General features: G+C 38.4%; 1 protein-coding gene across 2 annotated transcripts; it reads right to left on the bottom strand.

The window, feature by feature from the left end:
• Positions 1-32,839: 32,839 nt before the first annotated feature.
• On the bottom strand, positions 32,840-117,392 carry LOC131049085 (uncharacterized). 2 transcript variants are annotated; one of them, XM_057983106.2, is made up of 9 exons: positions 117,081-117,338; positions 108,855-108,972; positions 108,353-108,599; positions 107,973-108,210; positions 107,536-107,726; positions 54,483-54,718; positions 33,795-34,038; positions 33,563-33,670; positions 32,840-33,207 (listed from the first exon to the last, which is right to left on the bottom strand). In XM_057983106.2, the coding sequence occupies exons 3-9, from the start codon at positions 108,569-108,571 to the stop codon at positions 33,088-33,090; spliced, it is 1,356 nt and encodes a 451-aa protein (XP_057839089.2). In that variant the 5' UTR covers positions 108,572-108,599; positions 108,855-108,972; positions 117,081-117,338; the 3' UTR covers positions 32,840-33,087. The 2 variants fall into 2 exon arrangements, with proteins under 2 accessions (XP_057839089.2, XP_057839088.2); XM_057983105.2 differs by lacking the exon at positions 108,855-108,972 and having other exon boundaries at positions 117,081-117,392.
• Positions 117,393-144,179: the final 26,787 nt, after the last annotated feature.

Here is a 144,179-nt window from a genome sequence, read left to right as displayed (position 1 = left end):
AAAGGTATATGCTCCACATCTGTCAAGTATTGCATAGTCAATTTTTTCTTCAGGATTGATGTGTTGAAGGATGCTACTCCTCAGGGGGAGCAACATAATGGAACAGGGAAGCTTGTGCCTCCACTTTGGCATTGTTGTCAAAGGGGGAGAAGAAGAAAAGCGGAGAAGATATCTGCAGAAATTGAGGGAGAAGATGTGAAGTGGAGAGATATCTTTGTATATTGCCATCAATGCCAAAGGGGGAGATTGTTGGCATTATGTGAACTAGTATGAGGACATAATGGCATTGTATGTTGTCATTGATGTCAATATGTTGAAGAGAAGAGAATCGGTATAACACTGTGAACCGGCATGTGTGCCAAAGTGAAGCGATGTGTTTGTTTAAGGTGAACCGACATGTGTTTATGGGAACCGACAAATGGAAGCTTTGTATGACTACTAGTTGGTAGTCTCAACTTCAGGATTTCCGGTTGAAGTGCTTCAAGCCTGTGTGGCTCAACCGGTGACTTTGTGTGATGAGTTAGCATTGTAATGAAGAACAGATCATGTTGCCACATCAACCTTGTGCGCGTGAAGGATCTTGTATGAAGGAGATTATTTCCATCTACCTTGGGAATGTGTGAAGCCTGTAAACGGTGATAACGCATGATGGGTTATCAGCCGCCATGAAATCGGTGGAAAATGAACAATGGAGAATGTCTTGAGATTGGATCAAGACGGTTGCATTTAATGCAATATGCTCAACAGTCAGGATTGAACCATTTGAATTCCTTAACCTAACAGTTTTAGGGTTTAGGGTTTATGCTACCGACCTATCTATTTTCTATAAGGTCGATGTTGTGTTTCTTTCTGAGGTTATTGGCAAAAGTTGTGTGTGTGTATCCAAGAGAAGAGATACGTGATTCTTGCTAGAACAGAGGAGAGAAGTGCTACCTGTAGAGTGTAAGTGCAGAAGGTGAAGAGGAGCTAAAGCGGATCTACATTGGCATTGAGTGTTGTTACCAGATCATTGTAATACCTGTTGATCTCTAACCACCTCAACAGTTGGGAAATCCCTTAACAGGGTAGCTTTAACCGACTTGCTATAAATCCTTTAACAGGGTGACTCAAAACCATTGAGTTTTTGAAATCCTCTAACAAGGTAACCTTTAACAGAGTTTAACCCTTAACCAGGTATTCTAGCCATCCCTTAACTAGGTGATCCCTAACAGGATCAGTTCCTAACAAAACCTATTGTATCAATCTTTAACTGAACAAGGCTCCTAACAGAGCAGACTTCTAAAGAGTTCAAAAACAAGCTTGTGGGTATTCATCCCCACCGTGGTTTTTCTCAGTTGGGTTTCCATGTGAAAAATATGTGTGGCATATGTGATGTCTTTTTCATGTGATGATATGTTGTTTTCTGTCAAGTGGTGAATCATGTTGATCTAGTTGTTTATATATATATATATATATATATATATATATATATATATATCACTAAGGGATGAATCTACACCTGTTAAGCAAACTAGGTACAAATCTATGATAGGAGGTTTACTATATTTGACACAAACCAGACCTGATATCATGAATGTAATATGTATTGTTTCAATATTTCAGAGTAATCCCAGAGAAAATCATGAATCAGTAGTAAAAAGGATTTTTCGGTACTTACAAGGCACTATAAATCTTGGATTATGGTATCCTAGAGATGAAAACTTTGAATTATGTGCATACACAGATGCAAATTGGGCAGGAGATGTGGATGATAGAAAAAGAACCACCGGCGAAGCATTCTTTCTTGGAAGCAGAGTAGTTTCTTGGTTAAGCAAGAAACAAAGTTGTACATCTTTATCAACAGCAGAATCAGAATATGTTGCAGCAGCAACTAACTGTACACAGGTACTATGGCTTAAACAAATGTTGAAAGACATAAAGGTAAAATACAACGAACCTATAACTATCTATTGTGATAACACTGTAGCAATTGATATATCTAAGAATCTGGTACTACATTCTAAAACCAAACATGTTTCAATCAAACTGAATTTTCTAAGGGAAAATGTTGAAGCAAAGGAAATAAAACTAGTTTATGTGAATACTAAAGAGCAGATTGCAGATATCTTCACTAAACCTCTGCCTAAGGAGACTTGAGAATATCTTAGAGACTAGCTTGGAGTCATACCCCCACCAGTAGAGACTTAGGAAGTTGATGTTTGTCATCAACCGACAGAATTAACAGAGAAATCTTTTACTTCGGCTTTGATGAGGAAGCTACTTCTCAAGGGGAGTAGTTGGTATACTAAATTGATTGGTATTTTGTATATGAACTTGGCTTGGTAATAACTTTGGCATTTGATGTCAAAGGGGGAGAGATTGGTATGGAAAAACACAAGGAAACACATGTTACTCTAAGGGTGAGAGATTGATACGTTGGGAGAGATTGTTACTCTCTGTATCTATATTTTGATTTCTAGTTATTGGGAGATTGTTGGCTTTTGGTATTTGGCATTTCTGTTTTGGCACTTTGATGATTTTTCCATCTTGTGTTGCCATCAATGCCAAAGGGGGATATTGTTGGTATTTTGGTATGGTTTTTTCATTGATGTCAACACCTACTAAACACTTATCAACTCTGGCACTTTGGATAATCAGCAACATTCACCAGCAAGCAAGTGACTTATGCATAGTCACCGGTATCTGGTACACCGATAGGATATAATGATCACCGACACTTGGAAGGGCATGGAAAACACTTGGTTATGTCGAAGACGTCATGTGGACACCTTGTCTTCGAGTTTTATTTATTGGTATATTCGTATTTGCCGTTACCGGCAAATAGGTCCAGGTTATGCACCAGCAGATTTATCTTTTCCAGATCAGCATGGCACACTATGGAGATGACTTATTGTTGTTGTAAATGCATTAAGCTGACATGTTGAATCAGTTATTGCATCGGGCATTAATTTATTTGTAAAATTATTTTATTGTAATATCTTATAGAGCCAACCTACTAAAATTGGTCTTAGGTTATAATATAAATATAAGATCTTATTTGTAAGATCGGTAAGGGAATGCAAAGAATATTTGTGTGAAGGTATATGTGAGAATAAGCAGAGCTATACACATAGACATCATTTGAAGGTGAAGTAAGGTTTTGTGAAAGCATATCAGAACTACATCGGTACTGAATCCAGCATATGAAGATGTTATTTTGAGCAGTACATCCTTATTGGATTTAACCATCCAATTGTAGTCAGTGTGCCTCCTATTTTGTGTTTGAGCAGTGAGCTCTAGGCACTTGGCCTTTTTGCATGTGTAGACCCCATTTGTATACACTTACTATCTGCAGTAGTATCATCTAATTGTGGCTAAGGTTTCCCACCGTGGGTTTTCCCCTTACAGGGTTTCCACATACAAATATTGGTGTTATGTGTTGTGGATGACTTTGTCTTTTTGTTTATGTGTTGTGGATGACTTTGTCTTTTTGTCTCATGCATAAATATTTACCGATATTGCAAATTATCTGATAAAATTGTCCACCGGTATAAAAGATTGGTTCATCGGTATTAAGCAGAAAGTTGATTAAGTTGTTTTTGGTTTAAATTTATTTGAAAACTGATTCACCCCCCCTCTCAGTTGTCTCCGGGACCTAACATTTGCATAATAATCTACTTCTCCCTAACTTGTACTTAAAGTGGGTGTTGGTGTGAATAGGATATTCATACCTAACTAGTTCACCTAGTGGGTCATATTCACATGCTTAAGTTAACTTAGGTCCTAAGGAATATTTCTAGAAGGTCTTAGTTGTCTTAAGTTCTTATCTTAATTTATGGCATTTAATATTTGTTTCCTAGGTCATTTAATAAGAGTCAATATAGTTGTCTCATAACATAGGATTGACACATTTCACAATCTTGTCTAATCCTACCCCTCTACCTCACCTTTATAAGCAATGTCTCATACGTACATTTTTATCCATTCAAGCATATATAATCAAGCAAGCTATTCTTGCCATTTTCTCTCTTGTGGAAGGTTAATTTTTTTTTGTACTTGATCCTGGGTGTGGGGAGATCACATTCAACTCCTACAGTCTTCTCTAACCTTTAGATAATGTGTCCCTTTATGATCATGTGGGAGCTTTGGAAAGAAAAAATATAATGATTTTCAAGAGAACTAATTATCACATAATTATTTCCTTTCAAAAGTAGAGAGTTCTATTTGTAAGGAAGATAAGTATTGAAACAACTTCCTACACTAACCTTGAGAGGAGGGTAATGCACAAAATTTATAGATCTTTACAACAATTACAAAAATAAACATGAATAGCATGAATACCACAACACAGTAATTTACATGGAGAAAACCCATTTGGGAGAAAAACCCTACACATCAAAAGTTACCCAATATATTATTTAGAAATTAACAAATTACAATATACTTGCAAAGAAAGATTCTCATAGGAGTATCGTCCACAGAGATCCAGAGGAAACTCCATGGCTATCAAACTCTTACACACAACCTCCATCTCATGCACCTAATATATAGGAGATACAATATATCAAACTATCAAATGATATTACAAAACCATGGGCTAAAACCACTCTAGAGTGGCGACCATCTTATTTCCAATACAAGATTACCTATGATGTGTCAATACACACACCAACATGCATAACTCCCTTTTACATCTCAGTTATGTGTCCAACCTGTTTTAATATTTCCTATTTTAGGAGACCCGACTTTCAAAGGCCATAACTTTTGAACTAGGTGTCTGATTGATAAACCGTTTCAAGAACCAGAAAGCTTGCAATGTGGTCTATCAAGATATAACTTGCTATGCAAATTATAGAAAGTTTCAAGCCATTTTGGGGCCTCTAAGGTCCTCAAAATTGACTCTAAAACTTTCTTTTGCAACTTTAAAAAATGGAAACTTTAATATCTTCAAATCTATACATGATCTCGCAACGAAAATTCACCGACATGCTTATCTAAACAATCGGAAGCTTTGGAGAAATTTTTGGATTAATCCAAGCTCAAATGAAAACTTATTGAAAATAGTAACCTTATGTATATGAAAGGTTGAGACACCATTTTCCGAACACTATTATGGAAACAATTAACAATGCAACAAGAAACTAGAGTTCAAAAGAAATCCTTCACCTTTTTGGACAATGAGATCATAAAGGAATAGAAAGGGATATTAGTTTCCCCAAATTTATAGGGTGTTGACATTAATCCAAAATCAAATCCAAAATAAGGAATCAAAAGTATCCACACCCTAAAGGTTGACACAAGTAACTTTTTGACAAAGCATCCAAAGGCAACCCTAGGTTCTCTAAAGCATGTTGCATTATCAAAAACCATGAAAGAGTGTGTGTTTGTTATGTGGCGAAAAATTAAGATAAGCACAAATAACAAGGCAAAATCCCAAGCCCTTCTTAGTATTCAAACTTATTTAGTATTTATCGAGATCATATTGAGGGAGATTCTTTAATTATTTTTTATTCCAGTTGAAAAAATATTCTTTGAATTGGAAATTAAATAATATTTTTAACCTATCTTGGCCCATCATCAAAGGTTTAACTTACTACATTCTAATCATGCTTTTAGAGGCCAATAGTGATGTGGAAATGCTAGAAAAAATGGCTATAGATTTGGAGTAATATATAAGTACAACTCTCCTGAAAGCATGATGCAGGAGCATCCCTAGTTATTGGCAACCTTGCATCAACCAAAAAACATTTTTGTTTTTGTTCCTATGTTGAAGTTTCAGAATTTCATTCTATGTTCCTTTGCATTTCCTCACCAGATCTTGTAGAGATGGATTTTGATGGTGGACATGTTCATTTGCCTTATCCTAAGTCGGCGGGATGTTTGGATCTTTTCCTGGCAAGTTATCACTTCCGGAATATGAGACAGTTTTCTGGCTAAGAACACTAAAACCGCTTGGACCTATTTTTCTATTGACAAATCTTGCAGATCCTTTCCGTCGCTTGCGGAGCTCTAGTTCATTGTTTCCAACGTTCCTTGGTGTATGGTCAACCTTCCCTTAGGCCTGCACTTCATCCTATGGATTTTCTAGGTGGATCTCTTTGGTGGAGGTCGACCTTGTTGTTTTACACATTTCATCTTGTTCATCGGTGATTGTTCCACCTTGGACCAACGCGGATCACCCTTGATCATATAAATCAATGTAATTAAGCATTTAGAATCAATTTTTTTATAACACAAAAGATAGATTTGAAGTCTAAGAGGTCCATAGTTGCCTCACATTTTGCTTGAACCCGAATGTTGCATAAGACGCATGTATTGTACTCATGCCTATCAACTAAATCTTGTAAACCCACATGTTGTCGGCAATTTGTAACTGATTTTCATGATTTAATATAGTTTGTTTTTGTTGTGTAACACTTGCTGCACGGTCCAGATTGTTCTCTTTGAAGACCCTTCCACCGTGACTACACCAAATGGTATCAGAACAAGTTTTCATTCCGGAGATTGCGACGTCCCTTTCAATTTTGTCGTAGGGTGACAAATTGAGGATCCGGCCTACAGCTGTAGAGGACTGGCGGAAAGATGACCCAGATAAATTCTAGGAATGGTGGAGCGCATGGAAATGCAAACCCTGCTATGTTGTAAATTTTGAGAGGAATTGCAGCCCGATTGGAAGCTGTTGAAACAGCCCAGAGAAGAGGTTGACATGTTGAAGATGTGAGCGAAGATGAAGAAGAAGAAGTGGCAGCTGGAGAACAAGGAGAAAATCCACCAGCAAACAATCCAGATGAAGAAAGGTTTATAAGAGCATTGTCTAGAGAAAATACCAAACCACATTTTACCCCACTGGGTTATGATGGCAAGTTGGATTCAGATGAGTTGCTAGACTGGATCACAAAAATGGAAAAGTATTTTTATTTTGAAGGCATTGCGGAAGATAGAAAGGTGAGATATGGTTGCACTAAGTTGAAAGGACATGCCTCTCTTTGGTGGGAACATTCGTAGGTTGATAGATAGACAAGAGGTAAAGAGAAGATCACATCTTGGGAGAAGATGGTTAGTAAGTTAAAATCAAAGTTTATGCCTGTTGATTATCAAGTGAATCTAATCCGGAAGTTGCAGAACCTAATGTAGAAGGAATCTAGTGTGAAGGATTATACTGAAGCATTTTACAAGTTGAATATCAGATCCGTACATGTTGATGATGAGATTGAACAAGTTGCTAGGTACTTGAATGGGTTGCGGATGTCTATACAAGATAAACTTAGTTTAATCAAGTAGAAAAGTGTTGAGGAAGTCTATCAATATGCCTTGAAGGTTGAAGAAAAGTTGAACAAAAGACATGAGAAAAATCAAAGAGGTAGAGGTGGAAGGTTTTCTAGAGGAAGAAGCTATTCTGGAGGGAGAGGACCTTGTACAGATCAGAACAAAGACAAGGAAGTTAGCATAGATGGTAGTTAAAACTAAAATGATGACATAATTTTTTAGCAGAGAAGAGAACTTGATGGATACCAGAATGAGGGTTATGGCAAAGATGATAGCAGACAAGATAAAAGACTATTTAGAGGAACATGTTTTAAGTGCGGAGGAGAAGGACATCGTAATTTTGAATGTAAGAAGACAAAGAACACTGGAAGAGTAGCATTGGTGGAAGAAGACCATACTGGATCAGCTAATAAACTAGAAGATGGAGAATTGTTGGTGATGAGGAGAGATTTATGTCATATCAGAGATGATGAGGAGCCCTTGCAGAGGAGGAATTTGTTCAAGACTGTATGTAAGGTATCCAGTAAGTGTTGTAAAGTTATAATTGATAGTGGTAGTTCGAATAATCTTGTTTGGAGGATATGGTGAATAAGTTGAATTTGTAAAGGTTGAAGAACTGTAAGCCTTATCAGATAGGATGGATTCAGGATGATCATAAGATACTAGTGAGTGAGCAATGTTTGGTGAAATTAAAGATTGGATATTATTATCATGAATTTTTGTGTGATATTATGCCTATGGATATATGTTATATCTTGTTGGGTAGACCTGGCAGTTTGATAGACAGATAATACATGATGGAAGGAAGAACATATACACTATTGTTGCAAATGGAATGAAGCAGACCTTATTACCCTTGGAGGAACCTTTGAAAATTGAAGTTTGTACCAATGCTATAATTTATTTGGTGGATGGAAGGAAATTCCTGGATGGGATGAGACATGAGAATGTACGTTTTTCTATAGCTCCTAAGAAGACAGAAGATCTGGAGCATGAAGAAGAACAACCAGAGGAGATAAAGGAGTTGCTGAGAGAGTATGCAGACATCATTTCAGATAATGTACCTGATGGATTACCGCCTATAAGGAGTATCAGTCATTGCATGGACTTAATTCCTGGAGCTTGTTTGTCTAATAAAGAAACACATCGGATGGCACCGACAGAGAATGAGGAGCTGAATAGACAAGTGTAGGAGTTGTTGAAGAAAGGTTTGATAAGAGAGAGTTTGGGTCCTTGTGCAGTTCCAACGGTAGTAGAACCTAAAAAGAATGGAGAATGGAGGATGTGTACCAACTCTAGAGCAATAAACAAGATCACAGTGAAGTACAAATTTCCCTTGCCTAGGATGGATGACATAATGATGTTAGCATATGATAAACCGGTATGATGATAATTTATGTTGTCATTGATGTCAATAAGTGCAGGTAAACTAGTATGAAGATTGGAAGAAGTTGTTATTAGTGATAAAGTAGGAGAATTGGTATGAAGGGATGAAGTGGACTGATGTCAGGGTTTCACTAAGTGTGACTACCGGTTGGTAGTCTCAGCTCTAGGGTTTCCAGTTTGGCAATCTAGCTTGTGTGATGCAACCAGTGACATTTTGTGATGAGTTAGCTAAGAGATAGGATGAGATCGAGATTCCACATCAGTTTTGTGTACGTGAAGTATTTCCTTGAGGATCTTGCATGTGAAGATAGATTGCATTAAATGTCTACCCTGGGAATGAACATTCTTCTTAGTGGTATGTGAAGAGAGCGTGATGGGTTACTGATTTCCATATGTGGTGAAGAATGGATGATGCAAAATGACATGTGATCTGTTTGAGATTGTTTTATTCTATGCAAAGTGTTTGAATGGTCAGGATTGGACCGCTTGTAATTGCAAACCTAAAATGTTTAGGGTTTAGGGTTTATGCTACCGACCTAATTATTGTCTATAAGGTTGATGAGTTTTGATATTGTAAGTGTTGGCAAATGTTGTGTTTGTATCTGAGTGATGAGATACTTGCCAGACCAGTGAGTGGAAAACTGCAGAGTGTGATTGCAGAGTAGAAGAGCTAAAAAGGATCTACCTTAGCATGTACTGTTGTTATCAGATCAGAGCTTTAGCTGTTGTCTTCTAACCATTTCAACAGTTGGAAAATCCCTTTACTGGGTAGCTTTAACAGGCTTATTGCAAATCCTCTAACCATGTGACTCAAGATCATTGAGTTCTTCAAATCCTCTTGCGAGGTAACCTTTAATAGGGTTTCAACCTTTAACAGGATATATAGCCATCCCTTAACCGGGTGATCTTTAACAAGATCAGTTCCTAACAAAACCTTATTGTAAAGTCTTTAACCGAACTAGGCTCCTAACAGAGCGAGCTTCAAAAGAGTTCAAAAACAAACTTGTGGGTATTCATCCCCACCGTGGTTTTTCCCATTTGGTTTTCCATGTGAAAAATCTATGTATCATGAGTTATGTATTTTTCATGTGATGATTGAGTAGTCATTGTTTAGGTGAATATGCATGCAAAGTAATGGTTATGGTATTATTGATACAACACATGCATGAGTATATTGTTGAAGAAGTTATCAAGCGTTGAATGTTATTTGAAGTATTTAGTTTTACTGGTTTAGTTGTCTGAAGTCTTACTGTGTTTAACTGGTATTACCATGGTTAAGTTCAGTGATTAAGACAACTGGTTATCATTGTTTTAACGCGATAAGTTGTTGAGAATTTTTTGTATGTACTGATTCACCCCCCCCCTCTCAGTACTGATTAGGGTATTTGTTATTCATCATTATTCATCAATTGGTATCAGAGCAACTCCAGGTCCTCGATGATATAAGCTTAACCGCTTGAGGTAAAAGATCATGCTTTAATGATGAAGAGGGAAGGTCCTAAGTTCAATAGAGATAACTTCAAAATATGGAAGAATAGAATGAAGATTTATATCAAGAGTTTGGGTACTCAACACTGGAGCTATGTTGAGAATGTCTATGTAATCCCCACTGGCACTCTAACTGATGATCAGAAAAGATAGATTCAAGAAAATGGGCAATTCATGGAAGCCCTTATGAGTAGCCTATCGGATATTGAGTTCATTGATGTACAAGATAAGGACACTCCTAAGGATGTATGGGACACACTAGAAACCATTTATGGCAGTGATGAGCATGTCAAGCAAGCTAAGGAAGAGATCCTTAGAGGAAAATTTGAAGACATGAGGATGGTTGAAAGAGAGACCATTCAACAATATGGCATAAGGATCAAGACTATGGTTGGAGATATCAAGAGCACTAGTGGAACAATTGATGATGCCACTGTTGTCAGTAAAGTTTTGAGAGCATTGTTACCGTTCTATGCTATCAGAGTTGCTGCTATTCAGGAGCTAAGGTCTATCAACAAAACCAAGGTATCCTTAGACTCTATCATTGCAAAGTTGTCTGCATATAAGTTGAATAGCTATGATGGCAGTGTTTAGAAGACCGAGTCAACCTTTAGAGCATTTGTTGCACCAACTAGAAAAGGAAAAGAAGTAAGTACCAGTTATGAATCTAGACAATGCAGAGATATGGATGATGAAGAGATTCTGATGGAGTTTGAAGCTCTTCTTGCCAAGAGATTTACAAAAGACACCGGAAAATATAGAGGTAAGCTTCCTTTAAAATCTTTTTCCTGCAATAAGATAGGACATATAGTTGTTAACTGTCCTAACAATGACAATAAGGATAAACCGGAGAGGTTTACAAAATATAAAGGAGGAGGTAGGAGAAATTATCTTGTTGCAGTGGATGAAGGTGTTACTGATGAAGAATCTGAGGATGAAGAGAATGAGGACATAGTGTTTGTAGCTATAAAGGAAGAAGTGTCTAACAAGAAAGCCCTTGTCTCTCGCATTGACAACTCTAATGAGTGGATTATTCATAGTGGGTGTTCTCACCACATGAATGGTGACCGAAGAAAGTTTTTGTCTCTAGAAGAATATGATGGAGGTGTTGTCCGGTTTGGCAACGATGCACCATGCTTGGTGAAACGTAAAGGATCCATCTCACTGAATGGAAATAGTAGTGTGGATGATGTCTATTGGGAGGAAGGTCTTAAGCATAACCTTTTGAGTGTTGCTTAGCTAAATGACAAAGGACTCATTCTGGAGTTCAAAGGTGGAGTCTGTAGTATAATTGGAAAGAGTGGTGAACTTATTGCCACCAGTAAGAAGACCAGAGGTAACTTGTTTCAGTTGAATGCCAAGATTAGTCAGTCTCTGATGGTGAAGTTTGATGATAGTTGGATATGGCATAGGAGACTTTGTCATATAAACTTTGCAAATATTGTAAAAGCCAGTAAGATCAAGACAGTAAGAGGATTGCCTTTGTTGAACAAACCAGAGAATTATTTGTGCAGAGAATGTCAACTTGGGAAGATGTCTTCCTCAACTTTCAAAGGTAAGTATTTTTCAACAGAGAAGTTACTTGATCTTGTGCACACTGATCTATGTGGTCTAATGAAAACTAGAAGTATTCAGGGAGATAGGTATTTCATGATTCTTACTGATGACTGCTCAAGAATGATGTGGGTCACATTCTTGAAAGACAAGTCTGAGGCATTTGGAAAGTTCAAAGCCTTTAGAGCATTGGTAGAGAAGGAAAGTGGTCAAAGGATAAAATGCCTAAGAACTGATCAAGGAGGTGAATTCACTTCTGATGAATTCAACAAGTACTATGAAGAGAACAGTATCAGGAGGTAGTTGTCTGCCCCAAGGACACCACAATAGAATGGCATAGAAGAAAGGAATAACAAGACTATAGTTGAAGCGGCCAAAACAATGTTGATCCAAGGAAAGGTTGCTCACACTTTCTAGAGAGAAGCGGTGAACATTGCAGTCTATACTATGAACCAGGTACTCATCAATAAAGGTAAAGATAAAACCCCTTATGAGTATTGGACTGGGAAGACTCCCATTGTGAGTTATTTTAAAGTATTTGGCAGTAAGTGTCATATCAAGAGAGGTGAGCATCTGAGCAAGTTTGATGCTAAATGTGACGAAGGAATATTTCTGGGATATTCCACTAAGAAAAAAACTCTCAAGTGCTACAACAATAGGACTCAGAAAATTGTTGAGAGCATCAATGTCAAGGTTGATGAATCCCCTGAGAAACCTGAGGAAACCAGCAGCGAGCAAGTGGAAGATGAACTAGGTGTAGCCTTCTGGGAACCGGTTAAGAAAGAAACAAGGAAAAACCTCAATGTTCATGTACTGGTAGAAGTTGCAGTAGGTGAAGAAGAAGATGGAGAAGAAGAAGAAGAGGAAAAGCAAGCAGAACTAGGTAGAGTCATTCCTATATATGTGAAACTACATCATGATCCTAAGCAGATTATAGGAGATAAAGATGTAGGGATACTCACAAGAAGAAAGGTGAAGGAAAACTCTTGCATGATTTCTGAATTTGAGCCTAAGACCACTAGAGAGGCACTTACAGATGAAGACCGGATAATAGGCAATGGAAGAGGAGCTGGACCAGATAGAAAAGAATGCAACATGGTCTTTGGTACCCAGACCAGAACACAAGAATGTCATAGGTACCAAATGGGTCTTCAGGAATAAGTTGAATGAAGAAGGCACAGTTGTAAGGAACAAGGCAATACTTGTATGCAAGGGATATGCTTAGGAAGAGGGAGAATACTATGGAGAAACCTTTGCCCTAGTGGCTAGACTGGAAGGTGTTCGAATGCTACTTGCATTTGCAACATTTAAGGGATTTAAGGTATACCAAATGGATGTGAAGTGTGCATTCTTGAATGGAATCCTAGAAGAGGAAGTGTATATTGAGAAACCAGATAGGTTTGCCTTATCAGAAGATAGTAACATGGTGTGTAGATTACACAAGGCCCTGTATGGATTGAAACAAGCACCAAGAGAATGGTATGAGTGGTTACACTCTCATCTTGTGAAAATAGGATTTCAGAGAACAAGTGAGGACAAAAACATCTACCTGAAATTTGAAGGTGATCAGATTCTGATCTGTGAAGTATTTGTAGATGACATAATCTTTGGAGGAGATGATGAAATGAGCCATGCATTTGTAGATGAAATGAAGAAAGAGTTTGAGATGTCTCTGATTGGAGAGATAAAGTTCTTCATTGATCTACAGATTCAGCAAAGGAAAGAGGGTATCTTTATTACCTAGTCCAAGTATGTCAACGAGGTATTGAAGACCTTTGGCATGGAGGAGAGCAAACCGGTTGGTACACCGATGGTGACCGGCTGTAAATTGACTAAGGAAGATGATTCAGCGTTGGTGAATGAGAAGGAGTACCGGTCAATGATCGATAAGCTACACTATGTGGCACACAATAGACCAGATATTGCTCGTGTAGTGGGCATTGTGGCCCATTTTCAGAAAAGTCCAAGAGAATCCCACTTGGTATCAGTCAAGAGGATTCTTAGATACCTGAAAGGGACAATTGATTATGGATTGTGGTATCCATACAATGGTGATTTTAATCTCAAAGTAATTACCGATGCAGACTGGGCAGGTAATGTGGACGACCAGAAGAGCACAACTAGTGGAGCGTTCTTTCTTGGTGGAAGACTAGTCTCATGGACAAGTAAGAAGCAGAGTTGTATTTCCTAGTCTAAAGTTGAAGAGGAGTATGTGGTAGCATTTATGAACTGCACTCAAGCAATATGGATGAAACATGTATTGGATGGTTTCAAAGTACCTATATCTAAATCGGTGAGTATATTTTGTGACAACACAAGTGCAATAAATATTTCCAAGAATCTGGTATTGCATGCTAGAACTAAGCACATTAAGCTCAAGTATCATTTCTTGAGAGAGAAGGGTCAAAACAAAGAGTTTGTATTAGAACATGTTTCCAATAAGGAGCAACTAGCAGACATATTCACTAAGCCCTTACCAAAAACTACATTTACCTATTTGAGAGGTGAATTAGGGGTTCTGCCCCTTCATGAAGTGAATTAAAAATGTGTGATCCACATCAATCAGGTACTACAGTGTCAAATCTTTCAGTATTGATGTGTTGAAGGATGTTACTCCATAGGGGGCGGCAGTATAGTGGAGTTTGGAAGCTTGTGCCTCCACTTTGGCATTGTTGTCAAAGGAGGAGAAGATATCTAATGATGTATGGTGGAGAAGATATCTGATAATGAAGATATATGTTATAGTTGCACTAGTCTATGTTGTTTATAGTTGCAATGCTACATTGAGTATTACCATCAATGCCAAAGGGGGAGATTGTTGGCATATGATGAACCGGTATGATGATAATGTATGTTGTCATTGATGTCAATAAGTGCAGGTGAACCATTATGAAGATTGGAAGAAGTTTTTATTAATGTTCAAGTAGGAGAACCGGTATGAAGGGATGAAGTGGACCAGTGTCAGGGTTTCACTAAGCGTGACTACCGGTTGGTAGTCTCAACTCTAGGGTTTATGGTTTGGCAATCTAGCTTGTGTGATGCAACCGGTGACATTCTGTGATGAGTTAGTGAAGAGATAGGATGTGATCCAGATGCCAAGTCAATTTTGTGCACGTGAATGATTTCTTTGAGGATCTTGCATGTGAAGATCGATTGCATTAAATGTCTACCTCAGGAATGAACATTCTTCTTAGCAGTATGTGAAGAGAGCGTGATGGGTTATTGATTTCCATATGCTATGAAGAATGGATGATGCAGAATGACATGTGATCTATTTGAGATTGTTTTATTCTATGCAAAGTGTTTGAACAGTCAAGATTGGACAACCTGTAATTGTAAACCTAAAATGTTTAGGGTTTAGGGTTTATGCTACCACCCTAATTGTTGTCTATAAGGTCAATGAGTTTTGATATTGCAAGTGTTGGAAAATGTTGTGTTTGTATCCGAGTGATGAGATACTTGCCAGACCAGTGAGTGGAAAACTGCAGAGTGTGATTGTAGAGTAGAGGAGCTAAAAAGGATCTACCTTAGCATGTAGTGTTGTTATCAAATCAAAGCTTTACCTATTGTCTTCTAACCATTTCAACAGTTGGAAAATCCCTTTACCGGGTAGCTTTAACAAGCTTATTGCAAATCCTCTAACCAGGTGACTCAAGATCATTGAGTTCTTCAAATCCTCTAGCAAGGTAACATTTAACAGGGTTTCAACCTTTAACAGGGTATATAGCCATCCCTTAACCGGGTGATCTTTAACAGGATCGGTTCCTAACAGAACCTTATTGTAAAGTCTTTAACCAGACTAGGCTCCTAATAGAGCGAGCTTCAAAAGAGTTCAAAAACACAAAAGAGTTCAAAAACAAACTTGTGGGTATTCATCCCCACCGTGGTTTTTCCCATTTGGGTTTCCACATGAAAAATTTATGTGTCATGGGTTGTGCATTTTTCATGTGATGATTGAGCAGTCTTTGTTTAGGTGAATATGCATGCAAAGCTAATGGTTATGGTATTACTGATACAACGCATGCATGAGTATATTGGTGAAGTAGTTATCAAGTGTTGAATGTTATTTGAAGTATTCAGTTTTACTGGTTTAGCTGTCTGAAGTCTTATTGTGTTTAACTGGTATTACCATGGTTAAGTTTAGTGATGAAGACAACCGGTTATCATTGTTTTAACTTGATAAGTTGTTGAGAATTTTTTGTATGTACTGATTCACCCCCCCCCCCCCCCTCTCAGTATCGATTAGGGTATTTGTTGTTCATCATTATTCATCAAATGGATTGTTTGAGTGGAGCCAAATACTACACAAAGATAGAATTGAAAAGTGGATACCATCATATCAAAATCAGAGAAGGAGATGAGTGGAAGACAACATTCAAGACAAATGAAGGATTGTATTAATGATCGGTGATGCCTTTTGGATTGACTAATGCATCGAGTACTTTCATGAGGTTGATGAATGAGGTATTAGATAATTTCTTGGGTAAGTTTGTTATTGTGTATTTGGATGACATTTTGTTTTTCAGTAAGACAAAGGAAGAACATATGTTGAATTTGAGGCAAGTTTTGCAGAGATTGTGAGAAGAGAAGTTGTTGATAAACATTAAGAAGTTTAGTTTCATCAAGGAAGAGTTAGTCTATCTGGGATTTGTGATATCTACGAATGGATTGAAGATGGATCCTGAGAAGGTAAGAGAAATTGTTGAATGGCCTACACCGGAAAGCATTGGAGAGGTAAGATTATTTCATGGATTGGCTAGTTTCTACCGGAAGTTTATCAGAAATTTCAGTTCAATTTGTAGCCCTATGACTTAAGCAATAAGAGGAGATGGAAAATATTTCAAGTGGACAACTGGAGCAAATAGGAGCTTTGAATTGTTGAAGTAGAAGGTGACAGAGCAGCCTATGTTAGCTTTATCGGATTTTAGCAAAGTATTTCAAGTGGACTATGATGCAAGTGGTAATGCAATTGGAATAGTGTTGAGTCAGGAAGAAAGACCGGTAGCTTATTTTAGTGAGAAGTTGAATGATGCGAGGAGATATTTTGTGTATGATCAGGAGTTTTATGCCATAATTCAAGGATTGAAGAAGTGAAGACATTATTTGTTGCCTAAGGAGTTTGTGTTGTATACAGATCATCAAGCTTTGCAGTATTTGAATAGTTAGAGTAAATTGAATCAGAGACATATGAGATGGGAAGAGTTCTTGCAAAGTTATACCTTTGTGTTGAAGCATAGAAGCGGAAAGTTAAATAAAGTTGTTGATGCATTGAGAAGAAGGAGGAACTTGTAGGTAGAGATGAGAGTGGGGGTATTAGGTTTTGAGGAATTGAAGAACTTGTATGAGGATAACCCAGATTTTGTAGGACCTTGGATAGCTTGTAAGGAACCGGTTACGGTAGACAAAAATAAGTGGTTGGACTATTTCATTCAAGATGAGATTTTTTTAAGAGGATTTCAATTGTGTATGATGGACTTGAAAAGCACTGAGAGGGGGGGTGAATCAGTGACACCAAATAAAACACTACTTCAAACACTAACTGGTAGATGAACTTAACCAAGCATTTAAACAAAATACATGCTATCCAAAATGATATAACAACATCCACAAAAAGTAAAGCATCCACTATAACACAAGTTTTTATATGTGGAAAACCCAAATAGGTAAAAACCACGATGAGATGGAACCCACAAGTTAACTATCTGCAGTAATAGATAACTGACCGGTTAAGGTCTACAAAGTGCTCTGCTAGGAGGAAATCTTGTTAGAGATCCCAAAGCTTGATTAGAAGCTTATACCCTGTTAAGAGTACTACCCTATTAGGAGTAACCTCGTTGGAGGATTTGAGAATCCAAACTAATGGATCACCTTGTTAGAGGATTTGTACAATGAATCTTGCTAGAGATTACCCGATTAGGGGATTTGATTATGTTGTAATGATTAGAAAACAACAAGAATGGTTTGATCTATTCTGAGTAGCACAATACTTGGTTGATCAGATCCTTCTAAGTACATTCAACACTTCTCTTCATCTTAACACTTATCGCTCTTCAACAAAATCTTTCACTCTTGATGCATATCAGTATTCGCATTACATCATAACCATTCATTCTCTATATATAAACATTCAAATCTTATGTCGGCCTAAGGAAATCAAAACACAATTCCCTAGGTGCGGTGTATCTAGACAAGTGATCAAAACTCATCACAAAAAGTGATCGCCAAGATATTGGTGTTGGTAACTCATCACAAAATCAGATACCGGTTTGAACAGTCAATACCGGTTGGAACAAAACATGTGAACCCTTGTCCTGGAATCTTCTTCTTGATCTCCATATTCATCTTTATCTTCATTTTGATGCCGACTTAGTGTAGCCACAGGATGTCTCTTATGCACATACCGGTTGACACAAAGTACCGGTTACAGATAAACCTTAAACATATCGGTTGATAGTGTAAACCAATTGAAGTTACATTGATATATCAGTTGATAGTGTAAACCAATTGAAGTTACACCAGTATTCAATGTAATCATATGTGTGTGTGAGAGTGTTTCATCAATGACAACAAGTGATGAATACATTACAATGATCATCAAGCCAACAATCTCCCCCTTTGGCATTGATGGCAACACTTAGAAAATTTTAGAGTAATACAATACTGCTAAGTGTGCATACACAACAAATTTACACATATACTCATACTCCCCCTTAATGAAATACTCCCCCTTAATGCATACATAAGTACAAAATTTTCAAAAACACACATACATATTTCTACTCCCCCTTTGACAACAATGCCAAAATGAAAAATTAAAATATATACATATATATAGAAAATTTGTATCAAAGTATTCAGCATATATTAACAACTTAAAAAAGTCAATGCAATGGCTAATCTCATAAAAATATCATTGAAGTTCTGCTTCATCTGTGATAAAGCATTTTCCCATGATTCCAGTATGTTAGCAGTATACTCAAATGTAGACATAGGTTGGGAATGGAATTCTTCCATTGAGTCTAGCATGCAGGTTTCAGGAGTAGCAAGAATAGCTTCTGCATTGGATTAGGCTCTCTGAAGAATGTTGACCTGTGAGGTGAGCAGACTCTTGAGCTCTTTTAGCTATCGGAGTCTCTTGGCCTTCTCATTATCATTCCTATTCAATCTATCATGCAAATCATCTACAGATCAATTAAAGGCATGAATGGAGTCCTGGAGTAGGACATATGCCTTGCATATCCTTTCCATTCTTGCTTGGTTTCAACTTGACCCTTAGAAATGTCAAAATAAAAGAAAGAAACATTGGAGGTAAAAGCAAGATACTTTCCTCCATATTCAATAGCTTTTCTCAACAGACTTCCATTATGAGATAGAGTCATTTTGCCACTTTCAATGTTATTTGTTAGTTTATCTCCATATTTCTTCTTGTGGCTCTTCTCAACAGACATTTGAGCAGCATCTTCAAGTGACTTTATTTGATCAGATGCATCTGCAACTAACTGACCAAGTTTGCTAATGGGTGTAGGAAGATGTGCAACAGTTGTTTCCAGTAATAAACCAGACAAAATTTCTACTGCATTCTGGATTGTCTCTTCTTCAATCCTTTGCTCTTTCAATATCTTCTTATGCGCTCTAGATTGCATAACATTAGCAATCTTCATCATTTCTGACGTGCTCAAAGTGTTCATATCAATGGGTCCTGAAATACTTAAAGAATAATCATCATCATCTTCAAGTAGTTTCTGCTTCACCAGTTCAGGAGGTACACTTTTAATGATAGCTCTATCTGTGGTCTTCTCTATGTTGTCCTCATTTTTGTTTTCAAAAATGAAGGACCATTACTTGAAATTTTTGTGAAAAAATGAAAAAAATTACTCTATGGCACGCTTCTCAAGGTAGAATTTTGACTAATCCTTGGACTGGATTAATCCTCAGTCCATCCTCGAACTATGTTTTGAATTTCATCAAATTCTGGGTTCATTTGCTATGTCTTTCCTTCAGTCGGGTTTTAAAATCCCGACTGCAGGTGGAGAATTTTCTTCAAACTGCAAGTTTTAATTATATTCATTGTTTTGGTCTTTGTAGGGGAATTTTTGACTTATTACATGTGCACTTTTATTTAAAAGATGTTACTTGTAATTTGTTTTAAATTTCCTCTTTGTTGTTTTTATCTTTTTTATTGTTTTTTGGTCTTTTTTAGTTAAAATAGGGATTTTTTGACTCAATTACAAGTAAACTCACAGTTTGGTCAAAAAACCCCTACTTTAATGGTTTTTGCATGTAATAGGGATTTTAAATCCCCATTACATATGTGCAAGCAAGTATAACTTGTTGTAGGGATTTTATTTCCCATTTACAAGTATTTAAAACTTGCACTTTGGTCCAAAAAACCTGATTTTGCCTTGCAAGTGCATTTTTGACAATTTTAAACTTGTCATTTGTCTAAAAAATCCCGATTTTGGGTTGGTAAGTGAAAAAGTGAATTTTAAACTTGCTATTTGTCTTAAAAATCCTGATTTTGCCTTGTAAGTGAAAAAGTGACAATTTAAAACTTGCACTTTGGTCCAAAAAACCCGATTTTGCTCATAAAGTGCATTTTTGACATTTTAAACTTGCTATTTGGCCAAAAAATCCCGATTTTGCCTAACATGTTGAAAAAGTGAAATTTTAAACTTGTCATATCCTCCAAAAAACCTGATTTCATTGTTTCATACATTTTAAACTTGCTATTTGTTCCAAAAAACCCGAATTGCAAGGAAAAACATGTTTTTTGAGGATATTGTCTTTCTTGAAAAAAGAAGAAAGATTGTTGTTCCATCCCATTTTATTTTCCAAGTTGTAGTTAGATAGGGGGAGCCTTCCCTTAATTAGGAGAGTTTTTACTCGTGTACTATGGTTGAAACCACAATTTTGTATATTTCCCCAAGTGTACAAAATTTTCAACCAACACTCTATTGTCTCTTCAGGTAATTGAGTGACAACTTTCTCAGTAGACTCCTTTTAATTATTTTCAATGATCGGTGGAGATTGGGGTTTCTCCGGTCGTTCTGTTGCCGGTTCATTGTCCACTTTTAGTTGAATAGCTGGTTGATCAACTAATGTAACCTATACTTCAGTAATTGTAGGAGGCTCCATATCTAGTGCAGTGTTGTCTCCAGATAGGTCCACTATGTTCTGAACATCTTCATCAACAAGAATAATGGAACCATCCTTCTTCTTGATTGGATAGACTATGTCAGGTTGAACAATCTCCTCTTCATCCATTTCCAGTAGAGGAACATCATCTGTAGTATTATCCTTATTTTTAGAGTGGACAAGTTCTTCCCTCTGTTTGATTACACAGGCTAGCTGATGTGTCTCAGAATCAATAACTGCCCTTTTTGCATTAAGAAGCTTCAATCTTCTCATTTTAAAATCAAAATATAATTTGTATTGCTCAACTAAAGCACTAATTCCATCCGAGGATAAATTGGGAAAATATTGTACAAATATTTCATCAATAATTTTCTTTTCCAATTGAATAGCTTCCTCCCATTTATCTAAAAGAGTATTATACAAAGAGATTGAAATATCCTTTTCCAAGTCATGCAGAAATCTATTGTAATGACCCAAATAAGTGACTACCTGTTGAATGACTTGCTTTTGCTCATCTTCAGTAAAAGAATCAAAATATTCTTTGACATTGTCAAACCTATTCCTTCCTAGTATCTTCATAGTTCTCTCAAAAATTGTGTCAAGTTTGTAGGTAGCAATATCAATAGGTGTAGTTGCCTTCAGCACTACCTTTACCTTCTTGGATGTTCTGTCGGTTGCTTTTTCCTTCTTTGGTTCTTTTTCAGAATATGTTCCCTCAAACTCTGGTTGCAAAATCAATTTTCGATTTCTCTTCTTTGGTGCACTCTCCTTCTTTACATATATTTAGGTGTCGGTTCCTTTTTGGTTAGGACACTCCGAGTCACCCTTCTGATATTTTTCATAGGAGACGTTTCATTAGACTTCTTTTTCTTTCCTTTCACATTAGCTACAGGTACAATACTGGTTTATGTTGGTGCAACTTGGACTACCACAATGTCCAATTTTGCTTGTTGTTTATCTTTAGGCGATGCTAACAGGGTATAAGCATAGCCAACCAGTAATTCATGATTAACCTCATAGCTCATATCTTTCATCTCTTCCTCTCTAGGCTCAATTGCTTGCATCAAGCACAAGTCAGTGTTAATAGTGAAGACTATGCCTTTTACAAAGTGTTTTACCACATCTTCAGGTAATCTCATTCTCATGCTCATCTTTTTCTGAAATTCATTAAAATACATATTCAAGGCAGTTGTAAAGGTATTCTTCACAGCCTTAATGTTGTTCTTGATCTGTGCATTAACCAGTAGGTCTTTTGACCATTCAATGTCTCGAATTCCTGGTAGAAAGTTTTGGAAATAGAAAAATAACCCAGCTAATAGCTTACCATATTTGAACTATTGATTGATGTCCTTCTTAATAGATTGCAAATTTTGAAATAATTGCCCTCTGATGACTTCACAGAGATCATAATCTGCATTATCAACAATCATTCTATGTGTTGTATGAATTGTTGCAGATGGAACACTATTAAGTCTACTGGAGTAAAATACGTAGTAGCCTATCACCATTGTTGCTAGTTTCACTGCAGGGTCTCTAATATTGTTGATAGAAAAAGCACACCTATCAGATGTAGAACCGGTTAATTTGAAGATAGTATCCTTTGAAATTCATCTTAGCACAGGAATTTCACCGGTTGAGAAATAACCAGTTATAGCCTAAATAGCTTCCTTTGTTATTGTGTGAGTCCTTTCTAAATACATGTTCTCTCCATGAACTCGACTCAAAATGATTTTGATGTGTTCTTCCTCAAAATCTTCAAGAAAGTAGGCGGCAGTATGAAAACCTTTTTCAAAAACCCTAGCATATTTTGTTTCAATCTTTCTACTTATCACAAAGTGATTTCAACTGTGTATAAATGTGTAGAGTTCCTAAATCTTCTATCTTGCAGTCTATATAACTGGACAAGTCACCTTTGACCATAACACTACTCAGGACTTGCGACAATGCATTATAAGACATAATTTGATCTGCCTTTAGAGCTTCCTCAGGCTCAGTAGTGATCATCAACCTCTCTATAGACTTAGAAGTAGATGTCATTCTAGATAAGCAAGTTTCGAAGTGGTATACTCAAAGAAATACCTTGTTTCTTGCACGTTACTTCGTTTCTCGATTGAAATGCCCAAATGCACACCAGTTCGCCTCTCTACAACTTTCAATTCAACTTGATTTCTCTAATCACGAAACAATTCGCCAATTGACAACAAGACAATCTTATTCGGCTCTGCAATCACTTCAAATTTCTTTCTTGAAATAGTTAGGGTAAAAATGACATAGTAAAACTTGTTTTTATCCTTTTTACCAACTGTAATAAATGCTCGCACTTTAGGGTTACAAACCCTAATTTCACCGCTCAAGTGAAAAACTGGTTGATAACACATCAACAAAAAGTCACCAAAATTCATGATACAAAAATTCTTTCCCACTCATTTTACAAGGGGTCCGAAGATGTTTTTACCATTAAGCTCCCCTTAGCCATGTTAAAACAGGCTTAAGTCACCGGTGTTGGGTTCTCTTCACTAGGTGAAGGAACCGTTTCTTCTCTAGGCAAGTCATCACTTTTCTCCTTCCAAATCTGATTCATATCCTCTTTGGTTTCCTCAACATCAAGTTTCTGCTTTCTTTTCTGATCCTTGAAAGAGTTGACCGGTTTGCTATTTCTTGATCTACAAAATTTTGCTAAGTGCCCTAGTTTGTTGCAGTGGTAACAGACCATACCAGATGATCTCCAAGGTCCTGCATTTCCTCTTCATGTTCTTCTTTTGCACTTCATACCCACATGACCAAAGTTATTACAAAAGGTGCAAATAACATTTGTTATCTTTTCCATCTTGAATGGACTAAACCGGTTGTCGTAGGATCTTTCCTAGTTCAGGTTTACCTGGTTATCAAAGTTCCTTATCCAGTCACCATTTGGTCTAGGATGCATGTGTGGTATAGGATTGTTTGCTCCATAACTGCACTCAACATGTCTATGCCCATACATTCCACATGTGAAGCAATGACCTCAAACTTTCTTGACACATACCTAGCATTAGTATTGTAATTTGCATTTCTGTCAGGTTTGCCTCTACATACATTTGCAGTATGACCAGGCTTATGGCAAACAAAGCAGACAGGTTTAAAAACCTTCTTACCGGTAGTCTTATTGACTTTAGGAGCAGTTTTGTTCTTTGGATAGTTGCTCTTTGTATCGGAGAATTCACCTTTTTCAGTTGTATGAAAACCAAGTCCAGAGATATCACCCTTCATTCTCTGTGATTGAATTTGTTCTTCCAGCATGGTAGAACTTTTGACGAACTTCTCCAATTTCTCATTGGCTTCAGTAATCTTTTTGACGATATCTTCATTATGCTTAGACAGCTTCTCTTTTAGAGACGATGCCAGCTCAAGATCTAGCTTTAGGTTCTCCTTTTCTTCTGTTTCAGCAATCAAGTTCTCATGCATAGTGTCTTTTTCCCGTTTGATCTTTATAATCTCTTGATCTCTTTCCTTGATAAGATCTTCAGCAGCTCTTCTGACTTCCAGTTCCTAACTCATGCAGATAGTGAGACCTTCTAGCTCTCTCCTTAGATTCAGTTTCTCACCGTTCAACTTTTCAACTTCTCCTGCTAAAGCTTCAATATTGGCTTCATCTGAAGAACTATTATCAGATATTTCTAACAATTTTTCAGATAGCTCTCTCCTTTTGACTTGAGAAGATTTCAGTTTGCCCCTAAGGGTTTCAGCTTCATTTTTGCTAGCTTCTAGCTCTCTAGCCATCTCGAAGTAGCTCCTGTCCCCAATGGTAATTTCAAGACTCCCTTCTAAGAGGTTAGACTTAAAAGAAGTTAGGCTCTAATACCAATTGATGGACTTGAAAAGAACTGAGAGGGGGGTGAATCAGTGACACCAAATAAAACACTACTTCAAACACTAACTGGTAGATGAACTTAACCAAGCATTTAAACAAAATACATGCTATCCAAAATGAGATAACAACATCCACAAAAAGTAAAGCATCCACTATAACACAAGTGTTTATACGTGGAAAACCCAAATAGGTAAAAACCACGGTCAGATGGAACTCACAAGTTAACTATCTGCAGTAATAGATAACTAACCAGTTAAGGTCTACAAAGTGCTCTGCTAGGAGCGAATCTTGTTAGAGATCCCAAAGCTTGATTAGAAGCTTATACCCTGTTAAGAGAACTACCCTATTAGGAGTAACCTCGTTGGAGGATTTGAGAATCCAAACTAATGGATCACCTTGTTAGAGGATTTGTACAATGAATCTTGCTAGAGATTACCCGGTTAGGGGATTTGATTATGTTGTAATGATTAGAAAAAAACAAGAATGGTTTGATCTGTTCTGAGTAGCACAATACTTGGTTGATCAGATCCTTCTAAGTACATTCAACATTGCTCTTCATCTTAACACTTATCGCTCTTCAACAAAAGCTTTCACTCTTGATGCATATCAGTATTCGCATTACATTATAACCATTCATTCTCTATATATAAACATTCAAATCTTATGTCGGCCTAAGGAAATCAAAACACAATTTCCTAGGTGCGGTGTATCTAGACAAGTGATCAAAACTCATCACAAAAAGTGACTGCCAAGATGTCGATGTTGGTAACTCATCACAAAATCAGATACTGGTTAGAACAATCAATACCGGTTGGAACAAAACATGTGAACCATTGTCTTGGAATATTTCCCTTGATCTCTATCTTCACCTTCATCTTCATTTTGATGTCAACTTAGTGTAGCCACAAGATGTCTCTTATGCACATACCGGTTGACACAAAGTATCGGTTAGAGATAAACCTTAAACATACCGATTGACAATGTAAACCAATTGAAGTTACACCGGTAGTCAATGTAATAATATGTGTGTGTGAGAGTGTTTCATCAATGACAACAAGTGATGAATACATTACAATCATCATCAAGCCAACTGTGTATACCTAGAAGTTATATGAGAGAAAGTTTGATAAAGGAGAAGCGTAGCGGAGGATTAGCCAGACACTTTGGAGTTGATAAGACAGTGGCATTAATTAGTGAGAATTACTTTTGGCCTCAAATTCATAAGGATTCCAGGAAATTTGTGCAAAACTTTAGAATTTGTCAACTTGCAAAAGGTAGTAGTCAAAATGTTGGATTATATAAGCGTTTGACAGTTCCGAAGAGATGGGAGGACATAAGCATGGATTTTATAATTGACTTGCCTAGGACACAGAGAGGAAATGATTCTATATTTGTGGTGGTGGATAAATTCTCAAAGATGGCACATTTCATACCTTGTAAGAAGACAACAGATGCAGTACATGTTCCTCACCTATTTTTCAAAGAAGTGGTGAGATTGCACGGATTACCTAAAATCATAGTTTCTGACGGAGATACTAAGTTTGTTGGATATTTTTGGAGAACACTTTGGAAGAAGATGAAGACAAATTTGAAGTTCACTTCTACTTTTCAATGACAGACTGATGGGCAAAATGAGGTAGTAAATAGGAGTTTGGGAAATTTGTTGAGATGCTTAGTGGGAGAGAAAACCACAAATTGGAATTTGATGCAAGCAGAGTTTGCCTTCAATAATTCAGTGAACAGGAGTACTGCAAGAACACCTTTTGAGATTGTTACCGGAGTACACCCTAGAGGCAAATCAAAATTGAGAGACATCAGTAATGAAGATAAAAGGAGTGCAGAAGCAGAAGCATTTGCAGAGTATATGAAGACAGTACATACTTAGGTTAAACAACATTTGGAGGACACAAACAATAAGTATAAGAAAAAAGCAGACGAAAAGAGGAGACACAAGGAATTTGAAGTTGGTGATGAAGTAATGGTGTATCTGAGAAAAGAGAGATTTTCATTTGGAACCTATAATAAGTTGCAAATGAGGAAGTTTGGACCCAGTAAGATCTTGAGGAAATTCAGTTCCAGAAATGCATATGAAGCGGAGTTACCTAATAGTTTGGGTATTTAGCCTATATTCAACATTGTAGATCTACACCAATATCAAGAGACATAATTCAATGAGGACAATGTAGCAGACACCTCAACGGATACCAAACTAGATTGAAGAGATTTTGGATAGTAGAATTGGGCATAGCACCCGGAGCAACTAGTATAGAGAGTATCTTGTAAAGTGGAAAGGCAGACCAGTTGAAGATTCATCATGGATTTCTCAAACAAAGGTAGACTGTCTTGCTTTTCCTCTGACCCCAGCAAAGTGAGGGACTCACTTTTTCAACAACCTCGGATGTCTGATATGGGAGCATCCCTGGTTCTTGGCAATCTTGCATCAACCAAAAACATTTTCTTTTTGTTCTTGTTTCGCAGTTTCAGCATTTCATTTTGTGTTTCTTTGCATTTGCTTGTTGGCATTGTGTTGCCATTGATGTCAATCGATATTGTTGTCATTGATGTCAACCGGTATAGCAGGTCACCAATATAGCTTGTCACTGGTAATAATAGGATGTCAACCGACATTGTGGTCATTGGAGTCACTGGTATACAAGTTAGTGTTGGAGAGAAGAAACTAGTACCCCTTGGAGACAGTTGGCATTATGGTATGTCAACTAGTAAGTAAAGTGTTGGCATTGTGTTGTTGCCAACCGGTAAGCATGTGACCGGTAAGAAAGCAAGGTTGAGCAAATGGAGAAAGTGCAAGAAACCGGTATGCAGTTGGATGTCATACATCGGGACTCCCACCGGATGAAGATGTTGTCACCAAATGAAGAGAAGATTGGAAGATAGTAAGGTAGACAAAAGGGATGTCTACCGGGTTATGAGTTTTGATTGAAGATGTATCTTCTCTAATAGGGAAGTCACATTGGTGCAACACTGGAAGCGGGGTGCACAATGTAATGACAACTGGTTCCCACTAGTTATTTGTCAGCAAGTGACAAGGATCCACTCTCACTGAGTGATTGACAAGTTGAGTGCAACGGTTCATCTACTCCCACTGGTAAGTGATAATGCTCTGGGATAAGACAGAGAATTTAAAGGCAGGTGATTGAAGGCTTATACCGGATGACCATAGTGGAACATGAGGAAGCCTCCAACATGTGAAACCAGAGATGTGCACTGGATCAATAAGAGTAAGCATGATGAGCTACCAGGACAAAAGAGGAAGAGTGAGTTGTGATGTGTTTGTCACTTTGGAAAACCGGTTAAGAGGAGAACCAGTCAAATGAAGATGAAGGTTAGGTTTAGACGTTGTAGACATGGAGTTACTGGAATGTTGATATCAACGGAGATCCCTGTTGATGATTGATGTATGTGTTGTCATGCCACCAGTGTGATAGAATGTGGGCATTGGAGATTGTTGACATGTTAGTGTCAACCAGTAAGCAAGCAAAGAGGCAAAGTGGAAAGCTCTCATCAGATTAAGATATGCATGGTGACCCACTCTGGATACATGCGGTGGATTGGCAAAGTTTGGTGACCGGGCTGATGTGATCCCACTGACAAAACAAGAAACTGTATGGTTCAAAGGTTAATCGGTTAGTGCATCACTGGTAAGGCAAGAAGACTGGTTGTATAAAGTATACATCAGTTGTGTGTTGTGGTCAGTGAATGCGCTTGAACTGACACAGTGAAGTGAGTTGGATGCCGACAAAGATGACATGTGGCTACCAGGTGGCAAGCATGCAGAGGTAGATGAAGAGTGTGTCGACGAGGTAGTTGGTGAGCAGGTCGACATTAATGTTGACTGCAAAAATCACAGGTTAGGTGCAAGAGGATGCGGCTCAAGGCAGACCAAAAGGTGAAGATCTGTGGTGTGATAATCGATGCAGGCTGTGCGGATGCAAATCGGATTTGGTGAAGGAAACCGTGAGATCATTTATGGTGATTGACAAGGTCAAGGCTGACAAACAGGTTGCAGACTGCTAAGTATAGTAAACGTGCACAGGAAGGATCGGAAGATGTCGTGTTATTTGATTTGTTGCAGGTTGTCAATCCCCAAGCAGATCATATATGATTTGATACAATTCACGGTCGGTTAGAGAAAACGCTAGCACGCCAAGTTTGAAATTATGTTTTGGCGGGAAAACACAAGGATAAATGTGCAGATCAAAGATCATAGTTGATTGATGCTGCTAGATGTTGTGGTGTTGGATATTGAAGATCAGAGTGTGAGAGTGCAGCGGAGAGTTAATCAGTCCGAGAATTCATCGAAGAACATTCAAGGGACCGAGTGCTTGAGAGAACTGGAAGAAGGGTTTAACCAGTAAGAGGAGCTTGACCGGTAAGAGACAGAGTCACCATGAGCTATCATAGAGTTATCAAAGAAGTGTACCAGTAGGAGGCAGCAGAGGGTAAAGCAGCTACAGAGCATAACTGTCTGTTATACTGACAGAGACTATACCAGTAAGGGACAGAGTTCAGAGGCAGAGTGAGAGAAAGAGGTTCGCCAGTAAAGTAGAAACAGTGAATCAGACTATGGTGGATCTAACCGGTAAGGTAGAGCAGTGATGAGAAGCAGAGAGATAGAGAAAAGTTGAACCGGAAGGGTGAAGTGTATACAGAGGTTACAGAATTCATTTGTAACCAGGTTATAACTATTGTATTGTTTGTATTCATTGTAATCACTGAGTTGGTGCTCGGTGGAGGGGTTGGTGCTCTAAATGTTGTAATACAGTTGTTTATTGTGAGGCTGGATTGGAGTAGTAGACACCAACATCATTTCTCATCGAGGTTTTTCCCACATTGGTTTTTCCTCGTATATCTGGTGTAATGTGATGTGTATTTGTGTGTGCTTGCATCTTGATCTCTTCCCTTATCTCATCGGTGTATTCACTTTGTGTTAGAACTGCTAACCGATACACTTAGTCAAGATTAAAAGGTTAAAAATATTGATTACCACTGATTCACCCCCCTCTCAGTGGCATCTTGTGTTCTACATTGCTCACCGGATCTTGCGGAGCTGGATTTTGATGGTGGACATGTTCATTTGCCTTATCCTAAGTCCACGGGATGTTTGGATCTTTTCTCAGCAAGTTATCGCTTCTAGAATCTGAGACAATTTTCTGGCTTAGAACATCGGAACCGTTTGGACCTATTTTGCTATTGGCGAATCTTGTGGATCATTTGCGTAGCTTGCGAAGCTCCAGTTCATTGTTTCCAACGTTCCTTGACGTGTGGCCGACCTTCCCTTAGGCTCGTACTTCATTCTATGGATTTTTCGGATGGATCTCTTTGGCGGAGGCCGACCTTGTTGTTTTACACGTTTCATGTTGTTTTATTGGTGATTGTTCCACCTTGTGCTGACGTGGATCACCCTTGATCATATAAATAAATGTAATTAAGCATTTAGAATCAAGTTTTTAGAACACAAAAGATAGATCTGAAGGCTAGGAGGTCCGGAGTTGGCTCACATTTTGCTTGAGCCCAAATGTTGCATAACACACGTATTGTACTCAGGCCTGTGAGCCGAATCTTGTAAGCCTGCATGTTGCCGACAGTTTGTAACTGATTTTCATGATTTAATATAGTTTGTTTCTGCATTGCCTCCATCACTTTGAGTTGTTTCTACTGTGTAACTCTTGTTGCATGGTCTAGACTATTCTCTTTGAGGACCCTCCCACCGTGACTACACCAAATTTGTTATTCTTTCTCCCATGAATTTTCAATGGACTTTTATCATTAGAATAGATTGTGCTTGCATAAGCTAAGTTAGGAAGTACCTTGAGGAGTTGTGGCAAGCTACCATGATATTATGACAAAGTGTGTAAAGCCATCATCCTCCTATCTTTTAAAATCCAAAGTTGGTGTCATTATTCTAGAGAGGTCTAGTTCTATGGATTCCGTAGTGAGACTAATTATAGAAAGGAAAGTTACATTTTTGGGAGAGATTTTTTTTATTATTTGGGATGAAGGTATACTTTCAAAGTTGATGCCATTATCATACTCCGTGTGATCAAAATCATGCTAGGTGAGACTTTCCTCTCTACTTTTTATTGATATAAAGTAAAAACAACTATTTCATGTTCTCCTTGAGGCAAGGGAATCAAAGAAGGTAATTAGGACTATTTCTAAATATTTGATAAATACATGGCAGAGGAGAGGAATTCAATCAATTATAGATGATGTTCTGATTGGGCTTGGATTTCACCTTGGTGTTGGGGTTTATTGGTTTCTCTCCCTTGTCCCTTCTAGTCCTTGATTCTCAAAGGTGGGATAGAATGATATGATAAGGAAATAATAGGAAAATGGGAAATTAAATCCCTCAAATCTTCCACTTAATCTACACTTGCTCAAGGAGTCGACTAGTCCTTCACACTTGAATTGGGGAGTATAAGGGTTACATGACTTACCATTCCTACATCCTAACTCCCTCTAACCCAATGACCACTATATCTTTCCATAATTCTCACCATTTGCCACTCCTTACCAATACCACCATATTTCGCCAATTAAACTATCCCACCATATACCTCATATCATCACATTTTGATATACTCCACTTAACCATTGTCATTTATCCATGATCCTACCATGACTTGTGACTTACACTAATTAAAAGTACAACAAAAACTTGATACTGTGCCAACAAATTTTAGGAAATTAAATTGGACCTCCATCACAATCCCTTATGACATCATATCCCTCTATAGATCCACTCAAACAAAACCTTGAAATTGACACCAACCTATTCCCTCGTCATTTGAATGATATTGAACCCACTAGCCTCCCAAAATCTCCTCACAAGGATCCTAAAATCAACACATTTAAGAACAAGATTGCAACCATAGATACAAATCCTTCCATAGATGATCCCGCCTAAACCAATGATCACATTTACACCACAAGAAATCTTTGACAACAACTAACATGGCCCATTATATATGAATGATCTTGCCAATGGAAATCATTGCAAAGATATTCTCATAAACCCCAACTCACCATTCAACATTGTAACAAAAGAATGCCTTTATGATACAGGAATTCATCATGACACCTATTTCATTCATTGGAATAGCCTTAAAAGATTGTAATGGGATGCTCATAAACACCTTAGGCACCATTGTCCTATCCATTGACATTGACCCTAGACCTACCCAATTCTAGCACATGTGCCAATCTCCACAAGGTTCTATCTCCTGCTAGGACAACCCTTGATAGACAAATTTCAAGCCATACCTTCCATATTACACCAATGTGTTAAATTCAAATATGAGAATTGTATCATAGGTTGGTCGCAATTTGTCCAAGGCACATCACATAGACTCAGAATTTGGTAATGTGGTTCCTCTAATGATCATCTTCTAGTCTCCTTCAACTTTCATTGGTATATTGTACACACATAGATGCTACTTTCACCTTTTACCTATTTTACTTATACATAATCAACTTATTATTAGCTTGTTTATTTTAATAACATAAAGAAAAAAAATTATTGTTTCTGTTATTTATCAGTCATTACCTCAGATTAGATTAAAGCAGACTAATATATTGAAAGAATCAACCCTTGTTTAGGATAAACACGCCATGATCCATACACAATGAATAATGATCTCTTCAACAATAGATGGATTAAGATGCTCAACAGCAGTTTTCTGTATTAGAAGCTACAATTTTAAATGGTTTTTTTTTTAAATTAAAAAGGTATCTTGAAACTCTATGATTCATGGAAGTTTAAGCACACAATATTTTAGTTAAAGCCTATATATCAATTACTTCCTTCTAACATAAAAAGGGAAAATGCTCTTTCGACATTCTTTTAATTTTTTTTGCAAGCCCCCGGGCATCTATGGTGACAGGAGTATTGTTGTTGAGAATGGTAGATCAGAACCATGGATAGCTCTAGCTTGAGACATATGAAATATATACTAGTTTTGTAGGAGAATTGCATGAAAAGGAAGTTTATCCTCTCATTTTGCTTGCTTATATGCCACCTAGAATAGCATTCTCCACTAAACTTTTCTATTTTGTCTACCGATAGATGGTTTCCACAGCCAAACAGTTATACAAGTGCTTCTATGCTGTTTCAAATACTACAATTCAAATAAGCTTAGTTCTGCAGTTAATAGTCGCCAGTTGAGAAATATTATATATCATAATTTATTAAAAAAAGAGTGCACGTTACAGACACGTTTCTAGATAGATCGTCATAGTAATCGCATTTTACAAATGTGGACTACATAATACATTAAAATCCAATGATAGAATCTGCAGTTTTTAGTAAATTCAATGCTTCGTCTACCCAATGAGAAATTGTCAAGATAATTATTCTGACCAATACATTTTTATTTTCCTTGATTTCTTATAAATACATATTTAAGTGCTCAGACAGAAGCCTGAGATTTTGTGACAGGGAGTGTTCCATCATAGGTACATTTCAGGACATCTGGTTTCCTGATTAGCCGTGGCCCTGTTGGCACCTCCTGCTTTCGTGGTCGAATATCCTACACTCAAAACAGTTATAGATCATCATTATCAAGTTTAACATGCGTACAGAAATATTTGTGGAAATGCAAGCCTAAAAAAATTCAATACACAGTTGTATCAAGACATATACTATAATATTCACCTGTGAAAATCTCAAATCTTTAAAGCCTGGAAAATACTAGAAAATTTACTAGCTATAAGAATTTAGAAAACTTGACATTCACAAGTATTCATACATATTACAAAATTGCAAGCTTTAATGCTTATTGTAAATGAACTCCACATTTCATTTTTTTTAATCTCAATTTCTATCCATACATTCGTCAACCTTTCCCCTCTATTTCCAATTTTGAAGGAAGGGATGCAATCAACCTGATCAAAAATAGCAGTTGGGATAGCAATTGTTGCAACAGCATTAGGGGTATCCACAATGCTTGCCAATCTCCCCTCACATGGACAACATGATAAGAGCAAGTAAACCTGTCATTATGTTGTGTGTTATAATTTTGATAACCATCAGCAGATTTACATTCATGGCTATATATGCATGCATCTTAGTAAAAAGGAAGTTACCAACTAACAAAAGTTAATAATGATGCATCACCTGTTCCCTTGAATATCCAAATTTAGAGAGATATTCAATGGCATTTAGGATAGCCCGTTTAAAAGCTACACTTGCATCAAGGAAATGTTGCCGTCCTTTTTCATCCACACTGATACCTTCAAATACCAACCATTCAGAGAATCGAGGTTCGAGAGGACCAATTTCAAAAATAGGATTTACATGCAACTTTGTCGGTCCCATTGGAGTAAGGTATTTATCCATCCCACCTCGTATAATCTCGCATCTACAACAAAAATAATACTCAAGAATGGAAATTATAACAAGAAAATGTAGTCATAATCTATTAAATAAAATCTCATGAGAAATAGTCACAATTGTTTATCAGTGATTAAAATTTGGGAAAATTCTAAGAGATACAAATGAAATGGAAGGCTATTCGAAAATAGCATTGACAAACAAAGTAGGATGATGGAGAGAAATATTTTTCTTCCAAGTTTACGACTGGCATATCTCATCAAGAAATCCAGCATAGTCCAACTTACTAAGCATCTTAAAAAATAACAAACTTAAAAGAACTGATTTTTGACACTTACGGAGAGAATAGAATGCAAGTGGCAATGAATTAGATTCTCGTATCTCACATCAGTCATTTGAATAGCAAGGAGGTCAATTACGAATGTTCTTTGAAATGGTTGGAATCAAGAGTTATTTGGAGAAGACCAAATTTCCATCGGGCTCATTCAAGAGTTCTATTGGAGAAGCAAATAAAGAGTTACTTGAATTTGAGATATGAAAAAAATGTTTTATCTGACTGGATGATTGATGATATAACCAAGTACGTTATTAAATAAACATTCAAATTCTAGCTGAAGGTTAAGCTACTCAGTCGACATAGTCCAGGAGTGAAAAACTAATTTTGTTTATAAACGTCACAGCTGCAACGATATTGTTGCCATTTGCTAGGACAAGGCCAACTTTATGACATGCAAGAGCTAAGCTACGTTTTCTCATAATTTAGCATGTAAGTTGTAATGTCTTCTTTCGCAAGGGGAAGATCATCTATGGATGGATATTACCAATAAGTACACACTGTAAAGCTTATAGCCTAACTTGCCAGTTTGGGTATGGTATTGGGTACAGATTTGGGGTTCAGCTTCTCTGGTACTGAAATTTTTTTCCCTGGGTACAGTGCAGCTATGTATGGCCGTACCATATATATATGTATGGCCCTACCATATATATATATAATTTGTAAAAATAAAGTACAGAATATATAAATGATGGTATTGAAATTTGACAGACAGTTGTGAAGATGATATAAATATAGTAATAATGTTATTTTAAATTAAAGATTATAAAGTCTAGCACTTCATAACAATATAGTTTATGACCATTTATAAGCTCTCCTTCATATTGCAAGGCCAAGCAAGATGGTGAGTGATAAGTAATGTTAAAATGTGATAAACAAAGAAAATGTTTTATCCTCTGCTTGCCATTATGCTCACATATTTGTTACCAAAGTGGCAAGATATGGAACAGTTTCAAAACTGTTATGATCTATCATAATTCATGCAAAGCATTCCTATAGCCATAGTGAGCAAACTCGGCAAGTTGCTGAGTAATCGCAAAACAAATTCTCAGTGAGTTTCTCTAGAGTTAACTTGCAGAATTTTATGGTGAGTTTTTGACGATTTTTGGCAAGTTTTCTAGCAAGTACTGGCTGGGTACTTGGTGAGTATGAGCCTTGACTTGCACCACACACCGAAAATGTAGATTAAACACTTCAAATATGTTGTTTTTTGGCTTTCTAAGCATTGTTTTTCCTTTTAAATTTTATGAAAATGGTGTGCACCATGAAGGTCTGTGATTTTGAAGGTCTTCATTTGGGCTTGGGTCGGGGCCCTGCTTGTCAACCCCTCCCTACATTGCAACAAGGGACGTGCTAGGAGTTCTGTCCCCACCAAACTCATTTGATATATTTTATAGTTGTATTTTGCATAAAATTTATATTTTTTTCCAGAAAGTTAAGTATTTTTTAAATTGTCAAGTTTTCACTGAGCCAAGAATTTTTGGTTTGCCAAGTCTAAGTTTGCAAACTATGCCTATAATTATGTCTTTCTCGTTGATTGTTCTCAAATTCGTATACTTGCAGAGAAAATAAATCAAGATGGACAATTCACACGAAGTCTTTATTCACTTGATCAAGTCATTACAGATATGCATGGGTTGGCCAAAGAATACAAGAGTTGTTGTATGAAAAAAAGGTGTTGATAATTTCTAATTCAACACATTAAAAATTGTTTTGTTAATAGTTTCAGCATTTTTTTTCTATGATGGTTCTATTATCCCAAGTAGCCTATGGATTTGTTTGGGACATACCAGAGAAACGGGAATCGCCCAAAATCGCCAAGTTTGGGCGATTCCTGAGTCGAGTGAGGGTCGCCGAGTTTACTAGACTTAGACTCGGACTCGGACTCGGACTTGAACGAGTTTGGCCCCAAAAATCGCCATCTTCCAAACTCACCTAAAATCGCTGAGTTTGGGAGTCAAGACTCGCCAAACTCAGCCGGCGTAAGGCAACTTAATTGTTTGCAAGTTAAATGTCTTAACTTGTAATTGGGTCTCTAGGACCCGATTACAAGCGAAGTCATTTTTGTTTCTTCTAAGTTTCAAATGCACTTGTATCGGGTCATTTGTAACCTGATTATGAGTGCGTTTTTCAAGGAGAACAAGTAGGGTGCTTTCAAAGAGTCTGACTTGCTTTGCAATTTCTTTGCTTGTGTTAGATCATTTACAATCCGATTTCTTCGCCCTGCTTCTTCTGCATTTTTCTTGGAGTTTGTTTCTAAGGATTTGTGGCTTGTTAGGAGTGTTCTTCTTCCAGATCTTTATAAAGGTTTTCAAAGTTCCATTGATACTTTCAACGTTTCATTGCAAGCTTTGATTGTCTCTTCAAGGATTCTTTTTCTCAGGTATGTCTTTTCGATTTGTTTTTTCTCTAATGCTTGTGTTTAGGTTTTGCTTTCATTGTTGTGTTTGTATCTCCCATTTCTACCTATGCTTCGGTTTTCCCATGCTTCACTTCTTGGCATCTTATTTTACATGTAGTCGGGTTTTGTATACCCGATTGCAAGTTCATTCTTAGGTAAATCTCTTTTATGTCATATAAAATGTTGTTGACATCAAGTGTGGGTTCGATGATATAAGATACAAGTCTTTTTTCTCACGTCTACTTGCAGTTGGGTCTTATAGACCTGACTAGGATTGTGAGCGAGTTTTTCCCATTACACAAATGAAGTTGCATGTTTGTTCTCCACAATTGCAAGTCAATGCACTTGTTTTTCCACACTTGCAATCAGCCTCCCAAACCTGAAATTGAGCTTTGGTCTCATCCATGTCAGCCCTGTTTGCACACACGACCTACCAAACCAACAAATAAAGGCATGGGCCTTATTTTGCAAGCAGATTCCAAGATTGAAAGATGATACAAAGAAAGAACAACATGACAGAGCCATACAAGGAGATGGATAAGTGATATGAATGATTGAGAGCATAGAATGCTTTCAAGACAGATATAGGCTTCTTACCTCAACCTTGCAAAGCACTTCCCTCTTGAAAAGTCAGTATTACGCCAAGCAAGAAGATAAGATTGAAGTTTGTTGGCCAAGGACACAAAGATCATTTAGGATACAAATTTCCGTTCCAGTTCGAGATGTATTCACCAATCCTAAATACTTCAAGTTCTAGTATCCTGAAGCAGCATGAAAAGCATCACAGACAAAGGATGATGTAGTTAGAGTCGTGTCTTCGGACACAAAATAGTTTCAATTATGCATTTGTAATTTTGTTTTGACAAGTTGCATGTAAAAATAAGTTTTGTAATTGCAAGTGTCACTTTTACTTGCATTTTTGTAAAATGTAGTTACATGTAGAGCAACTACAAGTTGAGTTAGATTAGCACTGTAGTTGGAATAAGTCATGGTAGTTGAGACAATTTCTCAAGTTAGTTAAGATCCTCCCATCTTTTTCTCAAACTCCCTCTTCTATATATACTTGAGGGGGTCTATTATATTTCTTATCTTTTGGCAAGCAAGTAAATTCTGTAGAATTTTATACTCATAAAGACTTTGAGCTTTATAGTTGTAAGTTGCCATCTTTTGAGTAATATAAAGAAGTGTGGGATTTCAAACTTTGTATTGAAATCTTGCTTTGTTCTCATTGTGTTCTTATGTCATTTTGGGATATATCTTTGTGCTTACTTGAAATTATGGAAGGCTGTTGAAAAGAGCTTCACTCCAAATAATTGCAGACTTTGTGTTGAAGATTGTTGTCTATATTTTTGTATTCACAAAAATAGACAACCCCTTTAAAAATTTTGTTAAAAAATTAAAAAAAATACTATAAGGCACGCTTCCTGAGGCAAAATTTTGCTTCGCCCTTGGAGTGGATTAATCTTCAATCCATCCTCAACCCACGTTTCAAATTTCATCGCATTCTGAGTTCGTTTGCTATGTTTTTTCTTTGATTTCAGGTTTTTTCTTCCCGACCGCAAGTGGGAAATTTTCCTTGAATTGCAAGTTTCATTTTTCTCTTGTTTTAGTGTTGTAGGGAAATTTTAAAACAATTACAAGTGCACTTTATTTAAAACTTGTCACTTGTAATTTACTTTTTATTTCCCCCTTGCTTTTTATGTCTTTTAAGTCATTGTAGGAACTTTTTGGACAAATTACATGTGTGTAATTTCTTTTAAAAGTTCCTACTTAAGTGATTTTTAGATGTAATAGGGATTTTATTTCCCTATTACATGTTTTATGTCCTTTAAGTTGTTTTATTTCAAACTTGTAAAAGGGATTTTATTTCCCTATTACAAGTCTTTTGTTTTAAGTCATTTAAAACTTGTAAAAGGGATTTTATTTCCCTATTACAAGTTTTTATGACATTTGTTTTTGCTCTTTCCTCTCACAAACCCAAATTTGCCTTAGGAGTTGAAAAAGTGAAACAATTAAAACTTGTAGAGGGGTTTTGAAAACCCAATTGCATCTCTTGGAGGGCATTTTTGACTTGCATTTGCACTTCAAGAACCCGACCTGCATTTTTGTTCCTTTGAATCCAATTTTTATGGAGGAATGCATTGAATAAAGGAGGCGTGAAGTTTCTTATTCCTCTTTTGCTGGTTTATGGGCCACGTTTTTTCCTATTTGGGAGGCGTTTTTACTGTTTTGGAGCCACGTTTTTCCTCTTCATGGCCGTTTTTACAGCATGTGTTGGGGCGATTTGATCTCCATTGCAAGACGTTTTGTCTTCCTCTTTCCAAGCGTGGGTTTGCAAAAATCATTCCAAGGCGTTTTGTTCCTCCTTTCATGCCGTTTTTTGTGCATAAAGTTTCAATCCGAGTTTGCTTGAGACGTGGCAAGGGTTTCAACGTATTGATTTTGTCTTCTGTTTAAGGAGCTGATTGTTCCTTTCAAAGTTAGTTCATCTCTTTGAAGGGCATCTTAATCAAGCAAGATATGTTTTGTTTTCAGTTTTGTCTTTATTTTATTTTTGTTGTTCCTTGATTGATTATGATAGATGTTTGTTCTTTTTTCAATTCGGGTTTGAGAGAGATCTTCCTATTTTTTACCCAAGTCTTGAATGCAATTTGAGAATTGTATTGTCTTTCCCCTCACATTTTTCCCTCTTTACTTGCATTTGGGTTTTTAAAATCCAATTGCAAGTAAGATGGAAATGTTAGTTTTTCCCCTTTAGTTGAAAAGATTTAATTTTCTTTTGTCAAAACTTCAAGTTTCAAAGTTGTCAAAAGCTTGTCTTTCCAATTTCGGGTTTTAAGAACCTGATTACAAGTAAAGGTTTTTCCCATTCCCATGTGGCTAAAATGAAGATGATCTTTCAAAATTCATTTCATATCCATCTGCACTCATTAACCTTGTTCACAAACTTCATTCCCATCATTTTTCTCATGTCAAAATCCCATTTCTCGCACATTCCTTCATTTTTCTTATTACAAGTCTGTTGCAAATATGTTCTACCTCACTTGCATACTTGTTACACATTGCCCAAGATCCGAAATCGGGTAAAAGCCAAGTTTCAAGTGTTCCTATTTATTCATCATTTTCCTCTTCAGAGGGATGGAGTTTTTCCCCATTGAGAAGAAGAACTATGTTTCATTTGGCTAATCTTGATGTTGCTTTGACACTTCTAAATCTTTGTCGCAGCGCGCCAGGCTCTTGTTCAATGACTAATTTACCGTCATCTTCCTCTCAAAAGAAGATGAAATACAACTATGATAAGTATCAAAACAAGATCTCTCCTTCCCAAGTTTCCACTCCCATGGAGCACATCAAAGATACGGAAATAGGGCATGTTGACATGTCAGAGTTCGTTAAACGGGTGGAGGATCCCAAGGATAGCAATATGCAACGCCTGGTGGACAGTCACATTCACCATGCTTCTTCCTTTCCAGTGGCTGCCCTAGAACCTGAGTTCGTTCTTGCTTCTGCTAACCATTTTGACAAAGAGACAAGAACTGTCAGGAATGATGATGGGGAAATGATAATCCGTCTTGATGCGGATACTATTGAGAAGGTTTTCAAAATACCACCAGCACTTGTGTACATAGAAATCTCCAGAGATAGTGCAGCTGAGTATATGTTTCAAGAGAAAAAGATTGCAAACACCATATCAATAGATGGATCAGTGAGCCACGGGTTGCTTTTACACGCTGGACTAAGTTGTACTGATGTGATTTCAAGTGGGAGATCGGAGACACGATCACTCTTCTCAGCAGAATGATGGGTTTGGAACATTCTAATGTTTTTGAACCATCGATGTATAAGTTGATCATTCTCATAAGGCAGTCTCAACACATCTCTTGAGGCGAAATCATCAGTGATACCCTTTGTGAACAACTTGCAACAGTTCCTTCCACTATGACATTCTACATGAACTCATATTTAGTGTATACAGTGTTGTCCTTATTTTTGTTTTCAAAAATGATGGACCATTACATAAAATTTTGTCAAAATATTTTTTAAAAAAATTACTCTATGGCACGCTTCCCGAGGCAAAATTTTGCGATCCTCGGTCCATCCTCGAACCACGTTTCAAATTTCATCGCATTTTAGGTTCGTTTGCTATATTTTTCCTTCAATTTCGGGTTTTTTCTCCCTGACTGCAGGTGGAAAATTTTCCTTAAGTTGCAAGTTTTAATGTTTTCCTTTGTTTTAGTCTTTGTAGGAAAATTTTTAGCTAGTTACAAGTGCACTTTATGAAAAAAAGAACTTGTAACTTACTTTTTATTTCCCCCTTGATGTTTTTTGGCTTTTTAAGTCATAATAGGGATTTTTTGGATAAGTTACAAGTTAATTTTAAATTGCAAATTTAAAAAGTCACTTGTCATTCTTTTATAAAGTTCCTATTTTAGTGTTTTTACTTGCAATGGGGATTTTATTCCCCTATTACATGTGTTAAGTTATTAAAACTTGTGAGGGGATTTTATTTTCCCCTTACAAGTTATTCTCTCTCAAAAACCCGATTTGCCTAGAATGGAGATAAAGTGACATTTTAAACTTGCAATTGAGCTTTAAAAACCCGATTTGCTCCATGAATAAAAATAAAGCCATTTTTGAACTTGCTAAAGGGTTTTTAAAACCCGATTTTGCCTTGTGGAATGAAAAGTGACATTTTAAACATGTAATATGAAGTCAAAAACCCGATTTTCATTGTTGCATGCAAAATTAAAACTTGTTCTTCATTTCCAAGAACCCGACCAGCCAAGAAGGCGGATTTGTTGAAGATTTCAAGCAAATTTTGTGGAGATTTTTTAGGAAGAAGAGGCGTTTTGGATTCTCATACTATTTTCATGCATAGTCAAACTCTTTCCATGCCATTTGGCATATTCATTTGCTGGTTTGAAGGCGAGTTTGCAGCAAACACGTGATTCCTCCAAGCCACGTTTTGGTTGATTCAAGTGCCACGAATCTCTTCTCTCCTAAGTCGTTTTTGCTTCCTTCACCTAGGCATGGGGTTTGGATAGAGATTCGACCTATTTTCTTGCATCTTCAAACACGTTTTTGCTGTTAATCTCCAAATTCGAGTTTGGAAAAATGTGGCAAGGGTTTTGGAATCTTTTTCTATTTAAGGGATTGTCTTCTTCATTTAAAGATTGTTTCATCTTTTGAAGAGGTATTTCGGATTGAAGCAAGGTATGTTTTCTTTCCTTTTTGTTCCATTTTCTTGTCTTTTTGTTTTTCCTTTCTAGTTGTAAATTTGTATATATGTTGGTTTTGCCCTAAAATCGATTTTGTGAGAGAGATTTTCCCCTTTGCAAAGCAATTTGTGAATTGCATTGTTCTTCCCCATTTTCCCTCTTTACTTGTAATCGGGATTTTAAATCCCGATTACAAGTTGGATGAAAATAATTGATCTTCCCTTATGGTTATAAGACTTTAACCATCTTTTGTTGAAATTCCAAGTTGCAAAGATGAAAAACACCCATTCTTCCAAAATCGGGTTTTTAGAACCGGATTGCATGTTGAAAGTTTTTCCCATTTTCTTAAAAATGACATTCCCAAAATCTTCCCATTTTTATCCATACTCATTGCCTATATCCGTACTTTCCATTCACATCATTTCCCTCGTTTCCAAATCTCATTTTTCCTTATTTCTCCATTTTCCGCTTTACAAGTATACTTGCATTTGGGTTTTAAAAATCCGATTGCATGTTCGTTCTTCCCCACTTGTATACTTGTAAAACTTTCCCCAAGATCCGAAATTGGTCAAAGTCAAGTTTCCAGCATTCCCATTTATATCCCATCTTTCTCTCACAAAGTTGTGAAGTGCAAGGGCTAGAGTTCTTCCCATTTGAAGAAGGCAAAATGTTAGTTGCAACTGATTATGATGTTGCCTTACACTTTTAAGTCTTCATCACAGTATACCAAGTTGTCCTTCAATGTCAGATTTACCATCATCTCCCATTCCGAAGAAGATGAAGTATAAATATGACAAGTACCAGAATGAAGTTTCACCTTCACAAGTTTCCTCTCCTTTGGATCACATCAAGGATACGGAGATAGGGCATATGGACATGTCTAAATTCATTAAGAGGGTGGAGGATCCGCAGGATAGTAATATGCAGCTATTGTTGGACAGCCACATTCATCATGCATCTTCTTTTCCAGTGGCTTCCCTGAATTTGTTCTCGCTTGCGCTCACCACTTCGACAAGGAGACGAGAACCATTAGAAATGATGATGGTGAGGAAATAATCCGCCTCGGTGCGGATACTATTGAGAAAGTCTTCAAAATACCACCAGCCCCTGTTTATATGGAAATTTCAAAGGATAGTGCAGCTGAGTACTATGTCAAGAAGGAAAAGGACTGCAAACTCCACATTAACAAGTGGATTCATGAGTCACGAGCCGCCTTCACGAGGTGGGCTAAGTTGTACCGTTGTGACTTTAAGTGGGAAATTGGAGACATCATTACTCTCCTCAGCAGGATGATGGGCCTTGAACACGCTAAAGTCTAATGTTTTTGAACCCTGGATGTATCAGTTTACCATGTTCATAAGGCAATCCCATCATATATCATGGGGAGAGATTATCAGTGATGCTTTGTACGAACAACTTGCAGCAGTCCCTACTAACATGACTTTTTACATGAATTCATACTTAGTGTATTTGACAGCATCACTCAGACATTTCCTTGGTCTTTCTACCAAGGGTATCGCTTGCTTATACCTGTGTGGGAATATTATGATCAACTGCCTTTGAGACCCAGTAGATTACATTTCAGAAGGGTTCAAGATGCATTCTTTGGTTACTTTATGTGTCAGTTTGACAAGACTCTAAAGGACCGAAGGGTGTCAGATGAAGCATGGGAAAAGTGAATGAGTATGGGTGCTTGTTTCTTCAATTCCCGACTTTCACTTATGTAAGAGTCGGATGCTACAGTGGGTAGCCATACATGCTTCCTAGATACCCGACCGATAAGATCATTCTTATGGAGTTGGGAAGACAGATCATGACTGTGCACGTTCATCAATCTGTCAAACATAAGGTTGGAATGAGGATTTCTACAACAAACCCATTAAAGATTGGCCGGTATTCTTGTCACATCCGTCAAAGCCAAAGCTATGGAGACTGAGATGCAGGAGATTAAACTCAAAAGGTTTAAATCAAGGGCAAATTTTGACTACCAGGGTATGAAGGAAAAGATCAAAAAGTCCTTCGTACATGTGCATCGTATTGAGGATATCTGGATAGATCTCCATACACAAATGGAAGTTCTCAAGATGGACTACTACAGGCTTACTGTTGAGCAGGTTATTGATCCGAATCTGGTGGACATTCCGCAAGGAATAATTGATGATGATAATGTGCTTGATCCAGAGTTTGTCTCACGAAGGGTTGAGGAAGCCCCACTTCCTTTAATCCAATGGTCACATAAAGAATGCACTTCCATTCTTGAAATATTTCAGCCTATCTTAGCTAACACCAACACTTGGCTCAAAGGTAATGGTGTTAGACTCATCAAGATCAAGGTTGGAAAAGAAGATGACTCTACAGGGCCTCTTGGACGTAAGTCTGAGATGCAGGTTGACAACAAGAAAGGTGCATCATCTTCAAGCACTAGGATCAAATTGCGGGTTAGTCGAGCAATAGTGTTTCCTCCTAAGGAGGCGACAGTTCGTGGAAAAGAAAAATCCCAGATTCACATTCATGTGATTGATCCTGATAATCCGGAGGAAGGACAACAATCCGACGATGCTCCTAAGTCACTGGCTTCGGAGTCACCTCATGAGATTCCCTCCTCAGTTTCCATGGAGTTGCCTCTATCTCCTCCTGACATAATAGTGGAGGAATCTCCTCAGAATGTCGTTCCTATTTCAGCAGTTGAGCCACCTCTTAATCATCAACAAGAGAGTTTGCTGGAAATCCCCGAGGATACTCCTGCATGTATCCATTTGTCAGAGATTGATACCTCTACTTCTGGCTTTGAAGAATTTATGAGGCAATCTTCATGCCCTTTGGTTACCAAGCAAACCATGGTCGCCATCCAAACAGATACTCCTCCTAGGGTGACCACGGTTGTTCAAACAAAAACTGCTTCTCTTTCGTCTTCGGTAGCTACTAGAGGAGAACTAGTCATTTTACCTCCATGGCTTAGTTCTTTTACCCCAAAGAGGAAGAAACATGAAATCTCTCTTGATGTCTTTGATTATCAGCAACTCAAGCAGTCTAGGCCCAAGGTTGCTAAAAAAGCCAAGACAATCTCAAGAGTAACTGTTGACAGCAACAAGATGAAAGTGGAAGAAATTGTTGAACCCCTTGCGGATAAGCCACGTGAGGAAATGCAAGTTGCTGATTATAGAGTTACAAGGATAGAATTGGGTAAACAAATGCATGAAGTGGTCAAGCATGATGCCCAACAATCCGTAGCTTCACTAGTACATCAATATGATGAACTTCTAGCAAAGAAAGACAAGCTAGAAGAGGAGAATAGGCAACTTGTTGTAGTTGTTCATAAAATTACAAAACCTACCGGTGAAGGGAGTAATCCTACAAGTTCTTCCGGTTCACAAGAATCAATTCGGGGAGTCAAAAGAGCTGCTCAGAAAGTACAAGCGTTGGATTCTTGGGTGGATCAACTTCATGATTTGTGTGCACAAGTGCTGAAAGACATTTTCCAAATGATGTCTAAGTTGGAGACCATTGAAGAAAAATTGAATCATACCTCTGAGACTTTCAAACAGAATTTGGAAAGGGTTGAAAGTAGCTTGACAATTTAGCGCACAATGCCTCGACAACAATTGGGTGTTCTTCAGGAGCATGTCATTATTCCTTCCAGGGTCATGTACTTGGAATTGAAGAACTTCTAGAGAATAAAGCCCTTGTTCTCAAATCCCTCATTGAGAAGATTGATGATGCAAAAAGATTGCGAGTTGAAGTATTCCAAGGTATTGTTTCTCATTGTGAGAAGGCCTCTTGCAATATAATGAGTCAAAATGGAGAGTTGATACCAGAAGAAGAAGTGCTCGCAGATCTACAGATGAGGATTCATAATGAGTGGAGGAGCGAACAATTTTCAGCTGCCTCATTTCAGGTTTTGATGAAACATCAAATCTTTTTGCACGAAATCCAGTCCACTTTGGAGAAGAACGACTCTATGCTTCTTCGATGCTATGACACCATCGTGAAGACCATGGTTGTTGCCAAGAACACCCACGAACCGAATCCTGCTGAGCTACGAATGATCATCCAGAAGTTCGAAGGATTCATGTCTTCACATGCTGTAGCTTAAGTGTTTTTCAACACTTAGTTGCGTTTTTTCCAGAATTGTAATCTCTTAGTTGTAGTTTTTCTTTTGACAAGTTACATGTAAAAACATTTTGTAAATTGCAAGTCAAGTTTTTACTTGCACTTTTGTAATTACATGTAAAGCAACTACAAATTGTGTTCAGTTAGGACTGTAGTTGGAATAAGTCATTGTTAGTTATTGAATAAGTTTTGGTGGTTGAGAGAATCTCTCAAGTTAGTTAGGATCCTTCCACCTTTTTCTCAAGACTCCTCTTCTATAAATACTTCAGGGGTCTATTGTAATCTTTATCTTTTAGAAAAGCAAGCAAAAACTCTGCCAAATTTACAACAAAGAAGTCTTTGAGCTTTCATGTGTGAATTCAAGAATTGAAAGAAATAGAAGAAAATTGCTCAAGCTTTGAGTCTGTGCTACATTCTTCAGTTTGTGTTCTATATTATCTTTCTTGCAAGTGTTTCTTTAAGAACTTAATCGAATTTGATTTGTAGTCTGTGTGCTGCAAGTATTGGAGGTTAATATAAATTAGAGTAAATGTTCTTTTGAGAGGAGTTGTGTGCTTGCACTTATTCTTAAGAGAGTTTAGAAGCAGATTTTATAAGAAATAGTTGTGAGTCTTTGAGTTTGTGCTACTTCTTACTGTTTTACGTAGAAGAGAATAAGGTATTTCAGTCTTTGTGCTGATATAATTTGTTTTGAATATCATTAATATAGAAAAAGGGTAGATAGGACTTCACATAATTAAGACTTTGAGCTTGATATTGTTGTCCCGTCCCAAAGGAAGTGACGGAAGTCTTTGAGCTTTCAAGAAACTTCATTTCCTTTCTCTCATTTCATTTCACAAGTTGTTACTGCTATTTTATGTTAAATTGCTATCACTTTTTTGTAAAGAAAAAAGGATATTGGCTTTCTTCAAAGAAGAAGAAAGACTGTTGTCCCTATTAGGATAACCGGTGAACAACTGAGAGGGGAATGAATTAGTTGTTAACAGATTATATCAATCAAACCACTTTATAACCTTTAATCGGAGCACATAAACATTGAATGCCAAAATAGCAGAAACAGATACCGGTAAGCAATAAAACTAAAGAATGAAACAGAGAATTAACACAATACAACCATACCACATAACACCATGATTTGTATGTGGAAAACCCGGTAAAGGGAAAAACCACGGTGGGAAGCCTACCCACAGTCAGATGATACTTCTACAGAAAGTATATGATACAATAAGGGGCCTACACATGCAAGAAGGCGCACTGCCTAGAGCGTACTGCTCATCACAAAAGAGTCTCACTGACTACAGAGAGGTTATAACCACCTCAAGATAAATGGACAACAATCCAAAATAATGAACTGCCAAAGATAGCATCTACCATGCTTGATTACAGTCCCGGTTAAGCTCAATACCGGAGGCCTTTGACCTCTTCCTTAAACCCAATTCGATCACCTATGATCGACCAAATCTCCTTTGCATATGATATTGCATTCCACAACCACGACACACTTATTTCATTCCCATACCATACCCTGATCTACAATGAGATCTTACATCAATTTATACAAACCCTAAGGCCTAAACCAATTAGGTCAGCCACCTAAAAGATATTACAATAAGATCATTACATACATCCATATTACAATGATATGCCATGTCGGCTTGAGACCAAAACAACAATAACCAATCCATAAATCATCTCAGTAACGTGTAGAGAACACATTAACATGATACTGATCCATAACCTAGATAGGTACTGGACCTAATCTGGGTCCACCACGCCAAAGTGATGTCTTCAATCAGCTGAGGCACGATCAAGGATCACCTTTTGCATCCTGAATTCCATCTAGAAGCCGCACCAATCACCACTTAGCATTCTGTCAAGGTTTCTCAATGAAAGCTCTGCCGGTTAAACCTTAAACCCATACTGGTAACACAAGATCTTCTACCTGTAACCAAAACTTGTCTGTCGGTAACCAATCATAACAGCTAGTGTTGACATCAATGACAAAACATCAATGCAACATATAATCAATTCATCCATATTGCCAACAATCTCCCCCTTTGGCATTGATGGCAACACTAGATGTGAAAAACATCTAAGTACCAAGAAATGTCAAACAAGTCTCCCCCTGTGGAAGACAACCAACAATCTCCTGTATATAGCTCTGAATATCAATAACTCTCCCCCTATGAATAATATCTCTGTAAAAGTTCTGAATTTATTTTTCACATCACTATCTCTCCCCCTTTGACATCAATGCTAGAAATCTGACAAAAATATCAAAGCAAGAGTATAAGCTTCTGAATCTTAAAGCTAACTACTCCCCCTTAGTAGTAGCACCACTCATCAATGTCGGAATGAATAGTATCTTTGATAATGCATGTCAAACTGATGCCAAACCACGTCAATCAAGTCTCTGTCGGAGGGGCAAAAAACCCCTAACCTGTCTCTCAAATACTCAAATGATTCCTTAGATAGCAGTTTAGTGAATATATCTGCAATCTGTTCTTTAGTGTTCACATAAACCAATTTGACTGTCTTTTCTTCCACCTTGTCCTTCAAAAAGTTATATTTTATTGATATGTGCTTAGTCTTAGAGTGAAATACCGAGTTCTTAGACATGTCAATAGCTGCAGAGTTATCACAATAGATAATTACCGGTTCACTACAATTTACTTTGATATCCTTCAACATTTGCTTCATCCACAAGACTTGAGTGCAATTAGTTGTTGTTGCAACATATTCAGTTTCTGCAATAGATAAAGAAATGCATGACTGTTTTTTGTTGATTCATGAAACCAATTTTTTTCCAAGAAAGAAAAATCCACTAGAAGTGCTCTTCCTGTCATCAATATCTCCTACCCAATCTGAATCTGTATATGCACATAAAGTGAAGTTATCATCTCTAGAATACCATAAGCCATATTATGTTGTTCCTTGCAAATACCAGAATATCCTCTTTACAGCACATTCATGATTTTCTTTAGGATTAATTTGATATCTTGAAACAATACTTATTGCATTCATAATATCCGATCTAGTCTGAGTTGGATATAACAGACCACCAATCATAGACTTATACCTTGTTGAATTTACCGGTGCTGATGTATCTTTGATAGATAATTTCTCACTTGTCACCATAGGAGTACTTACCGGTTTGGAATTATCCATACCAAACTTCTTCAACAATTCCCTTAGATATTTAGTTTGACAGATAAAGATGCCTTTGTTAGTTTGAGTAATCTGCAAATCTAAGAAAAATCTCATCTCACCAATCATGGACATTTCAAATTCATTCTTCATATTATTAGAGAATTCTATGCACAATTTATCTTCTCCTCCAAAAATGATATCATCAACAAATACTTCAATAATCAGAATATCATCATCAATGATCTTATAATATAAATTACTATCAGCGCTGCCTTTAGTAAAACCAAGCTTCAAAAGATATTTATCCAATCTTGCATACCAAGCTCTAGGAGCTTGTTTCAAACCATATAAAGCTTTCCTTAATCTGCAAACCATATCTTTATCATCGGTCAGTGAAAATCCATCAGGCTGCTCAATGTATACTTCTTCCTCAAGTTCACTGTTGTCATTTTATGACACCCTTGGTCCATCAGTGAGAACCGATCAAAAATATGTTCCATGGACCAACGATGCCCAGTTGATCAAGGAGAAAAGCAGTGAAATCATGGTTTGAAGTGTTGCCTTGTCAAAAGTTCCTTGGCCCTCTCTTTCTCTTCTCTGGAACTCCGAAACCCCGAGGTTCCAAGTTTTTTTGCCTTAGCCGCTTTCTTTCCTGCTCCAGAACTCCAAGGTTCCGAAGTTCCCTTCCTTCCCTTAACTTTTCTTCTGTTCTCCTCCTCCGGAATTCCGGACCCCGAGGTTCCGAAGTTCCTTCCCTTTGCCGCCTCTTCTTCTACCCCGAAACTCCGAAACCCCCAAGTTCCAAAGTTCCTAGTTCCTCAACCCCGGAACTCCGGAACCCCAAAGTTCCCAAGTTCCTTGTCCCTCTACCCCGGAACTCCGGAACCCCCAGGTTCCGAAGTTCCTAGTTCCTCAACCCCGGAACTCCAAAACCCCCAGGTTCTGGAGTTCCTAGTTCCTCAACCCCGGAACTCCAGAACCCCCAGGTTCCCAAGTTCCTTGTCCTTCTACCCCGGAACTCCGGAACCCCCAGGTTCCGAAGTTCCTAGTTCCTCAACCCCGAAACTGCGGAACCCCCAGGTTCCCAAGTTCCTTGTCCTTCTAGCCCGGAACTTCGGAACCCCCAGGTTCCCAAGTTCCTAGTTCCCCAACTACGGTGACCCCGGTCCCCGAAGTTCCCCAACTACGGTGACTCCGGTCCCCGAAGTCTTCCAATCTTGCTTCTGGCTTGCAACACTTCCCGATGGTGTGATCAACACTCAAGGCTTTAAATGTTTCGATAGTTTTGGTGGCTTATGCACTTTTTTTTGTGGAGCCACAAAGGTGCATTTAATGTTTTTGGCAGGATTCCCATCAAGGGAGGTACGGGGCCATGCTTGGTAACTTATGTCATGCCTGACTTTGGAAGGTTATTCAATCCACCTTCTCAAGATTGCCCTTTGTGGGTATGGCTAGGTTGCTTGCATGTACAAATCAAGTGCATGCACTTCCAGACTGACATGCAGGGGTCATGATCACCCTTGTGACCATTTTCTATATAATGGCTTTTAAGCCTCATTGTAAAGTTCTTTCCCTGCTACCTTGAGCTTTCTTAGGCTTTTCTTTTCTCTTGAAGACTTGTAATCTTTTGCATTTCTACAACTGCAAGATTGGCTTTTGGCCTTATGATTAATTGAAGATCACCATTCTTGCCTTCTTTCAACTTATGTATGTTGTGTATGCTTTCTTATCTTCATCATAGGTGTATGTTGTGACTCTTCTCTCTATATATGTTGTGTTGGCTGGTTTTCTGAGTGTGACTTGTGGGAATCCTGCTCCCCTCTTGACACTTAGCAAAATTCCAACCTCCATACATGCATATGCGTCTAAGCCACTTATGCAACTGAAGTTTGTGCATCTCTTGGGTATTTCAGTTAATTCCTTGTGCCATTTTGAGTGGGGAGAGGAACAATCTCTTATCTTGGTGCATCACCTCATTTTATTTCAAGCATTTTCTCTTCCCTTTACCTCTGCAAAGTTGTTAGGATAAGTCTAGGAGTTAGTTTTGAAGTGTTGAGTTGGTTCAACACCTACACCTGGATTGAGAAGGATGTCGGCCTTCTCCGGAGATTGTTTCCACACTTCGGGGTTGTTTCCATGTTTCACAAGGTTGCTGAGTTGATAGCTCAGCAAGGGTGCAAGCTTTTGTGATAACATTCACCATTCAGAAATGCACATTTAACATCCATTTGATAGACCTTATAGTTCTTATAAGCTGCATAGGCAAGAAATAGTCTAACTGCTTCAATTCTAGCTACAGATGCAAATGTCTCACCATAATCAATTCCTTCCATTTGAGAATATCCTTTACAAACCAGTCTAGCCTTGTTTCTTACAACTTGACCATCCTCATTTAGTTTATTCCTAAAAACCCATTTAGTTCCAATAACATTCTTATTTTTAGGCCGGGGAACTAAAGTCCAAGTCTCATTCTTCTCTATCTGATCTAATTCATCTTCCATAGCCTTTAACCAATGTTTATCTTTACAAGCTTCAATAACAGATGCCGGTTCAATTTGTAAGACATACCTCTTCATTTGTCAGTCTTTTTGTCATAACTCCCTTGTTCCTATCTCCAATGATTTGATCTTCAGAATGATTTAACCTTACATACCTTGGTGTCTTCTGAACTTCGGGTTCACTGTTTTGATCATCAGTCACAGTTGAATTTTCTGATTGTACCGGTGTAACTGTCTCAGTGTCCTGTACCGGTTGAGGCATTGTCGGTTCAGTTATGATCATTTCCATTGCCGGTTCTCTGTCATATGATATAGATTGATTTTTGTGTTGCTCATCCACTTTCACATTTGCGCTCTCCACAATTTTCTGCAATCTTTTGTTATAACATCTATATGCTTTGCTTTGAATTGAATATCCAAGAAATATCCCTTCATCACATCTAGGATCAAACTTTCCAATTGAATCATCCCTTTTGATATAACATTTACTTCCAAAAATTATGAAATATTTAACAATAGGTGTATGTCCAAACCATAATTCATAAGGGGTCTTACCGGTTTCACCTTTGATGTGAACTCTGTTGAATGTGTAGACTGTTGTACTCACTGCTTCTCTCCAGTAGATGTGAGGCAATTTGGCTTCCATCATCATAGTTCTTGTTGCATCCAAAATGGTTATATTCTTTCTTTCCACTACTCCATTCTGTTGAGGAGTCTGGGGTGCAAATAACTGTCTCCTAATTCCATTTGTCTCACAATAACTGTTAAATTCATGAGAAGTGAACTCACTGCCTTGATCTGATCTCAGACATTTGATTTTCAATCCAATTTTTGTTTCTACCTTATTAGCTTTAAAGATCTTGAATTTCTCAAAGGCTTCAGACTTCTCCCTAAGAAAAGTCACCCACATCATTCTAGAATAATCATCAATAATCAGCATGAAATACCTATCACCTTGAAAGCTTCTAATCCTTGTTGGACCACATAAGTCAGTGTGAATCAAATCAAGTACATCATTAGATTTATCATGTATGCTCTTAAAAGAAGTTCTAACTTGCTTTCTCAATTGTCATTCCTTACATATCGGATTATGAGGCTTTATAATCTTAGATATATCTCTAACTGCCTTTGTTGAACTGATCTTGACAATACAATCAAAATTAACATGACACAACCTCTTATGTCATAACCAACTCTCATCAATATGAGCAATCAAACATGTCTTATTACCAGTGTTCAAGTGAAAGATATTACCTCCAGTTTGAGTACCGATTGCAATCTCCAAGCCAGTTTTGTTAATGATTTTGCATTTTCTATCTTTAAACTGAAGTTGGAAACCCTTGTCCACCAATTGACCAACACTTAAAAGATTATGCTTTAAACCTTCTACATAATAGACATTATCAGTATTATGCTTGCCATCCAGAGAAATAATACCTCTACTTTTGATCATACATGCTTTGTCATCTCCAAATCCGACTTGACAGAAATTTTCTTTTATCTCCAGTCATATGATGTGAGCATCCACTATCAATTACCCATTCATCCTTGTCTTCAACTTTTGCTGCCAGGGGCCTTTCTTCATTCTTGATAGCCGGTTTCGGTTCATCTTCTTTTAAAGCATAGAACACCCATTCCTTTCCATTGCCGGATCCACTAGCAGAGTCTGTTGCCGGTTCATCCTCAAAGTCATCACTTACTCCTTCCTCATCCGCTATGTAGCATACGAAATGGAAACCGACAAAAGGAAAAGGTTTATTATCTGCAAAGTGAAAATTATTAAATATGTCTCCTTCGATGGTGGAAAACTCAAAGACTGAGCCCTAGCTTTTAGCTACTCCGATACAGTTTATCGTTTCTGTCAATAAAATAAAGAGGCATGAGATTTTAATGGGTCTCCCGATCAGAGGCCTCTAGAAGCAATATATGTTGTATTTTGTAGTACCATTGATGGAGATGTCAAATGTAGGAGAAGTGATACAGCTTTGTCTTCATTGGATAACTGGTTAGAAGAATCAAAAGGCCTACAAAAGGACACCTAGGCCCCAATTAAACTTATCAAAAGCTTTGGAAATGCTTACTTTTAACATGACATCATGTCAGTGCTGGACATTTATCCTTTAGGGAATGTAGTACTTCTAAGACTACTATAATTCTATCAGTGATCTGAAAGCTGATTGAGTGGCAAAGATTAGCTTTCCCAGCAGGGACTTTATCCTTGAGTCTATCAATTTGGAGACGACCATGCAGACCATTTTGCATAGCTTCAAAGGCCAATAGTGCCTTATTTGTTCATCACAGGCAATCTTGGGGATTGGCTCCAAAGTTATTACAATCAAGTGTTTAGCATTTGTTCATTTTTCCTGGACTCCTCAACTACTACCATCAGTTCTCTTCCCAGTGATCAATGACTTAGAGGACATATACATTTGTAGTAACATGTCCAAAACTGTAATTTCCCCCAAAACCAGTCTAGGCGCAGTTATGTGTGTCACTACCCTCAGCAAAATCGATGTAAAAAAATATCATACCAGTGACATTGAAATCAGCCATCCAGGGATGTCGCATATACTTAACTATTCCTTTTCAGAAGGCTCCAACAAAATTTCATTACAAATTGGCCATATGACTGCAGAGATTGGTTGGCAAATTGAATTAAGAGAGTCCTTTTCACTCAATTCCTTGATTGTCAAAGATAGCTCATAAAAATGTTTTTGATTTAAAAATATAAATTCTAAAAGGAGAGAGAAGATAGAGTACTTAAGCTCAAGAAATCCACTCATCTCAATAGCCCCACAAAAAGAGACTTCGCCATCACCCTGGGAGAAATGCATGTCACCCATACTAAGATTTGCACCATCTACAAATACAGGAAAGTATATCTTTGATCCCCTGCTGAGATTTTTTATGTCACAATTCCCACCATTTTCTCTACCTGGAATAGTTCTTGCAGCCTCAGCTGCAATTCTTTCCCATTCTGATGTGCCTGATTTTACCTGCATAACAAACCTTGTTGCATAAAGATATATTATATACAGAAAGGAAACATTAAGTACTTTGAGTGACTATTTGCAACTGATTCATGCTACAATTGCAGCCAGAAAAGAAGATAATAACCTACATTGCACGCACAAAAACTTATATAATTTCTAAAATATATCAATATGCATAGGATCTATCCACAAGCCTTTGTGATCAATGTGATCAACGTTGACTGAAATATTCTATCGTTTATGTGCATATATTGTGAATCTCTATACAGCACCTTTTTTAATGTGATAAAAATATTATGCAAATAAGAAATTTAAGTTTACCACTTCATAATAAGTTGTTTCTTTTTTCCATCACATGAAATATGGTTCATTGCTAGAAAAGACCATTTATTTCTAAAAAAGCATTGAATAGAGCACTAGTTTAACTGAGCCTTTATTCCCTTTTGTTTCTATTAAAAAGGTTTGCAGTCCTCTTGTTTCCGTGAATCTTACTATCAATCAAGGAATATTGTAACTAGCTTAATACACCTCCATTGGAAATTTCTTCCTCGGTCTCTTGAATTTCTCTGTGCACTCCACTTTATATCAACCAGTACTCCCACTAACTTCAGCTTTTTAAAGTTGTTTTTTTTGCAATTTCTGACAAATTTATATACCACTTTTTTATGTGTCTTTTAACAAAGCAACACGTCCCGAGTGATATTAGAGCATGTTTTTCCATCCCACATTGTTTATCTATTAGCTACCCACATTCTCTGGTTAACCTTGGTTGTGTGATGCGGGAGCATCCCTGGTTCACAGCAATCTTGCATCAACCAAAAACATTTTCTTTTCTGTTTTGTTTTTTGTTTGCAGTTTCAGTTTTCTTTCTGTGTGTCCCGGTTTTGGCTCACCGGATCCTGTGGAGTTGGATTCAACTTGAAGACTTGATCATCTTTCTTGCTTTCAAACCGCATCTCTATTGGATCACTTACCGGCAAGATATCGCCACCGGTTTCCATGATAGTTTCTTATTACCAGTTGTTCCTTTGTTACCGGTTGCCTGAGACCTATTCCGGTGATCTACCAAAACCCATTCCGAAGCTTGCGGAGCCTTGAGCGTTGATTTTGATGTTCCTTGGCATGTGGCCGACCTTTTCCCGCGATCTACGTTTCATCGTTTGGATTTTCCAGAGGAATCTCTTGGCGGAGGCCGACCTTATTCATTTTGCACGTTAGGTCTTGTTCTTCGGGTTTTGATCCTTTTTGGGCCGACTGGATCCTTTGGATCGATATATATATTTGTAATCATGCTTTAGAATGTAATCAAGAAGGATCAATTAGAGTATCAGATAGATAGACTGTGCCTAGAAGATAGATCTTTCGATTCAAGGTCCCGGTTGTGACCTATTCTACCAAACCTGTGTGCCGGTATGTTGTAACCCTGTTGTTACCAGTTGGATGCAATCAAATTTCATGCAATAAAACTATCTGTTTTGCATTGCCTCCATCATATCTGTGTGTTTCCGTTGTGTTTACTCTTGCTGACCGGTCCGGATTGATCTCCTTGAGGTCCCTCCTAACCGGTGACTGCTTCATTGTGTTACCATTACTCTATTTATTCTAATGTCTTTGTCCTTTTTTGTGCCCAAGCTGTAAAGCAAAGAAGCAAAAATAATCTGTTTCAGCATATTATCTATTATCTGTATCTATGTTCCAGAGCAAAAAGTGGAGTTTTGAAATCTTGCTATTTTTTCTGCACTTGTTTTGACCTTCTTTGCTTAGTCAAATATTCAACTGTGGTTTCCTATGTCAAAAACAAGAAGGGAAATAATGTTTGTTGAAGACGACACCAATGAACTAGTCTATATGGGACAACTTGGAGAATTAATTTGCCAAATGTGAATATAAACAACCATCCCAAGAAACACACTAGATTAGACTGTCATGTTCCCATTTTTTACTAAGTCATCATATGAAAACCCAAGAGCTCATTTCCATGAGCAAAAAGCAAGCATGCATGAATTAAAAATGTAATGCATGCATGGATGCAAAAAGCATGCATGCATGAAAAAATTATTCATGTATGAAGAAGCATGCCTAAAGAAAGCATTTTTATTTTCATGCTAGTTCACTCAGCTTTTCCGGGTGTTGGAATTGTTGGTTCCCATATCTGTATCGATTCCTAAAGATTTACCAAGTCTTATGCTTGGAAACAATGAAAGATTTGGCCAACAAAAAAGATATAATATCCCTTGCCCAAACTGATTGATTTTGGCTCAAGGAATATTGTCAAACATTTGGCATACAATGTTTGAAGCTGCTGTAGTGAATTCTTTCTTTGTCTTCTTTGGGTTTGTAGGCTGCAAATGAAGTTATGGAAAGCTTCTATCAATGCAAAGTTGTTATAGAAATGATATACTAGCTGTTTTAGACCTTTCCACACATATGTAATGACTGAAATTAACTAGTACAGCTAGTTGACATTAAGACAAACACTTGTCATGCATCCCAAAGTACACCTACAGCCATTAGGCATTTAAGCAAACAATTGGCATGAAAGCTAAATGGCTGATCAATGTTGAATGTGGAATATGCAAATTATATCTCCATTAAACATATGCAACCTCCAAATATTTCATGATATAATCATAATAGAAAATGATGCAATGAAGTAATGATTTTCTAATACAATGACCATAGATAGAAAACCTGGTATTTCAATGGCTGCCTTGATATATTGGTTTGATTCTCCTCATATGCAAATCCCTTGTCACATATATATAGCTGTTCAACCTCTCTAAATCCCCTTCTATAGAACTCCAACTACTGTAGCGCACTGTTCATGCGCACTGTTCACGGCACTGTAGCGCACTATTCACGGCACTGTTCACGCGCACTATTCACGGCACTGTATCGCACTGTTCACGGCACTGTTCACAGCAATGTTCACGCGCACTGTTCACGCGCACTGTTCATGCGCACTGTAGCAGCAAGAACAAACTTGCAATCTGCTCTTAAAACCTTGAATAATTTGTTGCCAAATAAGGATGATTCACAACCAACTATAAATGTTCTTCAACAATAAACTTCAAACCCTTGTAGAAAACTTCACCAATTTGCACAAATGAAAGAACTGAAGTATTCTTTCCCACAACTGCAATAATTCAGGTGTTATTTCACACCTTCAAAATTGCTATCAATAGGAAGTTTTCGTTTCCTATGATCAAAGAAGAAAATTGCGAAAGCCCTAGGCTCCACAATAAAAATCAATCAAAATACGATTCATCAACTGGATGCCGAGAATGAACTCTTGCCTTTCCTTTTATTCTTTCCTTAAGAGAGCTCAAACACCTTCCTGGCCAATGTGGGATAAAAGATTTATTCCCACATTAAATTATTCACTTAACGCACTTTATTATATTAAAGTGACTTTATTATTATAAAGTTACTTTAGAACTTTATAATAATATTAAAATATTAAATAAATCACTTAAGTCACTTAAACTTTAATATCTCTTGATGTACTTGTCTGATTGCTAAACTGTCTGAGCCAGGAGTCGACTCTCCCTGTTCTCCATGTGATTGGATGCCTGTCTAAAAATAGAAACCCTGAATAGTGACTTACTATAAATAGTAAGTATGTGGAACTGAGTCTAGAAATAGCTGCAAAGGCCCAATCAAGGTCGACACTGCCAATAAGCTCTGCTCAGGTGTCTTTCTATTAATAGGAACCCTGACTCTCCCAAAATAGTAACTTACTATAAATAGTAAGTGTACCAATCTAAATCAAAAAACCTGTGCAAAGGCCAAAACCTGAATCCAACTGAAGAGTAATGTCTTTAATCACCAAGTAACTGCCACACGAGGCCCTCTATCAATAATTATTAGCCTACGAGGGTCAAATGATAGGCTAATTCTTACAAACTCTGATGCTCGCAAAATGGGGACATTACAGTCCGCCCTTCCTGAAATTGCTTGTCCCCAAGCAATCTCCACTGCAAAGAAACTCCAATCCTTGGGAGGCCCAAAAGGAGAATTGTGAAATGTCCCACACATCCTTAACCGACTCCTATAGCACCAACATAAACATAGTTGCGCACAATATCCCTGGATCCCAAACCTGGAATGGAAGTCTGCCAATTCTAATACCCTCTGACTTCCTCTGTGCTACTCTGATCTCAACTTCACCATGCCAGAAGTGGTGAAGCAAACCAATGGGACCCATCCAATACACTGTGCCAAACCTGTCGCCTCCTGGATCCCAAAACAACTGAACCCCACATCCATTCGCCATATAAAGATAAAAATATCTGGAAGCGTCTATAACACAATATCTCTCTACAGCTCTCGGTAAACTCCCATGGATGTGATAACTAACCAAACCATCATGCCCACTGACACCATAGTCATCCTGTAACCATGTACCCATAAGAAAACTTTGTGACATAGAAGTAGCAAACCCTGTTGGATACATATCAGCATGATGTATAACTGACAGCTGTCCCTGCAAGTAATCCCCCATAAACTGCTGAGTTGGGCGCTCGCAACTGCTAATCCCATCTTCTGAAGATGATGAATACCCATCCCACAAAGGATGGCATCTCGGAGCCAATCCACACGGATGCATCATCAAGTCCTCTGTGTGTGGATCAAAAGAAAAATGATGAGCACTCCTCACTGTGTAGTCGCGGTAAAATGCTCCAACCTCTGTCAATGGCTCATCACTAACAACACTTGAATCGAGTAGCTGATCCCTTTGATTTTGAAAAACAACAAGCTGGCATCCAAAATCAGCTGCATGGGATGAAGTGACAGATTTGCTTCCAGGAGATGGAAACAAATCAACATGGGAGCCATACTCCCAACTAGATGACACTCTGCAAATGCCCTGTGAGGACGGAGTAGCGTTGTGTACTACCACACAACTCTCAAGAGAATCCACCATAGTGACACAAGAGCTACCAGTAAACTGTCCTGCATCAACTGTCACAGTACTGACTGACCTCAGGAGAACTTGATGCAACTAGTGGTTCTCTACTGCTCTCAACCAATGTACTCATCCCAGCTGAAACTTTCGTACCTATATCTGTGATAGATGTAACCACATCTTCACTACAACCAGTGGATATAAAATCCTCATCAACTGCCTCTGTATATAACTGTACTATATCTGCAGTTGGTGGAGACTGTGCCAAACTCAACTCCTCAATAAGCTTCTCAATCTGTAACTGTGACTCTTGAAGAGCCAACTCGGCACTCTACCATGAGTCCATAGTCACCTCAAGCTCATGAGTGAGCTCATCTACCTGCTCCTCCTTTCCCTTCAATGCATCATAACAAATGCAATCCCACTCGAGAAGAAAATCCCTATCCGCAAGTAGTTTTAGGTAATTTTGTTTCATCATTCCAATTGCTTCTCGAAGTGCATGTATCTCTGCAAGGGAAAAACCACTATCACCATGCTCATCTGTCAAAGGAGTACTCCAACCATAGGTAGCCAACATCTGACGAGCAACATCAAAATGCTCAATGGTTGTGGCAATCATATTGTCATTCACTTTTAGTTGCCCAACCAAATGATGAGGATTCTGTAGCTTATGACCCCCATACAAGTTTTCCGGTTCACAATATGCACTATGATATGAGGCTGATTCGTCATCACTCACTACATGATAAGCAGCATCATGTGTGCTTTCATCCATGCACACCTCAACATCTAAGGTACTGCTGCTTTGTACCTCAAAGGATGGCTCAACTGATAAGGTAGAAGTTGCTGGTATGACAGTATCTTCACACACCTCCACTCTCAAAGTAACTGCATGCCCATCCCAAGCACGATCTTGGGATTCCGTATCAACATATGAATCTTCTAGCTTGTTTTCAAAGGTCTGATCTGGAAAATCAGACTCACCACGACATGAATTCTCCACATACAATGCATCATTAGTACCCAATTTCTGAGTACTTTCATGTGACAATTCAATAGGATCATTTTGCACATGTGAAAACATTGTTGTCTCATGCTCATGCAAAATTTCATCATCGCTGTCATGAAAATCAGAAGTAGCCTCTATATTAGAAACTTCTTGAGTCACCTCTTGCAAGGATGATGTAGACAAATCATTACCCAAAGCTGTGCTAGTGTCTTCTTGAATCAAATCAGCATGTCTATCAAATTCATCATATAAATTTCTGCATACTTCATAGGAATTTGAAGATACCAAATCATTTTGATGAAGAGTTGTATCATCCTTATGTGTAGATTCTCTATCCATTTCATGTGTAAACAATTCATGAGCTATAGTGTGATGTTTCTTCCTTGCAAACTCTGTCTTATGGCAAGGACTCGGGTGCAAATCCATGTAACTCATGAAAGGAAGTTCCTTCTTAATTTTTTGAGGAAGAGTGCTATACTCCTTAAACATGCTAATCACTTCTTCTTCTTTGTTTTGTGGTGTTCGACCTTTGCTGGTAGGAAGTGAATTGAATCTTTTAGGCAACCCAAACTTTGAAAGCGTTTGCTCTAAACGCAACAACTCTCGGCTGAGCTTGTATTGTGATTGTTCAAGTTCTTTTAGTGCCTGTTTATCGCTGAACAATGTTGTCATGTAGCCCATTTTCACTACCCAACTGAAAACCAAATCAAAAGTGATTTGTACACGGATGATTTTCCCACCAATTGAATGCAACCATCACCCAACAGGTTGGCAGGAAACCACTCTGATACCACTATACTATCCCTTGGCTAATCTGACCCTGTTTTGCTTATATGAACACCAAGGAATATTGTCAAACATTTGGCATACAATGTTTGAAGCCGCTGTAGTGAATTCTTTATTTGTCTTCTTTGGGTTTGTAGGCTGCAAATGAAGTTATGGAAAGCTTCTAACAATGCAAAGTTGTTATAGAAATGATATACTAGCTGTTTTAGACCTTTCCACACATATGTAATGACTGAAATTAACTAGTACAGCTAGTTGACATTAAGACAAACACTTGTCATGCATCCCACAGTACACCTACAGCCATTAGGCATTTAAGCAAACAATTGGCATGAAAGCTAAATGGCTGATCAATGTTGAATGTGGAATATGCAAATTATATCTCCATTAAACATATGCAACCTCCAAATATTTCATGATATAATCATAATAGAAAATGATGCAATGAAGTAATGATTTTCTAATACAATGACCATAGATAGAAAACCTGGTATTTCAATGGCTGCCTTGATATATTGGTTTGATTCTCCTCATATGCAAATCCCTTGTCACATATATATAGCTGTTCAACCTCTCTAAATCCCCTTCTATAGAACTCCAACTACTGTAGCGCACTATTCACGGCACTGTTCACGCGCACTGTTCACGGCACTGTATCGCACTGTTCACGGCACTATTCATGCGCACTGTTCACGCGCACTGTTCATGGCACTGTTCACGCGCACTGTTCATGCGCACTGTAGCAGCAAGAACAAACTTGCAATCTGCTCTTAAAACCTTGAATAATTTGTTGCCAAATAAGGATGATTCACAACCAACTATAAATGTTCTTCAACAATAAACTTCAAACCCTTGTAGAAAGACACCTGAGCAGAGCTTATTGGCAGTGTCAACCTTGATTGGGCCTTTGCAGCTATTTCTAGACTCAGTTCCACATACTTACTATTTATAGTAAGTCACTATTCAGGGTTTCTATTTTTAGACAGACATCCAATCACATGGAGAACAGGGAGAGTCGATTCCTGGCTCAGACGGTTTAGCAATCAGACAAGTACATCAAGAGATATTAAAGTTTAAGTGACTTAAGTGATTTATTTAATATTTTAATATTATTATAAAGTTCTAAAGTAACTTTATAATAATAAAGTCACTTTAATATAATAAAGTGCGTTAAGTGAATAATTTAATGAATAAATCTTTTATCCCACATTGGCCAGGAAGGTGTTTGAGCTCTCTTAAGGAAAGAATAAAAGGAAAGGCAAGAGTTCATTCTCAGCATCCAGTTGATGAATAGTATTTTGATTGATTTTTATTGTGGAGCCTAGGGCTTTCGCAATTTTATCCAACTGAAGAGTAATGTCTCTAATCACCAAGTAACTGCCACACGAGGCCCTCTATCAATAATTATTAGCCTACAAGGGTCAAATGATAGGCTAATTCTTACAAACTCTGATGCTCGCAAAATGGGGACATTACAAAAGAAACACTTTTGACTTATGTTTTCCTCTACACTTCAGGCTCTACAAAACCTAGGTGGGTTTCCCTTTATGACACTAATTATAACTATACAACAAATCTATCACTCAATGCCTAGCAGATTAACTCTCATATACTTATGACAAGGATTTGTGAATTATATGCAAGCATGCAAGCTCCTTGTGATCACTTTGATTCAAATACAGGGATTTTAAACAAATACAAAAAAATAAAAATGGTTGGTTTAAGATTTATCATTTTAAAATCAGTTCTAAAGCTATAGGGAAAACAATTTGATTAGTGCCTAGTCAAGGTTACAAACTCACTACAACATACATATTTATTTCATAACACATCAATCTACTTCAACGTCACTCAAGAATTGTTACCTTGTAGCAATTCAACCTGTGAAAGGCTAACAATGTGATCCTACTTCAAAATCCACTTGTGACAGCAACAATCTTATTATTTTCAATGAAAGAGATTAAATGCTCCTTGAACAAAGACAAACAGTGAAAAAATGTAGATGCAGAAAATGTGCATTCATGAACTTTACAATCCTTGATTATTCAATCCAAAAGAAAATTGTATCCTAAATTGGAGACAACACACACTAAGAGCATCTATTCATATCTGCTTCAAATCAAAATATGTGGTGTTATTACAGAAAATTGCACAATTATGAACTATTGTTATTACCCACAAAATATTTCGCCCGAAAATCTTCTCAAACTCTTGAGAACTTTTTCCATAACCCTTATGAATGAATTAACATCCCCTTTTAAAGGCGAAATGAAAGCCGCATATTGCTCAGAGGAGAATTCACCTTTGGATTTAATGAAGAGTGCTACTCTTCGTGGCAATTGGAAGTCTTTGGCATCAAGAACATGCCACAATTCAAATATGTAGTGAAATTGGAGAAAATCGCGATCAATCTCTTCATGCAACATGCGCCTTAATCATAACTAAAGGTTTCCCTTTAATTGGCACAAAAATGATGCAAAAATCAGGGCACTTTGTTGGGGTTTGTAGTGAACCAAGAACAAAGTCAGGGCTTTGAAGCTCTGTCTAGGACAAATTAGGGATTCCAAAGCGTCCTACAACACCCAAAACCTTCAACTTCTTCTGTTGTTTACTATTACCCTTCTGTGATGTCCCCTTCTAGCTAGAGACATCACTCTAGCTTGTGATTAGCCTATCAAAGACCCTCGTAGGCTAGTAGGATTGGATAGAGGGTCACCTTGGCGTGGAGATCTTCCAGTGACAGAGCAGAGTACACTTCTGGGTTGCCAGAGTTTGTTTATGATGAGTTTTGCTTTGAGTTTGGCTTGGCCAGGCTATTTTTAGCAGTTGGAGATGGACCCCAGCTATTTTTAGCAGACATCATGGTCATATGGGTGGTCAACTAGTGAGCTCCAGTTTCAGACGGCATAGCTAAATTCAAAATATTCGTGGAGTTAGACAAGTTTGAATGACTTAGCATTTATTATTAAGTGATTTAATAATAAAGTTATAAAGTGACTTTATATTATAATCACTTAACTTGAGGGTCAACTCATCATTAGACGGGACCATGTTTTTAATTAAATTATCTGAGCCAGACTATTGAAATATTAGAATTAAATGCCCATTTAATGATTAAAATCGTTTTGACACCCAAAGTGAAATTAAATGAAATTACAAGCAAAATTGTAATTAAGAGGATTAGGGTACGACTTGCAAAAAGGATATATAGCGTTGAGTCTGGAAAGAAGAGCATGGCTATTTTATTTTTGACATTGTGAAATTGAAAGGGTTTTGCTCTGGAGACTAGGGTTTTTAGCCACCATTGGAGGACGTAGTTGCTTCAATGTTCACCATCTGAGCTGATGAAATATTCAATGATATTTGGTTTCAGGAAGACTTCATTCAAAGGTCTTATTTGCATCTAATTGCGCAGAATTGAAGAATAAATTCACGAGAAATTATTGCAAATTTATTGAAAAAAATTTGGTGATTAACAAGTACGGTACGGATTGCTACAGTGCCGCGTGAACAGTACCGCGTGAATAGTGCCACCGTACGGATTGCTCCAGTACCGCGTGAACAGTAATTTTTTTCAAAAAAAATTAAAATTTGCAGTTTGCAAATTTTTCAACTACTGGGACAGCAAAAATCAGGTTTTTTATCTTACATTGTAATGAATTTGTTTTCCAGGTATATTGGCCATAAAACAGAACAACATTCCCTTGATAGTCTCGTAAATTAATTCCAGCAGTAATATTATTGTTTCAGTATTATTTTAAGCATAGGAGTTTATTTCAGTATTGTATCATTGCTCATTATTACCAAAAAAACACAAAAAAATCCATAAACATTCAAAAACCAAAACAAATTCAAATCTACTGCATTCAAAAGAAACAGATAGCAGAGGAGAGCCAAGTTGGGTTCTTACATTGGTATCAGAGCTAAATCCTGCCATCCTGAGGGTTTAGCAATCACATGCAGCCGCCTGAGGTTGGCTCTCACAGATATTACACTCGCAGGCAAGCTTTGTTTGACAGGGAACAAGAATTTGACAGGCAGCCGGGCACCATGGGTGACAGGCAAGGGGGTAGCCCACCCAGAGGCGATAGGAATGAGGAGCAAGAAACAAGGGAATTTTTCAGAGCAATGGCTACAAGACAGCAGCAGATGGCTTAGGCCTTGCAGGCACTCACCACCATGATTGAGCGCATGAACTCTGTAATGTCCCCTTCTCACTGATGTTCTTTCAGAGGTCCATTAGCCTATTCCTAAGACCCGTAGGCTAGGTGGAATGAGTAATCAGGGTCTAGCATCGATGAAACGAGGACTTACTATTTTTAGTAAGTCAGGGGATGACCGTTCTGGTGCCATTGTCCGACCGAGCACTCCTTGCTTTGCCTCTGGACGCGATGATCATATTTTTCTGAGCATTAATTCTTGACTTACTATTTTTAGTAAGTGGCTGGGTGGCACATTTCTATTTTTGGCAGTAGACAGGGATCTGAATTCTGCAGCAGTTTGTGGTCGTCTGAGTTCAGTTTCATCTTGGAGGTGATAATGATCAGTACGGGAGACATTTGCAACATAATTAAATATTATTTCCTTTCCTAAGGTTAATATTTAATTAATCTATTTATTGGCTACTGGTTTATTAAATTTGGGATTAATGCCTGTTTAATCCTAAATTTGAGCGAAATTCAATTGTTTTATGGGATGTGAAATATTTTTAAAAGGGATATTATTTCACTTTACATCGCCATTTTTGTGCCTGAGTGTCCAACGTGGGTCCTCCCCCTTCTTGGGCGTGAGTTTTGACTTAGGAGGATGGGCGCTACACTTGGGTCCACATGTGAGTGGAAATGAAATTCAAATGCAAGCGTGAAATTTGGAGGGATGTCATTTGAGTTTGATGAATGAAGTTATAAATATGAGGCTTGGGTTCCCATTTGCACCATCTTGAAAATCAGTAATGTTATGCTGCCGGATTGGCGACAGAACTTGAGGCTTCGGAGTGCGTCTCCCTAGTGCTACCCGGTTTCGTACTTGAAATACAGTATCTAGCTGTGCCTTTTATTCTTCTATCGTTTTCAGAGCTTTGCCATAGACATCTTGGTGTTGCAACGATTCTGGACTTGCTGGTTTTGCCTGTGGCTGAAACACATTTTTGCTCACATCTCTCTGCTGGAGCGTCTGATAGTTATGGGTATTATTCCTATCTTCCTTCCCAGCACTGGCAAATAAGTTTGTAAGTTTTTAGCACATTTGTTTGAGTATTGATTTAATTATGCAAAATCGAAATTCCTAGTCTAGGCGTGGGTTTTTTGGGTTGCATTGGGATGCGTGCAAAATAAAAAGAGGGTTGTTTGGGGTGTGGCTGTGATTGGTTGTCATTGTATTGGATGTATGGTGGGATTGGGCTTGATTTGAATCAATTCGGGTAAAAATTGAGTGAGTTATGAGTATTTTCATGTTTTCATGGGCTGTTGGAAGTGTACTTTCAGCCTGCAGAGCAGTGTAACAGAAAATTACAGTATTGTGTAGAAATCTGCAGTTAATCTTCTCATCTCAGCTCCATATTGTAAGGATTGTTTCAGTAGTACTGAGCATCCCATTCTATCTGCTTTATTTGTAATTCCCACTGCATAAGTGGAAGAGGCTCGCTTGCCGCCTTCTCAGTTTTGTAATTCAGTTTTCTTTGATAAATAGTCCTCCCGCTGAAATATGCGGTAGAGTGATGTTTTAATGTAATGTCCTCCCGCTGAATAAGTGGTCGAGTGATAAAGTTCAATGTTTTGGTCCTCCCGCTGAAATATGCGGTAGAGTGATTGTTAATGTAATGTCCTCCCGCTGAAATACGCGGTAGAGTGATTGAACTTCTATTTCTTGTAATCTTTCCCTTGGTCGGTTCACCGCCAAGAAGTTTAGTTTCTATCCTGTTGGATAAGCAGAAGGGGATGGCTTGCCGCCCATGCAGTTGTAATGTTCAGTTTGTTTATTGATGCTGACGATCCCCGAAACACCGTATGCTCTCACCCTCCCAGTCTGGGCTCTCGGTGAACAAAAGGTGGAAGGGTTCCCTTTAGTTGTTTTGCTTATTACTCTAACCTTAACGGGTAATTGTTGTGGATGAATTGCTATTGGCCTGAAAACACAAAAAAAAAATTAGTGGGATATTACAGTGGTATCAGAGTTGGTTTTCCTGCCAGCCTGTGAGGGTCAGTGGGTTCAGAAGTCTCCATGAGTGACAGAGACGTCAGACACTACAACAGAGAACAGAAAAGACAGCAGTTTCAGATTCCTATAGTGCCCGAAGAGGACACATTTTCAGAAGTACTGAGAAACAGAGGGAAGAATTTAGATACCTCAAATTCAGTGGATTCAATGGCAGATAAGACTACAGAAACAAATGAGGCACCCGACAAGAAGGCAAAGAGGCAATTCAATGCCATGATGGACATGATGTCTTTACTGCTGTCAAAGCTCAACCAGAACGTTGTTGGGATTCCAAATCAGCCCAACAATGGACCGGAAGCCAGCACTTCTAACATTCCTGTAAGCAATGGAAATGGGAGCAATAACGGGAGTAACAATGGAGGTTCAGCCCCAAGGCCTTTACAACCTGTCTTTTTGCCCAAAGAAGTACAACAAGCTGAAACAGAGATACCCACAGCTGATGAGATAAGAAATAGCTACATGGAGTATGCTTCCCTTCCTGGTGAGATCCAAGATATCCTAACTCTGGATCAATTCATGAATCAGAAAATGAAAAGAGGACGGAGGAATGACTACAAGTCCACTGCCCCAAGAGATTTCCAGCAAGCTCTTGGAAGAGTGACCTTAGCACACTTTGATGGGAGCGCTAAGGGTACTGCTAGAGCATGGGTACAGAAGTTGGACAATTACTTGTCCTTGAGACCGATGCCGGAGGAGGATGCCATCAAGTTTGCTACCTTGCACTTGGATGGAGTGGCCCACGAATGGTGGTACCATGGGTTGGTCACCCTTGGTCACAACTTAGTCACCACCTACGCTGATTTCACCAACAAGCTAATTGAGAGATTTGACACCAGGGATCCAGAGGTGAAGTTTAGAGAACTTGCACAATTGAGGCAGCAAGGTTCCTTGGACACTTAAGTGACTGAATTCCAAAACCTGTCAGTCATGGTGAGTAGCATCTCAGAGAAGCGACTGGTTGTCCTTTTCACTGAAGGACTTGAAGAACCATTGAGAGGATGGGTCAAAGCTTTTGATCCGCCCACACTGGCAGAAGCTATAAAAAAATCCAGAAGTATGGAGTTGGCTGCCCCTAAGAGTAAAATTCAGTCCAAGCTTTCCCCTTCAGAAAGGATAAGAAGAAGTTCACTAATCAGACCAAGTGGTTCCCTCCGCGAATGGATGATGGGCTCCGTCAAGAGCTCCGGAGAAAGAATTTATGCTATTCTTGCAGAGAACCTTGGGTTCCCGGGCATAGGTGCCATGGAAAGGGGAATTTACATCAAATGGAAGGCTATTCTGGAGATGGATCAGATTCTGAAATTTCAGAATAGCAGACTGAAGTTGAGGACAGCGAGTATGAAGAGGCTCCTGAAGGGCCCGAATTTGGGTCAGAAGATAGAGGAGTGGTTGCTCAACTCTCGAGCATTCACAAGAATGAGTCTTTCAGAGTTCGGGGTGTGATTGGAGAGCATCGTGTCATAGCTCTCATTGACACAGGTGCAACACACAACTTCATTGATGAAAGAATTGTTGCAAAAAAGGGACTAGTGGCAGAGGAAGTTGAGGGCTTCAAAGTCATGGTAGCGGATGGCTCCACTATATCCTGTAATAGAATGATTTCCAACATGTCTCTGAAGTTGGGAAATCATGAAATCAAAGATGATTTCTTTGTGGTAAGCATTGGAGGGACTGATGATGCAGTCCTTGGGATTCAATGGCTGAGATCTCTTGGTGAGATCACACTAAACCTACAAACCATGGAGCTGAAATTCATGTCTGAAGGGAAAAAGGTAGTTTTGAGAGGAATGTCGCATGGGGGACTTAAGGTTGTATCCTTGAAAAGAATGGAAAGGCTGATCCGCCATAATCAGGTGGAGTGGGCAGCGGAGTGTTTGATAATGCCTTCCAATCCATTGGTGGATAAGGGCAATTACTCCTCAGACATTTCAGCAATGGTCAAAGATAAGAGCAATATTGTGGTGATACCTTCAGAACCACAACAAGAGCACAGAAAGTACCCTGAAGACATTCAAGCTTTGATAACTAAGAGAAGCAAGGTGTTCGAAAAGCCACCTCCTGGCAGACCTCCTGAAAGAGGTGCTGAACACATTATTGAGCTTGAGGAAGGAGCTAAGCCAGTCATGACTACTCCTTACCAATACCCCAAGAAGCAGAAAGATGAGATCGAGAAAGCAATTCAGAAATTGCTTGACATGGGCTACATCCGGCCTAGCAAAAGTCCCTTTGCTTCAGCCGTTGTTCTGGTGAGAAAGAAGGATGGGACCATGCACATATGTGTGGATTATAGATCGCTGAATCAGAAGACCATCAAGAATCGGTATCCTATTCCGAGGATTGATGAGCTGCATGGGGCCGTGTTCTTTTCCAAAATTGACCTCAGATCGGGGTACCATCAGATTAGAATGAGAGCTTCAGATGTGGAGAAGACTGCTTTCAGGTGCCACTTTGGGCACTTTGAGTTCTTAGTCATGCCCTTTGGTTTGACGAATGCTCCTGCTACATTCCAGTCATGCATGAATAGGATCTTCCACGAACAGTTGAGGAAGTTTGTGTTGATATTTTTTGATGACATCCTGATTTTCAGCAGATCATGGAAAGAGCATCTTCAGCAGTTGGATGAAGTGTTGGGCATACTAGAATCTGAATCCCTATTCGCCAAGGAATCCAAGTGTGAATTTGGGATGGAAGAGTTGCTCTACCTGGATCACATCATCAGTGCAGGTGGTGTGAAGGTAGACCCTGAAAAGATTAGGGCTATCATCGATTGGCCTACTCCAGAAAACATAACACATCTGAGAGGATTTTTGGGATTGTGTGGATTCTATCGGAGATTTGTAAAGGGATACTCTCAGTTGGCTGCCCCCCTTACAGATCTTACCAAGAAAGGGGCCTTTGAGTGGTCCGAGAAGGCACAGACAACATTTGAGCAGTTTAAGAGGATCATGAGCTCCTGCCCAGTTTTAGCATTACCCGATTTTACCAGGCCATTTGAACTACAATGTGATGCGTCTGGAGAAGGTGTTGGTGCGGTCCTCATGCAGGATAAGCACCCTATAGTTTTTGAGAGCAGAAAGTTGAGAGGTCCTGAGAGACTATACTCCATTTATGACAAGGAAATGCTTGCCATAATGCATGCACTTGCAAAATTCAGACAATATTTGGTGGGAAGTAAGTTCATTGTCAAGACTGACCACAACAGTCTTAAGCACTTCATGCACCAGAAGGATCTGAATGAGAGACAGCAGAAATGGGTGAGTAAGCTACAAGCTTACGACTTTGATATTGAGTATGTAAAGGGGAAAAACAATGTGGTAGCAGATGCCTTATCACGGAGGCCCCATTTGAGCTCACTCTGCGAGCTTACTGTTGGTTGGAAAGAGTTATTGCTTGCTGATTATGCCAAAAATCAGTTTGCAATCAGTCTTGTAGAGGGTACTTTTCATGATGAAAGGTACAAATTGGTTGAAGGATTGATACTATACAAGGGAAGAATCTTCATAGTACCTGAATCTAAGTTAAAAGAGAAGATTTTGCAGACCTTCCATGACATTCCCCTTGCTGGTCACCAAGGTTATTTCAAGACATACAGGCAGATCCGGGAGAGATTCTCTTGGAAGGGGCTTAAAAATGATGTTTTGAAGTACATTAAAGAGTGTCATACATGTCAGAAGAACAAGGATGAGCACACTCTACCTGCTGGTTTGTTACAACCCTTGCCTATTCCCGGTCAAAAATGGGAAAGTATTTCCATGGATTTCATCACGGGGTTGCCTCGGGCTCAAGGAAAAGATAGTATTTATGTAGTGGTGGACAGACTTACAAAGTTTGCTCATTTCTTCGCCATTACCAGCTCTTTTACAGCAGCACAAGTTGCTGAAGTGTTCTTTCGAGAGGTATTCAGACTGCATGGTTTACCGAAGAACATTGTGAGTGATAGGGACAGCAAGTTCCTAAGTGCCTTTTGGCAGGAAATTTTCAGATTGTGTGGTACTGTGCTCACTCCAAGCACCAGTTATCACCCCCAAACTGATGGACAGACCGAGATAGTAAATAAGTGGGTGGAAGGTTATCTCAGAAACTATGTCTCGGAACAGCAGAATACTTGGGTGAGGTGGCTTCACCTAGGGGAGTATTGTTACAATTCTTCTTATCACATGTCCATCCAGATGTCACCATTCATGGCACTATATGGTTATGAAGCTCCTAGCTTCGCAGACTTGGTATTTGGTGATAGCAGAACCCCTCAGGCGAAAGATATGATGCAGCAAAGTCAGGATATTCTGAGAATCTTGAGGGACAATCTACAACATGCACAGAATCAGCAGAAGTTGTATGCTGATCAGCAGCGTATTGGGCGCACCTTTGAGGTGGGCGACATGGTTTATTTGAGGCTCCAGCCTTACAGGCAGTCTACTCTCAAGAAGAGTGGGGTTGAGAAATTGAAACCTCGATTCTATGGGCCTTTCAGAGTCAGTAGAAGGGTTGGAGAAGTGGCTTATGAGTTGGAATTACCGGCAAGCAGCAGGATCCATAATGTGTTTCATGTATCTCGCCTTAAGAAGGCTTTGGGACATAATGTAGTTGCTTCAGTTGAGCTACCTCCACTTGACGAGGAGGGAGAGTTGGTTTTGGTTCCAGAAGCTGTCCTTGAATTCAGGGAGCGAAATTTGAGGAGAAGAGTGATCAGGGAATACTTGATCAAATGGAAGAATCTACCAGCAGAGGATGCTACGTGGGAGAATGAGGAGATTCTATTGCATCCAGCCTTACAGTTGCCTGAGGACAAGCAATTTTGGGGAGGGCGGACTGTAATGTCCCCTTCTCACTGATGTTCTTTCAGAGGTCCATTAGCCTATTCCTAAGACCCGTAGGCTAGGTGGAATGAGTAATCGGGGTCTAGCATCGATGAAACGAGGACTTACTATTTTTAGTAAGTCAGGGGATGACCGTTCTGGTGCCATTGTCCGACCGAGCACTCCTTGCTTTGCCTCTGGACGCGATGATCATATTTTTCTGAGCATTAATTCTTGACTTATTATTTTTAGTAAGTGGCTGGGTGGCACATTTCTATTTTTAGCAGTAGACAGGGATCTGAATTCTGCAGCAGTTTGTGGTCGTCTGGGTTCAGTTTCATCTTGGAGGTGATAATGATCAGTACGGGAGACATTTGCAACATAATTAAATATTATTTCCTTTCCTAAGGTTAATATTTAATTAATCTATTTATTGGCTACTGGTTTATTAAATTTGGGATTAATGCCTGTTTAATCCTAAATTTGAGCGAAATTCAATTGTTTTATGGGATGTGAAATATTTTTAAAAGGGATATTATTTCACTTTACATCGCCATTTTTGTGCCTGAGTGTCCAACGTGGGTCCTCCCCCTTCTTGGGCGTGAGTTTTGACTTAGGAGGATGGGCGCTACACTTGGGTCCACATGTGAGTGGAAATGAAATTCAAATGCAAGCGTGAAATTTGGAGGGATGTCATTTGAGTTTGATGAATGAAGTTATAAATATGAGGCTTGGGTTCCCATTTGCACCATCTTGAAAATCAGTAATGTTATGCTGCCGGATTGGCGACAGAACTTGAGGCTTCGGAGTGCGTCTCCCTAGTGCTACCCGGTTTCGTACTTGAAATACAGTACCTAGCTGTGCCTTTTATTCTTCTATCGTTTTCAGAGCTTTGCCATAGACATCTTGGTGTTGCAACGATTCTGGACTTGCTGGTTTTGCCTGTGGCTGAAACACATTTTTGCTCACATCTCTCTGCTGGAGCGTCTGATAGTTATGGGTATTATTCCTATCTTCCTTCCCAGCACTAGCAAATAAGTTTGTAAGTTTTTAGCACATTTGTTTGAGTATTGATTTAATTATGCAAAATCGAAATTCCTAGTCTAGGCATGGGTTTTTTGGGTTGCATTGGGATGCGTGCAAAATAAAAAGAGGGTTGTTTGGGGTGTGGCTGTGATTGGTTGTCATTGTATTGGATGTATGGTGGGATTGGGCTTGATTTGAATCAATTCGGGTAAAAATTGAGTGAGTTATGAGTATTTTCATGTTTTCATGGGCTGTTGGAAGTGTACTTTCAGCCTGCAGAGCAGTGTAACAGAAAATTACAGTATTGTGTAGAAATCTGCAGTTAATCTTCTCATCTCAGCTCCATATTGTAAGGATTGTTTCAGTAGTACTGAGCATCCCATTCTATCTGCTTTATTTGTAATTCCCACTGCATAAGTGGAAGAGGCTCGCTTGCCGCCTTCTCAGTTTTGTAATTCAGTTTTCTTTGATAAATAGTCCTCCCGCTGAAATATGCGGTAGAGTGATGTTTTAATGTAATGTCCTCCCGCTGAATAAGTGGTCGAGTGATAAAGTTCAATGTTTTGGTCCTCCCGCTGAAATATGCGGTAGAGTGATTGTTAATGTAATGTCCTCCCGCTGAAATACGCGGTAGAGTGATTGAACTTCTATTTCTTGTAATCTTTCCCTTGGTCGGTTCACCGCCAAGAAGTTTAGTTTCTATCCTGCTGGATAAGCAGAAGGGGATGGCTTGCCGCCCATGCAGTTGCAATGTTCAGTTTGTTTATTGATGCTGACGATCCCCGGAACACCGTATGCTCTCACCCTCCCAGTCTGGGCTCTCGGTGAACAAAAGGTGGAAGGGTTCCCTTTAGTTGTTTTGCTTATTACTCTAACCTTAATGGGTAATTGTTGTGGATGAATTGCTATTGCCCTGAAAACACAAAAAAAAAATTAGTGGGGTATTACAAACTCACAAGACAGACAGAATCAGGAGTGCAGTGGGGTCACCTAGAGCTCATAAGACTCATTCTAGGACAGCAGACAGGCCTACACGTCCTACCTTCATTAGAGATGAGCCTGAGGTAGCACCTAGAGGAGAACCAGGAGAGGAGATGTTTGCTGATATCCTCATGGCTGCGAATGACGAATGGGATTTATTAACTCCACAGGTGCGAGAGAGGATGACATTCAAGAGGTTTGTTAATCAGAGGAGAGAGCATTACAGGTCACTCAGACAGGATAGGAGGCCTAGAGGTCAAAATAGTGAGCTAAATAGGGTTACAGGCAAACTTACTATGCCTACATTTGATGGGAGTGGTAAGATGACAGCTCAGGCTTGGATTCATAAGCTTGACACATTTTTGGCACTGAGGCCAATGACAGAGATTGAAGCTATCAAATATGCCACTTTGCATTTGGAGGGAGTAGCACATGATTGGTGGTACCATGGTATGGTAACACTTCAACATAATCAGGTGACAGAGTACCAGGACTTCGTGGATAGGTTGGTTGAAAGATTTGACAAGAAAGATCCAGAGGTTTACTTCCGGGACTTAGCACAGCTAAAACAAACAGGCAACCTGGAGTATTTCATTGGTGAATTTCAGCGGTTGGCAGTCATGGTGCCAAACATTTCAGAGCGTAGATTGATAGTTCTTTTCATTGAGGGCCTATCCGAACCACTGAGACGTTGGATAAGGGCATTTGATCCTATTTCTTTACAGGAAGCTATGAAAAAGGCAAGAAGTATGGAACATGCAGTCCCAACAAACAAATTTCAGTCCAAAGGAGCATCTTCTAGTAAGGATAACAAACCATTCTATAAAAAACCAGAGAGGACTGATTTTAAAAATGATTCTAAAGATAAAACTCTAGCGCCTTTTGACAGGGAAACATTAAATGATTTGAGGAAGAAAAAATTATGTTTCTACTGTAAAGGACCCTATGATGCAAACCATGATTGTCCTCTTAGACCAAAGGGCAAAGCTAACAGAGTTATGTGGGCATACTATGAGGAATCAGAATCAGATAATTCAGACCAGTAGTCTGATATAGAGGAGATGGTGAAAAAGAGGAAGACAAGGCTGAAAACTTGTCTAAAATGGAGTCCAAAGATGGGGAAGGAGAAGGACAACTTAGGGAAGCTCGTCTCACAAGTATTAGGCAGGAAGGGTCATTCCGGATGAGAGGAGTGCTTGCTGGACAGCGAGTTATAACTTTGGTTGATACAGGTGCCACTCATAATTTCATTGATGCTAGGATGGTGGAGAAGCGTGGCATACAAACAGAGGAGTTTGGGGGAATTAGAGTGAGGGTAGCTGATGGCTATGTCCTCAAATGTGATCGTAAGATCACTGGACTCCCATTGAAAGTTAATAATTATGACTTTAAGGCAGATTTCTATGTTGTGCCTATGGGAGATACAGATATAGTCCTTGGGATGAGTTGGTTGCATGATATTGGGGAGTTCACTCTAAACCTCAAGGAGATGGAGATGAGGTTTAAAGTGAATGGGAAGACACATATTCTTAAGGCAATCAGGGACAGTGATCTCAGGATGGTTTCTTTCCGGAGGATGGCTAGATTGATTCGACATGATCAGGTAGAGTGGGCAGCAGAGTGCATGTTGATGCCATCACAGGAGGGACAGCAAAAGATTGAATATCCTCCTGATATTCAGGAGCTTAGAGTTAAACACTCTAAGGTGTTCAGTGACATTCCACCAGGTAGACCACCAGACAGGGGTATTGAGCACATCATTGAGTTAGAGGAGGGGGCTAAACCCATCATGATTACACCTTACAGGCATCCGAAGAGGCTGAAGGATGAAATTGAGAAAACCGTAAAGGAGTTACTTGCTATGGGCCACATTAGACCAAATAAGTCTCCTTTCGCTTCTTCGGTGGTCTTAGTGAAGAAGAAGGATGGGACATTGAGGATGTGCATTGATTACAGGGTGCTTAATAGGAAGACAATTAAAAACAAGTACCCCATTCCTAGGATCGATGAGTTGATAGATGAGCTTCATGGAGCTTGCTTCTTCTCAAAGATAGATTTGAGATCAGGCTATCACCAGATCAGAGTTAGAGAGCAGGACATTGAGAAGACAGTCTTTAGATGTCATTGTGGCCATTTTGAGTTTTTAGTTATGCCATTTGGGCTAACTAACGCACCTGCTACTTTTCAGGCAACAATGAATCGGGTTTTCCATCCTCAGTTGAGGAAATTTGTACTTCTCTTCTTCGATGATATCTTGGTGTACAGTAGATCTTGGGAGGAGCACTTGGTTCACCTTGACACATTGTTGGATATATTGGGCAGAGAGTCCTTGTATGCAAAGGAGTCAAAGTGTGATTTGGGCATGACAGAGTTGTTGTACTTGGGTCACATCATCAGTGCAGAGGGCGTACGCATGGATCCTAAAAAGATTCGTGCCATTGTGGAGTGGCCTTCACCGGTGAACCTTACACAGTTGAGGGGTTTTCTGGGATTATGTGGTTTCTACAGGACGTTTGTGGATGGATATTCATGGCATGCAGCACCCTTGATAGATTTGATGAGAAAGGGAGCTTTCTTGTGGACTCCTGAGGCACAGGAGTGTTTTGAGAAATTTAAGGAGTTGATGACTTCTTGTCCAGTGTTAGCATTACCAGATTTCAGCAAACCTTTTGAGCTACACTGTGATGCTTCCGGGGAGGGCATTGGAGCGATGCTTATGCAGGAGAAGAACCCTATTGCTTATGAGAGCAGGAAATTGAGAGGGCCAAAGCGGAGCTTCAGCATTTATGATAAGGAGATGTTAGCTATTATGCATGCTTTGGCTAAATTCAGGCAATATTTGGTAGGTAGCAAATTTTCTATCAAAACCGACCATAATAGCCTAAAATACTTTTTGGGGCAGCGAGATCTCAATGATAGGCAGCAGAAGTGGGTGAGCAAGTTACAGTCCTATGACTTTGACATTACATATTTTAAGGGGACACAGAATGTAGTTGCTGATGCCTTATCACGTCGGCCCCATTTGAGCTTATTGACAGACATATCGGAGGATTGGAGACACTTGATCCTTGCAGAGTATGCAAAGGATACTTGGGCAGCTGGATTCATAGATGGGACTATTCAGGACAGCAGATACACCCTTGTGAATGAGCTCATCATTTACAAAGGGCGAATATTTTTGGTTCCAGGATCAGCAGTGAGGAGGATGGTTCTGAAATCTTTTCATGATTCACCTATGGCAGGACACCCTGGTTTCTACAAGACATACCGGCAGATTAGAGAGCGCTTCACATGGAAAGGGCTCAAAGCAGAGGTACTTCAGTATGTTAGGGAGTGTCCCACCTGCCAACAGAATAAGCAAGAACACTCCTATCCAGCCGGTTTACTTCAGCCACTTCCGATTCCTGATAGGAAGTGGGAGTGTTTGTCTATGGACTTCATCACAGGACTGCCTAGAGCCCAAAGCAGGGACTGCATATATGTGGTTGTGGATCGCCTTACGAAGTTTGCACACTTTTTTCCAATCACTGCTACATACACTGCTACACAGGTGGCAGAGTTGTTCTTCAAGGAGATATTTAGATTACATGGCTTACCTCGGAGCATTGTGAGTGACAAGGACAGCAGGTTTATGAGTCACTTTTGGCAGGAGCTATTCAGGTTGTGTGCGACAGAGCTCACTCCGAGTACTAGCTACCACCCTCAGACAGATGGTCAGACAGAGATAGTGAACAAATGGGTGGAGGGATATCTCAGAAATTATATAGCAGGGCAACAGAAGGCATGGGTAAAGTGGATTTATCTCTGTGAGTATTGCTACAATACCACTTATCACATGTCTATTCAGATGTCACCCTTTATGGCCCTGTATGGGTATGAGGCACCCAATTTTATGGATCTGCTTTTGAGTGACAGTAGAGTGCCCAGTGCAGGTGATTTGTTACAGGAGAGTCAAGACATTGTTAAGACTCTCAAGGATAATATAACTAAGGCACAGAATCAGCAAAAGCAGTATGTAGATCAGAAGAGGACTGAGCGGACTTTTGAGGTTGGAGATATGGTGTATCTTATGCTGTAGCCTTACCGTCAATCCACTCTCAAGAAGAGTGGTGCCGAGAAACTTAAGCCACGATACTATGGTCCATTTAGGATTATCAGGAAAGTGGGAGAGGTGGCTTATGAGTTAGATTTACCAGCAGAGAGCAAGGTGCACAATGTTTTTCATGTGTCACGCCTCAAGAAAGTGCTAGGACATCATATTGTGCCTTCTACAGTACTACCACCCCTGGATGATGAGGGAAAACTTGTTTTGATACCGGAGGCTATCATTGATTTCAGAGAAAGGAACTTGAGGAGACGTACCATCAGGGAATTTTTGGTGAAGTGGAAGGATTTGCCAGTAGAGGATGCTACTTGGGAGAGCGGCGGTACTGTAGCAATCCGTACCGTACTTGTTAATCACCAAAATTTCTTCAATAAATCTGCAATAATTTCTCGTGAATTTATTCTTCAATTTTGCGCAATTTGATGTAAATAAGACCTCTGAATGAAGTCTTCCTAAAACCAAATATCACTGAATATTTCATCAGCTCAGATGGTGAACATTGAAGCAACTACGTCCTCCAATGGTGGCTGAAAACCCTCGTCTCCAAAGCAAAACCCTTTCAATTCCACAATGTCAAAATAAAAATAGCCATCCTCTTCTTTCCAAACTCAACGCTATATATCCTTTTTTGCAAATCGTACCCTAATCCTCTTAATTACAATTTTGCTTGTAGTTTCATTTAATTTCACTTTGGGTGTCAAAACGATTTTAATCATTAAATGGGCATTTAATTTTAATATTTCAATAGTCTGGCTCAGATAATTTAATTAAAAACATGGCCCCGTCGAATGATGAGTTGACCCTCAAGTTAAGTGATTATAATATAAAGTCACTTTATAACTTCATTATTAAATCACTTAATAATAAATGCTAAGTTATTCAAACTTGTCTAACTCCATGAATATTTCGAATTTAGCTATGCCGTCTGAAACTAGAGCTCACCAGTTGACCACCCATCTGACCGTGATGTCTGCTAAAAATAGCAGGGGTCCATCTCCAACTGCTAAAAATAGCCTGGCCAAGCCAAACTCAAAGCAAAACTCATCATAAACAAACTCTGGCAACCCAGAAGTATACTCTGCTCTGTCCTCGGAAGATCTCCACGCCAAGGTGACCCTCTATCCAATCCTACTAGCCTACGAGGGTTTTTGATAGGCTAATCACAAGCTAGAGTGATGTCTCTAGCTAGAAGGGGACATCACAGTCCGCCCTCCCTGAAATTGCTTGTCCTCAAGCAATCTCAACTCTGGATGCTGTAAAATCTCCTCACTCTCCCAAGTAGCATCCTCTACCGGCAAATCCTTCCACTTCACCAAATATTCCCAGATGGTACGTCTCCTCAAGTTCCTTTCTCTGAAATCAATGATAGCCTCCGGTATCAAAACAAGTTTTCCCTCATCATCCAGGAGTGGTAGTACTGTAGGAGGCACAATATGATGTCCTAGCGCCTTCTTGAGGCGTGACACATGAAAAACGTTGTGCACCTTGCTCTCCTCCGCCAAATCTAACTCATAAGCCACCTCCCCAACTTTCCTGATAATCCTAAATGGACCATAGTATCGTGGCTTAAGTTTCTCGGCACCACTCTTCTTGAGAGTGGATTGACGGTAAGGCTGCAACATAAGATACACCATATCTCCAACCTCAAAAGTCCGCTCAGTCCTCTTCTGATCTGCATACTGTTTTTGCTGATTCTGTGCCTTAGTTATATTATCCTTGAGAGTCTTAACAATGTCTTGACTCTCCTGTAACAAATCACCTGCACTGGGCACTCTACTGTCACTCAAAAGCAGATCCATAAAATTGGGTGCCTCATACCCATACAGGGCCATAAAGGGTGACATCTGAATAGACATGTGATAAGTGGTATTGTAGCAATACTCACAGAGATAAATCCACTTTACCCATGCCTTATGTTGCCCTGCTATATAATTTTTGAGATATCCCTCCACCCATTTGTTCACTATCTCCGTCTGACCATCTGTCTGAGGGTGGTAGCTAGTACTCGGAGTGAGATCTGTCGCACACAACCTGAATAGCTCCTGCCAAAAGTGACTCATAAACTTGCTGTCCCTGTCACTCACAATGCTCCGAGGTAAGCCATGTAATCTGAATATCTCCTTGAAGAACAACTCTGCCACCTGTGTAGCAATGTATGTAGCAGTGATTGGAAAGAAGTGTGCAAACTTCGTAAGGCGATCCACAACCACATATATGCAGTCCCTGCCTTGGGCTCTAGGCAGTCCTGTGATGAAGTCCATAGACAAACACTCCCACTTCCTATCAGGAATCGGAAGTGGCTGAAGTAAACCGGCTGGATAGGAGTGTTCTTGCTTATTCTATTGGCAGGTGGGACACTCCCTAACATACTGAAGTACCTCTGCTTTGAGCCCTTTCCATGTGAAGCGCTCTCTAATCTGCCGGAATGTCTTGTAGAAACCAGGATGTCCTGCCATAGGTGAATCATGAAAAGATTTCAGAACCATCCTCCTCACTGCTGATCCTGGAACCAAAAATATTCGCCCTTTGTAAATGATGAGCTCATTCACAAGGGTGTATCTGCTGTCCTGAATAGTCCCATCTATGAATCCAGCTGCCCAAGTATCCTTTGCATACTCTGCAAGGATCAAGTGTCTCCAATCCTCCGATATGTCTGTCAATAAGCTCAAATGGGGCCTACGTGATAAGGCATCAGCAACTACATTTTGTGTCCCCTCAAAATATGTAATGTCAAAGTCATAGGATTGTAACTTGCTCACCCACTTCTGCTGCCTATCATTGAGATCTCGCTGCCCCAAAAAGTATTTTAGGCTATTATGGTCGGTTTTGATACAAAATTTGCTACCTACCAAATATTGCCTGAATTTAGCCAAAGCATGCATAATGGCTAACATCTCCTTATCATATATGCTGAAGCTCCCCTCTGGCCCTCTCAATTTCCTGCTCTCATAAGCAATAGGGTGCTTCTCCTGCATAAGCACCGCTCCAATGCCCTCTCCGGAAGCATCACAGTGTAGCTCAAAAGGTTTGCTGAAATCTGGTAATGCTAACACTGGACAAGAAGTCATCAACTCCTTAAATTTCTCAAAACACTCCTGTGCCTCAGGAGTCCACAAGAAAGCTCCCTTTCTCATCAAATCTGTCAAGGGTGTTGCATGCCTAGAATATCCATCCACAAACCTCCTGTAGAAACCACATAATCCTAGAAAGCCCCTCAACTGTGTAAGGTTCACCGGTGAAGGCCACTCCACAATGGCACGAATCTTTTCAGGATCCATGCGTACGGCCTCTGCACTGATGATGTGACCCAAGTACAACAACTCTATCATGCCCAAATCACACTTCGACTCCTTTGCATACAAGGACTCTCTGCCCAATATATCCAACACCGTGTCAAGGTGAACCAAGTGCTCCTCCCAAGATCTACTGTACACCAAGATATCATCGAAGAAGACAAGTACAAATTTCCTCAACTGAGGATGGAAAACCCGATTCATTGTTGCCTGAAAAGTAGCAGGTGCATTAGTTAGCCCAAATGGCATAACTACAAACTCAAAATGGTCACAATGACATCTAAAGGCTGTCTTCTCAATGTCCTGCTCTCTAACTCTGATCTGGTGATAACCTGATCTCAAATCTATCTTCGAGAAGAAGCAAGCTCCATGAAGCTCATCTATCAACTCATCGATCCTAGGAATGGGGTACCTGTTTTTAATTGTCTTCCTATTAAGCACCCTGTAATCAATGCACATCCTCAATGTCCCATCCTTCTTCTTCACTAAGACCACTTAAGAAGCGAAAGGAGACTTACTTGGTCTAATGTGGCCCATAGCTAGTAACTCCTTTACAGTTTTCTCAATTTCATCCTTCAACCTCTTCAGATGCCTGTAAGGTGTAATCATAATGGGTTTAGCTCCCTCCTCTAACTCAATGATGTGCTCAATACCCCTGTCTGGTGGTCTACCTGGTGGAATATCACTGAACACCTTAGAGTATTTAACTCTAAGATCCTGAATATCAAGAGGATATTCAATCTTCTGCTGTCCCTCCTGTGATGGCATCAACATGCACTCTTCTGCCCACTCTACCTGATCATGTCGAATCAATCTAGCCATCCTCCGGAAAGAAACCATCTTGAGATCACTATCCCTGATTGCCTTAAGAATATGTGTCTTCCCATTCACTTTAAACCTCATCTCCATCTCCTTGAGGTTAAGAGTGAACTCCCCAATATCATGCAACCAACTCATCCCAAGGACTATATCTATATCTCCCATAGGCACAACATAGAAATCTGCCTTAAAGTCATAATTATTAACTTTCAATGGGAGTCCAGTGATCTTACGATCACATTTGAGGACATAGCCATCAGCTACCCTCACTCTAATTCCCCCAAACTCCTCAGTTTGTATGCCACGCTTCTCCACCATCCTAGCATCAATGAAATTATGAGTGGCACTTGTATCAACCAAAGTTATAACTCGCTGTCCAGCAAGCACTCCTCTCATCCGGAATGACCCTTCCTGCCTAATACTTGTGAGACGAGCTTCCCGAAGTTGCCCATCTCCTTCCCCATCCTTGGACTCCATTTTAGACAAGTTTTCAGCCTTGTCTTCGTCTTTTTCACCGTCTATTTCCTCTATATCAGACTGCTGGTCTGAATTATCTGATTCTGATTCCTCATAGTATGCCCACATAACTCTGTTAGCTTTGCCCTTTGGTCTAAGAGGACAATCATGGTTTGCATCATAGAGTCCCTTATAGTAGAAACATAATTTTTTCTTCCTCAAATCATTTAATGTTTCCCTGTCAAAAGGTGTTGGAGTTTTATCTTTAGAATCATTTTTAAAATCAGTCCTCTCTGGTTTTTTATAAAATGGTTTGTTATCCTTACTAGAAGATGCTCCTTTGGACTGAAATTTGTTTGTTGGGACTGCATGTTCCATACTTCTTGCCTTTTTCATAGCTTCCTGTAAAAAAATAGGATCAAATGCCTTTATCCAACCTCTCAGTGGTTCGGATAGGCCCTCAATGAAAAGAACTATCAATCTACGCTCTGAAATGTTTGGTACCATGACTGCCAACCGCTAAAATTCACCAATGAAATACTCTAAGTTGCCTGTTTGTTTTAGCTGTGCTAAGTCCCGGAAGTAAACCTCTGGATCTTTCTTGTCAAATCTTTCAACCAACCTATCCACGAAGTCCTGGTACTCTGTCACCTGATTATGCTGAAGTGTTACCATACCATGGTACCACCAATCATGTGCTACTCCCTCCAAATGCAAAGTGGCGTATTTGATAGCTTCAATCTCTATCATTGGCCTCAGTGCCAAAAATGTTTCAAGCTTATGAATCCAAGCTTGAGCTGTCATCTTACCACTCCCATCAAATGTAGGCATAGTAAGCTTGCCTGTAACCCTATTCAGCTCACTATTTTGACCTCTAGGCCTCCTATCCTGTCTGAGTGACCTGTAATGCTCTCTCCTCTGATTAACAAACCTCTCGAATGTCATCCTCTCTCGCACCTGTGGAGTTAATAAATCCCATTCGTCATTCGCAGCCATGAGGATATCTGCGAACATCTCCTCTCCTGGTTCTCCTGTAGGTGCTACCTCAGGCTCATCTCTAATGAAGGTAGGACATGTAGGCCTGTCTGCTGTCCTGGAATGAGTCCTATGAGCTCTCGGTGACCCCACTGCACTCCTGTTATCCCCTTGCTCCTGATTCTGTCTGTCTTGTGGGTTCATGCGATCAATCATGGTGGTGAGTGCCTACAAGGCCTGAGCCATCTGCTACTGTCCTGTAGCCATTGCTCTGAAAAATTCCCTTGTTTCTTGCTCCTCATTCCTATCGCCTCTGGGTGGGCTACCCCCTTGCCTGTCACCCATGGTGCCCGGCTGCCTGTCAAATTCTTGTTCCCAGTCAAACAAAGCTCGCCTGCGAGTGTAATATCTGTGAGAGCCAACCTCAGGCGGCTGCATGTGATTGCTAAACCCTCAGGATGGCAGGATTTAGCTCTGATACCAATGTAAGAACCCAACTTGGCTCTCCTCTGTTGACTGTTTCTTTTGAATGCAGTAGATTTGAATTTGTTTTGGTTTTTGAATGTTTATGGATTTTTTTGTGTTTTTTTGGTAATAATGAGAAATGATACAATACTGAAATAAACTCCTATGCTTAAAATAATACTGAAACAATAATATTACTGCTGGAAATAATTTATGAAACTATCAAGGAAATGTTTGTTCTGTTCTATGGCCAATATGCCTGAAAAAACAAATTCATTACAATGTAAGATAAAAACCTGATTTTTGCTGTCCCAGTAGATGAAAAATCTGCAAAACTGCAAATTTTAATTTTTAAATTTTTTTACTGTTCACGCGGTACTGTAGCAGTCTGTATGGCGGCACTATTCACCCGGCATTGTTCACGCGGCACTGTAGCAGTCCGTACGGCGGTACTGTAGCAATCCGTACCGTACTTGTTAATCACCAAAATTTCTTCAATAAATCTGCAATAATTTCTTGTGAATTTATTCTTCAATTTTGCGCAATTTGATGTAAATAAGACCTCTGAATGAAGTCTTCCTGAAACCAAATATCACTGAATATTTCATCAGCTCAGATGGTGAACATTGAAGCAACTACGTCCTCCAATGGTGGCTGAAAACCCTAGTCTCCAGGGCAAAACCCTTTCAATTCCACAATGTCAAAATAAAAATAGCCATCCTCTTCTTTCCAAACTCAACGCTATATATCCTTTTTTGCAAATCGTACCCTAATCCTCTTAATTACAATTTTGCTTGTAGTTTCATTTAATTTCACTTTGGGTGTCAAAACGATTTTAATCATTAAATTAAAACAAATGCATAAGCATATGGATTTCAAAGAATTGATGTATTAACAGAATGACCAAGACGCTCATAAATAATGCAAGGATATTTACAAGAATAGCAAGTTTCTAATAAGAAACTGCTAAGAAGATCGAAGACGATCTAACTATAATAGAATATACACTATTGAGCATTAATACTAAAATAACATTATTTTAATATTCTATTACCCTCCCTTAATGCTCAATCTATTAACTACACCTATAGACCCCCTGAATTTTACAAATTTATCAGGACCAAGGGGCTTGGTGAAGATGTCTGTTGGCTGCTCCGAGGTAGTAACATACAGCAACTGGATGGATCCATCTTCAACCAGCTGTTGAATATAGTGACAATGAGTTTCCACATGCTTGGTTCTTTCATGGAAGACTGGATTCTTGGAGAGTTTGAGCACTCCCTGATTATCACAGAATAAGGGAGTAGGACTTGCCTAGGAGACATGCATATCTGCAAGCATTCATCGAAGCCAAACCGCCTCACAAGATGCCTTAACTGCTCCCCGATACTCTGCTTCTGTCGAGGAGAGAGCCACTGCCTGCTACTTCTTACTAGTCCATGTGACAGCACCAGATCCCAAACTAAACACATACCCTGTTGTAGACTTACGGTCATCAACCGAACCTGCCCAGTCAGAATCTGTGTAACCACTAAGTAGAGGATCAGAACTCCGAGTGTACAGAAGTCCATAATCAGGAGTGCCACTCACATAACGCAACATGCGCTTCGCTGCTATCCAATGATCAGCCTTGGGAGCTGTCATGAAGCGTGAAATGTAGCTCACTGCAAAGCTGATGTCAGGTCTAGTGGCAGTAAGATAGATGAGGCTGCCCACTAGTTGCCTGAACAGAGATTCATCCACAACTGGTGAAGATGACTGAGCTGAAAGTTTGAGCCTGGGTTCAATAGGAGTAGAGGCAGGTTGCAATCCTGCATTCTGAACCTGTCCATGAGACTTCTGGCATACTTGGACTGAAAGAGAAAGATACTGTTCTCAGTCTGCCAGACTTCAACTCCTAAGCAGTAATGTAGAAGTCCCAAATCTATCATATCAAAGGTGCAGCACAAATCCTGTTTGATCCCAGTGATCAAATGTGCTGAACTGCCAGTAATGATTAAGTCATCCACATAGACAACCCCAAACAGAATATCATTACTAGTATGCTTGATATACAGGTTTGCATCAGATGGACTCCGCTGAAAATCATGATCTGTCAGGTACTTATCAATTTTCATGTACCAAGCCCGAGGAGCTTGTTTCAGACCATAGAGTGCTTTAACTAGTCTACAGACCTTCTGTTCTTGACCAGCAACCTTGAATCCTGGGGGTTGCGTCATGTAGACTTCTTCCTGTAAGTCACCATTCAAAAAAGCACTCTTGACGTCCATCTGATGGACTTTCCAACTAAACTGGGCTGCCAAGGCAAGGACGAGCTGTATGGTACTCATTTTGGCTGTAGGAGCAAAAGTTTCCTCGTAGTCAATGCCTTCTTTCTATGAGAACCCACGAGCAACAAGACGAGCCTTATACTTGTCTAGGGTTCCATCAGCTTTGTATTTTACTTTGTACACCCATTTGCAGCTAATGGGCTTCTTCCCTGAAGGAAGATCAGAAAGGGCCCAAGTGTGATTCTTTTGAAGACTCTGGAACTCAGCTTCCATAGCCTGTTCCCACTCAGGTATACGTTTAGCCTCTGAGCATGTCTGAGGCTCAAAAACACTATGTATGTTAGCCATGAGAGCAAAATTGACTGTATGTTGTTGTTTGCTCTTATTACGAGAGGTTCTACCCTCAATGAGCTCAGTATACCTGAGATCACCAATGGTCTTGGCCCACCATTTAAGCCGGAGAGTAGAAGTGCGAACATCTGGAGGAGCTGGAAGAGGCTCAGGATCAGGAGCAGGAGGAGGATTGTTCTCCGGAGGGAACTCAGGTAGTGCATCATCGAAAATAGATTCTGCATCATCCCTCCCATCAGGCGAACCTAATGGAATAAGAACACTGTGAGGCTGATCCTCAGAACTCTACTCAGAAGAAGGGGACTGAAAGTATCCTCTGTCTTCATCAAATACAACATCACGACTGAAGATAAGACGTTCAGTGTCTATATCTATCAGTCTGTAGGCCTTATGGTGATCACTGTATCCTGTCATCATGAGTTTCTGACTTTTGGAATCCAACTTGGAGCGCTTAGCATCTGGAATCCAAACATAGGCAACAGAGCCAAAAACCTTCAGGTGGCTGATCTTAGGCTTCCGACCAGACCAAACCTCTTTTGGAGTCTTCCCCTTAACAACCTGAGTAGGAGAACGGTTAAGTAGGTAGACAGCAGTAAACACTACTTCAGCCCAATACTTATTCGGAACACTCCTGTGTTGTAACATAGAGCGAGCCATCTCAACAACCGTACGATTGCGACGCTCGACAACACTATTTTGCTGAGGAGTGTAGGGTGTAGTCAATTGGCGTTTGATGCCATGGGTATCACAGAAGTTGGAGAATGCAGCAGAACAAAATTCCCCCCCGTTATCTGTCCTAAGAGTAATGATACTATGTCCAGACACTTTTTCAACAAAGGACTTAAACTTCTGAAAGATACTAAATACATCTGATTTATGTTTAAGAAAGTAAACCCACATCTTTCTACTAAAATCATCTACAATAAGCAAAAAGTATTTGCAACCAGTAACAGAAGATGTATTCATAGGACCACAAATATCAGCATGAAGTAATTGAAGTACCTTAGATGCGCGCCAAGACTTTCCATGTGTGAATGAAGTCCGATGTTGTTTGCCAGCTTGACAGGCGCCACATACTCCAAGATGCTGAGTCTAAATATCAAGTAACCCTAAAACAAGTCCCTCCCGAGATAGCTGAGAGAGATACTGAATGTTGAGATGTCCATATCTCTGGTGCCACAAAGTGCTGAGAGGAGAAACACGAGCTGCCAGAGCCACTTCAAGAGAATCACCAGTGTCAAGAAGCCTATATAGGCCATGATCCTCTAGACCAACAGCAACAATAAGACGAGTCTCCCGATCAATAATGGAACACTTGTGAGCACTGAACACCACATCTAGCTGAGGAGAATTCCTCATAATCTGGCTGACAGAGAGCAGATTAAGTTCTATTCCAGGAACATAGTACACATTCAGAAAAAGGAGAGTCCTGCCACCAGACTGTATCTGAACAGTGCCTCTGCCAACAACTGTATACTCCTCACCTCCGCCAAATACAACGGAATCACTGAAAGGTGAGAAGTCTGTAAACCAGTCACGCCGATGAGAAAAGTGACGTGATGCACCAGAGTTGATGTACCAAGCAGAAGACCTGGCATGATCTGAAGACCTCTTAGCCATAAAGGCATAAAAGGCAGACTCTTTCTGCTCGGAATGTTCAGCAACATGCGCATTCTGGTGTGACCCTCCCTACTTCTTTTGTTCAGAAGCGAGCCTCTGACGGCAATCTTTCTTCATATGGTCGTACTTGTGACAGTAATTGCACTGCACATTCTTCTTCTTAGCTCCATCCTGTGTCTGAGAAGAGCCTTTCTGCTGAGAAGACAGAGGACTGAAATTTGCCTTTATCCTTGTGAAAGGATTGGGCTGTGAAGGCATTTTCCGAGGAGGCTGATGTAGTACCACTACCAAACTGTTGTTTCCAGCGATCCTGCTGTAGAAGTTTGGTGCACAATTCTGAAAACTTCAGATCAACATTAGTGGAAGTAATATTGAGGGTCTCAATGAAGTGTTCATACGATTTCGGAAGACTTTTCAGAGTGATTACTACCATGTCTTCTTCCTCCATAGTCCGACCAATAGCTTCGAGCTGATCTCGAATGTCCTTAATCCTCGTGAGGTGTTCCTGTAAGGACATACGTTCGTCCATCATAATGGAGAACAGCTGATTCTTTAGAAAGAATGCTCGGCGATGTCTCATGCAATTCCTTCAGATGCTTCCAGATGTCGGAAGCTGTCTTGCCGGAAGGAATCTGCGGTAACTGATCATCAGTCACTGAGAGTTTGAGAAGCATAACTGCCTCCCGATTGCGTTCATCAAATTTATCTTGATCTGCACCAGGTGTACCAGGACTGAGCTCTTTTCCCAAAACAAGCTGGTCAAGACGCCTATATTCAAAAATGGTCAACATACGCTGTTTCCAGATGTTGTAATTGTTGCCATTAAAGCGTTGACTGCCTTCTAACCTCAGGTTGGTTAGAGAAGCCATTTGCACATTTCCCAAAAAAATTCTCGGCTGACCCAGAAAAATCCAAAGACAACCCACAAATTCGTGCGAAAAAACCCAGAAGGAATCTGTTGTCAGAATCTGGATCCGCGGGCACGAAAATCAAGGCACCCAGAAAAAACGGACAACTACCCAGATTGGGGTTCGAAAAACCCACCAAGAATCTGCAAGAATAATTTATTTTCGATGGAAACTGGAAGGTAAACACCTTAATCGAAAATTTTAGAGGGTCGTGGAAGCCATGATTTTCTCAGAAAAAAAATGGCGTCGCCGAAGGTGCAGGTCGCGACGCGTTTGCAGGTCGCGTCGCATCGCCGAAGATGCAGGTTGCGACACCTAGGGTTGCAGGTCGCGACGCCGAAGGTTGCAGACACACGGAGGTCGCGAACAGGCGGAGCACCAATCACGATGACTCCACAGGTTGCACGCCAACACGCACACCGTCGAACACAGGTCGCGACGGCTCTGCAAGTCGCGCACCAACCCGAACACCGCCGAAAACAGGTCGAGAAAAAACAAAACGCAACTGTACAAACCCGAGGTAGTTCACAAGAGCTAGGCAACTGAAAAACCCTAGATGGATTTTTTAATAAACCAGAAATAATTTCGAAAATTTCCACTAATTGGAAATTAGAATTAAAAAAATTTCGAAAAAAATTTCTCCTATAGCTCTGATACCATAAAACAAATGCATAAGCATATGGATTTCAAAGAATTGATGTATTAACAGAATGAGCAAGACGCTCATAAATAATGCAAGGATATTTACAAGAATAGCAAGTTTCTAATAAGAAACTGCTGAGAAGATCGAAGACAATCTAACTATAATAGAATATACACTATTGAGCATTAATACTAAAATAACATTATTTTAATATTCTATTATAAATGGGCATTTAATTTTAATATTTCAATAGTCTGGCTCAGATAATTTAATTAAAAACATGGCCCCGTCTAATGATGAGTTGACCCTCAAGTTAAGTGATTATAATATAAAGTCACTTTATAACTTTATTATTAAATCACTTAATAATAAATGCTAAGTTATTCAAACTTGTCTAACTCCATGAATATTTTGAATTTAGCTATGCCGTCTGAAACTGGAGCTCACCAATTGACCACCCATCTGACCGTGATGTCTGCTAAAAATAGCAGGGGTCCATCTCCAACTGCTAAAAATAGCCTGGCCAAGCCAAACTCAAAGCAAAACTCATCATAAACAAACTCTGGCAACCCACAAGTGTACTCTGCTCTGTCCCCGGAAGATCTCCATGCCAAGGTGACCCTCTATCCAATCCTACTAGCCTACGAGGGTCTTTGATAGGCTAATCACAAGCTAGAGTGATGTCTCTAGCTAGAAGGGGACATCACACATTTTCAGATTCGCCAAGGGTAAATTCGAAAAGAAATCAGATTTTTTAAGCATTAAAGAGTGAATTTGAAGGAAAATATTAAGTTATTGGAGGGAAGAAGAGAAAGCTGGTCGAAATCCTAAATTGTGTGTCAATCAAGAAGAACAATTGAATTCTAAGGCATACATTCAACATTCAGATTTAAAATCAGACCTTGTCAAGTGTTGAAAATCAAGTTTTTTGGCCAGGTTTATGAAGTTTCATGTTCAAATATTGTAAAATTCATGATTCCATTCTTAGAATTAGCATTGAAAGTGTGAAAAAATGATTTAAGGATTTAAATTCAAGATGTGTAAGTAGAAATCAGAACTTATAATTTAGTGCATTTTACAATGTATCAAGGTTCAATGCGTAGGAAATGTCAAAACATTATTTTTTGCAAAAAAATGGTGCTCAATTTCGAGCTACCAATCAAATGTTATTAACGAAACAATTTCCCATAAAACGACCTATTTTTAACACATTTGCACTAAAAATTGAGAAGGATGCCTAAGGTGAGAGCAAACCTATCATTTCAACTACTTGTTGGAGTTGGCACGGAATATGCTTTTCCTTGACTATACATTTGTCAAAATTCACCTCCGTGGGTGAAAATTATGACAAAATGAAAATAAACCTGACTTTACAAGCATTTGACAATTTATTGAAAAACACTAATTTAACTATTTTAACAAATAAAATGGAGTGATCAAGTTCAATAATGCTGAAAAAAAAAGCAATGTGCTAGTTGCCTTGTGTTGGTGTGTTTTTTATGCACCTCAAACATAGAATAAAATGCCAAGGTATCTTATCCTCTCTTGAACAAAGACCTCCTGAATGCTAAGCTATGTGATCATATGAGGTGACTCCAAGGTTTCAAATGTCAGTTCTTGACGTGTGGATAAGCTCAATGGCTTGATGTGATATTACTGGAATCACAAGGGGGACTTACATTTTTACTTGAACTCTTGCTTGAATGCAGCTGGAATGTGGAAATTTACTGACTTGAAAAAAAAGACAAAAGAGATTAAGGGTTTAGAGAAATCTAATCTACTCCTAAGATCAATGATAGCATTGGATCATGCTTAGATGAACACATTCCTTAAACCGAGCTTTGCTTCGCCATGTTGCCAACAACTACACAATACTGATGCAATCTTCTAAGGGAAATGAAAGGTTTTCATATCATGAACGTTCATCCAAATACCCAATACGCTAGCACAACTTGAATAAACATATCCACAATTGAACTTAGCACATCTTGATGTTAAGGCCAACTATGCATTGTAATTGAAAATCATCCAACCACAAATAGTATGAACCAAGGAATTATCAACATCAACACATTACTCCATCACAGTCAATGAACTTCATCTAACATGAGGATCCAACAAGAAACCATACAATATGTAGAAGAAACACCACTATCCATCATGAATTCAATGAAAAGGATGCCTATTGACAAACTTGGCAACAATTTCTGCCCTCTCCTCCTACTCTACTCTACTTCTAATTATCTGGCTGCTAACTGTTATCTATTAACCTTTACAAATGAGGAGAGCAAGCCTTTTATAGACTTAAATCCAAATCAATGGCCAAGATTACAAGATAGAACCCTAATTAGGGTTAGTTACAACTAAGTTTGCATTACATTTAATGCTTGAACAATGATAAAATCATATTTTAAGACACGTCCTTTGAATGTTGACCAATGAGTGATGAGGTTAGGTACATCGAACTTTGTGCCTCCACATGTGGTATTTATCCTCCTTGTTGGATGAGTCAAGTACATTGAATCTGGACGATTTGACTTGGAATGATTTGATTGGGTTAAAGATGACTAGGCGCCACCTCAGATTGCTTATGTTGTAGATCATCGCAAGTGTTTGTGATTGAGAAATATCTCTTGATACTCAACATTATTCAAGCCCATGATGAATGAGATGATGGTGGGAGATATTCTTAAATTGCATCATCTTATCTAACTTGATCAATTTCACCTATCCTTCATCATGATGCGTCTCACCTTTCAATGTTGGAATCCTTCATCATGACTATTCTTGACCTTGATTCTTATATTGATGTAGGGATATCTCCATGGTGAACTAGCCTTGAATCTTGGATTTTTAGAGGAAATTCAAGATAACTGCAAAATTTCCTCTTCTCATTGCTCTATATGGACGTAGTGAGTCTTCCATTGCATCATTGTGAAGTTCTCTACCTAATGTCTGTGAAGGTAGATGATATTTTATCTTGTACATCTCATCATTTATGCTTGTGAATCTTAACCCCTTGCATCTTATCTCACTTGTCTTTGACTTTAACTCCTCCATTTTGTTCGTAGAGCTATCCCCATGTAGTGGCTGAATCCTTGAAGTGATGCCTTGATGTAAAGAAATGTTGCTTCAAGCCTCCCAAGCCTTGACTTGTAAACTTTGCCCCTATTATTGATAAGTTCACCTCCCCACATCATGCATCCACCTGCTGGCCCTTGACCTGAAAAACAAAGGAATTCTTGGATCAAATACATAAGATATATCTTGATTTCAAAAAACATGTTATCTAATATAGACTCTAGATGTTCTGATTTCTGATTTTCAGGTGTGAATTAGGTCTGTTATCTACTTTATAGGTCTGATTTCTCAGTTTTGCAAGTCTGATCTCACTTTGATCTGCTCTTAATCGTGGATTTTGGCAAGTGAGGGAAAAATGTCACCTATGTCGGGGATTTTGGTAGGTGAAGGAAAAATGTCACCTATGTTGGGGATTTTGGCAAGCGAAGGAAAAATGTCACCTATGTTGGGGATTTTGGCAAGTGAAAGAAAAATATCACTTATGATGGAAATTTTGGCAAGTGAAGGAAAAAATGTCACCTATGCCGGGGATTTGAGCAAGTCAAGGAAAAATGTCACCATGGTCATGGATTTGAGCAAGTCAAGGAAAAATGCATCCATGGTCGGGGATTTGAGCAACTCAAGGAAAAAATGCACCCAATGCTAGGGATTTGAGCAAGTCAAGGAAAAATCACTCCTAGGTTAGGGATATAAGCAAGTCAAGGAAAAATCACTCCTAGGTCGGGGATTTGAGCAAGTCAAGGAAAAATACTCCTAGGTAGGGGATTTGAGTAAGTCAAGGAAAAATGTCACCTAGGCCGGGGATTTGAGCAACTCAAGGAAATATGTTGATGATTTGCACTTGAGTTGATCGCTTCATTAGTTGCCAAAGTTGATCATTTCAATGCCTTTGCTTGCAAACTTGGAGGATTCCAAGGAGTAAATTCACTTATTGCTACTTCCATTTGACATCATCATCAAGACCTTCAAGGTCATAGATTTTGGCAACTCATGAATAGTTCACTCCGACCTCATCACTCATTGACTTCAACAAATGTAGAGTGACCTACTCATGCTTGACTTGGCATTTTCTTTCCTTTCATCATTGCTTAGGCTTTGATTGATCCTCATCAAGCACTTCATCCCAATTGATTGATCATCACTTCTTGATTGATCCACCTGTTCGCTTGACTACTCATCACATTTAAAACTCATACCTTGACCTGACCTGAAGGTCGCACTATGAAGCACCACCTAATGAACATCTTGACCTCTATTCATTACTTGAGCACTTAGAGCTGAGAAGACCCCAAAATAGTCTAGAGGAGGACCTAATTGATGCTAGACTGCCCAACTGATAACATCCTGACAACAAGAGCATTGCATCCCTCACAAGAAAGAGGTTAAAGGCTCGAACTATTGCCAAGCCAAACAACTAAGCAAAAGAACTAACCTACAAGAAAAAAAGTGGGGTCCCCATTTGCAACGGGGCGATGTGTAAAAACGTCAAAACACCTTACTTGTTGGAGGAGTCAACGAGGACCCATTCTCTCCTCCTTCCACACCAAGCTTCTTTCACATTGCCTCTTCATTTGCTTGCAACTGCCACAAAGACCACGACATTGGATGCTACAAGTGACGATGAGGAGACAAAATGTGAACACAATTAGAGACCGAGTCTTCAGCCAAGTCATGGGAGTTTGACTTGTTTTGGAGCTATAGTGGAGAGGATATGAAGACCACGATGCAATGTTTGACCAAGATATTGCGCCTTAACGTTAGGTTGGTGCTTATCAACAAAAGGAGTTGCCTCTTTTCCACAAAATTGGACCTTTTGTAACTTGCTTTCCAAACTAGAATGTACAAGCTTGTTGCTTCTAAACAGGATTTGTTTTCCAAAATGCAATGACATTTTGTCTTCTTAGCAAAAATACTATGCTTGTGGACTTTGAAGCAATGTTGACTTCCACATGGAGTTGAAACACACCATTGCATTGGGACAAGCAGTCGCTATTATATGTGGTATCAAAAGCTAACTTCTACTAAGCCTCATGCAACCCCTTTATTCATCATATGTGAATTGATTATATTGAATTGGATTATAAGATGGTGAGACTCAACTTGGAGCTGACAGTTTGAAACACTGGGCACAAACTTACTATGCATATAATAACTAGCAAAACAAAGAGATACACCCTTTTGTGGATGAGGTGTCCAGGGCAGCAACAGATCAATATAATGCAACTCCTTTTAGCATTTCTTGAGATTGATCATGGCATTAAGGTTGTTGGAGGTTATTTGCTTTGGCAATCTTACAAGGAGTGAATATGTTGGTCAAAGAGGTTGCTTCATACTTCAACGCCTATCTAATAGTCCAACTTCCTCCTAGTAATGCCTACACTAGACAAGGCTTGTAGGTCAACTTGATCAAGGCGTGGTGCAAGGAAATAAAGGAACCACAAATTCATGAATTAGGCACTTCAAATGCCTATTCTATATGTAGACACCATCAACATAGTTTGAATGTTGTGCATGTTAACACCACACCACATATTTGAGGTTGAGATAGGCCCTCAAAGACTGTAATGTCCCCACTTTCTAGGTCATCATCCAAAAGCACAGATTCACCTGTTAGCCATCTCTGTAGGTGAAGTTCGGAGGTTAGGAGATGCCAGAGGCCGAGAGTTAGTCAAAATCGCCATTGGTTGAAGAGAAATCGTGAAAAGATTATAGTAAAGCCTTATAAGTTACTTTTTACTATATTTAGTAACTTTTTTATAAAAGTAACTTTATAAGTTTAAAATATAAAATGACCATGGCACTTTTTACTAGGCCAAAAGTTGTTTTTAAAAGGTGGTTGAAATGTTAATGACAAGCCACCCCTCATGCTGGACACACATGTTGGAGAAGGAAGATTCTTTTCTAGGGCTGTGTTGGGGTTTTGGAGGCATAAAGCAATGTTAGGCATGGTAATTTGGCATTCATTGATTCAGAAAATTCATTGATTTCTCTCTGCAGCAGTTTCGTTAGCAGCAAAAGGGAGCAGAAACTCCCAAATTCAGTGAGATTGGACGCCAACCCAGCCTCCTGCAGACATGTAGCAGCTATAAGGAAGCTCCTATCAGACTATTTGGAGTCAAAATCAGGAGTTATTGAGCAGTAAGAGCAAAATCAGGTTGTGAATCTTTGATCTGAGCAATTACAACCTTCTTCCCAGCAAGTTCTTCAATTATTTTGGCAGGTCGTACCATTTCCAGCAGGGCCGTACCTTCAACCTTGCTTGGAGTTCATAAAAAATAATTCAGAGGGTTTTAACTGAGCAAAACCATTCAAAATTCCTTGTTGGCATTTAGAAACAGCAAATCAAAAGTTTACATGGAAGAATCAAATTATATATGATTAGCACCCGCATTTATTCGGGGGAAATTCAATTGGGAAAACCTATCAGATTATGCCAATCCTTAGTTGGCATCTTTCAGTGGTATTAGAGCATGTTCCTGCCAGCCTAAGGGTTTTGGGTGATTTCTATGTATCGTGGAAGATTTGGTACATACAGATTTTACACACACAGAAGGGCTTAGGGAGAATTAAATTTTGGTTCAAAACATCCTGCAGAAGAAGATATGGCTGATATACATGAGAATAACAAGAATAAGGGAAGACAAGAAAATCCTGATCCTGATGGGATTATGAGGAGCTTGGCTGATGCACAACCGAGAATTGTTCAGGCATTAAACAGGTTACAGGATACCTTAGACAAGATGAACTCGGGACGCCATAGAGATAGACATGGCAGACATGACAAGTCTATTTCTGCAGCTAGCAGCCAGCGCAATAGTTGGACCCCATCCTCATCAGGTAGCGCATCAAGTTCGCCTACACGTGACAGGGCTCTACCAAGACAATGGATAGACCTATGCAGCCCCATTTCCTTCCTCGAGACGATCCACCACCTCCCGACCCCTTGGAAGGCGTTACATTTCAGGACATGGTTATGGCGGCCAGTGATGAGTGGGCACGGCTACCAACACATGTTAGAGATGCCTTTCTGTTGCACCAGTATTGTATGCAACGCAGAGATACCATGAGAAATTGCAATGACAAATGGCCCAAACTGTTGAAATGTGGCGACTGATCAGCAAAGTACTGTACACTCAGCACGTATCCTCGCTGAGGTCCTGGGCCGGGCCGGGCCTCGAGTAGGCGTTCGGGGGCGGCAACCCCCGAGAAAAAAAATTTTGCCGTTTTTCGTTGATGAAAACCGACATTGTAATAAAACCCTAAAAAGGCCGACTTTGTTTGTTGCCCTAAAAACGCATGTTATAAGCGGTTGGGATGCTTAAGGCATTGTAAGGTTGATGTACTATTTTTGTTGGATAATAAGAAAGATTGGACGACTGTGTATGGTGGACATAACCCATTCTGGGTGAACCACGTTAAATCTCTATGTTATCTGTGTCCTGTTTTATTTCTTTATCTTTTGTATTTAAATCTGCATATAATTGTTAGTTCATATTTGCTTCGGATCTGCTTGAAACCCTAACAATTGGTATCAGAGCGAGGTTTTCTGTAAATTGGCAGGACTCTCAGATTTGAGTGGGAGCAATGGAGGATTCCAAATTCAAGGTCGAAAAGTTTAACGGCCAGAACTATCAATTATGGAAAATGCAGATGGAGGATTACCTGTATCAAAAGGATTTGTGGCGACCATTGGAAGGAAAAGCAAAGAAAGCAACCACAATGTCAGATGAAGAGTGGGACATTTTAGATAGAAAGGCACTAGGATCCATTCGATTGTGCCTTGCACCGTCTGTAGCATTCAATATAACAGAAGCAAAAACGGTTGTAGATTTGATGGCAACATTGGCTAAGTTGTATGAGAAACCCTCGGCTTTGAATAAGGTATTTCTTATGAAGCGTTTGTTTAATTTGAAAATGAGTGAGGGAGGATCTGTAGCGGAGCACTTAAATGGATTTAATACAATTACCAGTCAATTGTCTTCGGTAAAAATTACCTTTGCAGAAGAGGTTAGGGCTCTCTTGATTTTATGTTCTTTGCCAGAAAGCTGTAATAGCTTGGTTATGGCTGTAAGTAACTCTGTCTCTGGTAAAAATACTTTGGTATTTGATGATATTGTTGGTGTTATCCTAAGCGAGGAAATGCGAAGGAAAAGCACAGGTGAGACTCCAACATCATCGGGTAGTGTTTTGAATGTGGAGAACAGAGGAAGATCAAAGGAAAGAGGAAAAGGCCCTGAGAATGAGAAGTCACGAGGGAAATCAAAGAAAGGACGCTCTCAATCTAGAGGAAAGAAAGATTGCTGGTACTGCGGAAAGCCTGGTCATCTAAAGAAAGACTGTTGGTCTTGGAAAAACAAAGGAGACAAAAATGAAAATGACAGTAAGGAAGCTAATATTGCAAGTAATACTTTACAAGATGCTTTAATCTTATGTTTGGATAATGTTAATGATTTCTGGGTAATAGATTTTGGAGCTTCATTTCATGCTACACCCCATAGAAAATATTTTCTAGATTATGTTCAAGGTGAATTTGGACAGGTATATTTGGGTGATGATGAGCCCTGTCAAATTGTTGGAAAAGGAAAGATAAAGATCAAGTTGCAGAATGGTAATGACTGGTTTCTGCAGGAGGTAAGACATGTTCCTAATTTAAGAAGAAATTTAATTTCTGCAAGGCAACTAGGTAGTGAAGGTTGCATAGTTACCTTCTCAGACAGTATGTGGTAGGTCACTAAAGGATCATTAGTAGTAGCTAAAGGTGCGAAGGTAGGCACATTATATCTGTGTACTGGTAACACTTACTCTACCTTAGCTGCTACAGATAAAGTTACTGCAGGGACAACAACAATAAATGTTGCAAGAACAGATTCGATAATGTGGCACCATAGGCTTGGACACATGAGTGAGAAAGGGATGAAAACCCTTCACTCCAAAAATCTATTGCCAGGACTAAAGAAGATTGATTTAGAGTTTTGTGAAAACTGTGTTTATGGTAAACAGAAAAGAGTCAAATTTCTCAAGGTTGGGAAAGAGAAGAAGAGTGAGAAGTTAGAGCTTGTACATTCAGATGTATGGGGACCGGCTCAAGTATCATCTCTTGGTGGCTCTTGTTATTATGTTATTTTTATTGATGACTCAACCAGAAAAACATGGGTATATTTCCTAAAACAAAAATCAGATGTTTTTGAAACTTTTAAGAAATGGAAAGCTTTGGTTGAGAATGAGACAGGAAAAAAGTTGAAGTGTCTCAGATCGGATAATGGAGGTGAGTATTGCAGCAAAGCATTTGAAGATTACTGCTCCTTAAATGGGATTCGAAAGCAGAAGACAGTTCCAGGAACTCCACAGAAAAATGGTGTGTCAGAGAGAATGAATAGGACTATCATGGAACGCGTGAGGAGCATGAGATTGCATACTGGATTGCCCTTACATTTTTGGGCAGATGCTGTACATACTACTGTCTAGTTGACAAATAGAGGACCTTCAACCCCTTTGGATGGTGGTATTCCAGAGGAGGCATGGACTGGTAAAAAGGTAAATTATTCTTTTCTAAAAACTTTTGGTTGCGAAGCTTTTGTCCATGTTGATAAAGAAAACAGAACCAAACTTGATGCTAAATCTCAGAAATGTACCTTCATTGGATATGGGATAGATGAATATGGCTATCGGTTATGGGATTTTGAAAATAAGAAAATAATTAGAAGTAGAGATGTTATATTCAATGAGAAGGTTATGTATAAAGAACAGATGCAGGAAAAGAAGCATGAACAGGACAAACAAGAATATGTGGTGTTGGATGAGATTCCTGAAAATGATATGCCATAGGTACCTGATGCTCAGCAACAACAGATTGTCCCACAAACTCCTGCAAGTGTTAGACGTTCTACGAGGACAAGTAGACCCCCTGAAATATTTTCTCCTTCTTTGTATTCTATTTTATTAACAGATTCTGGTGAACCAGAAGAATATGAAGAAGCAATGCAGGTAGATGCCAAACAACAATGGGAGCTAGGCATGAAAGAGGAGATGGACTCCTTGATGAAAAATAAGACTTGGAAATTAGTCCCTTTACCTGCAAAAAAAAGAGCCTTGCCTAACAAATGGGTTTATCGGCTAAAGGAGGGGAAGGAAGTCAGAAAAGATATAAGGCCAGACTTGTGGTAAAAGGTTTTGCACAAAAAAAGGGTATAGATTATGATAAAATATTTTCTCCAGTTGCAAAAATGACTTCAATTAGAACTGTACTTAGTCTTGTGGCTGCAGATGATTTACATCTTGAACAATTAGATGTCAAAACAGCTTTTCTCCATGGAGATTTGGAGGAGGAAATTTACATGTTGCAACCACAGGGATATGAGGTCAAAGGTAAGAAGAACTTGGTGTGCAGGTTGAAGAAAAGTTTGTATGGCCTAAAGCAAGCACCCCGACAATGGTATTTAAAATTTGATAGTTCATGGCTGAACACGGTTATCATAGATGTCATTCTGATCATTGTGTATATTTTAAGAGATTTGATAATGGCAGTTATATTATCCTGTTGTTTTATGTTGATGACATGCTTGTTGCTGGGTCTAACATGCAACATATAAATGATCTTAAACAGAAATTAGCCAGGTCATTTGCGATGAAGGATTTGGGTGCAGCTAAGCAAATTCTCGGTATGAGGATTACACGAGACAGGAAAAATAGAACCTTGAATTTGTCCCAAAGTGAGTATATAAAGGTGGTGTTGAAAAGATTTAACATGCAGGATGCAAAAGCAGTTAGTACACCTTTGGCTAGTCATTTCAAATTGACTAAGAAGATGTGCCCAAAAACACAGGAAGAGGTTAATAAAATGTCTAACATCCCGTATTCATCAGCTATTGGCAGTCTGATGTATGCAATGGTATGCACAAGGCCAGATATTGCACATGCAGTGGGAGTTGTGAGCAGGTTTATGAGTAATCCGGGTATGGAACATTGGAATGCTGTGAAATGGATTCTTCGGTATTTGAAAGAAACTACTACGAAGGCATTATGTTTCAAAGGATCTAATGCTGCTCTAAGTGGATTTGTTGACTCTGATCTGGCGGGTGATATTGATTCACGGAGGAGTACTACAGGGTATGCTTTTACTATAGGGGGAACTGCAGTCAGTTGGATTTCTACACTGCAAAAGGTTGTTGCACTTTCAACCACTGAAGCTGAGTATGTTGTTGCTACAAAAGCCAGCAAGGAGATGATTTGGTTGCAATGTTTTATGGAGGAATTGGGTCAGACACAAGAGGATAGCCCATTGTATACTGATAGCCAAAGTGCCATTCATCTTGCGAAGAACTCTGCTTTTCATTCAAGGACAAAGCACATTCAGCTCAGGTACCACTTCATCCGGACTGTTTTGGAGGAGGGTCAGTTACGGCTTGAGAAGATTCACACAAGTGAGAATCCTGCCGATATGTTCACGAAGGCAGTTCCACAGGAGAAGCTGATTTCTTCATCAGTTTCTGTTGGTCTTCTTGATTGATAATTGTGGAATTTATACCAGTCGAGTCCTAGTGTTTTATCCAGCGGATGTTGCATGTACAGTGGTGTCGTGTAGTATCAGTCTCCAAGTGGGAGATTGTTTGGTGTGGAGCCTGATCAGTCTCCAAGTGGGAGATTGTTGAAATGTGGCGACTGATCAGCAAAGTACTGTACACTCAGCACGTATCCTCGCCGGGGTCCGGGGCCGGGCCCCGGGCCGGGGTTCAAGGGCGGCAGCCCCTAAGAAAAGCGAGGGTTTGAGGGCCCTAAGAAAAGTGAGGGTTCGAGGGCGGGAGCCCCCGAGAAAAAAAATTTTGCCATTTTTCGTTGATGAAAACTGACATTGTAATAAAACCCTAAAAAGGCCGACTTTGTTTGTTGCCCTAAAAACGCATGTTATAAGCGACTGGGATGCTTAAGGCATTGTAAAGTTGATGTACTATTTTTGTTGGATAATAAGAAAGATTGGACGACTGTGTATGGTGGACGTAACCCATTCTGGGTGAACCACGTTAAATCTCTGTGTTATCTGTGTCCTGTTTTATTTCTTTATCTTTTGTATTTAAATCTGCATATAATTGTTAGTTCATATTTGCTTCGGATCTGTTTGAAACCCTAACACAAACAGTAGCAAAACACTGAGTTGAATTGGGCTACCAATAAGATCACCATGTCTCCATTTGATGGTAGTGGTTCGATTAGTACACATGCCTAGGTGCACAAGTTGGACATTTTCTTGACCTTGAAACAAGATGCCAGAAGAAGAGGCTATCCAGTTTACGGTATTACACTTAGAGGGTGTTGCATACAATTGGTGGCACCATGGGTTAGTCACACAGAACCATGGCCTCATCCACTCCTACACAAAGTTTACCGAGCGGTTGATCGCTCGTTTTGACCATAAGGACGTGGAGCTATATTACAAAGATCTGGCACTTCTGAGGTAGATAGGACACGTTGAAGCTTACATAAATGAGTTTCAACGCATTGCAGTCACGGTTCCGGAGATGCCTGACAAACGGGTAGTTATGCTCTTCATTGAGGGTCTACACAAGAGATTATGCAGGTTGGTCAAGGCTCTTAAGCCTAAGACCTTACAGGAGGCCATTCATACTACTCTTGATCTTGATACCACTCCACCTTCCTCACATCAGCAAAATAGGAACTTTTCCATGAACTCCAAACCCTTCCAAAAATCAGTTACACATCAGAAAGGTAATCCATCTTCCCCTAGGGCAGATCAGGAGTCACAGAATGAGTTAAGGAGGAAGAAATTGTGTTTTACTTGCAAGGAGCCATGGGAACCGGGTCATAGATGCCTTGGGAAAGGCAAGGCACATCCCATTGAGGTCTTCTCTAATGGTGAGAATGAGCAGATACAAGATACAGAACCTGAGGGTGGCAGTGATGAGGATGCATTGCCTACTGCCGACATTACGATTGCTTCATTGATAGGAGTACCCTATTACTATCCCTTTCAATTAAAGGGAACGCTTAAGGGACAACTCGTGGATTGTTTGGTAGATATTGGATCTACATACAATTTCCTTGGTGAGCAGTCAGTTGAGAAATTCTCGGGATTTAGGGTGACAACTGCTAGTGGTGGTACCTTGAGTTGTACTACGAGAGTTCCTCAGCTTAGCCTTCAATTGGGAGCTTATCTTTTGACTGATGACTTCTATGTGATCATGTTAGAACAATATGATGTGGTTTTAGGCATGCAATGGCCACAATCTATTGGCAGATACACATTTGACTATCACAAGATGCAATTGGAATTCATAGTGGATGGAAAGGAATTGGCGTTGAGAGCTTCATCGGATGGCAAGCCTAAAGGAATGATAGCATACCGATTGGATGCTAGTGATAATGCATCTTGTAGTAAGTCTGATTTTTTGTATTTTGGGACAGCTGAAATAGAACAATCCTAAAGGTTGAATGAAGGGTGGTTGGCAAAAGCACGGCATACCAAATTGATGGCTCGTCAAGCCAAGCTACGAATCCAGCATATTCATGATATTCACCACAAGAATGGGGCAGCAAAGAGCATGTTTGTGGTGACTCCAAAGGTATGGACACAAGGGAACTATTCAGTCCTAATTTTCAGATTTATAACAGCAGTAATTCATTGTTCCTTTGTCATGGCATTGATGCATATAATCATGGGGAAGTGAGCCATAGTAATTCTGAAGTGTTGGAGACACATGACACATGCTTTGACTCTTCTTATGATGGCATATATACTTCACCTTTGAGGTTGCCACCGGTTACTCTTAATTTTGGCAGCGTTATCCTTGTTGTGTGATGGTTTGTTTGACATCGTACTCTCCTACTTCAGCTCCTACTACGGATTCTTCATCTTGGTATGGGATCCAGGTATTGATTTGCTTGGTATGTCATTCCGCAAGAATTTCAGGATGTTGCTTCATGGTTTGTGGAGTTTGAATATCTTAATCAATGTGGAGCAGCGGATTGCTTATGTTTGCTTGAGGGCAAGCAATCTCGGGAAGGGAGGACTATAATGTCCCACTTTCTAGGTCATCATCCAGATGCACAGATTCACTTGTTAGCCATCTCCGTAGGTGAAGTTCGGAGGTTAGGAGATGCCAGAGGCCCAGAGTTAGTCAAAATCGCCATTGGTAGAAGAAAAATCATGAAAAGCTTATAATAAAACCTTATAAGCTACTTTTTACTATATTTAGTAACTTTTTTATAAAAGTAACTTTGTAAGTTTGAAATATAAAATATGACCATGGCACTTTTTACTAGGCCAAAAGTTGTTTTTAAAAGGTGGTTGAAATGTTAATGACTAGCCACCCCTCATGCTGGATGCACATCTTGGAGAAGGAAGATTCTTTTGGAATCTTTGGATTATGCTTTCTAGGGCTACGTTGGGGTTTTGGAGGCATAAAGCAATGTTAGGCATGGTAATTTGGCATTCATTGATTCAGAAAATTCATTGATTTCTCTCTGCAGCAGTTTGTTAGCAGCAAAAGGGAACGGAAACTCCCAAATTCAGTGAGATTGGACGCCAACCCAACCTCTTGCAGCCACGTAGCAGCTATAAGGAAGCTCCTATTAGACTATTTGGAGTCAAAATCAGGAGTATTGAGCAGTAACAGAAAAATCAGGTTGTGAAACTCTGATCTGAGCAATTACAACCTTCTTCCCAGCAAGTTCTTCAATTATTTTGGCAGGCCGTACCATTTCCAGCAGGGCCGTACCTTCAACCTTGCCTGGAGTTCATAAAAAATAATTCAGAGGGTTTTAGCTGAGCAAAACCATTCAAAATTCTTTGTTGGCATTTAGAAAAAGCAAATCAGAAGTTTACAGGGAAGAATCAGATTATATACGATCAGCACCAGCATTTATTCAGGGGAAATCATCATTTTTGGAGGGTCACGCCTGGCAAGCAATTGGAAATTAGCTTGGATCTACTAAATTCTTCATTATATTGTTTTAGTAATTCATCTCAGGACCAATAAAACATATTGAAGCTGTTGATGTGCTTTAGAAGCTCCTATTTCAACATTTTCCTCAGTTCAGGCAATAAAGGAAGCTCAACCAAGCAAGCTCTGGACAACTGGTATGCTATTTGAGCTCTGTATACTTTATCATAATTGTTTGTTGTAGTAAAGAAATCAGAATTCTAAAGTTTATGTTCAGTACTTGTTAGTTTACTACTTGCAATTCCATTTATTGTTGCATCATCCAAAAACCCAAGAAAACATCAAAAACTCAAAGCTACATAAAAAACCTAAAACAACCTCTCGCTGGTCAAAGAAATTCAATTGGGAAAACCTATCAGACTGTGCCAATCCTTAGTTGGCATCTTTCAAAGAGGCCAATAAATTGCCACAAATTCTAGCAAAACTGTAAAAACACAGAACCCTGAAACAAAGATAAACCCTTCAAAAAGCTCTCAACTTGCAACTTTGATTTTTATCCAAAAGGATAAATGGGTAGGGGGTCATTCGACCCTTTGCTAAACAAAAGCTTTTTCACCCAAAATAATTTACAAGAGCAAAAAATTGCAAAAAATGAAGCTACCATTTCTCACCAATTTTGGATTCAATGACGATGACAATTTGACTCCATGAAACTCTATGATACAGCTATGTGCGAATTCACTTAGATGCAAGAAGGAACATGCAATCACAGCTCCGATACCATGTTGGGATTTTGCCAAAATCAAAATGTGAAACAACCTTCTACAAGTGGAACCAAGTTAGCAAAAATAGCAATATCTATCATATACAATGAGTGTAAGAAATGTACAGCCTTGCATATATAGACAAGGATGATGAGGTGAGAAGGTAGGAGACAATGACTAACTACCCCTCCAAACATTACACTTGTGAGCTCACTCAATAAACGTGTGAACAAGTGGCAAGTGCGTATGCACTAGATGTCTCACTAAGTGAGTACACGTCTCAAGTAGATGAGGTGAGACAAAAGACTAAAAGTCCCTAAGTGGAGACTTAAGTAATGTGGATAGGACTCCCTCTAGGTATGCTTTTAGCTAACTAGTTTGATAAAGTCACTATTTACATGTCTAACTAGTTTGATAAAGGATGATGAGGTGAGAAGGTAGGAGACAATGACTAACTACCCCTCCAAACATTACACTTGTGAGCTCACTCAATAAACGTGTGAACAAGTGGCAAGTGCGTATGCACTAGATGTCTCACTAAGTGAGTACATGTCTCAAGTAGATGAGGTGAGACAAAAGACTAAAAGTCCCTAAGTGGAGACTTAAGTAATGTGGATAGGACTCCCTCTAGGTATGCTTTTAGCTAACGTGTGAACAAGTGGCAAGTGCGTATGCACTAGATGTCTCACTAAGTGAGTACATGTCTCAAGTAGATGAGGTGAGACAAAAGACTAAAAGTCCCTAAGTGGAGACTTAAGTAATGTGGATAGGACTCCCTCTAGGTATGCTTTTAGCTAACTAGTTTGATAAAGTCACTATTTACACCAACACATTTGCCTAAGATATCTTCACATTTAACTCTGACAGGGATAAGAAGCTTCTTAGAGAATGATAGGAATAAAAAATCTTCCTCCTACCTTTTAGTAAATATCATTTAGTTCAAATTTGGATGGAGCTATATATCTATTCAATCTCATGAATGTTAAGAAAATGTATGCTTTAAAATATTAGCTAGAAGTATATTTCTCGACTTAGATTTAGGGTGCAAATCTGCAAGTTGTAGCTTGTTTTGGATCCTTTTGTCAAATTTCAAGTGCAATCTAAGGGAAAGTAACATTTTGATATTCTCAACTATTATGAAGATAGATTGGTTAGTGATCTTTGCATTTGAGATCATTTGCCTTATTTTGGGTGCACACTTTTGTTTTTCAAATTTAATAAAATTGCAGCTTGACTCAATTGCATATGAATGGCAAATTCACTAGAATCAACAATAAAACTTTCGATCCAGGAGCACAATGGAAAGCATACAAATATTATCTTCAACCAGATGTGCTCACAAGAAGGAAATGACTAGAAATAAAAAATTTAAGCATGCAAGGCATAGGCAGAGAATATTAATTTTTATGCACAATATAAACTAAAAATTCCTAGTCATGGTCCACATTGATACCAATCCAAGGAGGGCGCCATCTGCCTTTGGTAAATTTGCAAGAGGCCGTGTGTGAAGAACATCGCATAACTTGATTGATTGTGTATCAGACTTTTCCAGGGTTTCCTCCCTGGCATTCCATATGTCAAGTAGTTCCTTCGATGGTGCTGTCCCAATGAGGCCAGGATGAGTTAAACCTGGGAACCGAACACCTATAGAAAAACATGTCACAATGTCACTTTCTTTGTTACAAACAAACCATTAACTCCAAGGCTGATAAATACAAGATAACAACAAATAAAATATAGAGAGAGAATACATTACAAGAAGTTCTTTATTTCTAGAAGTAATCTATAAATATAAGATACTATAACCTTTAAAATGTCAACTACCAAGGAGGAAAGAGAAAAAAAAATTTGCATTCATAAGTAGATAGTGAAGAAAAACACGTCATGAACCTGGAATATGTGGAGAGCTTGCATATATTCCATCAAAGTACCAAATAGCTTTAGTTGCACATGGAAAGTGATCGGTTAAGAAACCACCACCATTTTCTCTGTCAAAGGTCCCTGTATACCCCCATTCATCTCCAGGAAGAGGACCCAAGTTGCAGATTTCAACAACAAGAATATCTCCAGGCTTTGCAGGAATGTTGGACGCATCTCTAATTTTGATTGGACCACTTAGATAGTGTACCTGCACAGGCAAGTCATTTTAAGAAATACAATTAAAAATTAACTGAAATCCTAATAGAAGATAGTAATTTACACAAAACATGTTTTTTCAAAATTTAAAGAGAATGAAAATGGTTTGATGAAATAATAGGAATTAAATTTACTGTGGAAAGATCAAGGCACTTGACGTCTTCTGCAAAACTATTATCCCCAATTGCTCCACCAGTCCAATCCACCATCTCCACCCTGAAAAGCTCTCCTTCTGTCACTTCTGCAACTGGTGGGATATCAGGATGCCATCGGTTGTGAAGAGGCTTTACTTGCTCCCATGGTTTCCTCTTTACATTGACAGTTATTACAGGCCGTGGAGAACAAGGCGCCATGTCATGAAAACAACCTTCCTCCTAAGAACTGAAACATCTCAATCCATTATAAATAGCAAATAAATCTCAATCTGATACACTCATTACTGTGAGGGATTTGAAATTCACTTACCTTGTAACCTTCCAACCTGTGATCAATACTTGCATTATATCTATTTTTCCATGTATTCTGAATAATACTTCACATCTTTTATTCTTGGAATGTAATAAATTGAATATAAAGCCCTATCGTAATTTTTTCATTCAATACAATAAGGGGGAATAAAAGGATGGTCATTGTCACCTGTGGCCACCTTTCGATAATCCTTGTTTCTATACGTTGTTTCTCATATGCTTGAAGATCCTTCATTGTCATCTAAGGGCCTCTTGGATGAATAATCATCCATCATGTACATATCATTCTATAAGCATAATACAGAACATATTATGGTTTCAATATTTGCATCTGCAGATATTCATGTTCTGTGGGTGTAGATGAGGTGTGAATTAATCATTATATTTCCTCTTTATTTTCTAAGTTGTTATGATATTTAACTAGGAAACATGAGGGATAAGTAATACAGTTTGACAAAGTTGCTGATTCAAAATCGGCATGCCGTTAATGAACATCGGTAACATCAACCTTGATTGGAGAGTAGTTCAAAGGCAAGAAGAAATTACCAAAGGAAACTCCCATAGGAAAAAGTCGGACAAAAGGCCAAAGGAAAATTTGAATGACATTTGTCTTTGAAGTAAACTCCCCCAGCATTCTTAAAACAGGATACTTGAGAGAATTAATTGACTATGGGCAATTCACGTGGTAGATATAGATTATTTTGAGATCTGTTTGTTTTGGGAAGACCATTACCTGATATTTAAGAGTGTTATGTTTGCAGTAAATCAAAATGCAGTGATCTTTGGGGATCATTTGTGTAGTTTTGTTTGCAACATTTCGAGGCACACTACTAGACCCATCATCGAGGAAATGATCAAAGACCATTACCATTGAAGAAGACTCCCACAGAGGAGGATGCCCTTGCTGAATCCTTTATTTTTTTGTGTAACCAAGCCTATAAACTAAATGAAACAAGAAGTAGAAAGAACTGCTCAAAAATTTTAAGTATAGTTGCCTCAGAGCATGGAAGTGGAAAGTTTTAAATTGCATGTGTCTTTCTAGATTGCTTGCACATAGGTCTACTCATTTCCAAGAACAACCTATGTCTGTACAATCAACAAAAGAACAAAAATTGTAAAAAGAATATATGAAAGAGAAAAAAAGCATGATGGAGATAGAATAAGAAGTAGATCTCATTAATGGAAATTCCAATTGAAGGATCACTAACAAGGGATAATGAAATCATCAGAGAACTTATTGTCTTATAGAATTGAGCACACAATGAACATGAGAGACAGGGAACAGAAGATACAGATCAAACAGCCCAAGATGTTGACGACTAATCATCCTAGGTTAAAGATATTGAGTATTTTTGGTGTATCTCCCATAGTCTCTCACAACCTCAAGACACAAAGAAGCAGACTACGCAATCCAAAGACAGCAGATAAGAGAAAACAAGATAAAGGAAAGAAGGAGAAGCAAGAAGAAGCCATCAATATTACACCTTTAAATATGGGTCTTATGAAGATAAAATTGCTTGCAGAGGGTGGTGTTGTGACGTTTTCAAACATCGCCCCATTGCAAATGGGGACCCCCTATTTTTTAGGCCCTCTCGGTCTTTTGGTTTTGGTTTTTGGGTCTTTTTGTGGCAATTTCGTCGGTCTCTCTGAATTTGCAAGTGAGTGGGGTCAGTTTGATCAAGTTTGTTTTTCGTTTGAGCAATTTTGGCTAAGTCTGTGTCTCATTTTGTCAATTTTAGGGTTTTGGCCTTCAGACCTAGATTTTAGGGTTTTCCTTTAGGGTTTTAGAGAAACTAAACGTAGAACTGGAATCGGGACCCTATGAGGAACCTCCCAGTGAAATTTGAGCAAATTCTGAGTAACTTTCTATTTTTAGAAAGTTCCTTTTTTTAGGGATTTCACTACCTCCTGGATTGGTCTAATTTCACCAAAAATCAAACTTACTATTTTTAGTAAGTTTCTATTTTTAGAAAGTGTCCCTATATCCTGTTTTTCTCTAACACTAACATTTTGAAAATGTTTCTATTTTTGGAAAGTCTATTTGTGACAGGTCCTTGCAGGCTGACATTGAAGACCAGATATGCACGATCATTTCTAAAATCCGGAAAAGTCAAAGAGCAGACAGAATGATCAAAATTTGGCTGTGTGTGGGAATCAATCCAGGAATGGAAAGCACGAAAACCATCTAAGTATGGAGATTCACATCAATTTCCAAAATGGCATTCTAGTCTGGAAGTGATCAAAATTGGCCAAGTCTGGAAGGGGCAACATGAAATTCCATCACAAGGTGAAATTGGCGCCCATATCCCAAGTAAGGCGCCCAAAAGAGGTCATCAAGGAAAGATAGAAAAGGATGGAATTCCACCTCTGTGGAATTAGCGCCCATGCTGAGTGGTTGGGCGCTAACATACTTGTGCCTTGGAAAATGTTAAAAATGTAACTCAAGCAATTCAACACCCAAGACAGGTTGTAGGGCGCCAAATTCATTGGATCATGGAAAATCTTCAAAACACAAAAATCCACCACAAGGTGATTTTGGTGCCCAAATTAGTCAGGTGGGCACCAAAACTGGATGATCATGGAAAATCCAAATGTTGAAGAATTCCTTAGCCTAGTCAAATCAGCGACCAAGGAAGGAAGTCTGGCGCTAAAATCAATGAGTCATGGAAAGATGAAAATCATGAAAGTTCCACCATGAAGTGGAATCAACGCCCAAGTGTGGAAGTTTGGCGCTAAAGTGATAGGGTCAAGGAAAACTCACAAATTGACAAATTCCCTCTCCAAATGGAAATGGCGCCCAAGACACTGCTAGGGCGCCAAAACTTGATGGTCAATGGAAAACTTCAAAATCACAAAATTCCTTACCAGTGCAGAATCATCGCCCAAGTCCAAAGGCAGGTACCAAAATCGAGGTATCAAGGAAGAGCATGGAAAGGATGAATTTTCCCATCAAGGTCAAAATTCCACGCCCAAGTAAAAGTTGAAAATTTCCTAAGGCATGGAAGAATTGAAATATTGAACAAATTCCTTCACACAATGAAATCCACACCCATATCAAGGATTGAAAGTTTTTCCAAGGCAAAGAGCAAATTGAAGGTCAAGAATGGATAGAAAAGCAATAATTTCCCCTTGGAAAATTTTTTTTAAAATCCATTTTTAGACACCAAATCTCATCCAAATTTCAAAATCTTTACAGATTTGGATTCGTTGGAGAATTCTCTCCCTCCTGGACTTGAAACCCTAATTTGTGGAAAATCCCTAAAAAATAGGAAATGGTGAAAATTGATGGAAAATCTTCTTCAAGACAAGGAAAGTTCGAAAAACCTCAAGAAAAATCTTCATGGATCAATTTTTTCTCTCCTAAAGTTTTCTCTCTCTAGGTGTTTCTCGCCAAGTGGCAGTCAGGTCAGTGCATGTTGAGTCAATGGAGCATCTTTTTGCATGCAACCATCTCGTGAAGGCATAGTGGCGCATGCATTGCTAGAGCCTAGAATATTTGACCATGGTGGCAGCCAATTCATTGCATGGCAGTCGTCGTACTTAATGCAGTGGTGGAGCATCTTTCGCATGTAACTATCGTATTTAGGAGATGATGGAGCATTTATTACACATTGGGCGAATTTGAAAGAAGTGGTGCATTTAATGCACAATGAATGCCATTTTGGGCACGTAAAATTAATTGTATATGGGCATGATGGGTCATTAGTTGTTGATTCCCACCTTGTTGCATCATGTGTGGGGAATCTTTTTGGGAAAACCCTAATTAGGGTTTGCATGTGTCCTCAAGGCATGAAGCCTATATAAAAGGGTGACTCCCCTCATTTGTAAAGAGAGGGAGATTTGTATGAAATTGTTGCGATAAGTTTTTGAGATAATAACAATGAAACATTGTTCTCTGATGGTGTCCACTTAAGTTATTTTTTCAAAACTTGCATGGTTTCACCTTTCTCACTTAGAGTAGAAGTAGCATAGTGTTTTGATTTCAATGGAGAATGTAATGGTGTTTGATGAATTTCCATGGTTCATAATTTTTGCATCTTGTTGATTATAAGTTGCTGTGTAAAGTTAGTTTGAACCCCCAAATTTGTGCTAAGTTCGATTGTGAATAGTCGTTTGGATTATGCCGTGTTGGGTATTCAAATGCACTTTCTCAATATGAAAATCCTTCAACATCCTCAAAAGATTGCACCAATTCTTGTAGAGTTGTAGTTAATCTTGGCGAAGCAAAGCTTGGTTTGTTTGGAATTTGTCCACCAGAGCACTATGCATTGATATCACTGCCCTTAGGAGTAGATTTAGATCCTCTAACCTTTTCCCCTTTGATTTCAGTTCGTTCGAAGCAGAAGCATCACAGAATCGCCATATCCGATGATGAAGTTCCAAGCCACAGCAAAGGAGTGAAAGAATGATTCAAACGTAAGTCCCCTTGGATTACCAGCATACCACATCCACCAACTAAGTCACATCCGTAGCATAAAGGAACCTTGGAGTTGATTGTTTGAACTTACTGCAATCTTAGCATACAATCGTACTTTGATCAAGAGAGAGTGAAGTGACCATTAGGCAGCTTTATTCTGTGTTAGACGATGTCATAAAAAACACGTCAACAGGTGGAAAGAAAAAAAATCAAATCCAATCTAATATCAATAAGACATCCAGCTCAAATGTTGGAGTAGAAGAAACAGGAGAATGTTTATCAAAGACTAAATGGTGAATACACATGAGGATACATTAAATTGAGACCGTTATACTTATGATGTTATAAGAAATGGCAACAAAATGATGTCAAGGATGAAAGAAGAAAAAGAATAAAATCAAAACGAGAGTATCATACAACTAAATGAGTCAGCTAATTATTGCAGTAACAAATGCATCAAAATGGTGCTTAAAGGAAAAATACATATGAGGATTAGGATATTCAATTAGATTGCAAAGCAGTGTTTAACGCACAGATGAATGTGCCATAAGCTTAGATTATTATCTAGGCCTGCACCTAATCTTGTTTGTTATTATCTGCATTACCACAGGGCATGTTCCTTGTATGGGTTGAAGACCAGTAATTATCATAGCAATAGCACAGCCTCACCACTAGACCGTGGCATTTTTTCCACTTAATTCTTAATATTGTTAATCATCATAATATAACCATTTGTGGATAAGTTTGGTTTATTTGCACTGGATGCTTGACCACAATACTGCTACAAAACTATAAATATAAATATAATTAGAAAAATACAATTTAAAAAACTTTAAAGTTTTGAACACATGCATGTGAGATGGAAAGTTTTTCCAAATTACAAATTTGAATGTCCTAGGTTTCATTCTTGCCCCATTTTTGTTGATGACCATAACCAAATAGGGGCAGATGCTGTTAGACACCTGCTTGCTCCAAATCCTTGACTTATTTTGGTATGACGGGAATTCTTGGCAATGGCAGCACATTCATGTAGTTGATCCAAATGCTTTTTGCTGATGTTTCCACTTGCCTCACAATTAATGGCTTTCAATCTGAGCACTTCAGCTTTTTTCACTCGATATAGCGAGGATGCCCTCTCATGCCCTCTCTCTATGCTTTGGCTGCTAAAGGATTGGGTTATCTCCTTGCCAATGCCATTTCACATCATCTAGTCAAAGAAATTTCCCTTCCTAGAACTACCTCTCAGCAATTTATCAAGGGACACTTTGCGGATGATTCCTTATGCTCTTGGAAGATGAAGACAGCATTAAACAGGCATTCAAGTGTCTTGACAATTTTTGTGTTGCTTCAAAATCCGATATCTAATGGAATAAAGCACGATATGACAAGTACAGGCAATCCTTTTACCATCCTCTAGATTGGCTTCATTCTTTTGGTTAGAAACACATTATAGGAAAAAAATAAGATTTCCAGGCATTCTTTTTGCATTTTAAGCAGGTCAATCCAAACTGTGGTAGCATTTGATTGACAAAATTGAGAAAATGCTCCCTACTAGATCACCAAACTGCTTTTGCTCAAAGGTAAATTCTAGATTTGCTCTAAAGTTCTTGTGCCTATGCATATGTACTGCTCTTCATGCCAAGTTCCTTCCAAAGCATCAAATCACAAGCTTGACAAACTTCTACAGGACATTCTTTAGGCCAATTCAGAGTCGCCAGACTGCAATAAGGGTTTCCCTTGTGTTGCTTGGGACCTTTATTACCTGCCACGAGATTCTGGTGGCTAGGCCTTATTGATATTAACAAGCAAGGTATTGTTTTATGTGCTAAGTAGATCATAAAAGCTTGTGATGGTAATGAAGCCTAGAAAATGTTGCTGTGAAATTGCATTGCTTTTAGTTCGCTTTATGGGCATCTATCCAAGAATGGTCTTGGTTTCCATTCCCTTGTAATTTCTCTCGTGCCTAACAAAATCCATGGCACCTTTGTGGCCAAAAGCATTTGGAAATCTTAGAAAACTATCAAACCATGACTTCTATGGAATGGGGATAGATTTTGCAATGGTTTATCCATCAAACAACAGTCTATATGGTGGTCTCTCATCATCTTTTTTTTAAGATAAGCTATTGTTAGCTGCCACTAGGATACACTCCCTTTAGTTTTAAAAAAGGGGAATTGGGCACTTTCGGGATCTTTACTCCAAGATTAGTTCCACTTGGCTTTCTTGGCATCAAGCCAAAGCAAAATTCAACCTAAGCTATGTAGACCAGGAAAATATCTTGGCTATAATTGAGGTCATTCCTTGTCAACACTTGCACAAGATATCTATGCATTCTCTCAAGTCTAGGTGGAAAGATTGCAAATGGTAAAGTAATATTTTTTTTTGTAATTACACTCCAAAGAAAGGAGCTAGGTTGCTTTCACCTCACCATCCCATGATGCAAACTTTGAATACCAAGTGGGCTCTACAGTCACGCAATTTTATCTAGGCTATTGTAGAGCCCAAAGTTGCCTATTTTACCTGGTGTCTACTACACCAACGTCTTCTTATTGGCACCCGTTTGATTTCTATTAGCCTCTCTAATACAAGCTGTCAGTTTTATAGGCAATCAAAATCCCCTCTTCACATGTTCTAGTTTTATGCTCATGTGCAAAATGCTTGGTTAAGGATTCATGATTTCTTCCTACCTCTAGGGCTTGAACCCTTCATGTAGAACAATGTTTTTTTTGGTGATGGGCTCAAGTTTTTTGGAAAATTTTCCTAGGTGTGGCATGCTTTTGGATTAGAATTTTTTTTTATCTGGAAAAAGTGAAATTATGTTGTGGATACTAACTTTGCTATTCATTCCAAATTGTTGGTGGTCTCTAATATGGTCGTGCCGATTCAAGTTCAAGCCAGCGAGGTTCCATTAGAACTCCAACACTTGGGGGCATGCCCCTTGCACTATGGCCAGAGTTCACCCTCCCATGCCAAATCACCCTGTAAGGGCTGGTGACGCAACTGCTCTAAACCTTCCCAATTCCACCCACGTAGCTGTCGGAGAGTCACCACTACTAACCAAACAACACTCTAGATGGACATCCTCACTACCTCCACCTTCTGGCCACCAAGGTGGTTGGTCTCCACCTCTACATCACTCTTGCTTGTCCTGGATCCAGATCAAGAAAAGTTATCTTGTTGGCTTTGGCACTATCACCATTGAAGAATGTGCAAACTTAGTCACAGGAAAATCCAAAGGAAGGTGATAATGGTGTTCTTAGTGCAATGGATCTGCTGGGTGGTGGGTTGGATAAACCTGATGAGTAAGACTCCCCCCACAAATACTAGTGTTGTCCTTGCAGGATAATTGTTATTGTTTCCTTTTAATTCTGCTGAACTAGTAACTCGACGGTCATTTCACTTGTGTGGTAGTGCTCTCGTTGTGTAGCAGCTGTTTCCTTTTTGGGGGCCATGTGTTTATTTTGTCCCAACTTTGCCAATCTGATTTTAAGACAGGATCCTATACCACTTATATTTTTTGAGGATCTAGCTGTATGCTTTGACTTGGTTTTAGTATATGGTCTTCTCATCAAAAATCATTCTGTATACCAAACTTTGAAAGAATGAACGTATACCCCTATATAGTGCCAAGCAAGAGATATATTAACTAGTATTAACATCAAAGAATTGTTGGAATAAGGAATTCGGTATATAACAAGCTCTGAAAGCGTTTTAAGAATTGTCACTGGGCAACTGAAAGAATATTTAAAGCAACTGAAAGAATTGATAAACTAATATTTTGACCATTTGTGAGAAATTGTTTGAAAGCACGGAAAATCGATCCAGTAGTTATTTTAGAAAAACAAAATTGATTCCAGGATGTTAAGCACTGTCTTGCATGCAATGGACTTCTTTCTGCATATTCAAATGAATACGAATCTCTATAGATATGATGACGAGCATGATTCAGAAGAAAGAATTCTGGTCTTGAGTGCTTACCCGAAAGATTCGAATTTATAGAGATAATATTCCTGATTGTTAAATGGTGCTTTGACACCAAACCATGAACTGAGCTGCAGAGAGACTTGTTTAGCTCCAGGATGCCCTTTGACTTTTCTTTTCAAGGATATTAATGACTTTTCTTTTTAAATGATATTAAGATAAGCAGCCTGGGCAACTTTCAATTGTTTAATGTTGGGTTTTACGCAGTTCCAATCCTTTTCCATTAATTCTAACGGCAAATTAAGAAAGGTGTCTCCGATAATTTTGAAGGAATATAGCACAACCAAGATGAAATGAAGTAAACAGCAGCCCTAATTATTTATTTGAGATGAATTAAAATTATATCCTGAGAAACAAAGTAAAAGCTGGATGAAAAAGGAAATAGTCACAACAATCACAATCTTTCTTTAATTAAAAAAAGAAAATAGTAGTTCAGAATTTCACAAATTCAACATTTATAATAAACATAAAATTAGTTAAAGCTATAAAATTAACACTAGGAAGAGAATCTCAATCATCAAGATTACCACACCCTCCGTTGAGTAGTGATTTTCCATGTTCTACTAGATCCCAACCATTGAGAGTAGTGTCGTCTTCGTCCTTGGACCTTCTTGTGGTTGTGAATCTTAAACGATAAGCAAAATCTAAGAACTCCTTGGTGGTAAAATAGTGAGCACCAAGTGAGAAAACTTACATTGTTTTCTAAAGGGCCACCCATGGCATTGAGAGGATACATGAGATCCATAAGTAGGTGGCAATCATCCACATCAATCACTAGTAGGTAAAGACCAACCTAAAGGATGCCCAATTGACAATAAAGAAAAACATCTCCAACGATTATGAGAGTGATGCCAAAACTCTAAACAAACACATTGTTAACCTTAATAGGATATTTTAGAGGAACATGAAGAGGGTGGAACCTTGGTAACAAAATAGGAACCATTCCTCCAATTATCTAAAAAGGTTTGAAATTTTTTAACTTCAAGGGTCACTTTCTTAGCCTAAACTTGAATCTACATGAGCACTTTAGAAACCATCAACAATTTAGAGTGAATAGAAAAATTAGAATCAACCAAAAAATAGTAAATATAGTAGCATTCTATCTTTCCATATACAAAAAAGTATCAAATCTGAAAGCATGTCATAGCTCTTAGGATTCAGTCAAAAATTTAAGCATGTTGTCTAATAAAACATTATGTCAAGTAAAGGTTCTAGTTAAAGAGGGTGGAAAAGATCACAAAATAACAATTAAGTCATTTGAACACAAGCAAAGAACCAAAATAAATGCAAAGAGTTTCTAGTTATTTATAAAATAAGATCTAAGTCATCAACACCAATATATGCTAGATGATTACCAATAGAAAGAACCTAATGAAGCAAACAATAAGCAAAATGTGCAATCTTGAGCTCCAAATATACTTTCTAACCATGTGGAAGCACTTGTCCCAAATCAAAAGAGACCATATAGAATTTAGTTTTTGAATCATAAAGTAAATGCAATGAAAGCCATATGTATCCATTTTGCAGGTATAGTTACAAAAGGAAGTATCCATATACCACTTCCAATCCTTCCACCAAGGCTTAGTACACACACAAAAAAAATTATGCAAGTGGAGCAAAAAAGCATGCAACCTTAATTATTGTTGGGAAGGTTTCTTTGTCCACAAGTTTTACACTAAACCAATTCTTGTCTATGGCCAAAAGAGGCAAGTGGAATTTACTTGCAATATAAATCTTAGATATGCCTAACTACTCTTTTGAATTACCTCAAAGAGTGCATCTAAGACATCTTAGGAAATGACTTATCATGAAATATAATAATATAAAACCAATGCAAAGATTGTTGGTTGATAAATAGACCATTTCAAAATTCATCCTTATTCCACACTAGCCATGGCTTGATAGTTTCCCAACCACCAAATACCTTTGATGATAAAAGTGACAATAATTTTGACTGAAACAAGAGAGAACACATGGGAATAGAAACTAAAGGGATTCCAAGTAGTTCTCCCATACAAAGAACTAAATGCAATATAGTTTTATAGTCAAACTCTCCAAGCTTCATTGTCATCACAAACTCTAACAATCCACTAAGCTCAATTCCCCTTTTTCCAGGGAAAACCTAAAGAACCCCCCCCCCCAACCCTCGGACAAGGTGTAAAAACTTGGCGAAAGGTGTATAATTGCGGAAGAAATTTTTATTTTTATTGGCGAAATTTTGCGGTTTACAGAGAAAAAACAATAATCTCCATTGGCGAATCATTCGTGATCGCTCAAAGTTTGTGAAAAATCCAAGCAAATTGTAATGTTTTTAAAACCAAAAAAATATTTGCATGGGCTAATTGTAATGATTTTAAAACCAGAAAAAATATTTGCATTGGCGATTTCAACCTATTTTCAAACCATAAAAAAAATATATTGGCGATTTCAACCTATTTTCAAACCATTAAAAAAATATATTGGCAATTTCAACCTATTTTCAAACCATAAAAAAAAATATTGGTGATTTCAAGATATTTTCAAACCATAAAAAAAATATATTGGCAGTTTCAACCTTTTTCCAAAACATAAAAAAAAAAATATTGGCACCTCAGCAGTCCCTGTCAAGTCATTAAAACACATGGCACATAGTCGTCAACTCTCTGCCTGAAAGACTGCCCATTAGAAAATCTCACGACCTAGCGACAAGCCCTTACGAATCTATCTCCAACTCGCAAGCTGAAAATGCTAAGCCTTCATAACCTCGAGATCTAGCGACTGAGGGAAACTGAACTGCCACTCGTCAATTCTTGACCACATAAAACTGTTTATCTCTTAACCGTTAGCACTTCACTCGCAAGCTCGCGGCTTGATCAGGTCTTCAAATTTTTAACTTTGCGAGTTGGCGATAACCATAAATCTTAACCACAAATTGTCTAGTCGCTAGCTCGCGACCTAAAAATGCCAACATTAAACAAACATGAGAGCTAGCGACAACTGTATGAAATGAGTTACTCGCTAACTCTCACGGCTATAATGTATGACATCAGACCAACTCGAGACCTTGCGACCAAAGCAATTTCATTAACAATCTCTAGCTCAGTAACATAAAATGCTAACACCCAAAAAGCTAAAGACCTCGCGATGTAAACCCAAAACAACTTGTCGTCAACTCACGACTTGATCACATCTTCAGACATTTTACCTCGTGAGCTAGCGATAACCATAAAACTTAACCACAAAATATCTGGTCACTAGCTCGCGACCTAAAAAATGCTAACATTAAGCAAACATGAGAGCTAGCGACAACTGTGGTGGCAAGCTAATATGTATGAGGAATTTTTAAGGCTTGGATGCCGACTCATTCCTAAGAGACTAGTTTGAAGGTTTCTCATGAGTCGAGGTTGATTAGACAAGCGAGGATGACGATTTCAGAGGCATAAAAGGATTGGATAGCTTCTGAGTTAGAGATGGGAGATCACGGATTTCTCTGAGAAATCAAAGGTTGCTTGTTGTCAGGGATTCTGAAGCAGAATTTGTACAATCAAGGAGGAATAAAATCAAAACAAAATCGTTCATATAAGATGAGCCTTAGCAGGATGCAGTGGATTTGATAGGCATGACTTCTAGAGTCTAGAGTCATGTTGAAAAGCACCAAAATGATGATTTTTCACGCGAATGAGCATCACCAAATGAAGTGTTAAAAAGTTATAAATACAATGGAGTGGTGACTTAATTGGTAGAAGAGAAAAGAAACCTTTTTCATTTTCTGAGAGTGGTTTTTTCCTCATGGAGTTGAGCAGGATCGTGCATGGAGTTGTTGTGTGCTTTGTGATACTGGATGGGTGTTTTTTTGTTTTCTCCTGTGTGAGTTTGTTTATTGTCAGAGGGGTTGTGAAAGTGAGAAGGATTGCTAGAGGGGGTGTGAAAGCCTTTTCTTATCAAGAAAGGCCACGCATGGCACATCCTCTGCTTCTACTTTGCCACATGATGGCAGGGGGTTTCAAGAAGGAGCCCGCAGAGGAATGAAAGAAGGATTTATTTGGGTGGGGAGTGGCAGTCGGTCATCTTTGTGACGACATGGAAGCTGTGACCCCTCCCCAACATATTATGTTTACCCTAAAGCTCTTGTTTCCACTTTCCCTGATCCTGGGCATGAAGGCTCAAGCTCCTCTTTCCATTTTCTTTGTTCTTGGGCATGAAGGCTGAAGCTCCTCCTCTATTTTAATTTTTAGGGGTGACTTTACTTCTTGTCGGGTCCCAGTATCCCTTCCAAGAAGGGAAACGATCTATTGGATAGAACGTAACATCTCCCATTCCATCTGAAGGCATCAGGGTGATAATGGCATGGCTCAAACAATTTTGCTTCTGAAAATTTTGATTCACGGCCTGTTACTACTTATCAAGTTGCCATTAGTTTTATGTTCAAAGTTATTCTATATACTCTAGTCGGTTATCTCTACCGAGATATTCAGTCAGTATGCACAATCTAGTCGATTACAGAAGAAAGTAGTCTCAAAGCGCAGTATACACCGAGCTGTCTACCAAGTATCATTACTTATCTACCAAGCAACAAAGATGACACACTGAGTTGTTACACATCGAGTGAAACGTGTTACCAAATTCATTGAACCTGGACATACATATGAAAATGTGTTACAAGATTGAGGCACATCTAACCATTATCACATTGGAAATTGCACTTAAAGATTGTGTATGATGTTGAGGTCATCTAACCAATGAAATATCTTGCATGGTTATTCATTCGATAAATCATATTTGTAAGATCGAAGCAATGAATGGATCACCATCATAAGAGATCTATTTATACAGCATGAGTTAAAAATTAAAGTGTGTGTGCATGAGTGTAAGAAGATTGTTACAGAGGCACAGAGGTCACCGAGAAGGTTTTCAGAGAACAGTCAAAGAATAGAGTAAACAGAAGGGTTTACCGAGTTACTATACGGGTTACCAAGGTATGCTATAAGCAAGGTAATCTATTCTTAGCACATAGAATTTGCTATAACATTTCAGATGTAAAGTTGCAGATATTTGTAATGATTTTAATGTAATATTTTGAAGTTGTAAGAGAAACCTTTAACAGGGTAAAAGACTCTAATCAAGTCTATAAATTGTAAAGCCTATAACTAGGTGCAGCATTTAGATTAAGTGTTGTAAAATCCTTTAGCAAGGTAGATCTAACAGATCTTGATACTCCTAATAGGGTAGGCTATCAAAAATAGCTAAACATGTAGCTCTAACCGAGCACTCTTTATTATTGCAGTAGTGAAGTTGTGGGTGTCATCCCCACCGTAGTTTTTCTCTCTAACCAAGAGTTTATGCATAACCAAAATGTATGTGTTATGGAGTGAATCATGTATGATTGTTATCTATTTGTTTTAGCTTTATATTATGTTACTGCACTATTTAGTTTATGCATAATAGTAAAGTTATTATTAAAGAAAGGTTTTGGAGTATTGATTCACCCCTCCCCTCTCAGTACATTAGCTTTCCATATTGGGCCTAACAATTGGTATCAGAGCTTCAATCTTGGAAAAGAGTTTAACTGCCTAAAGAGAAAGATCTTATCAATGGAAGGCTATAAACAATCTCAAAGGATTGTATATCTACAAGAAGAATTGGATCATGCTAATCAAGTGATTACAGACATGCAAAGGCAAATGCAAAAATCTCTGAAAGTGAGAAGAAGATTATCTAATGATTTGCAGGACTCTCAAGAGTTAGTGGAACAAATTGAGACATCATCTGAGAACAGTAAATCTGAAGAGACTAAAGAAATGATTAGAGTATTGAAAGAAAAGAACAAAGCACTGGCTGATCAACTGAAAGCAATGAAAAGAGAACATGAACATTTCAGCACACAGATGACTGAAAATCTTGATGCATTGAGGACAGCCAAGGATAAAGTAAGAGATCTAGAAAGAGAGAAACAACAACTTGAAGTCTTAATATCTGATAAGAATGATGAAATCACAAGGTTGACTGGAATTCAACAAAATCTGTCAGTTCAACTAGGTTATGCACATCATGAAGCAATTCTGAAAAATGATGAGAATCGAGCATTGAAACTTGAAGTATCAAGGTTGACTGATGAACTTGAATCAGAGAAGAAATCCAAAGAAACACTCAAGAAGAGTTATGAAGCATCAAAGATGTTGGATGAGCAACTGAATACAAGAAGACCCAACAAGGATGCAGGACTCAGTTACAAAGGAAAAGACTCTACCGAGAAGGGAATTCATACTACTGAGAGAGGAGAATCATCAAAGCAAGCTGGAAACAAGAATAACATCAAAAGAAAGAAGCCTATTTGCAACTACTGTGGAAATCAAGGTCACACTGCCAACATGTGTCAAATCAGAAAAGGTAAGCAACTGAATGTCACTAAGTCCAATGGTTATTGTTACAATTGCAATAAATATGGTCACACATCTAATCAATGTAGGACAAAGTATGTGAACAATTATCAGAAGGCAAAATTCAAAGGGTTTTGTAAAAACTGCAATAGATATGGACATAGTACCGAGAAGTGTTGGTTTAAGCAAGAGAACTATATGTGGTATGCACACCAAGCAAATACTAGAGGTTACCGAACTCACACAGATCCTTACCGACAGTATTCTGCAGTACCATGGGATTACAATACAAGGATATGGTGTGAATGTTGTGGAAGATATGGACATATAAGTGCCAACTGCTTTATAAGGTTTGGAATGAACAACCGAAGATCATGGAGAAATCCTGGTATGGCATGTTTTCATTATCACAAAGTTGGACATTTAGCTGGAGATTGCAGAGATCAACCTAGAAAAGACATTGAGGAAATAAAAGAAAAATTAAAGATGATTTGGAAAAAGAAGGAAATTGTGTCAAATGAAGTAAGCACCTTACCTACCGAGTCAAGTGCACCTATTCCAAATTAATCGGTAAAGGTATGAATGGACTGCATTATCTCAAGGTTAAATCTTAACAATTCCTATTTTATCATGTACTTAATTTAAATCTGCATAATTAAGATGTAATAGTAAAGTTTGAAATTCTATCAAAGTCTTTTAAAGCACTATACAGGAAAACTGTCAAGTCGGTGAATAAAGGAAACTTGTCTAGTCAGTGAATGAAGGAAGTTTGGTTACTCGGTTAAAGCGGAAAAAGGAAAGAAAATTAAGTGGAACCGAGTGCATTTAATGTTTTGGACCTAACCTGCACGGAGCCCGATAAGGCATATTGTGTACTTAAAAGCATTTTCGCGGTCATTTTCAACTTACCAAGTTTTTGAGAGAGCAGAGCAAAGCGAATCTAAGGTGATCAAACCTCCTACAAAGAAAATTCAAGGTATTTAAATCAATCTCAATGCATTGTTAAGCTGGTTTACCGATCTTATCTAGTTGCCATTATCTGCTAAGTATAAAGCGTCAGTCGTTTGAAAATCCTGAAACCCTAAGGATCCTTTGTTAGCTTTTATTTGAAATCTACAATGGCGCCCAAGATCCAAGATCCCATAGTTGTCAAGAATGTAGAGAAGCCCTCACTAAAATACTCTCTGATTCCCAAAGTTGCATCTGAACCGGATGACAAAACCGCTTTTTCACTCATCTCGGACAGAGTGCTATTAGTCGAGGATGTGAGATTCTTCACCAAATGTCATGTTGAAATTAAAGACACCTATGATGAGTTGTGCACTGATGGTAAATTGAACAACAAGTATGAACACATCAAGATCAAGGGATTAGCTGAAGCCCTAACCTATCCCCATGTGTTCAAACCCCAGTGGGTGAAGTTTGTCCTAAGCAGAGTTCATGATGATTTCATGTGGCTAGAAGAGCAACCATTTAAGATTACCAAGGAAATCATTCATTTGATTATCGGTTACCCCATTTATGATCATGCCCGAGCCCAAAAGATGATATCATAGAAGGAATTGATCAGTTTAACCGGAGTGGAATCAAATTGCAAAGGATTGAAACTGAATAATGTCACTGATGAAGAACTAAAATTTTCCATAAGAGTAATGGGTTACTGTTTCTTCCAATCGGCAAGGGAAAACAGTGTACCCTGTGCAACAGTAGACCTGGCCTACAAAATTGTGAAAAAGGGAATGAAAATTGATCTATGTGAGGTGCTGTTGAAGAACCTATTTGAGAATCTGAACACCATCAGGAAGCCAAAGAAAAACAACTCGGCTAATACATTAAAGTTTGGATCATTACTGGTATGCATGTTTTTATATTTTGAAAAATTATTTTCATCAGTCGGTAAAGTTGTTTGGGAACTACACCGACCAATCACCCATCAGATAAATGACTTCATCAAGAAGTTAGGTGATAAGTTCAATGATATTATGGATGACTACTTCAGTAAATTTCAAGAGAAAATGTATAACAGGCACCAGATTCCACCCCAGCTAGTAGAGAAATACAAAAATGATATATGTTTTGAAGTTGACACTGATTATTGTTATGTGAATGTTGTGGAACCAAGAACTCAATCTTTGTCACCTATGGGTTACGAGATTGATTTTGACATCACACAACAGCAAATTGATGCATTTCTCACATTACTGAGGCATGCTACTGAGCTAAGGTATGGGACCTATGAGGAAGTAAAGGAAAAGGTAAAGATGAGCATTGTAGTACCCAAAGCTACAAGAAAGGCAACAAAAATGATAAAGGCATTGTCAGAGAAATTTGGAGAAGACTCTTCCTCTACACCTGTCAAAGGCACCATTGCCATTACCGAAGAGGAATCTAAAGTCCAAGAGGCAGCAATAACACTAAGCACTGAATTGCCTAAGGGAAAAGTGTTGAAGAGAAAGAAACAGGACACATCAAAGGCCTCACCGACTCCACCTTCAAAGCAACCTAACACAAGAGCATCTGCAGCCTCACCGAGTAAGAAAACAAAAATTGTTACTGCTCCCAAGGTAACAAAGACCTACAAGAAATCTACTCGGAGACTCATTCTGACAAAAGAGTCTAGTGATACTGAATTAGAGGATGCAAGCAAATTTCAGATTGTAAAGAGCAAGAAGGTAAATGTACATAGTGTTGAAAACTTCTGTGCTAATTTGAAAGAATATGGAGGATTTGGTTCATTCAGATATGTAAAGTATGAAACCAGAAATAATGATGAGAAGAGACAAATTGAAGAAGTTGTCATCTGCACACTTCTAAAATTATGGTTAGCTCCATTAGAACTAGCAAAGTCACTTCCAAATGAACTTTACTTGCATATTGATAATAGGTGGAAGTATGCAATGGAAATAGAGAAACAAATCAGAGAGAGAAGTTTGGTTCATCTATTTCCTGACATGTCAGTAGCTGAAATAAAAGAACATCTGACAACCTACAACTCAAAGTTTCTTGTCAAACAGAGAGCCTTAAAACTGATGAATGGGCTGTACATTGAAGTTGAAAATGAGACAAAAGCAAAGTGGTAGGAAATTTTTAAAATCAAGGATGTCGGTGAGCAAGCTGAAGTTGAAATCGTTGATGTCACCGAGAAAGATCCTGATGTTACCGAGAAAGACCTTGCTGACACCATTCAAATAGATGAAGATGTCATGGATATAGAGGCACCAGAACAGGAAATGATAGAAGGCAATGCATATGCAAAACTTGTATCCAGTGAATCAGTCTTGGAACAAGTTCAGCCTTATCCATCGGTCAAGCAACCTGTCTCAACCGAAACCCCTCATGACATAGATCAAGGCACCGAAGGTCACAAGTCTACAGTAGGAGAAGGTACTACTCAAGAACAGACATCTCAAGCACCTTCTAGCACTAAAAATGTTGAAACTGAGACACCGAATACCAAGACACCGAAGGACTCTACAGAGGCTAAAGTAACCGATCAAAGTGTTGCCTATACTGAGCAACCTACTGAGGGTCATCAAGCCTCACAAGCCATTGTCTTAGTTCCATCGGTGAAAGGTAAAGAAAAGAAGATGAAAAAGCATAGTTTTAAAGTTGATTTGTCAAAACCAATAGTGTTGCCCAATGTAGACATATCAAAATTGAAGGGGCAAGCACTCATTGATTTCGGTGAACTATGCAAAGAAAAGATTGAACAAGAGAAGCAAATGGCAATTCAAAAGAAAAATAAGGTACTTCAGAAGGTAAAAGCACTCTTAATAGATATGCTACCTGAAGCTACAGTATCAACATATACAACCATCCACATTCAACTAGATGAACTCCTAACAAAAATAGAGACATCTGGAGTAGATGCATCGGAGTATTTGAGCAAACTAAAAGACAAAGAGCTCACTGCAAAAATGATAGAAGAGGTATAGAAAGCTAAAGCTATTGGCAAAGTTAAACTTGTCAAATTTATTGTTGAGTTGACTCCTCAACTCAAGCACATTCTTTATTTATTTCAGAAACTCTGCACATTTTCTTTATTCATTAAAGACATTAAAAATAAAACCAAGGCAATTGAGAAAGAGATCATCGATCTCTCAAGCAAGTTGACCACAGAGCCAAATTCAGTTCAGAATTTTTATACAAAGCTCCAACAGCTCATGGCTCAACAATTTGACTTAAGAAATGAAGAACACAAGGTCAAGATGGATATAATGACACTACATACATTATTCCTTCCTCATCTTTCATCCGTCCAAGAACAGATCAACCGAGCCACCTCCTTATCTACTACACAAGAGGGAAGCACTCCAGATGGCTTAATATCATTATTGGTTGATATTCACGCACAAGAGGGAAGCACTCCAGATGGCTTAATATCATTATTGGTTGTAAAGAATGCACTCTTTGTCGCTCTCACCGAAGCACGGACCAAGTGCAAATCCATTTTTGATCAGTTACCACCCCCGAATGGTAATTAAGTTTTGATGTTTGTCAAAAAGGGGGAGTGATATGATATAATATTAGAGGAGTGGTATAGTATTGGGGGAGTGTAGCATTCAAAGCATCAAAGTATAAAATCAAACAAAAGGAGTATAGTATATAGGGGGAGTATATCGAGCAGAGCAAGCAGAGTATCCAAGAGTAGTGATCCGAGCAGTGTACAGAACAGTAAGCAAAGCACATAGAACTGATCACTGAGCATGCAAACTCAGAGTTTTGTATAGTATATCGATAAGGGGAGTATATCTGGATATATTATTTCATTGACTATTGTATATACTGTTAGTTTAGTCAAATTTTGTAAGTATATAGATTTTGAGTTATAACTTTGAAAGTAGCTTTTGTCAAACATCTCAACTAATGTCAAAAGGGGAGATTGTTACTACTTATCAAGTTGCCATTAGTTTTATGTTCAAAGTTATTCTATATACTCTAGTCGGTTATCTCTACCGAGATATTCAGTCGGTATGCACAGTCTAGTCGGTTATAGAAGAAAGTAGTCTCAGAGTGCAGTATACACTAAGTTGTCTACCGAGTATCATTACATATCTACCGAGCAGCAAAGATGACACATCGAGTGAAACATGTTACCAAATTCATTGAACCTGGACATACATATGAAAACGTGTTACGAGATCGAGGCACATCTAACCGTTATCGCATTGGAAATTGCACTTAAAGATTGTGTATGATGTTTAGGTCATCTAACCAATGAAATATCTTGCATGGTTATTCATTCGATAAATCATATTTGTAAGATCGAAGCAATGAATGGATCACCATCATAAGAGATCTATTTATACAACATGAGGTAAGAAGACTGTTATAGAGGCACAGAGGTCACCGAGAAGGTTTTCAGAGAACAGTCGAAGAACAGAGTAAACAGAAGGGTTTACCAAGTTACTATATGGGTTACCGAGGTATGCTATAAGCAAGGTAATCTATTCTGAGCACATAGAATCTGCTATAACATTTCAGATGTAAAGTTGTAGATATTTGTAATGATTTTAATGTAATATTTTGAAGTTGTAAGAGAAACCTTTAACAGGGTAAAAGACTCTAATCAAGTCTATAAATTGTAAAGCCTCTAACCAGGTGCAACATTTAGATTAAGTGTTGTAAAATCCTTTAGCAAGGTAGATCTAACAGATCTTGATACTCCTAACAAGGTAAGCTATCAGAAATAGCTAAACATGTAGCTCTAACCAAGCACTCTTTATTATTGTAGTAGTGAAGTTGTGGGTTCCATCCCCACTGCAGTTTTTCTCTTTAACCAAGAGTTTCTGTGTAACCAAAATATATGTGTTATGGAGTGAATCATGTATGATTGTTATCTATTTTTTTTAGCTTTATATTATGTTACTGCACTATTCAGTTTATGCATAATAGTAAAGTTATTATTAAAGAAAATTTTTGGAGTACTGATTCACTCCTCCCCTCTCAGTACATTAGCTTTCCATATTGGGCCTAACACGGCCAGCACATGGATAAAGAATATTTTTGTAACAAAAATTTGCATATTGCCTTTTAGGCCTAATTGTTGAGAGTAAATGTTCTGTTGACATGTGTCTCTTGGCCTGAAGCTTGTTGCTCCCTTTTCTTCTATAAAAAGGGAAATCAAGGCCATTAGAAGGGTTCCTTTTGGGGGGTCTCTTGAGGGTTCCAAAATTCTGGTGCCTTTGGGGTTCCTTTTCTAGTTCCAGTGGTGGTTCTAGACTCTAGGTGAAGGCACTAAAGGGAGAAAGTTGTATAGTCATTTATAGAGCAAATGAAAAGCATTTAGTGTTAAGATTTGTGCAGGTTCTTGAAGGAGTTATATATAAATTTATTTTGTGACGGAAGTAGTAATTTTATTCAATAGAAATTAAATTCTGATCTATTTCTCTCCGGTGTATAATTCTCTCTCTTTCAAATGATCAGAATCATAAGTTTTTTCATTTGTTGCATTGTTATGGTGTATGTAATTTTTCATTTAATGCTTCCTATTATGCCCAGGAATGCATAATTTCTGTTAGTCTGGAATCATATTAAGGATTCACCTGAATCACCTCATTGTAATTGGTGGGCGGATTACTTAAGGGAAGAGGGTTTTGAGGTCCCAGAAAACTTGCCGAACATATTGATGGATAAGATACAGGAAATATTTAATGTTCACAACTATATATATATATATATATAATGGCAAGGATACAAAGGTCGAGATACATGTTGATTATAGGTATGAGGAAATGTCAACTTTATAATTATGGAGGAGGGAAAACATGTATATGATAGTCATAGAACACCTCCATATATATTACATAAACATCCATAGCATATAAAATCATAAGAGTATTAAGAATGAAAGTATCAAATACCGCAATAGATAGGAATACAACATAATTAGTAAAACATGCATGCAACTCAATTAAAGGGAATATCTTTTGAGGATCCAATTCCATGATAGATGTTATAGACAAATCACACTTTCATAATCAAAGGCAAACAAGAAAACATATTCACCCACAATGAATCAACTATTATAATTGGAAGGTCACTTCACCAAGACAACATCAAGAGTCAAGACAACATACCAGTGCCTTATCCTAGGTCATAGAGTCACTTACAATCCAAAGACAACCTGATAATAAAAATCAATAAGATTCATTTGCAGATAAATAGGAATGAATATGTCATTACATACACAACCAAGATTCATACAAATGATATAATCATCAGATTTGTATTTAAAAAAATGATTCATACAAATGATTTAATCATCAGATTTGTATTCCATAATCTGCCTTGCAGACACGTAAATTGAAAAACCCCTTGACCATTCAATTCACAGTGAAAACATAAATTCAACACAAAGACAATTATGTGAAGATCTCAAACTGCAAATGATATTGATATTATATTCATAATGATATCAGAAAGTAAATTCAAAATGTGATTCAACTATGCACTTATCAAATTCTTGAACAGTTGAACTATTAATATATTATAACTGTATCAGAGTTTTCAACATCAATAAAAGTGGCCAACTGGCCCATCCCTCTCAAATTAATCATGTAATCCTTTTATAAGATGAGGATGCAATGAGCTTAGAATTACTTTGAGGAATCTTGGGTAGCAACCTGACATTTCTTTGTTTGCTTTAGCATGGCTTGCCACCTGTCCACCTCTTTGTCTATTGGCCAATTGAATGCCTTTACCTCTTCCAACTTTGCAACTAAATCTGTCCATCTGGCATTTGTAACTGCCCTAGCCTCAACAATAAACTTTGTATGGTCAACCTCAACCTTGAACAGTGAATCAAGCATACCATTAAGGAAATCAGCATCAACCTGATCATCTATATGCTTGATTATTTCTTCTTCCTCCAGAATCAAATCAAATTTGTTGGTCCAATTAGAAAATGATTTCAATTCTCCATTACTACCATAAATTGAAGGCACCAATTTACTATAACCTTTCTCAAATGTCTGCAATTTTTCATTTACAAGCACATCCTTCCCTGTGAAAAATGCATAAGTTGCATTCATTACCTCCACTATGTCTTTAGTGTCACTGATCTTGGGAGGGAACTCGTCACCATACAACATTGCAGTATCTAGCTTATCCATTAATGTGCTTCTTCTTGACCAAACATTGAACAAAGGTCCAAGAAAAGTGACAACCTTAGAGGATGTTTTACTTGCCTCTTTCAAAGAAATGTGCAACTCATGGACTACCATCAATTTTCCTTTCAATACATTAATCCTGTGTTTCATAATTCCCGACACAATAGAGATAGCCTTGACATTTTATTCCTTTTCAATCTTTTCAATTTTCTCTGTGTATTCCTCCATTTTTGTTCTCACATCAGCTGGTATTTCTTGTACTTGTTCTATAATCTGTATTGGAGGGGGCTCATTTGCAATTTTTTCTTTCAACTCCACTAACTCTTCCTCTAGAGCGCCCTTCTTCATCAGTGTCTCTTCATATTTTTTAGATAATGCAATCAATTGGTTATATGTTTATGTGTATCTTCTTGACAAATCCTCTGTTTTTGATAAATTCATGAAAGAAACTTGAGTAAAGAATGAGGCAATCTCCGTGTCACTTGTATTTTGCAAATTCCAGATAATTTTGTCAGCTTTATTTTCTACTTGGATATTTAGAAGGTGGGGGTTTTGAGTGGAAGGGGCCAAAGACCAAGCAGCAAGTGTCTTTGACTTAGGATTAAATCTTGATCCTCTTATTACATCTCCGATTTCAAATTCAGTTTTAAACATTGGGTCCTCTTGCTTCCTAATCTGATCAATAATAAAAATAGACTAGATATCCCAGTCAAACATCATAATCATACCGGTACTCTTAATCAATTGTCTTGCCTGTTCCATAGATATTTTTTCCCTATTAGGATCATATTCCTGCAGTGCCTTGATGATCTCCTCTTTCTTTTCTACATTCCTTCCTCTATGATCAGATTTTGTCTTAATTGATTTTGTTTCAACCTTGTCAAAAAAATTTTAAATTCATCTGACTTAATAAAGTCATCATCTTTCATGAACTCATTTGACAACATCACACGCTCATCAAGCCTTGAGCAAGGGCTTTGTTTGTTTCTCCTTGTTCTTCATTTTGCCCTGCTTCTCTGAGATGTGTCTTTATTTGATGAAAGTAGTGTCCTTGTTCTGTAACAATTTCTCTAGCAAGGTCTCTCCTCACAATTGCACCGACCTCTTTGGTTTTTTGTTTCTTTGCAGGTGGCACTTGGGTAGATTGAACTTCATCCCCACTCTCTACATCATCACTAGACACAATAAGTGGCCTCTTGCCATGTGAAGATTTTCCATCTTGGGGGTCTTGTTGCTAAGCAACCACTTATGGAATTTTAGGCATTTGTTCCATCAGAGTTTCATATAAACTCAACATTCTGTTAATCCTCTCCATGTACGGGTTATCAGGGCAAAAACCTAAGAAACCAGGGTCAACAACCTTCAATTATGCTTCAACTCTCATCAAATTTTTCCATTTTCTTCTCCTTCCTTGTACTTCCTCTTTTCTCGGCAAATTTCTAACCACATCTTCATCATCCAATGGTTCATGGTCCTTTATTGTGGCCCAAGGTGTCATTTTTGGCAATGCACGTTTAATCAATTGTTCAGGATCACAACATCTAGACACAACATTAACTAACCTATACTGTTTAAGGAAATTGTTTACTTCATCAAAGGAATTCCTACCAATGGTAAAATCAGATGCAACCCAAAGCCTAGGAAGAAAAGAACCCTTCCTGTGTCTGTCAAGGTATTATTTTTCAACTAGGGTCAATTGCCAAATAAACTCCATAAAAACAATCCTAATTGGAACAAATTTTGGTAAAATATGTGGAGGCTGAGGACACCCATAGACTCTGATCACAGTAAAGTTGTCAAAAAATAAGAAGTCCCCCCAATTATGTGAAATAGGCCAGTTTGGAACATACTAGTAAGGTCTCAAAACTCTCCTAACATTAATTGACAATCTTTCCCTATTTATTTCTAGCATTTCCATAATTGGCAAAACATCCAATTTTCAAAGAAAAGGAAAGAAGAATGGGGAGAACTACTTTCCCAAACCTAGGTCCATCTTTGTATAGGCATTAAGACACCCAATTCTTCTTTGAAAAGCTCCAATTCTTTATCCATGAACTCAACATTATAGAACAAGATTAAATGCATCAACAATGAATAATGCTTAAATGTAGGGTTGGGTGCACCACTCTGAATTTCAACTAGAGCATTATGAATGTGTTCAACCACATAGCCCACATAATCATAATCTTTGTTAACATTTGGGTATTGAATGTCCATAGCCATCATCAATAATTCATTTGACATTGTTGAATCTCCATCAAAACCCAACACTCTGCATAATCCATAGATTGTACAATGCATATAATGGTGGAAAGGTGTGATGTCAAATGGTGGTTTGATACTATCTGGAATTATAACTGGTTTCATATTCACCCTAGGCATGTATCTGGGCACTACATGCTTCTTGATAACACCTTTGTATTTGTCATAATCCTCTGTAATCTGCTCCAAATCTATATCTGTACATGCAACACCAGTAATCTGGAAAGCTTCAACGAAGCTAGCTCTGTTAATTGAAACTAGGGCAAACTGGTTCTTTCTTCTGATTACCCTAGATATTGGGCAATAGCATTTGGCCAACTCTTTGATCAAATCCACATCAACATACACATCTGGCACAATTAACTTTGCCATATTTAAATCCCAAGGGTTTGACATCGGGACACCCTTGACCCTATTATTCCAGAAATAATGAAACAGAGCAGTACCAGTCATATGAAGCGTGGTCAGGTTTCTGCATTGGCTCCATAAATCTTTCCATGCCAAATCATTTATATTCAAAGCAATGGAAGTTCCTGGCATCAAATCTACAAATTCTTCTTTGTATTTCTTATCCTTCTTTTCCCCAGTGGCCTTGGGCTTGGAACCTCTAGTTCCACCCGTCGCCTTGCTCATTTTAGCTGCAAGAGAAAAACAACCAATTTTTTGAAATTTTCCCACACCCAACACTCTGAATTTTCCAACATTGCTGTAGAGCTCAATTCACTGGATTACCTCAAAGATAGAATGCATTAATGTAATTATACAAAATCTCAACTCGATCATGCAATTTATGGTATTTGGGCGTCATCACTTCTCTCATTAATTGGCACACTTGCATGAACTAGCTACTATGGCATTAATTCAAAGCTGAAGTATTGGAGCGAAATTTGAACTTATGCCCTTCTATTTGATTGGCGATTGCCATTCAAAACTTTTACAAAACCCAGCAAACAAGTCCATGTGTCAATCCCCATCTTTAATCGCACATTTGCAACCGGTTATAACAATTTGGAAAGTAATTGGCGAGTTAGCGGCAATGCTACCAAATCCTCTTAATCGCAAGCTCGCAACCCCTTTTACAAATCCTCAAAGAATCTCGCGAGTGAGTGACAATCGTTGATCTTCATCAAGCCCTTCAGTCGCAACCTCGCAACAACATTTGTAATATTCTTTCTTTACCTGTGAGTTGGCAACCACTGCAAATCTAACAAAACAACTTATTTCATCACAAGCTTGCAACTCAAAACTTAACTTGACTTAAACCCTTGCGAGCCCGTGACAACAAGACACTTAACTGCCATTGCATGCTTGCAACACTTTTTGACTTAAGGCTTACAGACCCGCAAGCATGCAATGACCAAAACTTACCTGTCGCCATATCGCAACATAAAATGCTAAACAACTTCAAAACCTGCGAGCAAGCGATGAAACCAACCACATCACATGATTGCAAATTAAAATGACTTAACTACGAACACCTCGCGACCTTGCGATAACATAAAATCACACCCAGTCGCAACCTCGCAACATAAAATAGTCAAGTGCAAAATATCTTGTGAGGTAGCGACAACTAAAATCTCCCAGTACTCACAAGCTCGCGACTTAAACTGACTTGATGATAAAGGACTTGCGAGCTAGCCATAACCATAAAATCTCAAACTATTTATCTCTTGACCGCAACGACCCAACGAGTACCAACAAAAATCGATGTTTTATGTTAATTACCTTCATAAACAGGTGCGAGCAGTGGCACACAAACCATTAATGACTTACTCGCTAACTCTTGCGGCTATAATGCATGGCATCAGACCAATTTGAGACCTCGCGACCAAAGCAATTTCATTAACAATCTCCAGCTCGCAAAAATAAAATGCTAACACCCAAAAAACTAGAGACCTCACAATTTAACCCCAAACCAACACTCGCTAACTCACCACTTAAATTGTTAAACATGAAATTTATCTGCGAGTTAGAGATGAAACATTAAACATGTCTCATTGTCTGACCAGCCATTTGACCACACTTGACGTTGACATGGACAAATAAAGAGAGGACAACTCAGATTTTCAACACACGACAACTTCGGTTTACTAGCCAACTAAGACAAAAAACAAACACAAAACCCTAATCGCCATGAACATCATGTTAAGCATTTAATGTAGAACATTAGAAAGGTTCTAACAGTTATGCGATATGAATAATTTTATGGATCTTGTGACACAAATTGTTGCATTTAATGTTCAACATGATGTGGAACCAATTTACTAATAATTCAATTGTTTACTAATAATTCAGAAAATAAATTCTAATTGTTTACTAATAATTCAAATTCACAATTAAAAATATGAAATAAGTATCCGTTTTGATTGACAAATTCAAGGAATACAATATCAAAAATCATCAATGACAGCTATAGTATTGAAAATTGTAATATGACTCAAGAACTGTAGTATAAATACCTATAAACTGACTGCTAATTCATTTCAGTGACTCGGTCCAAGGCTTCTATATCCCAAATGTACTCAAGATCTGGAAACTGACTAGTACTAACATGTTCATCTTCATTTTGAGTTGGGTATTCAAAAAAAAAATTCATCTTCATGCTGACTCTGAGTCTGCGATCCATCATTTGTCTCAGCACTAGCAATAACACCACCAACTTTTAAAGTGTTGCACAACCCTCATCTTTCATGCATGGAATTCTAGATTGTCAGTGCCCTATCATATGGAAAATCTCTAGCATTATATTGAGTTACAAACAACCTCAAGCAAGTTTCCAATTTTTTGTCTAATTTGTTTCTGATCTTTGATTTCAAAATCCCTAATACATTGAAAACTCTCCCATCTTCCACCGACCCCAATATCATTTTTTGACATAAATCAACAAGTTTGAAATATTCTGGTATTGCAATACGCAATACTTCACTTTGATCTATCCTTTTCCAAAGCCTTGTGATTGATCCAGGTTCAAATGGATTCTCCAAGTCAACCAACTATTGTTTCATACCCAATGCAAAGCATTTACATTGTTTTTGAAGATAATCTGAATTTAAAATTCCTTCTATTGGTTTTCCATTGCAATATGCATCTTTTGAAAATGTCAATATCAATTCCTCTAGTTTTTTATGAAACACCTTTGCGTCATTTGGATTATCTCCAATTGAATGCCAAAATTGAGGATACACACAACCCATGGCTTCAAGTATTTCTTCTCAAGGGAATCTTTCACGAATCTCAGTTGAAAGTTCATATGCAATAGACTTCAAATGATCACTAACAGATTTAACAATCTTGTCAAAATCTTCCTTTTTAATTGCTAGTGCTCTGCCTCGCTTGCCCATCTTATATTGGTGCATTGGTATCTGAAATTCTTTTACAAAGACACATAACTCATTTTTTGTATTGAAATATAAAAAAAATTCAGCATGATTCAAATCTGTAATTATCTGCCACCTACAACAATTTGGGCTTCACCCTATTAGATCTGAATATAGACCATCCAGGCCCAAGCATGTCATTTTACGTAGAGTGCTATACTCATTGATATACATAATTCTGTCTTGGTCTTTCTTAACAAGTTTGTTCATTGAATCCAGCATGGGGAGAAGACTAGCTAAAGTTAATAGATTCTTTATATCACTTAACTTATGTAAGAGATCAGGAGCTTTGTCTACTGTGAGATGTTCCTCATACATTAGTCCGATCAAGGATTGATATTCTATTAGAACTCGTTCCGCTAGTCCATGCAAGGAGATCCATCTGGTCTCAACATCTCTGAGAATCTTGTTTCTTGTTGTTACTCCCTTAGCAAAAATCTGAAATTCTGCAAAACATTTAGGACTTCGACAGAAGTATGAGTGGAGCTCGTGGACTATATCTTCAACTTTTGACACTATAGGGAAATTGCTTACAATTCTATATGCTAAATTCATTTGATGGGCCATGCAATGAATGCCAACCATGTATGGTGCAATACTAGTTTGTAATCTTGTGCAAAGACCGATCCTTTGACCTTGCATTACTACAACTCCATCAACTCCAACACACACCAACTTCTTGGCAATTGTCAAGTCATCCATACCAGCAATTTCATTCAAAGCTTTCTTAACTTCCAAATATAAATTTTCTGCTATTGAATTGCCTCTCATTTTACGAACACATAGTAGATGAGCTCGGCGGATGTGTTCTTTTATGGTATACACATGCATACAGACCCAAGAAGTGTTATCTACCACAATAACTTCATCTATGGATAATGAAATGAATTTTGACTCTTTTACACTCTCCTGTAAATTTTTCTTTTCCATCTCAGCGAGACAGTTTGCCATTTCCCATCCAACGTTTATTGACCAATGTGACATAGGATAGTGAGGAACATTCAAAAAAGATAATAAATTACTATATTCTGGGAAATCTTTCATAGGACGCCCTCTCGAGAGAATATGAAAAATAAAACTCATCTAAATAGTCTTTGCCAGGTTTGCATCTTTCGCTGCATGTTCAAGCCCAACCTTGATTGTATTTCCAAATCCACTATTACCAATCAATGTCATTTTGTGGTTATGCTCTTCATATTTCGTGGCATACTTAACATGAAGATATTCTTCCTTTGATTTCCATCTTACTACTGGTGTTTCCTTTCCGTCTATGATTTGTTTTTCATAAACATTACCAATATGCTTTTCTATGGTGTCAAGCTTTAGCTACATCTTCTTCTCTCTTTTAGTTTTCCAGCTACAAATCTTACACCTACATTATGTTGGTTGTTCATCATTGTTTGGGACTGGTTCAATGAATGGGTACTTTGCTACCCAATCAATCTTAAAACTCCTTGTCATCTCCCACTCCTGCCCCAGTTTTACTTTCCTTTTCCTTTTCTTCCTACCAACATCATCTTCAGTACTAGCATTTGCATCCGAGTGAATTATCTCATTGTGTGTATCCCTTAGAACATCTTCTACCATGTCAATATTTTCATCCTCATTTGATGCATTTAACTCAATGACAATCCCACCTTGTGGTGGTGGTGAGCTATTGTGAATGGCTTTTGCAACTATAGAAGTTGATGGACCAAAAACTTTGCCAATTCCAAAGTAAGACTTTATGGTAGTATCTTTAAGTTTTGGGCATTTTGATGGCCTCCCAATCCCTTCAGTTTCACCACCCTAGGGAGTCTTACCCTTGTCTAACATCCCAATCCCTTCACCACCCTAAGGAGTTTCAGTCTCACCCTTGTCTGACTTCTCAATCCCTTCACCACCCTAAGGAGTCTCACCCATGTCTGACTATGATATCTTGAGTCTTGACCTCTCACTACGAATTAAAAGTTAAAACTAATACTATCAAGTATGAAGAAATGATCACTCACCTTTATGCCTTCTCAATTCTCTAAATCAGGAATCAAGAATGTCTGGGCCTATGTTGCAGGATTGTAACTCTGGCCCTTCGCCCTAAAATGAACTTTGACGTTCCAACTCAAATTGCAAAATGCGAATCGAGAGCTCCCAAATTTACTAATCAGACACAAACAAATTGTAAGAAAGAGTGTTTCAAACTTTCAATTATATCTATATCAATCCATGATTGCATTTTTTGCGAATCGTGCGGGCGTTTCAAAATGCATCTTGATTTAAGCGGGGTTAAATGGGTCCTCGAATGCTTATAATGTTTTAATTGATATTGGTGAATTTGGCTGACGCATGCAATGAACATTTAATTTACTGTTGGCGAATTAGGCCCTGGGTACATGGTTGTTTTACAATTTTTGGCAAATAACGGAGGTGATCTAATACCCACGCCCGAGTGATTCTGGGTGAATATTACGGGCATGCATGTGGAATGGTGTGTGGTCAATGGTGAATCCATAATACAGTGGATCGCTAACCCCGAAATTCCAGGCGATTTGACCACTATGTTGCCCCAGACTATTCGCCATTTCCTTCAAAAAAAATGCGGAATTCACCACTAAAAACCTCTGTATTTTTTGCTCACATCAATAAGCCCTAACCCCTTAAAGTCTTTGGGAAGAAACTTATTCTTGATCCTAATTATGAAACTTAGTATTCATGGAAATAAAACTTGGTTTTTGGAATGCTTTGAAAAAATATTAATTATTTATTGTTTCTATTCTCTTATAGACTCCAATATTGAGAAAAATTGTTATCTTTGTCATTGTTGGTCATATCTTCACCTTTGTCTATATTATGTGTTGGAGTAAGGGTTTTTTAAATCGCTCTTTCCTCTCTCTAAAATATATATCTCATCTCTCTTACTAAGATATATCAACTTTTTTTATACCCCCTCAGGATAGCAACATCATGGCTCTAATACCACTGTACTGACCTCAACAAATTTAAAAAAAAAGAAAATTACCACTTTTTGATTGTCAAGGTTTCATGGGAGCAAGGTTCATACAATGAATAAATATTACTATTAAACATTTTTTTATCAGTCAAATCCTACAAGAATGAGGTGAGAGCATACAATGGTGAATGTGTGTGTACTCGAAAGATGCAACAATATTGCATGAACAACACAAATATGTCAAAGCAAAAAAATTAAATATGTCAAAATATCATTAAATAGGTAACATACAAATATGTCAAGAAACAAGGCAAAACTAATGCAAAAATAACTTCTAAAAGTGGATGGAACTCTAAAATAGCTTCATTAAGCAAGAATTACCAAATGATTACAATTTTGTGATTTCAAAATCAGCAATAAGAGAAAAAATTAACAAACCAAGATAACACAAAATTTACATGGAAAAACCCTTTTAGAAAATAATTCACATAAGAAAGAGGACAAGTATGTATTAATATTTAAAGGCGAGATACATCCACACTAACACTACTCATTCTAATAACACTCTAGTAGCACTTTGTACTTGTAAACAATCTCATCATAAAACTACAATCTCATGTCTCCAATTTATAGAGAAACGAGAAAGAGAAGACACAAATGGCTTCCCAAAATAATATTCCATCAAACTATGATAGAATGCAAAAATTCTGATGTCTAAAATGAAGAGGCTCTTCTAAGAATAGTAAATCTAACTCTCAATGGGCCATGGATAGCAAAAAATAACCTTCATACTAATAATATATGACATCTTTGAATTGTAAGTCCTCCATAATGGGCCATATCCCAAGGTGGGCATCCAAAATCATCACCCAACTCATATGGAACCAATCAATAATATTCAAGATACTTCACTACTCAATTCTCATAGCCAAGTTGAGAGATTTGCTAACTAAAGCTTTGTAACCACCAACCAACTCCAACTCTTTTGTGAATGCATTTAACAACTAATGTCAGGATTCTTAGGGAATCTAAATTACAAAGTAATTTCCATTTGCACACAATACACCTAATGACACTTTTCAAGAGTGTTGGAGACACATGAATAATACACAAGATTGCAAGGTAAGTGGTAGATTAATCCTAGCGTTCTCCCACTTGACATGATGCATTGTATATACATCCATATGTAAAATTAAAAAACTAAGTACAAGTATTAAGGAAAATGGCTTTCCTACACTAAGAGAACTTATTCATAGACATTGGCTTTATAAGTGAATCTACAACATTATCCAAATTTTAAACCTTTTTGAAAATACCTTACCGTTCTCAACCATTACTTGCACAAAGTAATTCCAGACATAAACATGCTTATATGAGAATGACACATAGGATTTTTAGCCAAACAAATAACACTCTAACTATCACATTAGATTTTAAAAATCCTACAATCAAAACCAATACCTATATTTAGTCTCTATAACCAAATTGTCTCCTTAGAGGCATGTGTAGTAGTCATACACTATGCTTTACGGTGGACAAAGCAACTATGGACTATAGTTTATTCATAAAACTCATTAAACATCTAAACAAAGAGAAAACACAGCTACTAGTGGACCTTCAAATATCCAAGTCACCTTCCCAATTTATATCAATAAATCCATGTTTTTAACAACTTTTCCACATCATGACCACCACATGATAGAGTTGTGTCTCCATAACTCACACCTCACTTGTCCACTTGGACAAGTGGGTACCCCCCTTATTTTTTGTTTTGTTTTTCTTTTTTCCCTCCTATCCTTCTCTTTCTTTCTTCTTTCTCCCTTTTTTCTTTCTCCTCTGCTCAATGTGTTTTGTCCTTTTGAGCTTCTGATGATTGAGGCTGGAGATGTTGCAAGTTCATTTTGGGGCTTGACAACCTCAACCCTTGACCCTTTCTCTTGTCCTTCGTTGTGTAATTTTTAGGCATCACGAATCCTTCATCCCAAATCCCTAATTCCCCCTTCCCAAGGATTGGCCATCAAGGGTGTTGGGGTAGCACATCCTCATGCATCCCTGACACCCCCAATCCTCGACTCCTGAAAGGGGACTGGTCCCCTACCTACCCTCTAATGTGCATTTAATGAACATTGTGCCTATAAAAGTAGAGGTCTAAAGTTTATTTTGACACATTGTTTTCAAGCCACTTAAGGTCTATTTCAAATTTCTAGGGTGAAAAAGAGGCCAATGTTGATCTCAAGTGTAATCGAGTGACTTCATGAGCTCCATATCTATAGAATTAGGCATCAAGGATGCTTTTTCCTAGTTTTGAGGTAGGTTTTTTCCTTTTGTTCCCTTCTTTCCACATTTTGTGAGGTCTTTTGTCATTTTCTTTGGTTTGCCTTGTGCTTGGAGATGCCCTACGAGCTTCTACACCACTTGTTCCTTGTGATTTTGTTATTGTCTCTAGTATAGCCTTGCAAGGTCGATTTCTTATCTTTCCACACTACATGTGGGTGTTGTTAAGGTTTGTTCTTTGTTTTGGCCTAGCATCCTTGGCATAGTTGTGCATTCCCAGTAGTTTCTATTGTTTGAGAAGCTTTCCATTAGGGTTTTAAGAATTCGATTGTTTGACCAAATTGATGCATAACTCAAACCTTCAACCTGTGATCCCTAGGGTTTGAAGTGATCCATTGAGTTTTGCCCCTTTAAAATAAATTGAACAAACTACAATTCGGTGCATAAGTTCATAGATTTGTAAATAAAGTAAGTTTGGAAATAATGCGATGAATAGAATCAAGTGTCAAGTAGTTGGGGTATTTGGGGATATCAAAACAAAGAATCTAATTCAACTTCTCAGTCCTCGTCTTCAACAATTTTTGGCTTGTTGGGTGCCAAGGATTGTGGTTCATGATGCCTAAGTTGGATTGGGGATACCTCATCCCTAATTCTCGATTTCTAGCCTACTTGCATGAACCTTGGATATCCACTACCCAAAAAGGTGTCAAGGGTATGACATCCTCGACACACGAAACATATTCACACCCACTTCTTAATAAGATCAGCAATGTTCTACCCTTTACCACTGAATCTCTTAGATTAACACTATCAAGCAAGGTTAGGGATTTCACATCCCCAACCCTTGAAGAGGAACTACGCTTACTTTGACTAGGATATTTGTTATAGACTTATAGATTTGTTTGTAGTTTGCAGTAGTTTTAGTGTTAGATTTAACTTTGAGTTTTCTTTCAATAAAGTGAAATTGGTAACTAATGAATAAGTGTTTTTCCTTCTAAGTGAATATGTTGTTAACTTAACTTGTTTTACGTATAATTGGTAATGTCTCAAGAGAAGGTAGGGCCAATGAAGTACAAATACAACAAATAACTTCCTCCAACCAAATTGGTGTCAGTAGATAGAAATGTCACTGACACTGACCTAGGATATATAGATTTGGAGGAATTCCCAAGGAGGATGTCAATTCGAAATAGAAGGATTGTCTAGGCCACATCTCTGGTTTGGGTTGGGTTAGTATAAGGTGTAAGATTCCTTGTTTCTCTATAATTCCTAGAGTTGGTATTATCATGTGAAATGAATTAAAGTTAGAAGAAAGGAAAGTTTATTGTTCATCAGATATATTTCACTTGATGCGATTGAGGAAGTGTTTGGCATGCCACAACATGATCAATATGCCAAGGTTATAGTGGCCCATGTGGAACAATTTTATGAGAACGACAAGAACCCAATGGTCTACAAAAATGAGAAACTATTTGAAAGCCAAGGAAAAGTCAACAAATAGAATAAATAAAGATGGCCCATAAGGATTATTTGCATATAGATGCTAGATACTATCACTCTCCTAAGAAGAGTAGTTGGCCTACCTAACGCCAAGGAGTTCTGAACTAGGATGCTTATATTGATTGACTATTGTATTCTAAAGAGATTATATTGATTGGGAAAAAATGATAAGTGATAATTTGGATGAGCAACTAGTTTGGGTGAAGAATGACCCGAAGTTATTCATGACCTCATATTCGATATACCTTCTAGCTACTTAGACCACCTACCCAGGACTATGAAAGAAATGA

This window comes from Cryptomeria japonica, chromosome 3, assembly GCF_030272615.1.
Source record: "Cryptomeria japonica chromosome 3, Sugi_1.0, whole genome shotgun sequence".
Taxonomy (NCBI): Eukaryota; Viridiplantae; Streptophyta; class Pinopsida; order Cupressales; family Cupressaceae; genus Cryptomeria; species Cryptomeria japonica.
Note: the sequence above shows the minus strand (reverse complement) of the source record. Positions and strands in the feature narration are given on the sequence as shown.

Coding starts and splice junctions, on each gene's coding strand:
- LOC131049085 (XM_057983105.2), bottom strand. CDS start 108,571: ATGGCGCCTTGTTCTCCACGGCCTGTAATAACTGTCAATGTAAAGAGG. Junction 108,211..108,352: donor AGTGCCTTGATCTTTCCACA/GTAAATTTAATT, acceptor TTGCCTGTGCAG/GTACACTATCTAAGTGGTCC. Junction 107,727..107,972: donor AAGCTCTCCACATATTCCAG/GTTCATGACGTG, acceptor GTTTTTCTATAG/GTGTTCGGTTCCCAGGTTTA.